General features: G+C 35.8%; 1 protein-coding gene across 3 annotated transcripts; it reads right to left on the bottom strand.

The window, feature by feature from the left end:
- Nucleotides 1-9522: 9522 nt before the first annotated feature.
- On the bottom strand, nucleotides 9523-100534 carry LOC120627828. Of its 3 annotated transcripts, XM_039895895.1 has the most exons (3): nucleotides 100376-100534; nucleotides 76734-76745; nucleotides 9523-11247 (listed from the first exon to the last, which is right to left on the bottom strand). In XM_039895895.1, the coding sequence occupies exon 3, from the start codon at nucleotides 11242-11244 to the stop codon at nucleotides 9604-9606; it is 1641 nt and encodes a 546-aa protein (XP_039751829.1). In that variant the 5' UTR covers nucleotides 11245-11247; nucleotides 76734-76745; nucleotides 100376-100534; the 3' UTR covers nucleotides 9523-9603. The 3 variants fall into 3 exon arrangements, with proteins under 3 accessions (XP_039751829.1, XP_039751830.1, XP_039751827.1); XM_039895896.1 differs by lacking the exons at nucleotides 76734-76745; nucleotides 100376-100534 and adding an exon at nucleotides 76650-76713; XM_039895893.1 differs by lacking the exons at nucleotides 76734-76745; nucleotides 100376-100534 and adding an exon at nucleotides 69845-69954.
- Nucleotides 100535-113509: the final 12975 nt, after the last annotated feature.

The raw sequence follows: 113509 nt of genomic DNA, 5'->3' as shown, positions 1-113509 counted from the left end.
AACATCGTGAGGAAACCTGCATGCCTGAGAGTTCTACATAATGTTCTCTGAGGTGTGTGGAGTCCACCAATCCGCACTGGGCCAGCGTGGTGGACTAGGGCCTTAATCACTTCTCATTTTAGGAGGAGATTCGTGCTCTGAAGAAGCGTGCACTGGGAAAATTTCATAAATTGGCAAAATGCTGCTCCTATACGAGCGATATATCAATTTTAGGGAAGGCAGTGCTTTTGTGCATGTATGAAGTGCACGCCACTGGTCGGCCGGTAATAGGTTAATGTGATGATGATGTTTAGCTCCCCATCGGTTCGGAATTCATATTATGCTTTAAATTCTTACTAATATTACAAATTTAAAAGTATGTTCGTTTGTTTGTTCTTGCTTAACGTCCTAACTAAGCAACCTTTTAACTTGATTTTTGGCGTTCAGTTAGTTAAAAGGACGCAGAGTTACATAAACTACTTTTTATCCTTATTTATTATTAAAAAAGCGGCCTAAGAACGCGGGCAACAGCTAGTATAAAATATTTGATTCCAGACTTTAAACAATCGTGAATAACGTTCATTTTAAATGTGTCAATGTCTGCTGAGCCCGTGTATTTTTTTATATGCTATATTTTATTCCAATGTACAAAGACCATACTTATTATTTTCTGATCTGTCGTCACCACACGGCACGAAAAATAAAAATGCCCAAATAAATATTTTAAAAAAAACTCAGGTAGGCCGCCGCATCTTTTGTCAAAAAGGGCATAGACAAGTGAGGTACCTTGTCTATGCATTCAAGTAGGCATTTTTTATAGCGTTCATACGTTCTTTAATTTGAAACTGAACTAGGTAGGTACCAAACGTACCCTTTTTTTTCAATGAAAGGTTTTTGAAAGTGTACCTGACAAGCACATGGGTCACTCGATGGTAAGTTCGAGGCCATTGCGAAATAAACAAAGCAAAACTTTATTTATTTAAACTCTTTATTTGTACACCACTACACAGTTAGGAAAATAAAGGACGAATAGAGAGAAACACAAAAACTGGAGTAGAATACAAAAGGCGGCCTTATCGCTTAAAAGCGATCTCTGCCAGGCAACCTTAGGATAAGAAGACAACAAGACTTTGCAGAGCATGCAGTGAAAGTCTCACAACGTGCCTGTAATTTCACCAGGTATAATTTTAACAATAGTAATATTTTCATCATCAACCTAATACCGGCCAGTTTCACCTCTCAGAATGAGAAGGGTTTAGCTCGCAGGCTACCTAGCCGGCTAAGTGTTGACTGGTGGACTTCAAATGAATATAAAAACGTTATAGGGAAGTCGATGTGAGAAACCCGCAAAGATTGATCCTTCATAAATCATCAAATACCGCATGGCAAGTAATATACCATACGCGTTTCATTCGACGATTTTCATTACCTTAAAACTTAAATTCGTTCTCAGAAAATAACTTAATCAGGTCATAAATAAAGCACATGTACCGTAATTTTAAATAAAACACGCGTGTCTTGGATTATGAGCCTTATTACAACGGAATAAGGTTCTCGTTACGAGCAAGTGTGATGAAAATAATGTAAATGTTAACAATGCACCCCACCCGGGTTTTCATGTAAATGGAAAGTTGCCAACCGTTACTTTATAACTAAAACCGCGATATATTATATCCTAGTATAACAAATCGCGGTTCTAAACTAAACTTTGAACCGTATGCCATCCCTGCAACGGCCTTCATCTTGTTGATATTAAGGTCACGCACATTAATAGTTAACATCTCATTAAGAATATGATCACAACAACTAATAAGGAATGAGTCAATAAAGCATTACTTAACTAACGAGCCGTTATAATTGTTGTAAACAGTATCATAAAATCCAAGTCTACCTAACTCTAACTTAAGAAAGGTGTTTAAATGGTTAATAAGGAAGCCGGGTTAACCTACTGTCTGCCATTATCATTGCTGCATAAAACCTGTATTAATAAGGTGGCATCAAATCAAATAAGTATTCACCATTATTATCAATCGATTATCGGTCCACCGCGTAGCCCAAGGGCGGATGGTTGGACTTCACGTGTATATGAGAAAAAAAAAGTACAGAAATCCTTTGTGGGGATGGGTATATGCTTTTATAACATGATACCGAAGGTAATATTAGATCTACCTTTAACTGAGTTTAAACAATATATTAAAACACATTTAACAAATCGTGGTTACTACACTAGTGATGAATTCCTTAACGACAAGGCTGCTTGGAAGCAAAATTAAAAATTCTAAAGATAGTTAACCTTTAAAATGATGTTGGAAAAGAGCAAACTGCTGAGTTTCTTGCCGGCTCATCTCAGTGGAATCTGCCTTCCGAACCGGTGGTAGAGACAAACAGAATGACTTGACAAAAGTGCTTATTAATTAGGCCTACTCGAAATAAATGAATTTTGAATTTTGAATTTTGTTTTTTGAATGGCAATTTTTTTTTAAACTATTAATGGGGGAACAACTTTGTCATACATGATTTTATTGAAACTTTAACCGTTTACGCAGCGAACACTGCGGAAACTCTCAAAAGGAAAAAAACACGATTTTGAAACCTTCTTCTTTGATGCTATGCTCCTATGGGTTTTAGCGGAATGATATGAAGCGTATAGCCTTCGATAAATAGGCTATACAACAATGAAATAATTTTTCAAATCGGACCAGTAGTTCCTGAGTTAATCGCGTTCAAGTAAACCAACAAACAAACAAACTCTTTAGCTTTATGTCTTATAGAGAAGTCTTAGTTTCCTTACGATGTTTTCCTTCGGCGTTAGAAAGTGATTTTTATTTCATTATAACGCACATAACTTACCTAGAACGAACGTTCGCCGAATAATACAGATCCTAAACATTCCTATAAAGAATTATAATTACGAAAGCACAATCCAACGAATATCGGAACAACGACATTTCATCACGGATTACTAAGTGCACCTTATAACGAAAACTTCTATCCAACTAAACGGCCTTGGAATACATACTAAAAACACAGTGTTTTTTGAGGAGTTAAATAAATACCTAGGTACTGAACGCCAGTTCCTTATTATCCATACTTAATTGTTGTCGCGTTCAATGGTTTTCACGTACAGACGGGAAAGTCATTGTTCCTTGATTCGTGATCAAGTGCTTCCGTTGTTACTTTACTCGTTGCCGAGTGCTTTCGTCATTGCATTACTCGTTATGACATACTTTCAGTTGTATTCTTTGGCTTATCTTACTAGGAAAATAGCGCCCTTGGATCTGCCCGTAAATTTTACCTGCTAAGCCTCTATTTGTATCGAAATAAGCTCATAAGGCTTGGTTTAGGTTTTCTAACTTGCGGCAAATTTATTCGCGGACTAAATGTTAACAAAAAATGGAAGGTCTTCATTGTTTTAGATTAAGGTAGGTTAGGTTAGGTTGTTATTTTTGTATAATAGAGATAAATCAATTTTATTTTTCAATTTCAACAGAAAACTACTCAAATGTTTTTTACGCAGCTCAGTGGGCAGCGACCCTACTTTCTAAAGACGTGGGTTCGATTCCCACAACTGGAAAATGTGTGTTTGATGAACATAAATGTTTCTGGGTCTGGGTGTTTATATCTATATTATAAGTATTTAATATTTATGTATATTATTCATAAAAATATTCATCAATTATCTTAGTAGCCATAACACAAGTTACGCTTACTTTGGGGCTAGATGGCGATGTGTGTATTGTCGTAGTATATTTATTTATTTATTTCACGAACGACCTGTCATTTGTGTGTTTAAATCTGGTGTGCGGGTAAATTGATCTTACTTTAGTTTACGAGAGCATAAAGAGGACTTACTGTGCAAATTTGTCCAGCGTACAAGCACTATAACAGTCAACAAGCTACTGCGTAGCAAACCGCCACTAGATCTGCAGCAGTCATGTGCCAGCGGTTCCTCATTGTCCCACCGAGCCTTACTTGGACACTGGCCGCGCCCAAACAATAAAGCAGCTATATGCGAGGGTTATCAACAATTTTATTGTAACGTTTTTCATGATAGTTTTTCTTTTACACTCCTGGTTAGCTCTTGACTGCAATCTTCCCTCCTAGAATTAAAATCATACCCCTAAACGATTTCTAGTCAGCATAGTATCGGAACGCTTAATCGCTTGATTCAAATTTTCGGTGGTGATTAGCCACGGCTGAAACATCCCACCAAACCAGACCAGAGAAAAGTCTGGAATTATATAAATTCCCAAATTATCGGGGATCGAAACCCTTACGGGTGGCCGCAGCCCTGATCACTGAGCTAGGGAGGTTGTCAAAAGAATCACGCTAGCACAAACATTTTTTTTGTTAAATCACCATGTATCGCAGAAAGGAAAATTAGGTACCTCCCCCACTTGGATGGCTGGTCAATTATAAACTGCCCGCTATACAAGACCAATTTTTGACACAGCGTTCCTATATGTAGATAAAAGAAAGAACGAAGAAAGAAAATATCTTTAAATAAATAAATAAATAAATAAATATACTACGACAATACACACATCGCCACCTAGCCCCAAAGTAAGCGTAGCTTGTGTTATGGGTACTAAGATGACTGAAGAATATTTTTATGAATAATATACATAAAAACTTATAATACATATAAACAACTAGATCTTTATTATTAAAATAAGCCATACACTACAGTGTTTTACCGCTATGCACCTTAGATGCCATCCAGCGCCTCCGCTAAACGAACACAGCTCAATGCACTACTAGTAGAAACGCCAGGATAACCTGTCCTGTGTGTAACAGCCTGATAAAAGGTTCCAGTTCAGCATTATGCTACGTGGCTTGATAAGAATGCAGCGCTGATTTTTAGCTGGAACCCCAAGCCAAGGTGATAAATCCTCGGCAGGAGGATCTAGAGCTTTGACTTTGAAACGCTTGCATTTTAACCAGATCTTTTAAAGGCTTTTGATCGGCCCTTACATGGGAACTATTTAATCAGGCTTACGGAATACCCACTAGCTTTTACGACTGGATATCGGACTTTTTAGTGGTTGATAATTCGAGTCGTCTTTGAAGGTATATGATCTGATGAAATAGTAACCAGCGCTGGAGTCCCTCAGGGACCTATCCTGTCCGCAATATATTTCCTGCACCACATAAATCATATATTTAGTTTCTTTAAATGAAATCACTGTAGAGAAAATATACTTATCCAGTCTACGTGCTAGTGGAACCAAAATACTAAAGCTCAGAGAAGTCAAACAATATATATTACAATAGATACAATGGAAGTGTTAGATAAGACGGGTTTCGCCCTTTTGTGATTTTCGAATGTAAAACGTATAATTATATACGTTTTACCTTTTCTGAAATAGGTACGTATACCTGCTAAACAATGTTTGGTCAAAAAGTAAGACTACCTTTACATTTGTTACAATTGAATTATCTATTTTAAGTACTTACTTTTACTATTACTTTCCTTAAATATGGGTAATATTTAGAAGCGGATTTAAAATAATTGTACATGATTACATTGAACGTTGACTCTACATTGTTATCAGTGTGACGTCCTAAAACTGACTTCGTTTGCGCACAGAGGCGTTGTCGTCATTTAAGTAAAAACAAACAGATTCGATTCTGGGTAAAAAAAATCTTTTTAAGAGCATATAGGTTCAGCAGTTCGTAGGAACGCTCTTTCTTTAATACTAGGTTTTAAGTGTATTTATTAAATATTGTTTTTTTTATTACTTTACTCAATCCATTTCAATTTGTTTTATTTGTGGCTATTTAATTAGATATGCTCTAATTCTGGCTTGTTCTTTCTTTTGTTAAATACAATCGATTTGTTAATCGATCGATGCACACTGGCACATGTGTAGGGGCTCATACCCTTGATGCCATCAAGGGTCAGCCCTAATCTTTTCTACGTAGGTTCTACGTACTTACAAGCAAAAAATGGGACCGACTTTCATGTGCAGCATTTCTACTTTTCATGCATAGTTTACCTGAGTAATCCCATAGGGTTACTCAAGTAAGCTATACATCCAAATAATAAGCTGTGGGTGACATGGTTTATTAATTTTATGCCCAATAATTTTGATTACAAATCCACCATGTAATAATTTTTATATTAATTTAAGTATAAAATGCTTTAACGTGGCTTGTTTAACGGAAATACTTATGTTTAATGTTCCGCGGACTTTTTTTTAAGATGTACCAAAAAAAAATCTAAATTTAAGTATACGTAACACAGGTATAGTTACGTTAGATTGGTTAAGAAATTTTAGAAATAGGATTTCTAATCGAATAAATCGTCTTTTTTTAAATTTTATCGATTACAAATGAACAAACTAATAAACAAATCTTTTGTATTTATAATATTAGTATAGGTAAGTGTAAAAATTCATTATTTGGCCTTGGCGGCATCACGCAGCCCTGTTGGTTCTCTGTGATTGCATTCCAGCAGACCCTGTCGAGCCTAATTTGACAACGCTTCACGTAACAAATACTAATGATTACATCATCCTATTTGTACGTTTGTATGCTATTCTATAAACATTTGTCAAGTCATTTTAATTAAATACTGCCCTACTGGCATAAGTTCGTGGCTTCGCTTGCTATAGGCTTGATTTTTTAAATTGTTAAGTGATTAATAAAATAAGCGTGTTAAATAACACTTGTGACGTACACCTGCACTCGTCAGAGTGTAATTCAGGCCCTAAAAGAAATACAGAATTTAAAACTTAATAAGTGATAATATATATTAGAACTGGAGATCTGTCACGATCTTAAAACGATTGACAAGGACATGCGATGGACGTTCGGGTACCAGGGCGCTGGAGTGGCGACTTCGCACTGGAAAGCGTAGTGTTGGTAGACCTGACCACATAATTAGAATGGCAGGGATTCTCTGGATGTAAGCAAAATCGTAGCGAGTGGAAATCCCTAAAAAAGATCTTTCTTCAATTATATTCTATATAATGCCAATAAGAATAAATGTCAAGCAGCAATATTAACAAAATAAAGCTGCAAAATGCTAATTTGTAATAATTTTATTGAATAAAATATTATTCTGGTAAGTACATATTGATTACAGACTGGGTATTACATTTGCAGTTAAAACTAGTCTGCTAAAACCGGAAGGACGCCTAATCCGTACTACTTACTTAACTTATAATAGGAAATGTGTCTGTTTGTTACCTACGTTCGGCACAAGTATTGCTCTGTTCTTGACGAAATTTACTACGTGAATAGCTTGCGTCTTGGGGTTGGACAAAGTATGCTTTCTGACCAGGAAAAGCAGTAGGGAAATGTTCCTTTGGGAAGTGGTTGCACGGCTTTAATGGTAATCCGTTCTTGGAGTTTTTTTTTTTTAAATACCTGTCTGGAAAACAAGCGGTCCATGCGGGAGTTTTAAAAAAAGACCACAATAAATGAATAGTCTCTACTACTTTACAAATACTAACTTCAATTGTAACGTTTTGAGTATTTGCCATGAAAATAATTTAAGGCGATAGTAAAATTTATAATGCAAATTACGATTGCTTATAAATTGCTATTTAAAAAAACACAGGCGTACTGAAATTTTCAGTGAAATGAATCACTATCATAATAGCATTTACATTAATAACACAGAACAAAGACAAAAGCTCAATAATGGCTCTGTTTTTTTTTTGTTTCTTCGCCTCAATACTGGCTTAGAAAATAAGAAATTCGGGATAAATCCAAAGGCTCAGCGAAAAAATCCAAATTGTTAGTTTTCCTATTTTATTGTGTTGTACAATAAAATTTTCTATTCTTTTCTATTCTGTCGTCTGATACGTAATCGGCCTGCCGGTCTTAAAGATTTGGTAGCTGGTGTATACAGGCACATAAGATTTAGCACCTACGCCTCGACTTGATGGACACAGGGCGGCACGTTGCAAATCGTGTTATACCCTGCGTTTTTCCAAATGTTGCTTTGTTTATAGGCGAGTTTTCCCACTTAACATCGTTGGTCCGACCATTATAACTATACAAAACAACAGCAAGGTTTCCTATGAAATGGCGGCTTGTAGCTTGTTGATAATAAATCATAACGAAGTTTCATCTTGTCATCCACCACAGCCATCTAGTCCCACTGCTGGGCAAAGGATGGGCATAGGAGAGGGTTTAAGAGAAAAGCACGACGCATAAATGAAGGTTGGTGGATTGGAAGAATAAAAATAACACTTAGTTAATATAATAATCCGCATTTAATCGATAAGGCCGCCTATTGTACCTTATCTTTCTTTATTTAATTTGTGTTTTTTTATTGCTTTGGCTTTGGTATACAATAAAGTACATTTGATTTGATTTCATTTGATAATTAATAAAAAAAACCACAATATCACTTATATTTACAATTTTATTTGTTCAAACAACACTCGTTATTTACATAAAAAGTATATGTATATAAAATGCAAATAGTCTTTTTTAATAAAATTTTCGATCAATCGATAATATTTTAGTTAAAATTTAAATTATTCGTCTATACAAAGACTTTTACCTAATACAACTAGGAAATAACGGCGTATGATAAAATTTATCATCGCTCATTATGCTTGTGTCCACATATTTTAAGTAGTTAAGTAGTGAATACTGAATTTCATTATTAAATTTACTGCGCATTAAATCGCAATTTTGGTGTAAATTTCGACACTTTTTCATTCAAGAACTGTCTAATTTTACGTCATAAATTGTGATTTAAAAATCAGGCTCAAAAATATGCAAATAATGTCATCAGCACATTCAATAATGTGCAAACGATTAGCCAGTACGGTAAGTGTAAAGTAAAATGCACCTAAACATCCCTCGTATTGACCGAGTTCTATTATACAAAGTTACCGCTAGGAGCGCTGGCTAACGATGTGTGAACAAATATGAGCTTTAAAGCAAGAAAGGTTAGGTGTATTTTAATCTGACGTTACTGTGTTGCGACACTCGAATATAATAACGACAACGTCTGTCACTAATCCAAGATTGGCTTAAAAAACCATTTTGACCAAGAGTACCATAATAACAACCAATAGCAACATGCCAAGGTTATTTTAAGGTGAGGCCATTGGTGATCAGTTTATGATAAGATATAAATATGAGCGTACATGAATACGGCTCATTTTTTTGATATACCTACCTACCTAGTAGTTCCATTTCCTATTCCTAGATCCCAGTATGGAAAGATCAAAAACTTACTGAATCGTAAAATAAAATCGATTCAAAAAGTGTAAACTCTCTTTCATAATAATTTTGAGCAAGACATTATATTTTGTCGTAAATTTTCCTTATAAATTAATTTCGTGCTGTGAAATAAAGTCTGCGCACTGTCGACTAATCGCTACTTAATATCTATAGTTTAAATATTTACCCATGTGAGTCTGATCTATAATAAAAATCGAAGAGAAATTGAGTTGCCAGCGACTAGTTTACAGTGCGCAACAATTCTCAACAACAACCTATCTCTATTAATCCATCCATGGTCTATTGCCCGACTTATAATATTCACAAGGCACTTTAAAAAAAACTCGGGGGAACTATAAAAATACGTTTAATACTAGCATTTAATAGGTTAAAAGAACTAAGCGTATATGCAGAGGACGCGCGCGATTTTGGTCACCGGTGAGGAGGTAGGAAACCGAGCGCTGTCAGCGCTGCATCAGCTGCTTGTATTAAAGGAGCTCGCCAGCGCCACAGCGCTGTATCGCGGACTGGCTGCTGACGAAGCTCAGCGCAAGTTTTGCTCAGTGCTGTCACGCAGTCAGCACGATAATGTTGTAAACGCGCATGCTTTGTCTCGATGGCGTACGAAGAACACGCACCACCCAAACACGCCAGCGGGAAATGGTTGTGGAGAGCCAGAACACGCTCCGTCTCGTGGAAAGCCTTAACGTACTGGCCTGGCTTCGTGAAGTTCCGTGTTCGATAAACATGCTGCAACATGTGAAGGTAGCGTGGTATGCCGTCTTCCCAAGCATGCTCATGTTGTAACGAATCAAGGTAATACAAGTTCGAGGCGTGATATGATGAGCGCGGTGGCTTTCCAGATACTGGAGTAGATAGAGGTAATATACGCTTCATTAAAGAGCTCCAGTCGTTGTCTTCTAATGGGACAATAACCTCGTCTATATCCAGCAGTGCTAACCACTTGTATTGATACATATGGCGATACAAGCAATCGTTGTAAGGTATCAATTCCATCTGTCGTTTATGTGTCGTTTTCTTCTTTAAATACATGTGTTGGAGGCCTGGTAAGTTCGGTTGTCCACCAGGTAAAGTTATAGGCGTCAATTCAGTCACTCCAAGTGCGTTGTAGTAGTTTAAAACCTTTGTGATATTCGGGTGTATTTGGAGTTCGTAGAAGAAGATCTTGTCTGCGCCTAGAAGGCGAATAGTTTCGATCCATTCAACAAGGCGGACTGATAGATCCTCATGTAGGAAGTCAAGGCCTTTAACGCAAACAGCAAATTCCTTTTGAACTGCTGGTGGCTTAGGTCGATCGTAGTGTACTCTTAAATTATTCGTAGCTCTGTCGCAAGGGTCGGAAACAATTGATACTGAAGCTGGGACTAAATGGCGCACTTCAGCTGGCAGCACACAAGCTAGCAGGTAAGGTTGAAGTACTCCATCTCTATAATTGCCCCATTTGCTGTTCCAAACGTATTTGTATTCAAGATTTCGTACAACAACCGGTGCGTCGCGTTCCTCGAACCATAATTGGCAATGAGTAGTGATGGTGGGCTTGATGCGATCGTGAACTGCTAGTACTCTTACTGCTGGTCCTATACGGGATGTGTTTCTCGCGTCAAGATATGCTCCGTAGAAGTGGAAAACGTCGTTCTTTGCTCGCAAAGTTTGCCAATACGTATTGTGAAACTCAAGGTCGTATATCGATGGGAATGGAGCGCAGTCTTTCTTCTTGTAGAACTTGTTCTTGTCGTTTTTGTGTTTGTGCCAGTATGCGAGGGGTAACGAAGGGAGTCGCCTTTCTGCGTCAGCTCGAAGTTCGTCTTCTGTGAGTACTCGTGTGTCTGTTGCTGGTTTCGGCGGGGTTTGTGTGGAGGGGAACGGGGCGGGAGTGGACGCGGCTTCCGACTGGAGCAGAAGGCGGGCGGGCGGCGCGGGGCGCGTGCGCGGGGGTGCCTGCTGCAGGCGGGGCAGGGCGAGGGCCACGAGCCCGCCCCAGCACACGAGGGCTGCCAGCCAGCGCAGCCGAGCCCGCCCGGAACCGCTCCACCGCGCGCACCATCCCCGCATGGCCTAAAACAAGGAGAAATTCATATTGTTAACATACATAAGTAAATCTTCTCTGTAATAATAAGTATAACTATGAGGCTCCGCCGGACCAGACTAATGTCGGATATGTGAGCGAATGTGACTGGCAAATGCAACTTTGGTTTCGCAGGTCCAGTCGCGTTTCGCACAGGGTAACTGGCTGTATTGTTAGAGCAGGAAAACTTCGGCCGGACTGAATAAGTTACGGACCTTAGTGGAAATCCATTGCCTATAAACAGAGCAACACAGGGCATGCTATAAAACGTCCTACAAAGTACCCAGTGGCGTGCACTGGGTTTCTTACCAGGGTATGCATACAGCAGGAAAATTGCATAAAATGGAAAAATACTCCTCTTATACCGGCTATATTTCAATTTTAGGGTATGCAGTGCTTTTGTGCATGTATGAAGTGCACGCCACTGAAAGTACCTCCCTGGCCCCTGTGTTCTTCAATCTGAGGCGTAGGATTTAAACGTCATAACACCAGCAACCACGTATGTCAGACCGGAACACAGAAATGGTAGGTGCTTATTTTTGGAGCCAGAAATAAGCCACGTTAGTAGTTCTTCGAACGGGATGTGACAGATCACAAATACCTGTACTACTACTAAAACTATATTTTACTTCCACGTCTTAGAACCTGCCTCGGGCGAAGAGATGTGAAATTTGAAGGAGTACAACTCTACAATAAATTGCCCACGGAAGTGAAAAATGCGAAGTCGTTTACAATTTTCAAACGCAATTTAAAAAATCTACTATCTCAGTTGTAATGTTGTAATACCGCTTATGACTACACTATGGCAACGACTTCGCATTTCGCAACATACGGTGATCGAAGTTTCTGAGGGTAGATCTTTAATAATTTATTTGTATACCTTAATAATAAGTTTAATATAAATGATTGCTAATCAAATAATATAAGTTCAATATGATTTCTCTGTAAGTGAATATGTATAATAAATTATTCTTTAAGAGAAAAAAATGATTCTTTAACCTGAAACTATACACCATGATTCTAGGCCACTGCCATAAATTTTTTAGTATTCCTGGTACAGTGCTGAGCAGTGTATGCTAATAAGTCGGAGGTCACCAAATAGATCCATGAATAGAATTAAGGGTTTTGTGCTGCAGTTTAGCTTTATTTCGGCTATAGCCGTGGCTAGTTACAACAACGTGCTGCGAAGCAATTTAGCGTTGCCGCGTTGGAAGCGATTACTGGTGAGGTTTAACATAGCTGCCATACTTCTAACAGGTGAGCCCGCTGCCATCTTAGACTGCATCATCAACTACCTCTAACAGATTGCAATAAAGCGCTCACTTCTTGAAGAATATAAACAGCCACGGCTAGTTAAGTTAGCCCTTGACTGCAATCTCACCTGGTGATGATGCAGTCGGTCGTCGTAGCGGGTATAATCTGTTAGGGAGTATGATAGTCATACCCCTAATCGTATTCTACGCGACATCGTACCGGAACACCAAATCTCTTAACGGCACGTCTTTGTAGGTAGGGTGGTTACTAGCCACGGCCAAAGCTTCCCACCAGACTAAAATTTTGCCCCCGTTACCGTATCCCGTTGCTGCGTGCATTTCTTGTCGGACCTCATGTGTGACCTGTGACCCGCATGACTATCGTTACTCTGTGCTATTAGCTTGACTACTATGATGATGGGCACTGTGATAACTTACATCGTGGAGGGAAAACTGCTGCCTGGTACGCAAAAACACCCACAACAATACATCATCAACAATAATCAATGTTCAAGATCTGTCCATGAAGTACTTTGCTGGTGTTATCATAAGTATTCGATGCTATTACACAAGGTGTTTACAAATAGGCTATAAAAGGCACAGTAATTTGATAATTTAGCGAATCAATTTATGTCTTCGATTCATATTAAAAATATCAACAAAATTGACGGACCGTGTGATCCGTCAATTTTGTTGCCATTATCCTAAAATTTGGCCTAAGGCCACGTAACCGTGACATTGGCGAAATACAACGTGCCGATTTGGCACACCTAAAAGCCATAAAAAGAAAAATAAGAAGAAGAAGTACCTACAACTTAAAATTAGTTGTGTTTGTATCCTCTTCGCTGTAATTCAAGAGGTTGTTTAATGTGCGTGGTTCACTAATTCATGATAATATAAGGTTGGGGAAAAAGTTTCTTCGCATTTTTTAAGAAAATTCTAAGAATTTTTTAATATAGTTTATTTACATTTAACTAGACGAACAGAGCGAGGTGCATATTTGACATCAAAATTTCCGGATTGAAAACGCTTACACCAAATTTGTGCTACTCTCACGGACGATGCACTAGGTCCATAAAAATCGTAATTATTTTTCGCGGCTTGCGTTCCAGTTTTACCTTTTTTGTAGTAAAATTTTAAAATGTATCGAATTTCTTCATTAGACTTCACTCATCTTCACAGTACGAAAAACAAAAAAAAATCACACATTTTCCTAATTTGAATTTGGAATTATCTTCTTTAAAATTTAAACTTTTAATGATATCAAAACCAGCCAGATACAAATAGTACAGCCAAATAGATTTGATTACAAGTTCATACATACTATAATGAGAAAAGGCTTTTTCCCCAACCTATTAATATGTTTGACATAATTGATGACGGGAGATAATTGTCTTCTGTTCATGCTAGCCGTGCTGGAACGCTAAATCGCTTAGCGGGTAGCGGGTAGCGGGTCTTTGTGGGTAGAGTGGTAACTCGCCACCGCCTTAGCCTCACACCGGACAAATAATATTTACTCAGTTAAATGGCAGCCAATATACGCAAGTTAATAACGTGTTCGAAACAAGTTGCTCTAAACAAACAGCTAAACCATTCACTACAGTCACGACTCACGGACCGCGGAATACTTTCCTCGAAATGCTGTTATTATCGAATTATTAAGAACTTGAATAGCGTAAAAATCAATGATTGGTCACTAACTAGTTAGTGACGCTGCTAGCGAATTAACTCGTTAGTGAATTTATTCTGAGCAACCGAAGGGTCTGGCGTTTGATGTTTTATTTCGATTTTCAAAATTATTTTGACTAAGTATAGCGATGAAAAACAATTCTAATTCGAATTCATAATTGTTTTTTTTTCTTATTATTCTAGTACAAGTTAGTCCTTGACGGCAGTCTCACCTGGTGGTAACGATGCAGTGTAAGATGGTAGCGGGCTAACCTGTTAGGGAGTGTGGCAGTTCTAATCGGTTTTAACGCGACATCGTACCGGAATGCTTAATCGCTTAGCGAAACGCCTTTGCAGGTACGGTGGTGACTAGCCACGGCCGAAGCCTCACACCAGACTACCCGAGAAAATCCCCTGTCGGGAATCTAACCCGTGACGAATTCAAAAGTTTTAGTGGTACATTATTTACTGTCTCTGAGAATTAACCGTGAAACCGAAACGCTAATAGTTTTCGAGTAAACCACTGCCGTAGTTTTTACCAAAAGAAATCAGATACATCCCTAACATCAAATGCAAAAGTAAAATTAAGTGACTCCTGTCACTTAATTTTACGTACGCGTCGCGGAGCGTAGGTAGGTAGGTAGTTTATCTTCAATAGGGTTGTTAAAAGTAAACACTTAGAAAGTTTTGAACTAATTGGAATGAAAAAATATGTTTTTTTTGGCTTAATATGTTTACAGGGTGATTTCTTATGAAATATACTTATGCAACCTTCAACAGTATTTCGTAATTCCGTTACACGTTGTGTACAGGAGACAAAAAATATATATCCCGCGCCTAAAACAGACTGTGTGTAATCAATAAATAGTGAAGAACGTAGTTGTTTGCATTTTGGACCCCCCTCCAGACTATTCCCCAATCTAACGGCCCTGTGCGGTGTTCGTTGAAAATTCAATAACGATGGAATTTATAGACTTGTAGTCGTACACGAAATCATGCAAATCTAGAACAGTTGCATAAAATCAGTTTACTAAGTATTATTATTAAGTTGCTTTATAAATATTAATATAATTGACGAAATGGAATATGCATCGTATTGTTTTATTACGCCATTATGGTAATTTATTGTTATTTAATCGCCAATTTTTTTACGTTTTAAAACAGAACTGTGGGGCCTTTCGTAAGTGGGCCGGAGTGCACAGGGCGGCGTCATCACGGTTTAGCAATCACACAGATCGGGAAACAGTAGTCGTAAACATCAGTAGCCATAGTACAAGGTTTCCCGCTCGCAAGCCGAGGAGTTGTTTTTGCATCTCAACCTCTCTATACGCCAAAGTAACCTGGTCCTAATGTCACTCCTTTTAAAATCGCGAATCCTGTTGATTTTTTTTTCACAAACGTTCTGTCGAAAACCCTAGCTGAAGATTCGAAGGCGAATTTAAGCTTTAACTTCTTATTAATAAGATGTTCAAGTATCTCAATACTGAAAAACAACTCCTACCATGAGAGAATTGTCACGTGACAGTCGAAATGGTGAAATTAAAAGTTTTTTGGTTATTTTTTAAGTTTTGTTAACTTCTTTAAACGTGTGAGCGGTTTTTGGTCGGGGAAAACTTATGGCTTCTAAACACCGATGACCGCGACATGCTCGTGGCGTATTGCAATGATATTTTGAAACCAAATAATATGTTTCATTATGCTCGCACTAAAGCGACTAGAAAAGAAAATATATTTCTAAAATTGAAGAAAATAAAATACATTTCTTGATACATCTTAATAAATGAATCGTTTAAACTTGCGGTGCGCCTAAACGTGTTTTCAGTTGTTATGAAATCACAGACATTCCAATTTCATTTATTTATACAGATTATAAATTAATATATCATCAGATGATTCGCCTTGAATTTAAATAGCACCATTCACAAACCATTTAAGATAAAGCATTTAAGAGGTTACCGCGTAAATCAAATATTGTTAGAGTAAATTTTTAGCTTTTTGTGACAAACTCGTCTGGGGAAGTAGGTACTATCACAATGCTTATTTCGGCCGCCAAGCAGCACTGTGTTCCAGTCTGAAAGGTGTGGTTGCCGGTGTAATTACGGGTGCATGAGGCTTTGCACCTACGTGCACCACCTAGTTCTGCTGCCGATACGGTAAAGAAGTTACGCCGTACGACTGACGTAGAAACTGCTAAAGTAACTAAATTAGGCCATATTTTAGTTACTTTCACAGCACTATGCTGCTGATATTAGCATTATTTTCGTGCTACAGAAGAGGGCTGTTCGTTCGATCTACAAAATCGGTCCGAGCGAGATAAATTAAAATATTTCAAAATAATGACAGCGTCTAGTCAATATATATTTGAAAATGTAATTTATGTTCATAAAACTTTATTTAAATTTAGGAAAAATGTGTGTGTACTTATTTACAAGCGAATTAGTAATACTACTTTAGCGTAACAAGATAAAAATTTAAAATCTTTTCAAAAATTTCAAGTGAAAAGGTATTTAATACATTAAAAGTTTTATTATAACGCAATATCAGTTAGTTATTTAGTTGTTAAATAAAGTTTATTTAACTATCACCAAAAAAAAAACTATATAATTAAAGAAATGGCCATAATAAACATAAATAAATTTTGAATACTAATATACTCATTATCGGACAACTAACATTAATAATCGAGATTTATGAATCAATTGAATCCCTTATAGCTAACTTCAGGGTGTCGGTTTTTTTGTGACGGTGTGCGCGCGCATCGTAATAAAATACTCTCGTAATTTTTCCCTAACGCGCCAAAAGAAGAATAACTTTAAAAAATTGTGATTGCAATAATTTGAACATTAGAAGTAAGAATAAACTTACAGAGCAATATACTAGGTTAGGTACATAAATTCATAATTCGTTTAAAGGAAATTGCATACAATTCTACAACAACTACCCATTGTGATGTACCCACTGTAATGTAAGCATCAGAAGTGCCACCTATGGGCCTACTTGAATAAAGATATTTTTTACTTTTTGACTTACGCCTCAAGTTAATGGACACGGGGCGGCATGTTACGTTGCAGGACGTATTACTTGCAGAGGCGTGAATAGAGGGAATGTACAGGGTATGCAGATGATATAAAATGAAGAAAATCTCCAGTACGAGTTATAAATACTTAAGGATAGGCTTTTTATAACTCTTACAAAGCCTATCCTTAAGTTTTTTATAACTCGTACTGGAGTATTTCTTTATTTTATATCATCTGCATACCCTGGCATACCCTCTATGCACGATTTCCTTGCATGCCCTTTGAAGTGTTGCTCTGTTCATTTCATTTACCATACAAGTTAACCCTTGACTGCAACCTGGTGGTAATGATGATGCAGTCTAAGATGGTAGCGGGCGTATGGTACCTTGTCATACCCCCTAATAGGTTTCTACGCGACATCGCACCGGAACACTAAATCGCTTAGCGGTACGTCTTTGTCGGCAGGGTGGTAACTAGCCACGGCCAAAGCCCACCAGATCAGATAAATTCCCAAGTTGCCACTGGCGGGAATCAAACCCGGGATCTCCTACTTAAATTCACAGCACACAGAGGTCAGGCCAGGGAGGTCGTCAAAAATTAAGTGTTATTAATATATAGATACCTACACTGTCTCCTTTATTCGAATATACCGATTGTTAATCTAAGGAGATAATATATGCGCATCTTCCTTTGAAGAATGATTGCCAGTTATTAATAGATGGAAGGTGGCCTTTTGTCGAATAGCTCATATGGAACGGTCACGGTCGAGGTACCTGAGCAGTGATCAGAACTAAATGCTAAATTGCGCATGCAAATTTACGTCATGTGGTTTTGAGAATAGTGATTACAATTGCGTGTTCATTTTAACAATTCATTGGGCTTTTTTAAGGTTGTATGGAATACCGAATAGTAAGATGCAACGGCATTCTAATGACGATACCTTTTCTAGGATTGAATCTTACGTTATAACTGCCTCGTTTGTGTAGTGGTTAGAATTTTCATCTGCGAACCACGAGGTTTCGGTTATCGGTTCGAATTCAAAAATTGTTGGGTTTTCTGTTTGGTTTTTAAGCAAGTATTACATTTTGTCCCGTTGGTTTAGTATTAACTATAGGTCACAAGATCCTGGGTCCCGGGTGAGGTAAAAATATCTTGGGTGCTAGGCTTTCTATTAAAAAATTCTCAGTACCAACATGAGCTTTGGTGTGCACATTTAGCCGTGGGTGCTTGTAATTTTCATTTAAACGTGATTGTTATCGTAAAACTCCAACTATGTGTCCAGCAGTCGGACATGAATTGGCTTTACATGTATATATTATATATATATATATAATGTATCTTATATATAAGATATATATTTTAACCGTATTGAAGGGTTTGCCATTTGAAGCAAGAAATCCACAATAACTCTTGCAATATTTTTGTTATCCTAATCATAGTGTTGGTACATCTAATATAACTGCCATACCTCTAACAGGTTAGCCCGTTACTTCTAAGACCGCATCATCACTTATCAGCATGTGAGATTGCAGCCAAGGGCTAACTTGTAGTGGAATAAAAAACATTTTTTTTTATCATTTTAAGGCGGTCGTTCAAATATTTTATATTTTTATCAGATAATATACCTAAATTACTTATTCATTTCCTTCAATGTCAGGTATCTTGCAAGTACGAATCTGTTTATCGTAATTGTACCTACCTATCACGTTTTTACGAAATTACATACGCTGCTAACGTATGTCTGTCACATAGACCATAATTGAATTTTCCTTACACTTTGCGGATAAAAATCTTCCTTCCTCTTTCTTGCTAAGAAAAACTTGCCATAAGTAACAAAATAATTTAAAAAAATACACTACGACAATACACTCATCGCCATTCAAAGTAAGCGTAGCTTGTGTTATGGACACTAAGATGACTGATGAATATTTTTATGAAAAATATAAATGAATATTTATAATATACAGATAAATACCAAGGCACTGAAAACTATTCCTGAGCATCACACAAACATTTTCCAGTTGTGGGAATCGAACCCACAACTTTGGTCTCAGAAAGCAGGATCACTGCCGACTGCGCTAATCGTTCGACACATTGTAATATTATAGTTTGTAAATTATAAGATTGTATTTTAAAATAGTATTATTTATGGGCCTCATAAGAAGGCTCAGAGTCACTCAGCGGGCGATAGAGAGAGCAATACTCGGAGTATTTCTACGTGAGCAATCAGAAATGTGGAGATTCGTAGAAGAACCAGATTTATCGACATAGCTCAACGAGTCGCGAAGCTGACGTGGCAATGGGCGGGGCACATAGTTCGGAGAAAGGATGGGCGTTGGGGTCCTAAGGTGCTGGAATGGCAGCCCCGAAATGGTAAGCGCAGCGTTGTTCGACCCCAAACGAGGTGGACAGACGACATTAAGCGCGTCGCAGGTAGCCGCTGGATCCAAGCGGCACAGAACCGTGGAATTTAGAACTCCCTACAAAGACCTATGTCAAATATGTAAAATATTCAAAATTCGAACGCATAAAACGTTACTATACCTACAACCAGACCCGTCGAAATTAAACTTCCAATCAAAGCCATTTATCTCAAAGCTATTATAAACAGCTTAGAGGAGTTTTTTAAAACTAATAACTAGTGTTTAGAGGCTGCATTAGCTTCGAATCCAAATGGATGGACGGATAGCAAATCAAATTAAATTTGTACAACGTTTGTGACTTAAAATAAATATCACAAAGTAAAGAAATGGATTTGTGTTCTAGACCTATCTATTAAGAAGTAGATTATTAAAAATGGCTTAACGATGGACGTCCAAATTTTGAGCTTTTGATGACGGTTTTCTGACAATAACAATTCCTGCTAACCATTAGATCGTCGAGGCAGTAAAAAACTACCAAAACCTTGAATCAGTCAGTCGGGTAAATTGTACATCGCTTAGGTAATTAGCGAAAGATGATCACGTAGATCGTGATGATCGTGGTTCCCTGTTGACGTCATCAACGTCAAAATGAGCTTAACACTGACGATGATCAAATGACATCATAGAAGACTGCGGATAAAGCAGCTCTTTACAGTTTTTTCCTATGCTTGCCTTAAAATACCATTTATTTTAGGTTATAAATTATTTTGACTGTAATAAAATATATTACATGGCACTCGCTAGAAGCACAGTAAGTAGTTTCGAGTTTATCTACTCATACCTAGTAGATAATAACAATATAATATTAGCAATATTATGTTAGCGTTATTTACCTTTATGATATTATTTAAATATTTAAAATAATATTAATTAAGATCATTATATGAAGGATGGCGCTTGATTTGTTATTCGCGAATGTTAATTTCAATGTACCCAATTGTATAGAAAACATATATTTCAATAAGATTTACAATTATAATGTAGACAGTAATTATTTAATATAGATTATTTAAATAGTTTCAACAATAATTAAGTATTTTATATAAGCTTGAATATAGATGGTATGTTTGTTTCCTCTTTGTGTGTGTATACCGAGAGAAAAAAACAATATAAAGAAGAAAAGATTGCGCCAATTATGGATTATGGCGCGAACGCTCAACGTACTTGGAATGGATATAATTTTAGAAGTGTAAAACTTATCTAAGCGAAGAGTGATAGTTAAAATAATATTGTAAATAACGAATAAAGAAATAAATTTTTTGGAAATATTAAGAAAGTTATTTTTAACTAAAAACTATTTGCTAACAATTAGTACAGATATAATAGACTTACAAATGTTAACGTTAAGGATGCTTTTGAATCGGTTTCTACGCAATATCGTACCGAAAAGATACCGCTTTTTGCACAATATGACACTTGAAACAGGTGGTGGGTGTGACTTCAGTTTCACTTTTGGGTGCTGAATTCGAACCCACCTTTAACTTTCCAAGTTATGAGCGTTTTAAGACTTTAACAACACTGGAAAAGGAAAACCATTGGGTGGAAACTTGAGAGTTGTGTCCTATGTTCTCTATTCAGTTGTACAACGTGTTTTATTAAAAATATATTATAATATATCTTGGTGTGATTGATTGTTAGAGACATACTCTAAAGGTTTTGTTAAAAGTTTGCCAAATCGAAAGAATTAAAGCAGTTCTAAGAGGTTTCTTGCCAAATTCTTCCTCGAATTAGGTTTCCGAATTGGGTTTTAGTTCCAAATTAGTTTTCCGAATTGGTGGTCGAATCGTATTTTTTACATGAAGATTTAAAATACTATTATATTTTAAATAGAAGTAAAGTAATAGACAAATCAGTTTAAAGAGAAATAAACAGTTTGATTTTATGCAATCACCATCTTTTATTTATTTCCTATGTAGAAAAACCACGCTTTTTTTAATTAGGTAAGTCTTATTTTCCTGACAACTTTGATGTGCGAGTCTAGCTCTGTATCTCTCTTCACCTCTACTCTAAGGGGCCGGCCGGTTAACAAGCGCTTGTGAGGAGAAAGTGCTACACTTGTAAGGTTAGAACAGCTGGTAATGATTACACTGTATATGCAATCACTTCATCCGGTAGGATGGGTGTGTGGGTGATGAATGATGATGCGGCGTGGACTGGATGGCAGGGTCGATGTACGCGGGGCATGCCGCTTGTCATGCGACTTGCACTCGACCGTACAGCATGCCACACGCACTTTTATGTAACCTTTCTTTTAAACTTTACTTAATAACAAACAAGTTATTAAGGTTTCATTAAAGATTTTAAACTAAGGTTTTCGTGGTTAATCAACATTTCTTAAATATAGTTCATCGTAGAACCCAGTTGCATGGACGTTCGGACTCCATGCAACTGTGTCGAAATATCGACAAATCCAAATATATTATCGTGGTATGTACCCGTTGAACTTTACTTATTTAAGAAAGGTTTCATTAATTTACTGCTATCTGGTGCCCGCGTTTATGACGTTATTTCACTGCATTATTTTGGTCAAAACATGAATTTTAAAAAAAAGAAGTAAAATTAATGCATTATTTTATTAATCAATGTTAATATCTATTGATTTTGTTTTAGATAAAATCATTTAATTTATTAAAATTAGTTTAATAATGTTTATGCTAAAGATACAGCTTAACGGGGTCTCATATTATATTATGTACGTGAATAATGAATATACAAACAGTTATGAATTAAATATTAACCTGAGCCGGGGATCGAGACCTTGCCGTTATAGGCCATACCGCCATAGCTATAGCTAGTGCTGTGCTAAGGAGATGGTAAAATCGTAATAACATTATGTTAGTAAGTCACGTTATTTAAATTTATAACTATCTCCTAAATTATGAAAATGAAGCTCAATTTACTATAACTACGCGAAAAGTAGGAGAATCTGTATGGTGTAATTTATAATTTCTTCAATCTTTATACTCCACACAAACAAATCTTCAAAAATGTACGCATGTTTCGCTCCGAAACCGGAGCATCCCCAGGAAAATTGTAAATTTATTAATTTCATCACTTAATAATAAAATACAAACTGAAAAGGAAAAAGTATCTAAATACTTGGTCCTTGCTAACGAGATTACCGCCATGTGGAATGTTGAGTCGACCGTTATTGTTCCGATCGTCGTTTCAGTCAATGGTCTTCTCGCTAAACACCAACATCTTAAGGAGCTTCCGCTTGGTTGTTGGATCAAGGGTCGGATACAGAAGGCAGTAGTCCTTGAAACGGCGCATATTGTGAGGAGGTTCCTCACACTGGAGCCCTGACAGCCGGTTGCTTGGGCATTCAAAAGCCCCGCAAGCGGAGGGTGAATGATTTTTTTTTTTTATACATTTTTAATAGTGTTTTTTATTTTATTTTAAAAATTAAAAAAAAATGAAAAAGAATAAATGATAGAAATAATAATAAATAAATACATAAGATAATATATATAATAGAATTCCGCAAAGTAACGCCTGCTTCTATCCAAACTCAAAATCAAAAAATACTATCTCGTAAGGTATGCAAACAAATAACATGCTGTGAAGGGCAAAATATATCACATAAAATTCCCTTACAATAGACTACTTTTGTATTTTTTGTGTATTGTATGCCTAAAAGAAGATAACCATTAAAATTTTAAAATAAGTTATAGTGGCTTATTAGAAATATTCGCAGTTTCTTTTAGATGTATCTTTTAGATGGCACCCGGATAAAACAACTCGGTAACGTTTTTTCTTTTGGCTTGGTCTACAAATGTTTTTCAGTGTCTGGGTGTTTATATGTATATTATAAGTATTTATGTATATTATTCATAAAAATATTCATCAGTCATCTCAGTACCCATAACACAAGCTACGCTTACTTTGGGGCTAGATGGCGATGTGTGCGTAGTCGTAGTATATTCCTACTAATATTATAAATGTGAATGTAAGTTTGTTTGTTAGGCTTTCACGCAAAAACTACTAAACTGATCCTCATTAAACTTTGTACACATATTCTTGGAAGTGTTAGAAGTAATATAAGATACTTTTTATCCCGACATTAAGCTCGGTTCTTTTGGGTGAGGGGATGAGTGTTTGACGATTTTACACCATGACTCCGACAAATTCTAACCCATTTAAATAATTATTTTTGTACTATAGAGTTATACTATATATAATATGTGTTTAATTTTGCCCAAACTGTGGTTGGAGATAAAGAACAGAACTCCTCAGCGGACAGCAGCAAACCCCTCTATTTAAGCTGTAGCGATACTGAATACTTTAATTTTTTTTTAGTTCTACAACAAATTTAATGCCACATCAAATAACAAAATCAAAAGCAGACGAAGTCGCGGGCAACAGCTAGTAAATTATAAATACCATTATTCCAGGGCGAAACCTTCATCGTATCAACCTATTACCGGCGGAATACAGGGCACGGGTCTCCTCCCACAATGAGATGGGTTAAGACAATAGTCCACCACGCTGGCCCAGTGCCAATTGGTGGACTAAACCTTATTATTATTGAAATTAGAGGTTTCTAATGGTAAAAGAAATATTAAAATCGGTTCAGTAGTTTCAATAATTATCGACGACAACCAAGCAAAGCTCTTCGCTTCATAACATTAGCTTAGACTTGATAATTGTTTTACACTTTAATCCATACGTACAAAACCTTATACCTGCATAATAGGTACGAACGTGCGGGTGACGCAGTCAGTTTTCACTTTTACACGCTAATGGTTATGTCGATATTTGCTTAGATACCACAATACGCATTGACTTTTTGCCGCTATTACATTAAAACAAAATAAACGATTGTCTTACTAGAAACGGTCATATCGTGACATCTGTTTATCGTCTGCGGTAGATACAGAAGTCCTTTGAGCGGTTAAATATATATTGAGTAAACCCATATAAATGTTATTGACGCATATATAAGGCACGTAGGAACTTATTCTTTTTTTTAATATTAGAAGAGATAAGTATACTGCGATAGTACACACATCGCCGTCTAGTCGCAAAGTAAGCGTAGCTTGTGTTATGCGTACTAAGATAACTGAACAATTTTATGAATAATATACCTTCATAAGTTTATATAATATATATATAAGGTATATATATACCCAGCACTGAAAAACATAAGTGTTCATCACACAAACATTGTCTTCGTTTCCTTTTGAAACCCTCCTAGGATGTCACCGCTCACGGCTTCTTTCTCTCTTGCGGTTTACATTGTCGAAGGAGGTGTAAGATAAATAAGAACTTGTCGTCAGTGTGACAGCCCTGTTCCTGCCAGATTCCGAGAATCTTACAACACAGCTATCCCGTCTTCCCGAGCTCCGCGTTTAGCAGAAAACACGTCAGACTGGAAACACGAGCAAAAAGACGTCAGCTACCTTACCCTTAGTGCGCGATTTGTTCGCTCGCATTCGATTTCGATTTTCGGATGGACACTTGCCGATAGACACCTGAGGGGTTGTTACGGCGTTACCGGGGGAGAGGGCAAGCGCGAAAATTCGGCATGAGAAGAGCCCCAGGGCTCGACGACATCGGAGGGGAATTTTCGAGTAGGTACCGAATAACGGTAATGGTGGCAGACAATCGCGTATTGTAAAAATCAGTAGTACATATCACTTTAAGGTTTGGCTGTTTGTTTTAAAACCATAGGTTTGACAGGCAGAATCTAAATCGATAATGATTACCAGTGAGATGATTGTTTACGTCCATTTTTTGTTTATAAACAAATTTTTAGTTTTACAAATACAATATAATACCTCGCCTTCGCATATAAGAGAGGCAAAATCTATCCAAATCTTTAAAAAACTTGTGAAAAATTACTTTTTGTCTCAATCATCTGATGACCCGTGATAGTCCACTGTTCCCTTCTTCTCTGTTTTCATTTTTTGTTATTTATGTTTGAAGGTAATCATTTATTTTATTATTTTGAAGTAAATATCATTTATACATATATTATACTAATATTGGTAGTTACTTATTTGTATTTAGTTAATAGTTTATATAAGTATATTTATATAAGTAATGAAATATTTTTTTATGAGTAAATGTATATATACACCACCTAACTATTTTCTGTATTTTTTTTTAATCTTCACCATTGGTTACCAGGAAGAAATCGCTATGAAGCGATAAGGCTGCCAAATTGTATATGTTGTTTTGTTATATATAAGGAATGAATAAAAAAATATATTCATTCATTCATTCATTCATTCAATATAATTTGGAACTCTAAAGCGTAAGTAACATTTGATCCATTTTGCACTGACACTATATTTATAGTTTCGATCGTCGAACTCCACGATTGCGTGTTTTATGCTAAGGATATTAGTCTCGTGGTTGTTTTGTTGGTCTGATGCCCCGCGGCTGCGCAGGTTCCGACAAGGAATACTAAATGGCAGGAAGGCAGAGTTTATTGCTGAACGTAAAAGATTTATTATTATTTTGCTTACAAACTTCAAGTTAAGTATCGGTTTCATGACCTCTCTTCAGTTACATAACTCGTTTCCTAGTTGTTTGATCATTTACATTCGATGGTTTTAGTCAATCTTATCCAAACCCTGCAGATTGGTTATTTAATTTAGATCCTAGTGCTGATCTTAATAACAGAGAAGAGTAGGAAGAGTTTGGCACTTCTAAATTCAATTTCAATTTATTCAGCACAATACATAACGTTACATTTATAATACAATGTTTTACATAAATCGAATTATATAATATAACGTATGTATACTTTTAATTAAATAATTTTATGAATTTTAAAAACACAATAAGACATCGTATAGTATCGAAACCGATTTTATTGGGGATGCTCAAAATCTAAAAATCATTTACAGAATAAAAGCATTGAAGTATGAGGATTTTTTAAAAATAATTAGTTAAATTCACCGTTATTTTCAGTGTTCCTAATAAAATCTGGCAGATGGTCAAATACTTTTGTAGAGATTGCGTAAGGACTTTGCTTGTGGAGTGCTAATTTTCTATAGGGGGCATCTAATTTAATCTGCAATCTGAAGATATCAGTGGTCAGTTAAAATTGTAGGGCACTGACTAGGATTTTTTTCAAATATTTACACTTTACTACACTAGTGATAAAATAGTTAATGCAATTTTGTCATAGTTAACCGAATTAAGCACTTATTTAAAAGTAACAAGTTAAGTTATTATGTTCAATTATTACGCAGTAAAAGTGGGTGTTATTATTTTATTCATCTAAATTTGTATATTCTAAAATGGGTTCTATTCCTTTCGAAATCGCCGATTTGTATCTATCAAGAAGTAAATAACAACACCGTTACTATCTTCTTTTGTATTAAAATAATAAACAATTAATGAAAATTCAAGTTTACTGTGAGACTTTAAAGTAATTCTCGTGAATTGTGTTGTACGAATTATCTTTTTATTGTTTTTGTACCAAATTTATTTTCTTTACTTGCTTTCTCTGTAGTTCTTAGATAATGTAGTATTTTTTTATTTACAATTTGCATTGTTTTTTATTATAGTAAAGGTATTGTTAGCTCAAACAAGGATAAATATAGGGGCTGAAGAATGCTTATGCCATAAAAAATAGATGATATACCTTCCCCTTATTTAATGTTCTCAAAGGGCTTGGACCTTGGTGAACTATGACATAAGCCCTTGTCTTATAGTGAGAAGGTTTTATGTCGTAGCCCCATTAGTGGGATGGTAATGCGTTGGTAATGATGATAATGATTCTAGCTGAGCTAAGAAGCTATTAGTAATCCAAACAATGAAAAATATATGGGCGTAAAGAATGCATACGAGCCACACAAATAAAGTATGTATTACGTCATATTTTAATTAAATCAGCTCGTTTTGTCTTACTCAAATATAAACACAGAGCTGACGAATTGACGGACTAAAAAACCTGCCAAAACTGCAACCCACTTAGATTTTGCATAATAATGCAATGTTACGCAAATATTTGGACACGCGCGAAAATAAAACATACCTACCTACCATTGAATTACAGAATCCTCGTTCAGCCAGTACTGCATGCAGTGCAATGTGTCCAACAACAGTGGAAACGCCCCGCCCAGTGGCGTGCACTTCATACATGCACAAAAGCACTGCATACCCTTAAATTGATATATAACCCGTATCATAATCATCATCATCATCATGTCAACCAATCGACGTCCACTGCTGGACATAGGTCTTTTGTAGGGAGTCCCACAATACACAATCCTGGGCCGCTTGGCTCCAGCGGCTACCAGCGACTCGCCTGATGTCATCTGTCCACCTCGTTGGGGGCCGACCTACGCTGCGCTTACCGGTGCGGGGTCGCCATTCCAGCACCTTAAGACCCCAACGTCCATCGGTTCTCCGAGCTAGGTGCCCTGCCCATTGCCACTTCTTTCCACAGCTTCGCGACTCGCTGAGCTATGTCGGTAACTCTAGTTTTTTTACGGATCTCCTCATTTCTGGAATTCGCGTAGAGATACTCCTAGCACAGCTCTCTCCATCGCCCGCTGAGTGACTTCTTATGAGGCCCATAGTTAGCAACCATGTCTCAGTTCCGTAAGTCATCACTGGCAACACGCACTGTTCGAAGGAAACAAAGCCACAACCCCTAGTCCCCGGCAGTCCCGCTATAACCCGTATAGGAGGAGAATTTCAGCCGCTATATTCAATTTTCCTGCAGTATGCATACCCTGGTAAGGAACCCAAGGCACGCCACTGCACCCGCGGAATGTTGCTAGCTCACGAACTTTTTCCCATTATCCCATTTTATGGTGAATGGTAAGAACATAAGAGTTAAAATAATTACTGTCAACTGCTAAATGGTGAAAATAAAAGTGACTAATCGTTTGTTCGAGAAACCATTCTAAAGTGGAGTGGTTTTTGGTGCTTCAATATTAGACGCGTACACGGTTTCTGCACGTTCTTAATTCTGTGCTACCTACCGACTTGTAAATAAATATAAAATCGACAGGTTGGCCCGCGTACGGAGCCCTAATGAACGAAAATAGTCTGAAGGGTGACACATAAGCAGGACAAGAGAAGCTGTAGATAAAAATCGACCGATTGGCCCATGTACGTGGCCCTAAGAAACCAAAATAGTCTCAAGGGTGACACATAAGCAGGATAAAAGTAACAAAGACACTTTAGCACAGCCTGAGAGTTGAGGGCCAAGAGAAGCTGAAAGATAAAAATCGACAAGTTGGTCCATGTATAAAGCCCTAAGGACCCAAAATAGTCTCACGGGTGACACACAAGCAAGACAATAAGTTAAAAAAGACTTTGGCACATCCTGAGAGCTGTGGATAAAATTGACGGTTTGGCCCGTGTACGGAGCCCTAATGAACGAAAATAGTCTGAAGGGTGACACATAAGCAGGACAAAAGTTACAAAGACACTTTAGCACAGCCTGAGTAGATAAGTGAAGCTGTAGTATAAAAATGGATAGATTGGCACGTGTATGGAGCCCTAAAGAACCAAAATAGCCTTAGATGTGACACACAAGCAAGACAATAAGATAAAAAAAGACTTTGGCACATCCTGAGAGCTGAGGATCAAGTAGACAAGTGAAGCTGTAAGATTAAAGTCGTAATTAAAGGCTGTTGGCGGCACGCCAAGAGGTTTCGAAGTCCATTCGAATGACAGCACGCTAATGTAAGAAAATAAGAATGAAAGAAAACTATGCGCATTGTGAACGCGCTTGCAATGCCTTTAACTTCAATTAATTCTTAGGTAAGTAGCTGACAGTGATGTGGTATTCCGTTTATTTATTGAGTTAAATAGCTCGGCTAATGTAGAATACATGTAAATACAGGACGGTAATGTTCCGATAATGTATTTAAAAATTATTTCCAACAATTTTTTTTTTATATATATGGCTGCCCGCACACACTTCAATATCAATAATTATTTTCTGCACATTGACATTAATATTGCCTGTATTGAAGATTTGAAGTACAGTCAAACCTGGGTATGTGAGAACTTGATAAGTGAGAAAACTCTATAAGTGAGAGCAATAGCCAGGACCCGTGATTTTAAGCTCCCAAAACCTCTATTAGCGAGAAACAGAAACCTTTGTAACAGTCGTTTTTCCCTCACGGACCTCCATAAGTGAGACTGCTCTATAAGCGACAGTCGAGCAAGCAATATTCGACAAAATTTATGAGTTAGAGAAAAACATTCAAAATACAAAAACAGAAACCCAAACGAAATTCACGGATTTTTTAAAATTTAAATAAGTTCTAAATAAAATAAAATTACATAGTGCATGAATATGTCTTGTTATTGCTGCGTACCTCTATAAGAAAGAAACGCTACCCATGTACCTGCATTAGCGAGAAACTCGGGTTAGTGAGAAACCTCTATAAGCGAGAATGAGATTGTGCTCCCTTGAACTCTCGCTTATCCAGGTTTGACTTTGTTTTATTTTTGTATTTTACTACTAGTTATCATTGACTACAGTCTCACCTAGTGGTGGTAAGTGACGATGCATTCCAAGATGGTAGCGGGCTAACCAGTTAGGGAGTATGTCAGATCAATTTAACCCATAACCTATATCGGTTTCCATGACCGAAGCCTCCACCAGAAATTAACGAATTGTATTGTAAGTGTTTTTACAATAAACCCTCAGATATTTATCTTAGTAAATAGTGTAAATTAGCAAACAATGGCATTCGTGATGGCAACATGGCGTATCGAACGTGGCGCTCGACTGTGATCTACTTGCCTACCACATGGAAAATGTTCGTTATAAAAGGTAATTAGAGGAATATAAACTAACAGAAACACCTACACGCAAACATTTTATATCATACTAGATGTGCCCTGCGGATTCGCCCGCGTAATTTTGGGAGGCAGCGTACTGCTACATAGTCTACACCTTTAGTCATATATGAGATTTTTAGATTTATTCACAAACATTTTTTTGTCTTACGTTTTTTTTTCAATGAAAAGTATACTATATTATTTCTAATACCTCCAAGAATATGTATAAAAAGTTTCATCAAGATCGGTTCAGTAGTTTTCGCGTGAAAACCAACAAACAAACTTACATTCACATTTATAATATTACTAGGGACTAGGTATACTAATTAAGTTTTTCCCGCGGTCTTTTAACATGTGTGTCCGGTTTTTTTTTAAATCTTTTGGGAGCCATTTGTTTTGTTGGGTTAAAAAGTAGCCCACGTTACTCTACCTTCCAACCAACTCTATGCCAAAATAGATTGACGAAAACAAAATAAAACATTGCGTTACGTTAACGCGAGTGAAACCGAGAAGAAACAGCTATTATTTAATATTAAAAAAATAATTCAATAATTTTTCTGCGATTTCTTTACAGTAGACCTAATGAAAGCTCCTTTGAAACAGCAAGTCTTAATTAATAAGACGAGTAAAAAAAATTAACTCTATGTCGTAACATAGATAACGGAGCGCTAAACTAAGCTATGCCGTGCCAACTGTCGCGTTGTGCCAACAAATCAGAATGCTTTCTACAAACTGTAGTGGTTGAGAACTCGTTTCAACGCGGCGTGGGCAGACAGGCGGGCGCAGATACCGAACTGAAGTGGTGTGCAATGAGTATACAATCCCAAGAGTATGCCGCATCCACACAACACGATAGTTATTATGTACAGTTTGACGGCCGATTGACGCCGTGGGCAGCAACCCTGCTTTCTCAGTCCAAGGCTGTGGGTTAAAGAAAGAAAGGAAGAAATATTTACATTACGCCACACATTACAATATTCACGACACCACGTATGTTATGTGTGGCACAACCTAGAAAAAAGGTGCCAGCTCAGCATTGTGCTGCATGCGATACGATTGGAAATTTGGAAAACTGGAAAATTGTTGTGTAAGTGGTTTATCTGGATAAGTATTTGTGTATACTATTCATTAAAATATTCATCAGCCATCTTAGTACCCATAACATAAGCAACGCATATTATAGGGCTTCATGGCGATGTGTGTATTATCGTAGTATATTTTAGTTGTGGATTTTTTATTTGCTTTAATATTTTTTTGATATACCTCTAAATATTATGAGTAGAGTTAAATAAAAACAAAGACATGCGGGACAGTCTTTGGGACTGACCATAGAAGTGAAAAGTAAATCTATGTACACACACACACTTTACATATAACTCATGGAAAGCGTTCGGTTCATTTCTCAAGCGAGTTCCATTACTTTGAATCACCCAAAAAGTGATTAACGCCTAAAGAAGTTTTCACTTTAAAATTAACTGTAGTTTAAAGTGCTTACATTTGGCCTACTGCAAATAAAATAATTTTTAATTTGAATTTAAATTCGACTAAAGTTTCAAAAAAAGTTTTCAGTAAACTGACAGTAATCTGACAGTTGCTTACTGTTAGCGGATTATCATCATTTATCTCACCAGTGTTTCGTTTATAGAATACTATGTACACAGAATGGAAGGAAGGTAGTCACTATAAACAGACATACTTAACCTTTCAAGTGTTTATAAAGTAGGCCTACTTGAAATAAAAGAAATTTGATATATTATGTGTATGCCGACAAATATCTAATATTTAAAGATATTGTATGAAGTTACAAGCTTAGACTATGTTAAATTATAAATTTATGATTACGTCACTGTTCAGTTGAGCGTTAGGTTTTCTTCAATTCTTAAAAGAAACAGTTTCACCTAATGAGAAATTAAAATTAACATAAAGAAGTGGTAATATATTATCTAGTTAGTGTCATACAAAAACAAACAAACACAAAAATACAAAAGGTGGTGCGTTTATAAAAAATTTAAACAATGCTTTTTAGCTTGTTTTTAAATGATTCAAAAGATTTCTCGCAAAAAATCTCTTTGGGTAGACTATTGTATATCTCCCTCAACCTGTATAGTTTTACTGCCTGTATACTTAGTTCTAGTCTTGGGTAATCTTAATTTATGCCTATTTCGTGTATTTTGATGTGATTTAGTTTTAAAACTAATTTGTGTATGTATGACTTCGGTAAGTATTTTTCTAACTAGTATGCATGTTTTAATACATGGATAACGATAATCTAGTTGGAACAAGGTTTTCAAGAGTTTGTTTTGAGAAATTTGAATAATTTTGAGGTTTATATCATATGCACTTCCCCATATTTCTATGAGGTATTCTAATAAGGGGCTTACTAATGAGTTGTAAATAATAGTGCGGACTTTTTTTGGTATACAAGGGGTGGATCTTCGCAGGGCTTCAGTAAGTGATGCTATCCTTGCTTGGATATGTTCTATACGACTACGCCACGTTAATTTGGAGTCTAAAACTAATCCAAGGTACTTTTCCGTGTCCTGATTGCGTTTCCTGATTGTTTGAGTACTTGGTTATTTATAGTGAGCGGGTTATAACCGTTGGTAGTATTATTTAGTATGAGTTACACTGAAGATACTTGTAAATGACAACTAACGGTTTAAATAAAATGTTGTGATCATTTAACTAGGAAACTATTTAGAACATTTAATTAAGGCTTGTTAGACAGTCTAGTAAATGTCGGAACGTGCAAATTGGGCCTAACGGTAGTCTCGTGTTGTATCTCTATAGCCCCAGGCGTATATCAACAGTTACATACTTTACGGTTACAAAAGTAAGGTCGTACTATCGGGAGATTTATATAGAGTACGAGGGGTTCCGGCAGATGTCGCCCTGTCTGGTAAACTAGCGCCACCTACCGGGTCCAATTGTGTTTTGAAATATACACAAAAAAAACATCAAAATCGGTCCAGCTGTTTAGGAGCTAGTTAAGAAACACAATCACAGAAATATTTGATATATTAGCATCTTTCTCACCGTTTAAACCTTCTCTAGACTTCCACAAATATTTCTAAAGACCTCAATATCGGTCCAGCCGTTCTCGTGTTTTAGTGAGACAATGTGTAACGGAATTACGAAAAACTGTACAAGGGTGCATAAGTTTATTTCATAAAGAGTCACCCTGTAAAATATTAAATCAAAAGAAGTATATCTATTTTTTCATACAAACTAATTCAAAACATTCGAAATGTTAGCTTATGACAACCCCAAACCCCAAAGTTATTATGGACGTGCACTTGATATGTGCACAAAAGCACTGCCTACCCTAAAATTTATATATAATACGCATAAGATGATAATTTTTGCCATGTTATGCAATTTAATGTATATACAGAATACTGTACCAGTGCACGCTACTGATTATGGACAATGCATCCCAAGAAGAACACACATACAAAGCCTGCACAGTGTCTTCCCCGACCCCTGACCGCGATTTCTGACGTCATTAGGACGTGGGCGTTATCCGCGGGCACGGGGGCGTTAAAAATAAGAACTTCCCCGGTCGAGCTCTGTCAAAAAACTGTACTAGTGGTAAATACAGATAAAAAGGCAAATTTTCTATTCGTTATACCTACTGTATATTTTTTTCTATATTTCAATACTGTAGTTAACGTACTCGCAGTATTGACAATACGCTTATGTACCTACTGATTGTAGAGAGCGGCCACTTACCTATAAACTGCAGTAGTTTGTAAAAAACTATTCTTTATGTTAAACTACATATATAGGTATTAGAGATAGAAGAAATAAGATGAAAGGAATTGCTTGCACTTTCTCTCATATTTTGTAACGTAGTATTAAATCGAGCGCGTCGACACACGCAGCTAACCCTGTGTAAGGCTGCTTTACCACCAGAGATGTGCTAGGCGGTGTAGCGTATTATGTGCATGATATCCAAAAATAAGGAAGTTTTATTTCCATAGCTTAGCACTGGTAGAAATGCATTCTAGAAAGCCATGTTTTTGTATTGTGTCCACACAATTGATGAATTTCTTAATGACAAGTTTACTTGGAAGCAGGCCGCTCCGCTTTAATCTCTCGCAAGTTTTTTACTAAATACATATATATATATATATATAATGTTTTAATAAATATACTACGACAATACACACACCGCAATCTAGTCCCAAAAGTAAGCGTAGCTTGTGTTATGGGTACTATGATAACTGATGAATAATTGTATGAATAATATAATACTTATAATATACAGATTGAGAGAGAATTGTTGTTAAAGTGTAAAATTATGTTGGAGAAGAGCAACTGCTACGTCTCTTGCTGGCATTATCCTGGTAGAATCAGCTTTTCGAAAAAAATAGTAGAGTGTAACTACTTTATAAACATATATGTGCTTTAGGTGGGAGCCACGGATTGTAGCTAATATTCAGAGCGAGGGATACTCTACAGGATGCACTACACGCCTTGGCATTTTATTTGGCTCTCTATTTATCAACATCGAGCACAGCTCTGGTGTTAAAGCACCTTAAGAATTGTACATTTGCAATCGTTTCGAGTATCAAAATTTTGTAATAGAAATTCACTTTTTTTCTTATTCCTTACATATAAATATTTTTGAGTTTTCAACAAAAACAAAAGTTTATCTTTTATTCATCTTAATTTGTTACTAGCATTTGCCATTTTATGTGTGCTAATATGTATTTTCGATACATTCCGAATTATATAATGTGTGCTAATATGTATTTTTTAAACGTTCCTAATTATATTATGTGTGCTAATATGTATTTTCGATACATTCCGAATCGAATGAGCCGTCGCTCATATTTTTAGGAGCTTGATTAAGGATTACCACGTTTTTGAACTATTACATTATTAATATTATATACATTAATAATATTCTCTAAATAACTCTAAAATATAATTTTTATTAATACATAACTATAACCTAAAATAAACTATTTAAAAACTAAATAAAATCTAAAACGTCCTCGAAACCACCACAGCGAGGCACAGTTCCTAAGATGCTGGCAGCATTGCCCCTTTGGATGGCCAAACTAATTCGTTGGCCAAGGTAACTGCCCGCTCTAGGATCACCGGTAGACTTGATAACCCTTTTCTTGATAATTCTTTGAAAAGGGCTCTTGCCTCCGGACCCCACGGTCCCAAAGTCTCTACTCCAAAAGGCACAAAAATGAAGCTGCTATCCAGGTTTTCATATTTACGCCTCTTGGCCTGCTCGGCACTGGAAGCAGCCGCACCTACCATTGACGAAGTGGTCTGGATGTGTGATGCAGCTAGGGTATCAACACAAGTTGCATCCCACAGAAGTGACCTTCCAAGCCTCCAAGCGTCATACCATCAGGTCAGGTTCTCTAAATTAAAATTATTTTAAATATTTGATCGTTTCCTAAAAATGTATTCATATTTTATTAGTACCTAAAGACAACTATTATTATTCCTTCTGTAAAGTCAATTTTGCATTACATGGGCTCTATGCAAATTGCAATAGTGCATATCTCAACTGCTTGTAGCTTGTCTAAGAGATATACATATATCGTAATCATTTGTTTGCAAAAAACATATGAAATTATAGATGGTAAAGAAATGACACAGAACAATGTTTTAGCCCATTTAAAAGCATGCAAAATTTTAATTAAAAAAAAAAATAAAAAAAATTTACATTTGGACTACGTCAAAATAAATTAATTAAATAACAATGTCAATTAATTAAATTAAGGCCGTATGTATCAGCAAAGTACTAATCTACAGAAAAATAACGTTTTTCAATAAGATATTGTTTTAATTTATTTTTTAGCTTATATATAATAAGATTTTTATCAGCAGCTGTAAATTAGGTATATTAAAAATACTTTTGCCGAACTGCGCAGATGAATGTTTTGAAAAACAAATTTTATTTTGCCTCCTTGCACGCATAGAACCCAAAAGGATTTCCATATAATTTGAAAACCTATCTAACAAGCTGTTCTAAGGCAATCGTGAGGGCAACCAACTATATGTACTCTGTGGAAGTTAGTACTTGATAATGGAATTCCTCAAAGGGTGAGCTTGCGGAACAGGTTAGAGAGTACAAAAGGTCAGGTGGCAATGACTTCGACACCGGAACTTTTACTATACTATTGTACCTATATTCTGTGCTTTTACTAGTCTATGTGTTATATTGATCATGAGAGTTTTTCATCGATAATACGAGTTTTTTTTATTGTCCACTAGATACCCACCTTTATTTACAAATCCCGTGGCAACTGTTTGCTTTCCTGGGATAAAAAGGTACCAATGTTACTCTCTGTCCTTTCAACTAAGTCGATGCAAAAAGTCTAGTTGATTAAATAAATAAATAAAGTACGACAATACACACATCGCCATCTAGCCCGAAAGTAAGCGTAGCTTGTGTTATGTCACATAGCGATTTCTTCCAGGCAACCAAAGACGCAAAAGGAAAAAACATAGAAAAGAGGTAGGTGCAATAAATTATATATAAACATTACACAAATATATAAATATAATATATAACTCACTCATCAGTCTATGTATATCACCCCTATAGATTATTTATGTGGGGATATGTGAAAATCAAATTGACTTCAAATCTTATGCAAATGTAAACGAGTTGAGCGCTGAAGTTCAGATAAAAAATTTTAATATTCACCAAAACCGTTACTAAAAGTTACTAGAAATGAATTCGTTATAACAATAATTTTTTTGTAAATAATTAAAATAATTTTAATTTCATGGTTTCCTTTCATGTGATTTATCAAGTTTCTTAGCGAGATTTCATGTATATAATTGATCCTTATTGATCGATGTAATAAAAGTACAGGTTGTAATTTTTACAGATTTTAGTCTGTTCGATTTACGGATCTGGCAACCGAATATTTTTAAATCTTTGAATGCAGTTTTCTTTGTATTAAATAATAAAGGAATGTTTTCTTTGAGTATAATTTTCTATCTACCGGTATTAAGAGTACTTTCTTTTCAGGTGGCATAACAAAATACCACCCCAACTTACTGTTTATTGAAAAATATTTTTTTTATTATATTTATTTTGGCAAAAACAGCACAAAAGATGCTTAATTACACACACACACACACTAATGGCACACTTACTGACCTAATAAATAACCTCACCATAACGGTCTGGTCGCTTCACGACAAATCTATAGCCAGGCCGCCAGTCGAACAATGCTCACAAACATGCGCCCGCGCAAAAAACTAACATAATTACCCACTGTCTGGCGATGTCTGACTGACAGCCGCTGAGCGACTGGTGACTTTTTGTAGAAAGATAATTAATTCGCTTACTGAATTTCGGGTTATCGAGGACGCTCAAAGTCAGCCGGCGGACGGTATAATAAGTATTTATTTCGGACTTTTGTCCGCATTATGTTAGAAATACAGTATGTTAACCTATTGACAGACGGCGAATTATTTTTGGCTGTTTCAATAAGGTTTAAATTAGAAAATTGGGCTCCTTTTTTATTTTGTTTTTTAATTTACGTCACTATTCAGGGAAAAACGTACCTTCATGGTTCTGTAAGCAGTAATGGCTTTCTAAATAACAGTATATAATCTGACTTCAGAAGCTGAAGTCTACAATAAATTTAAAAAAAACAGAAAGAATGCGAGAACAATCACTACACAAATCTTTATACTTAAAAACCTTAACCCCAGACAAGGGATAAAAAAATTTATTTTTACACGTTTATTTTTTGGATATTATTCTCTATCTAACTTTTCAAAGTCATGTGCGTTTTAAGTAATGAAAATATCACTTGCTTCAACGGTGAAGGAAAACATCGTAACGAAACCTGCATGGCTGATTTACATAATGTTACAAAGGTGTGTGGAGTCTACCCATCCGCATTGGGCCAGCATGGTGGACTACGGCCTTAATCCCCTCTCATTGTGGTAGGAGACCCGTGCTCTTTGGTGGGCCGGTGGTGGGTTTATATTATGAATTTAGAAAATGAAAAGAGCTCTATATATTTTTTTTTTACATTTTAACAGCACTTAATTAATTTTCTAAGTAAGTTAACTAACTAGATGTGGGGCTGATTGCTTCCACGCATCTCTGTCGTTGAGATATTCATCTATTGTACAACTTCATACACCTTCATTAGGCTCGGAACGAGGTCAATCGTAGTTGAGTATAAAACAAAAGAAAACAAACACTAGAAGCAGCCTCCAAACCGTGCTAGGGGCGATCGGTGGAGCGAAAACCACAAGGTGACATCGATGTTTATATATATTTTTTTATATGTAGTAATACATTTTTGGACCAAGTAGGCGGCCAACTTGTAGGGCTAGCGCAGGCAGCAGGGCTAGCATGGGCAGGAGACAAATATCTCCCAGGGGAAAGGATAAAAATGTATCTTCTCCCACAGCTTTATCAACTCTCAGAGCACTAGCCCTGCTGGAGACAAACACTTATCCCCCTATTATACGCAGGGGAACATGGAATTAGAGTTTTCCCCCCGTTTATTATCATGGACATTATTTCCACTTGTACGCCATGCTCTGCAAGTTACAGCATGCACAAAAGCACTGCCTCCCCTACATGTTTTTATAACTGATATTTTTTTAATTTGATTTTTTCGAATTTGAATAAATGACGAGGGTGTTTCCTTTTTATGCCATCTTCATGCTTAATGCCTACTCTGGTCATAAACCACACCAATAGTCTTTTATATGAAATATCATTATTAAATTATAACTTTAAAAAAAATACAAAAGAAAAGATAAATTTCTAGTTTCTCCAAATGTAGGTAAAAACACTATAATAAAAATTATATAACATTATTTTCGATATCGATGATGATCGTACATCCCTAACTATTATGAAATGGACATCGGTTTAAACAAGTACACGCAATTACTATAAATTAGGTTACTCATCTTCTAAGAGTGGTAAAATAATAAGTTTGTTTAATTACCTAGACGAGCGTATTTTCGCGTGAAAAGAGCAGAAAATTATACAAGTAAACGTTGTAAAAGTAAAGCAGCAGTGATTCTGAGCTTGGCTTGGCTTCCTTTCGGGTACTCAATTTACCAAACAATAACTAAAGCCAATACATATTTGAAAATTTAATGTATGTTCACAAAAATATATCAAAATTAAAAAGAAAATGTGACTGCAATAATTTGAACGTTAAAAGGAAAAATAAACTTGCAGTGCAGTACACTAGACTACACAAAATAAGCAATTCATTTAAAGGGAATCGTATTCAGTAATTAGGTTTTTTTTCAGTAATAAAGGGTTTTATTATTATTATTATGACTATAAGTATCTTCGGCTCTTCAGATCTCATCATCATCATCATCATATCAACCCATTACTAGCCCACTTTAGGGCACGGGTCACATCCCACAATGAGAAGCGTTTAAAAGGCCGTGATCCACCACGCTAGCCCAATGCGGATTGGTGGACTCCAAACACCTTTGAGAACATGCGAGGTTTACTTTCACCGTTGCAGCAAGTAATATTTAATTACTTAAAACGCACATAACTTAGAAAAGTAGAGTGGGAGGCTGGGATTCGAACTCGGCCCCCGGAAAGGTAAGTCGAGCTCCTACCCTCTGGGCTATCACCGCTTCAAGATCTACTTTTTTATTGTATTTTATTTCATTTATAGCCTTTTCAACAATCTTATATTACTGAGTATTTACTTATCAAGACACCAGTATCGCTTGATTGTCCTGCTTTAGCATAGACCTCCCGCATATTCTTCCATGCTAATTCCTTATCCACAGAGTTCCTGCTGTCGCTTCTAATTCGCCATCCCCTTCTCTTACCGTCTCTAGGTTATCTTTTAATAAAGATATAACAGTAATGTTTACCTAATATTCATTTCTATGTTTAGCGATAACATAAACGAGATATATCGAGCTGCGATATGACCGCAATTCTATGTCAAGTTGCCTTGTTCATTAACTGCACGTTTGCGATGTGCGATTTGTTCGAAGAATCGCGATGTGGCGTGAAACAACAGTTTCGTAACAATTTGATTTAACGATAAAATTTGCCGTCTTTTATCTAGCGAAATGACGACAGTTGACAAATATTTCGTAGTTATTTCCCGGCAGGTGGTAAATACATTTGCCAATTTGCCTCGGTGCTTTGAAGCACCTTTGCTCACCATTAGTTCGGTAGAAGGGTTTCTTACCTTCAGATATATAATATGAGTAGGACAGCTGTGTTTATTTTTGAGTACATTAATGTTTTTCAGCGTCTGGGTGTTTTTCTGTATATTATAAGTATGATTGTTTATGTAAAAATATTCATCAGTCATCTTAGCTAACACAAGCTACGCTTGCTTCGGGGATAGATGGCGATGTGTGTATTGTCGCAGTCAACCAATTGCCGGTCTCTTCCCATAATGAGAAGGGCTTAAGGCCTCCACGCCACCACGTTAGCCCAGTGCGAATTGGTCGACTCCACACACCTTTGAGAACATTATGGAGAACTCTCAAGCGTGCAGGTTTCCTCACGATTTTTCCTTCACCGTTGAAGCAAGTGACATTTTAATTGCTTAAAACGCACATAACTTAGAAAAGTCGGAGGTGCTGTGATTTGAACTCGGCCCCCCCGAAAGTGAAATCGAGCTCCACTCTGCTATCACAGCTTCATTTGATTACTTAACTGGTCCTTACAACCAAGGAGAATTAATAATAATATTAGGACCAAGGTGTGTTAAACCACATCACACTCACTGGGGTTCAGAGGGTATCCACTCGCCTTTGACAAGTGTGTGTGACACTTTTAAAAAAGGTATGTGTATAAAAGCAATGCATTTAGCGTAGAAATAACAGTCAAATCGCCGAATAAAACCGTTGTCTGGAATTGTAGTTTAAGATGCGTTGCAGTTCGCAAGATGTCGCAACGCGAACAGTGCGGCCCTGCCAAGTGTGTCACTGGGATGGAGCGTTATAGGTAATATCAGCGCGTGCCAAACGAGCTCCACAGGTGATACTTGCATGTAATAACCTTGTCAGAGAATTCAAGAGCTTTGCATATAAATACACATTTGATAAGGTAGCGGATTCAAAACCAGTAAACTTTAGTCAATTACTTTGCCTGTAAACAATAATTCTTACGACAAAGAAGTCCTGCAAAGCGATATAGCGTTCTAGAAAAAATAACTGTAGCATGACAGTAAACCCCAAGGATTAATGTAATCTAAGGGTAAAAACCTAAGTATCACAGAAAAGAAAAAAACTGTTATAGCAGGAAATGCCGAGGCAGTAGTGTTCGTCATCTAGGCAGGTTTTTTGTCTCAGCGATCGGCAAGTGACGCATTTTAATTTCAAAGTCAGCCACGCGCGTATCTTAATTAGGTACAGCAAAAACTCTTTATTGCGCAAAGTTTGGTTATTTAGTTTTTAAGAACCTTTAATAATAAGAACTATAATACAACTATGTTAAGTTTAATAAGTTTCCAATAATACAACGTGTAAATGAAAACCGAAATAATACTTCACAGGATTTAGCGGAATATAAGTTCTATCTTTGAGACTTATCTGTGAAACCGAAAACTTAATAGTTTTTTACTAAAATAAATCAGATACAGCCCTAACATCACATGCAAAATTAAAATCGTGTAACTCTTGTCACTTTATTAGGTACGCGTCGCGTAGCGTACGTACTATGCCCGTGTCGGTCTTTTATCTTCAATAGGGTCGTCATAAACACTTAGAATGTTTTGAATTAGTTTGTATGGCAAAATAAATAGGCTTCATTTGATTTAATATTTTTACTGGGTGATTTCTTATGATATATACTTATGCATCCATCAAAATTATTTCGTAATTCACGATTAGGTTACACGTTGTAACCTAATCTTGTCGTGTGGTGACGGGAGATCAGCACATTGTTGTCACCACCAGTGATGGAATATTCATCCCAGAAAAGCTTCTGGTATACTTTACATACGACAAATAACAAAATTGCATTTGACACCTAAGTATGTACGCATGGAGGAACATTGAACATCTCCTGTTAACCCCCGTTTATTATTTACACATAGGTATATTATTTGGATATTATTTCCACTTGTTCGCCAGTGCTCTGAGATAAAGATGTGGGAGAAGATACACTATATTTTGTGCTATAGTGAAAACGCAGACGAATTCCCGGGTAATAGCTAATCAGTATATAAAGTTTCAAATAAATGCGTGTTAGGTAATCATTGATAATTCTTGAAGACTGCTCTAAAATGTAAATTCATCTCCAAAATCGTCAATTTCTAAATGATAAAGCGACAAGAACTGTAAACTTGCTACTTACGTTAAATATAAGTGCAGAAATCATAAATAACTTTAGCGGTAAAAACCACTGAGTAAACATTTGAAAGCATATTTCAACACTGTGTTGTAAATATAAGCTGTTAAGCTGTTTACGATGATAACAAACGTAAATATAAATAGCACATAGTCTTTCAAATTTTATTACGATTTTTATTCTATGTTGACAGATAATTTAGAAAAACCGAGTTTATTTAAATAATAGTCACTGAATGAATAAAAGCTGTAGGTTTTCCTAGTGGTTAGGACTTCAACGTCCCTTTCGGGGGACTAGGTTCGATTCCGGATGTATACATCTAACTTTGCGGGTTTTTATGCGTTCCAAGCAATTTACTATCCCTTTGTATTAGTGGTGTAAGAAAACATCGTGAGGTATTCTGCGCGAATTAATGAATGAATAAACTTTTATTGTGCCTACACAAATGAAAAGTGTAGTTACGGAGATATAAACATGGCCAAGAGGGTACAGTTTGGTCGCGTTATCGTTACATAGCGATTTCTTCCAGGCAACCAAAGGCGTAAAAAAGAAAATAACGTAGAAAAGTGGTAGGAGGTGCAGAGGTTTTATTTAAATAACATTAATATAAATAAAAAAATTGCATGGCTGAGAGTTCTATCCTCAACAATGTGTGAAGTCTACCGATCCGCACTTATATTATGAAAATTAAGCTTAATTTGCTATACTCCGCGAATACTATGATTGTTAAGACTTAACAATTATTCATTGTAAAGTCAACATCTGCTGAGGATGCTCCGGTTTCGGAGCGAAACGTGCGTAGAGGGTACATTGCCGTGGATCTGTTTGATGTGGAGTATACGGATTGAAGTAATTATAAATTACACCATACAGATTCTCCTGCTCTTCGCGGAGTATAGCAAATTGAGCTTAATTTTCATAATATATTATGGATTTCCGCAAAGTAACGCCTGCTTCTACCTTACTGCTAGTAAGAAAATAAATAAATATACCACGACAATATACACATCGCCATCTAGCCCCAAAGTAAGCATAGCTTGTGTTATGGGTACTAAGATGACTGATGTATATGAATAATATACATTAATACCTATAATATATAGTTAAACACCCAGACACTGAAAAACATTCATGTTCATCACACAAACATTATCCAGTTGTGGGAATAGAACCCACGGCCTTGGCTCAGAAAGCAGGGTCGCTGCCCACTGCGCCAATCGGCCGTCTCAAAATATATTATATATATATTTCTTTATCACGGAGTAACAAATCCTCGTACAAAGTCACAGGAAAAATATAGTTATCATAATGACGCGACGCGTCGGCCCACGCGGATCAAAAATAGATATAAACATTGTAACGGCTGTAGTCGGAGACTTGACTTGCGTTCATCTCGATTTGTTTTGTTTTGACTCGTTGCTTTAACTGCATGCGTAATAAATGTTAGAATGTATTCGTATTTACATCCTATACCATTTGAATTGCGTCATATTGAATATGTGGTAGGTACTTACTATATTACTTTGCTTGTGTACTACACTCGCAAGTCACAAAATCGAGCACTTAGAAAAGTTGAATAAGAAGCAGAAGAAGAAGAAACACTTTATTGCACGTATAACATACATGAAAAGAAACAGTAAGGAGTATACAGTACACAATGTAGACATGCAAAGGCGGCCTTATTGCTGCACATACAAGGGTACATTGCCGAGGATCTGTTTGGTGTGGAGTATACGGATTGAAGTAATTATAAATTACACCATACAGATTCTGCTGCTGTTCGCGGAGTATAGCAAATTAAGCTTAATTTTCATAATATATTATGGATTTCCGCAAAGTAACGCCTGCTTTTATCCAATACTTATTGCTGCAAGCAATCTCTTACAGGCAACATTTGTAGACAGGACTTACAGCAAGAGAACGGGAATCAGCTATAACTCCATCCAGAAATGCCCCTTATATGTTTCATCTTATTTATTCACGCTAGTAGTTACTATAAGTTAGCTCTTGACTGCCATCTCATGTGGTAGCAGTCTAAGATGGTAACGGGCTAATTTCTTAGAGGATTTGGCAATTTTATTAAAGCCATACACCTAATTGGTGACTAAACGACGTCGTACTGGAACGCTTAATCGCTCGGCGGCACGTTTTAGTCCGTAGGATGATAACTAGCCACGGTCGAAGGTTGCCACGAGACCAGACCAGAGAAAACTTATATTACCGACCCGGTATCAGCAATTTCTAATTTCTAAATTTTCTCCAGTCTGGTGTTGTGAAAGGCTTCGGCTGTGGCAAGTTACCACCCTGCTGAATTACATAATTACGAACACGAGCTAGTAAATCTTGATATGAAGTTATTCGTGACGCCATGACTCAAAGAGCCCATTAGATGTAAGCTCCGATTAGCATTACGTATATGTGATAATATAATCGTTAAAACCCGCCACCGCACAATAAATAAGCGTGGAGTGCTTAAACTCTAAATACCTCTTACTTATGAGAGCTCAGCAGTGGGACACTAATAGGTTGAGGATTTTGTTGATGAATATTTATGTTCTAAAAACATATACGAACACAAGACGGTCGATTTCACTGCTCGCAAGTGTATAAGCTACATGAAATGGGAACTGTTCTACTAAACTTTTATTAAAGATTACCCGGTGCACTTTACCTATAAATTTAATGCTATATGTTTATTATGAAATTATTACTAACCAACAAAAAATGAATCCAAGGCAATGTGTGTTTAATAAAATAATCGTGAGTGATTTTAATTCAAATAGGAAGTTCCGTCCATCACATATAAAGGTCTTTACCAAATTTAATACCAAGAAACGTTCTTTGAAATAAAAAAAATCGCCAAAATAGGTTTTGATTCATAAAGTTTAATACCAAAAATTATGAATTGCCTTCTCGAGTCACTGATACTACCTTTTTTTACTCCTAATGCTTTGAATTCTTTATGCTATGTTTATAAGCTGCGGATATACTCTTTTTACGCTAACAAAATAAAGTGATAACATAGAAAATATTGTTCTATAGAAATGTCGTCGTAGCAAAATTTTTTTAGTACATTAAAGTTAAAATTAGTCGTGATTGTTTTACAAACAAATACCTACTATTTATTTTACCCACCATTTTTATATCTCGGTCACAAAACCCATTTAAGCCTCAACTTATACAATAATAATTTATCTTCCAACACTATAGAATAGAGCTTGTATTCATAGTAAATAATACCATCTTTTAAGAGGTTATTAGCATTTAAAGGCTTTTGGAACAAGATTGATAATACAATTAGAGGACTGAACGGTCGTCACAATGACTCCTGAGTGAGTCAGTTTGAGAAAAAAATACTTCCGCTCTCGTTCACCTTCACTCGAATTACTGCTTGTTACACCACAAAGTGACACAATTGTTTTTATGTAAGTAGGTTTATTACTGCACCTATTAAACAATATTTAGGATAAAGGATTTAAATCTAAGTATTTATTATATGGTTAAGTATATATTATTACGTTTTTTTTTTATTATATGTAAGATGCGTTTGTGTGTATCAGTTTATGTATTAGTATTTAAGTATTCGTATGTATGTATTCTATATTTTGTAACACCTGCAGTTTGTTCTTCTCTTTTTTTCCTAATTCTTAGGTTGCCTGCCAGAGATCGCTACTAAGCGATCCTTTTGTATTCTGCTTCTATTTTTATGCATATATCTTTTACTTCATGTGGTGGACAAATAAAGAGTTATAATAGTAATATTAATATAATTAAACATGATATTAAATAGTTATCCATATTTACTAGCAATTTTGTTTTTTTCTGTTACTGTGGAGATTATTTTAATAAGAAATTTTCAGAACCATAGAGGTATATCCTCCTTGTTTATTTATTTATAGGACAACCAACAGCTGATACTTTTAGACCAGTGGCGTGCATAGAGGGTATGCACAGGGTATGCAGATGATATAAAATGAAGACCGATCATTTGCTCGATTTATCAGTTATATGTACTTTAAAAAAAATAACTAAATATTTGGAATAAAAACAAATAACTATGCATTAGTCTAGTAATTGGGCATTGGAAAAACCTATTCTTAGAGCTTTATATATTTATTTTTTAATTTTCACCGCTAAGGGTGTTCAAAACCTGGGGAATGAAAATTTGTATGTTACAATGAGCTCAAACTCAGGAGATATCCAGACCGTTCAGTACCTACCCACACCCAAAGCGAGATGACGTAAATATTATATAAGTCGAAAGCTCACAAAGCTCCATTGTTCAGATATTACGTTATCAAGTGTAACAGAGGCTAATTTTAACGAGACCAATGTACTCTCCAAAATTATAGGACCTTCACTTAATATTCATGCTTCGAGTGCCTTTCGCGATTACGCCAGATTGCTTTATGCTCAAAATAAATTTAAAATTTATTTATTTCAAGTAGGCCTAGTCTACAAGCACTTTTGAAACACAATAGATCATCCATTTCCAGTTTAGGACTGCTTTTCGATACAAATTCTATGATGGAATGGATGGTCTGACTTCGTAATGGAGATTGTCAACGCTCATGACAGCAGCACGATTAAGCTGATAGTGTGGACTAACTATGTTTATGACTAGATCGTGTGAAAAGTGCCTAATTCGGATTAAATTCGTTTACTCCGCTGCAAGATTTGGTCGTTAATTCTTTTTCCTAGTACCTGCAATTTGAGGACCTGCTGATTGGGTTCTCGTGTGCCAACTAATGTTGGATTCCCGATTGAATCTCTATTAATGATAAGATTATTACAGTCGCTATAAGACTGATTTGAAAGGCATATACTAATTTCGGCATCGACGGTAGGAAAGCCGTAGCTTAATTGGTGAAAGCGCTCAGGCCGCGATTGCCCGAGAGTCGCAGGCTCAAATCCTGTCGGTTCCGAAAATTTTTATATGCATTTTAAATTTATAAAAAAGAGATTATCATTAATAGCCTATAACAGTCTGGACTAGACACTCTGGACGCTGTTGGACTAAAGGCCTCTCCCAACGGGAGGGTTTGCTCATAATCACCACACTGAGTAGACAGGTTGGTGATCGCAGTAGATGGTAGTAGCAAGGAGAATGCTGCTGCCCATTCTCCGTTATATTCCCTTAGTCGCCTCGTACGACACCCGCGGGAAGAGGATGGACGGTGAAAACTTTATTCTTATCTGCCGTCACCACACAGCATAGCAAAAAGGGCGGTCATCATCATAATATCAACCCATTACTGGCCCACTACTAGGGCGCGGATCTCCTCCAAAAATGAGAAGGGGTTAAGGCCTGTAGTCCACCACGCTGGCCCAGTGCGGATTAGTGGAATCTACACTCCTTTGACAACAATATGGAGAACTTTTAGGCATGCAGGTTTCATTACGATGTTTTCCTTCACCGTTGCGGCAAGTGATATTTTAATTGCCAAAAACGCACATAAGTTACATAATTGCGTGCTGGGATTCAAACTCGGCCCCCCGCAAGTGAAGTCAAACTCCTACCCGCTGGGCTAACAAGCTTCTTAAAGGGAGGTAAACCAAGTAATTATTTGTAAACACAGCTATAAAATGTTATAAGTACTGAATTTTCTTTAGTGAATTTATCCCACGCTATGTGAAGATAGCAATCAATCTTCTTCAAACTCAAAGGCAGACAGACGACTTGTTGTTTTAGTTTTTGCAAATTTTTTACGTTCGACCGCCTGTCTGTCTTCAACCCTTCTTGGGAATGTACTAAATTATTTTTAATATAAACAGGTTTAAAAAAAGTTTCATTCCCCTTTCTCAACTTTTTTTCCCCTTTCTCAGCTTTTCAGTGCGGTATGTCAGTAGATCAGTCTTTAAGTAGTAAGTAGTGGTTAGCGGTAGTTAGCTTTCTGTGACAGAGGTCGTCCGGAGAAGTATACGCCATGATTATTTCTACCGCGCCGATCTGCACGCTGCACTTCAGTGCGAATATAATCAACATTTCAAATCTGTATCTTAAAAATATTAGCCGACCTTGATATTACTACAAAAGTGACACATATAAATGTCAAGAAATCAATGTCTTCAAACACTTCAAAGATCATATCGCACACAAAAGTCATGCAAACTGACGTCACATTACCGGAATCTAATTGCGTTTTTATTCACAATTTTTTTTTTTTATTGTGTATTTGCTATTTTAGATGCTTTGCAGGAGTTGTTAAGTTCATCATAAATTTAATTTTATATTTTTATTAAAGCTCTCACAATTAACAATTAAAATATTAAAACAACTGAAATACTTAATAATCATTACTGTATTTTGTATCATATACCTACCCCAAAATTTTAATAAATTATGAAGAAATATTTTTGTATCGAGAAAATACTGAATTTTATCGTGTAAAGCTGACAACTATTTACTCAGAAATATGGTCAAGATTAACATTATCTTTTTGAATCTGTGAAGAATGTGTATTATTAATGGATTAAGATTTTTCAACCTAATTTAGAGAAAGTAAACAAAATGCTCACTTCCAATAATACTTTCGTATTTTATAAATCTACAATGCATATAAAAGTTATCGGAACCTAGAGGATTTGAACCTGCGACTCACTGGCAATCGCGCCCTGAGCGGTTGCGACGTTAGAATTGATATTTTCTCTTCAGAGTCGGTAAAAACACTGATAATAAAATCTAAGTGTCATCTCTTGTTTCAAAGTGTCTCATACAATGAGAAATATGAACCTTTGAAAAGTAGATCGAAATCAAATCAAATCAAATCAAAAATACTTTATTGCACACAAGAAAAAATAAATAAAAGAGACGAAAACCACAAAGGTACAATTAAATTTGTGTAACAAAGGCGGCCTTATCACTTATAGTGATTTCTTCCAGGCAACCATAATGAGGAATTGGCTCACATAAGAATCCTTATAGCGGTGCGCAAAACTCTAAGAATATACATACATATTAATAATTACAAAAACAGTACATATATAAAATAAAATAGAATACTATATGGTAAAATAAATAATACTAAAACTATATATAATAATGTTAACGGTATAGAAAGTATATGTGGAATATAATAATCATACTTACAGTGTTAAATAATAATTCTTTAGACGAGTCTTAAAAATACTGTGTGATTTTACTACAATGTTTCCTAATAGATGGCGCTACAGTCGCTATAAGATTGACATAAATGCATATACTCATTTCGGTAGATCAGTGGTCAAAGCGCTCAGACCGCGATTGCCAGAGAGTCGCAGATTGAAATTATGTCGGTTCCGAAAATTTTGATGTGCAGTAGTAATTTATAAAATTTATATTTTTAAATTTTTATAAACAATATTAAAAAGTTATAAAAACACTTGCGTAGTAAGAAATGAACAATCTGATAAGTAAGAGTAGGGTTCTTTGTCCGTTCACCGTAAGCAAAATATTGACTCACTTATTTACCTCATTCCTGCCAACCAATGATATTGTCCAACATCCAATATTCTATAATAAGTGGTAATAATGTTTATTGCGTTTGATGTCTTACTGCTTATGAAATAAAGTTGGTAATAAACTGGTTATATTAAATACAGTTATCGGCCCACTTAGTCCGCGGCGGGCGCGAGTCACAACGGTTCTCTCAGTAAACTTCTCTAATACATAAATTATTATCTACGAGTATATTATCATTATAGTAAAATCGAAAGAGTTTATCAGTAAAGAGGTATTCTTCCTACTTATTGTGATGTAACGGAAGAAATTCGAATATATTTGTATTTCAGTTTCTGTAGATTTTTCTTTGAAGTTATAAATTTTGTTTATAGTTAAATGTTTAAAGTTAAAACAAAACCGCAGAGTGATCACGAATATCACAACAGGCTTGCCAGAGACGTACATCTCGCGATCAGTGCTGTCAAACGTAACTTTTGCATAGGTAGAACAAAAGTCACGTTTGACAGCAATGATCGCAATATTTACGCATACTGCAAGCCTGTCGTGACATACGTAATCATGGACAGTGATACGTGGACTAATAATCGCTAGCATGTGATAAAAATTGTATTATCATATTTTCGTGATGATATCCAATAGCTAAACGTGAGTTAGATATTAGGTTTTTCTATACATAATTTTATTACAGAAAAACCCTTACCACTATTGACCGGATCCGGGATTCATCACTCATCAATAGTCTTATAACAGTCCAACGCTGGATTAGACCTCTCCCAACGGGACAAGTTGCCATAATCACCACGCTGGGCAGAGTCAAAGTCAAAGTAAATTATTTCTTTATTCATTCTGGCACATAGATGGCACTTTTGGTGCGTTAATTGCGTAAAAAATAAGTACATATTAGTTATAAACCTACGAGGGTTTCAAAGGCGCCTTTGACTAAAAAGAAGCCCACAACAAACTTAGCCGGGTGTTCTTTTGTTATCACCATCTTACACTGTCATTTGAAATTATTTAAAAGTAACCTGGTTATACAAATAACTCACACCTAAGCCTTTTTTATCGTTTACGCAATCCTATAATACTACAATAATACTATAATAGGACTTTTCTATAAGCTTTCGCTTAGTACAAACTTTGAACTTTTTTAGAGACATCTCCAAGATATCAACCATCAACAAATTTATTGTAAAATTGTGTACAATTTGCTTTAAGTGAATTCAGAGGGTCTAATGAATCAGTTGCTTGTAGTTAAGGGCACTATTGACTATTCAGGCTTTGTTTTGTTCTGCCTTGTCACTCTCATAGAAAGAGTTGTTGGTAGAAGACTTTAGCCTAGAATAATAAGCTGAAGTGGTAATGGGCGGGGCACATACCTCGGAGAACCGAGGCACGTTGGGGTCAGAAGATGTTAGAATGATGACCCCCAACCAGTGGCGTGCATAGAGGGTATGCACAGTGTATGCAGATGATATAAAATGAAGAAAATCTCCATTACCAGTTATAAAATCTAATCTAAAATCTTTTTAAACATCTTATTATGGTTTTTATAACTCGTACTGCAGATTTTTACATTTTATATTATCTGCCCGCTTAATGCATGCCTGCGACTCTTACATATCCTTCCTTAAGTTTAATAATAACTCTTACTTGTGATTTTCTTCATTTTATATGATCTGCATACCCTGTGCATACCCTCTATGCATGCCAATGCCCCCGACGAGGTTCACAGACGACATCAAACAAGTCGCTGGGAGCTGTCGGAAACAAACGGTCCACGTTCGTGGATTTTGCAACGCCCTACAAAATACTTATGACCAGTAGTGGACGTCATTCGGTTGAAGTGGTGGTTCGAGGCCATTTTAATTAATTTTATTGATTTTTACTGCAGGCTACATTGACGCATCGCTGATAAGTAATCAGGTATCGTGTTATACTTGATAACATCTAATCGTTATAGTACATTTACCAATAAATAATTGTCTCACGTATTCTGAGATACGAAAGAGTCTTTAACTATTGTGATGTCTTACAAGTGTTTAACAACGATGGCCAAAAAGCTTCAAATAATATTGATTTGTATGAATAATTTTGACAAGGAAACTGGTTTTGTAATGAAGACGAAGCAACACTGTTAAGTTTACCTATCAAATTAATATTTATGTTTCTTTAATTTCAGATGTTTAACATTATATAGCTTGTTGACTTTATAATGAATAATTGTAAAATAACAACACTATGAATAATAAATATTAATAACAATTATTCATTGTAAAGTCAACATCTCCTGAGGATGTTCCGGTTTCGGAGTGAAACGTGCGTAGATGGTACATTACCGAGGATCTGTTTAGTGTGGAGTATACGGATTGAAGAAATTATAAATTACACCATACAGATTCTCCTGCTGTTCGCGGAGTATAGCAAGCTTAATTTTCATAATATATAATGGATTTCCGCAAAGTAACGCCTGCTTCTATCCAATATCACTTAAATGATAAACCCACTACCGGTCCCAACAAGACAAGGATCTCCTGTCAGAATGAGAAGGGTTAATGCCGTAATCCATAATGTTCGCGAAGCCATAACGTTCGCGAAGGTGCTAAGACTTCACACACCTTCGCGAACATTATGGCGAACTGTCATGCGTGCAGGTTTCCTTACGATGTTTTCCTTTACCATAAAGCAAGTGTATTTAATTCATCCAGGAATATATATTTGTTAGTTGTCTAACTAGTTTAAATATAAACGCATAAGGCATCTTGGGCTGCCGGCTAATATCGACTTTAATCGTAAATCGTAATGTCTTCCGATATAAGTTAGATACATAACATTTTACGGATATCTCCAATCCGGTTTATAGTTTATCTCCCAAGGATACAATTTGTTTATTACTATAAGTAGAAACTTATCTGATTGTTTTACCTACAAAATATTTTGGTTATGGTATGGTATTAAATGTTCAGCGGTAGAATCTAGTAGGTATGTACAACATTTGAACGCAACTTTCAACTGAATATAATTTTTTTCTCCTGCGTATCCTAGCCGCGAGAGAGAGAGAGAGATAATGAAGTAAGTTCTAGCCGGTAATAAAATAAGAAAATAACAAAAAAAAACGTCGTAGTGACGAACTTAAACATTGACTTGTAATGAAATAACAATAAGGCTTTTCAATCCAGATTTCATTATAAAATCTACGTTATGGCATTCTCACGTTGCATTACCTATTGAGCAATATACATTTTAAACTTTACCTACTTTAAAATGAATTACGTGAAATTAAAATACATTGCGTAGGTACGGTGTACATTCTATAGATAATATCAAAAAGCGATAAGCGTTAGGTACTTTTAGAGTTCCGTACTAAGTATGTAAAACGGGACCCTAATATTAAGATTTTGCTGTCCGTCCGCCCATCTGTCTGTCCGTCAGTCTGTATCTCACGAACCGCGATACCGCGCCAGTTGAAATATTTACAGATGATTATTTCTGTAGCAGCTATAGCAACAAATACTAAAAAACAAAATAGAATTTATAATATCTGAATTTTCTCTGGTCTAGTCTCGTGACGAGTCCACCCAACCGACAAAGACGTGCTGCCAAGCGATTTAGTGTTCCGGTGCGATCTCGCGTAGAAACCGATAAGGCGTATAACTACCAAACTAACTAAGAGGTAAGCCCGCTACCATATAAGACTGCATCATAACTTACCACCATGTGAGTTTGCAGTCAAAAGCTAACTTGTAGTGGAAAAAAATAGCTCTTCGCATAAAATCTAGATGATTGATTGCTTAGTTGGGGGGTTAAGCAAGGGCAGACAAAGAAACACACTTATAATATTAGTAAGGGTGGTACGGAACCCTTCGTGCGCGAGTCAAACTTGCACTTGGCCAGTTTTTAGTTCTCCATTCCATAATAGGTAAAACCTGTCAGTTTTCTTTCTCAGAACGACTCGCAGGTTACAAGTACACCGAGTTCCCGATGGCCGGTTATGTTTTTGCCGATGACTCGAAGAGTATCGTCCATACGTCACACAATGGACGTGGACGTCGTGCAGTGACGTGTAAAGGAATTTTAATAGGACTTTACAATAGGATGTTGATGATCCAAACAATATATTTTTTATGTTAAGTATGATCTCACCTGGAACCGGTAATTAAATGGTTCTTATAGAAAAAGGTCACTCGTCTTTTACTTCGCATTGTACCTTATGTACGTCCGGTCTAGTTTTTTTATAAAGAGAAAGTCAAAGTCAAAGTCAAAGTCAAATATTTGTTTATTCAAATAGGCACATTGATGGCACTTTTGATGCGTTGATAACACACAAAATGTATACATAGTAGTGAGTAGTGATGGCGATATCTACATTCGTAAACTTAAAACTAAGGCTACGAGGTTCTGTACGCCCTGGTCTAAGAAAAAGCCCACAACAAGCCGGGAGTTTTTTTTGCTATCACCATCTCACATTGTCATTTGAAAATATTTAGTTGATGAGAATGTTAAGAGAATGAAGTTTGATAGGCGTTACTTTACGGAAGTCATAACAACAATGTTTAATCCATCATCATCAATAGCCTTTAACAGCCCACTGCTGGACTAAAGGTCTATGCTAACGCGTGGGTTTGCGTATACAACGCTGGACAGGTCGGTGATTGAAGTAGGTGGCAGTAGTAGCACAGAGTACGCTGCCGCGTTCGCTGTTGCAGTCCCTTAGTCACCTCGTACGAACCAAAGGAAGAAAGATGTGAGATGGTAACTGCTTCTTCTGATCTGCCGTCACCACGCAATAGATTAATTTATACTTATGCTATGAAAATAAAGCTTAACTTGCTATATTCCGCGAAAAGCGGGAGTATCTATATGGTGTAATTTATAATTTCTTCAAACCTTATATTCCACCTTAAACTGGTGTTCGGCAATGTACCCTCTACGCACGTTTCGCTCCGAAACCGGAGCATCCTCAGGTTGTTAACAATTATTCATTGTAAAGTCAAGTCTTTGTGTTTCTCTCTATTCGTCATTTATTTTCCTAACTGTGTAGTGGTGTACAAATAAAGAGTTTAAATGAATAAATAAAATCTCCTGATTTCCGCGGACTATAGCAAATTAAGCTTAATTTTCACAATATACCTATCATGGATTTCCGCAGAGTAACGCCTGCTTCTATCCAATAATGACACAACAGTAAAAAAATACTTATCTTTATCAATTTGAATTTTTACGATTTCGCAATGAAAAGACTAATTCAGAGCACATGTTTGTACCAGTATGTTGATGCCAGTACTTAAGTTAATGTTTTTGTTATAAAAAGGCAATTACAATGTTCATTACGTACTTACATGATATAAGTAATGTAATTTGTTAAGTAACAAACATTTTTCGCAGTTTATTATACTTGTACTTATAATTGACTTATACGGTTTATAACTTGCTCATATTCCCAAGCTTGGCGTTCCCCTTTACTAAAGCTCCTTACAATAATCTCTTTCAAACTTTTTAGTTTTTTTACTTTTTAACATTTTAAATTTTTTTTTGACCGATCTTTAAGAAGTAAAGGAAACTTACCTTGTAGCCTCCTTGAAAAATTTTCTTCTCTCCTTTTTTAGTGTATAAATTGTACGTTCAGACTTTCGTAAATACTAATATGTAGGTAACTATGGGAAGGGGTGATAATACGGTTCTTAGGATTTCAGTTTAATTTGCCTGGGGAGAGAGTTCGTTCGCCAGGGTTCGCACCTCAAACTGATTCTGCATAACTGCGAGTTCATCATAACGTGCTCAAGGGTGTGTGAAGTCTACCAATCCGCACTTGTGCAGCGTGGTGGACTACGGCTTTAACCCTTCTTTTTCTGGGAGGAGAACCGTGTCCTGCAGTGGGCCGGTAATCCCTACGAATAGTATAAATGTCAATGTAAGTTTGTTTGTTACGCTTTCACGCAAAAACTACTAAACCGTTCCTCATGAAACTTTGTACACAAGTATTTGGAAGTGTTAGAATTAATATAGGATACTTTTTATCCCGACATTAAGCTCGGTTCCTTTGGGAGAGGGGATGAAAGTGTTTGAAGATTTTACACCATAACTCCGACAAATTATAACCGATTTAAATAATTATTTTTGTACTATAGAGGTTATAATATGTGTTTAATTTTGCCCAAACTGTGGTTGGAGATAGAGGACAGAATTCCTAAGCGGACAGCAGCAAACCCCTCATTTAAGGCTTAGCGATACTGAATACTTTAAATTTTTTTAGAACTACAACTACATGGATTGCCACATCAAAAAACAAAATCAAACGCAGACGAAGTCACGGGCAATAGCTAGTAGTTTTATAAAGATAGACCTACCTTTATACAATGTGTAAATGTAAACCGAAAAAATACTCGAGAGGCTTCAGAGGTACATTATTTACTGTCTCTGAGACTTATCTGTGAAACCGAAACGCTAATAATTTTTGAGTAAATCATTGCCAAAGTTGTTACTGAACGAAATCAGATACAGCCTAACATCAAATGCAAAAGTAAAATTAAGTGAATCCTGTCACTTTATTAGGTACGCGTCGCTTAACGTAGGTACTATGCGCGTGTCGATCTTTTATCTTCAATAGTGTTGTCATAAGTAAACACTAAGAATACTTTGAATTGGTTTCTATGGAAAAATAAATATGCTTGTTTTGATTTAATTTTCTATCATTTATTAGTTTTCTTTTTTTTTTTTTAAATTATTAACAATGCTTAAAATTAAATTAAAAAACACTATTAAAAATTTAAAAAAAAAAAAAAAAAAAAACAGAATAATAATTTGATTTAATATTATTACAGAGTGATTCTTTATGAAATATACTTATGCTCTCTCCAACAGTATTTCGTAATTCCGTCACACATTGTATAATGATGACCCAACTGCCGCGAGCATGTAGAATATCAGTCTAAAGTTACACAAACGTACGACAATACTCCGTAAACCAATTTACCAGTGCTAGTACAATCGGAAGATTGGCCACACTATTGTGTTCTTCTCGATGTAGCTGTCAGCCAACAACCCGAACAATGATGGCCGGAGGTCGATCGGTTGCGTCACGTATTATGCGCCGAGCTTACGAAACCTAAGTTGTATTAGGCCACAGCTTTCAGCCTATGAGTGCATTCGCTTTTTATAGTTAATTGGTCTAAATACAGTCGTATTTTAAGCTGCCTCGTTCATCTAGTGGTTGGCAAGTTTAACTACTGATTAAGAGGTCTTGGGTTCTGCGCGCTTTGATGCGGAGTACCAAAACGTCTGAATATCTTCAACTTATCATACAGGGTAAAGTGGCAGGTAAAAGAAAGCCTGGCCTTAGAAGAATGTCATGGCTCAAAAACCTACGACATTGGTTTGAAAAAAGCATCATATAATTATTCCACCTTTACCTAAGTTTAAACAATATATGACGATGTTGGAAAAGAGCAATCTGCTGAGTTTCTTGCCGGCTCTTCTCAGTAGAATCTGCCTTCCGAACCGGTGGTAGAGTGACTACGTCACTGACTTGACGTTTCAAAAGTGCTTATTAATTAGGCCTACTTGAAATAAATGAATTTTGAATTTTGAATTCAGAGCAGTGGACTCATAAGCTAAAACGCCCTAATGATTGCAAAACTTCGTATGGAGACGACACGCTAAGAAGGGTAACGTGGTGTTGCGTTTTGCTGTTAAAAAAATAACAATAACTAACTTGTTATAAATACGTGATATGGTGGGTCCATTCTCTAATACTGTCTTTCTTATTAAATGGGAAATTAATAGGCTCCGAAAATATATTATGATAGCCCATAGTTCGAATCCCAGCACCTCCAAGTTTTTTTGGTTGTGCATGCCTTGATTATATAGATCAAGGAAATGTCCGCATTCTGATCTAATTAACCATATTTTGTATAATTAAAAAACTATGTTAATGTCTGATCAGAAGAAATATGGCTATTTTATTACTTGAAATGTCAAATCAGCCAGTTTTGGCTAATAATTCGTCATCGGTCATCATCATTTCATTAATTTAAAGCTTATGTTTTATTTCAAGATCGATCCTACCCATTTTCGTGCTAATTAGATAGCTATATGACCTTTGAGATCCACCGTATAATTTTTGGTGTATGTCATATAATTGCTATAATATGATATATGATACATCATTTTAGATGCGCCGCCCCGGATCTGGATTCTAATGTTCTTTATTGATCACAAATGCGGTAAAACTTATAACTAAACTAATTTCTGCCCGAGTGGAATGGTGCCAAGAATGCTGACTGCATTTCCGCGCTGAACAGCCAGACTGATTCTTTTCGCAAAAATAAGCCAGCCTATGTCACTCGATGAGGCCAAATAATGCGGTTGCAATTTTAAATTAAATTTGAGTCAAAATATTTATACTTATCAAACAATCACGATTAAAATAATATAAGCATTATTTGGTAGGATCGGAATTGATTGTAGAGTACAAAATATTAATTCAATTTAACCATGTAACCACGTGTTATTAAGATCTGGTGTGTACCATATATCTCCAAGTAAAGATTTCATGGAATGTCCGTATAACTTTCAGGACGATTGGATGTAGAATTAGTAAGATAATTTTTGATGACAGAGCTCGTCCGGGGAAGACGACTCCATCCTTATTTCTGATTTCTGCCATCATTGCTGTGTTCCGGTCTGAAGGCCGTGGTTGCCGGTGCAATTTCGGGTACACGAGTCTTAACACCTACGCTTCAGGTTTATTGACACAGGGTGCAACTAAGAAGGCCATGTTCATGGCCATCACCCACCCGCGTCCTTACTCAGTTATCTCGCATAGGCTAACGTGAGGTTAAATGGCATATAATACCTGCGTGAAAAAACCTACACTATGATGACACTGTGCAATTTTATAAAACGGCAAATAATTGCAACAATCATTTTATAGCCACGTCACATAGAATTACGAACATACAGAACCCTCACACAGCCATTATTGCATGCAGTGTATTGTGTCCAATAACAGTGAAAACGCCCCGCGCACGTCTCAATTCACACCCGCGGAATGTTGGTAGCTCACAATCTTTTCCCATTTTCCCCATTTTATGGTAAACGTTTGTATACAAGGTAAAATAATTTCTATCAACTGCCAAATGGAATGGAGTGACTAACCGCTTGTTGGAGTAGCACTACTAAAGAGATGTTCAAAAACAGTGAAAACGCCCGCGCACGACTCACTTCACACCCGCGGAATGTTGGTAGCTCACATACTTTTCCCATTCTTCCCATTTTACGATAAACGTTTAGATTAGAGGTAAAATAATTACTATCAACTGCCAAATGGAATGAAGTGACTAACCGCTTGTTCGAGAAGCACTACTAAAGTGGAGTGGTTTTTGATGCTTCGATATTAGTCGTGTACACGGTTTCTGTATGTTCTTAATTCTGTGCCATGTCACATCCGGTCGTTCACTGATGATTGGACTTCATAATTGTAACGTAAATTGTTCCTATATAGCAGCAAATAGTTTTATTTGCATGCTATACAAGCTTACGTAAACGAGAATACTACTGTTGTATGTGTATCTACTTCTTTATTTCCTGCTATATCCTTACTAATATGTTAAATGCGAAAATATGTTTGTCCATCCTTAACGCCCTAACCAAGCAGCCGGACAACTCGAGTTTTGGCATCGAGGTTTTTGCAAAAAAAACAGACATTAATAAAAAGTAGCCTTTACTTTTTATTCCAGGTAGACAACGGTTCCCGCGGAGTATTGTTGTCATTTACATTGCCGCTATAACGACAAATAATAATAAAAAAAAAAAAAAAAAAATATGTTCGAATATATTTACTAATGTGGTACAATAAACTGGTACCGTTGACAGAAATGGCAAAGAAGGTAGTCTTATTAAAAAAAAAAACTGGTCAACGACCGTCCTTTATTCAATAGGTCTTTACTTTTTTTGTTGTTAATGATTTGTCCAAATATCTCGTCCTATTGAGGTCGTTTTTTTTATTGAACGCTATAAAAATACCAACCAGTTTGTTTCTACCTCATTATCTGTCTATGTATTATTATCTACAAGCAAAGTCACTTTGGTATTGCTATAGCAATCCGTAACTATAAATGACCTGCAATGTAAACATAGCTGACGTTATGGTTGTCACTACGTAATTATTATGATGTTTTCTGTAAAAGCATTCACCTCAGTAAAAAGTTGTGATACTGAAGTGTTATTAGTATGAATACTGTGTTATCCTATCGATACATACATACTACGACGATACACACATCGCCATCTAGCCCCAAAGTAAGCGTAGCTTGTGCTATGGGTACTAAGATGAAATAAAATAAATGAATATACTACGACAATACACACACCGCCATCTAGCCCCAAAGTAAGCGTAGCTTGTGTTATGGGTACTAGGATAGCTGATTAATATTTTTATGAATATAATACACATAAATACTTATAATATACAGATAAACACCCAGACCCTGAAAAACATTCATGTTCATCACACAAGCATTTTCCAGTTGTGGGAATCGAACCCACGGCCTTGGACTCAGAAAGCAGGGTCACTGCCCACTGCGCCAACCGGCCGTCAAATTACTGATGATTTATGAATAATATACACAAATAGTAAATACTTATAATATACAGATAAACACCCTGAAACTGAAAAACATTCATGTTCATCACACAAACATTTTCTAGCTGTGGGAATCGAACCCACCGCCTTGGGCTTAGAAAGCAGGGTCGGTGCCCACTGCGCCGATCGGCTATATCGGCTTTATGTTAAATATATGTAATACCGCAATATTTTGCAAAACCCCTTTTAGAAAGATGACCGTGAAGCTGATCGGCCATAAATAGACCTATTCGCTCTCCCTGTCCTCTATTGCGACCTCTCGGTGCGTTGCCAAACCTACAGCGCCATTTCGAGATGCATCGTAGAATTCATACTAATATTATAAATACAAAGGCAGTGTTTCCCGCGGTGACGTGAAGGACGGATGATATTTGGTGCAAAAATACGACTGTTCCTGTAACCTTCTGAGCTTTCAATGTCCTCTGTCCTTTCAGCTAACTTTACGCCGAAAAGTCTAGTCGGTAGCTTGCTTTGTTAAGTTTTAGTAGTAAAAGATTAATAATGAGTGGACAGTGGTAGTTTTAAAGTTTTGGAGGTGGGCGTGATCACTGCTACGCAGTTTCATACTTCTACAGTTATCATCGTTTCATTCATTTAGCGTTTAAGTTAAGTTATGTTATTGTTCACACAGCCATTATTGCATGCAGTGTATTGTGTCCAATAACAGTGAAAACGCCCCGCGCACGTCTCAATTCACACCCGCGGAATGTTGGTAGCTCACAATCTTTTCCCATTTTCCCCATTTTATGGTAAACGTTTGTATACAAGGTAAAATAATTTCTATCAACTGCCAAATGGAATGGAGTGACTAACCGCTTGTTGGAGTAGCACTACTAAAGAGATGTTCAAAAACAGTGAAAACGCCCGCGCACGACTCACTTCACACCCGCGGAATGTTGGTAGCTCACATACTTTTCCCATTCTTCCCATTTTACGATAAACGTTTAGATTAGAGGTAAAATAATTACTATCAACTGCCAAATGGAATGAAGTGACTAACCGCTTGTTCGAGAAGCACTACTAAAGTGGAGTGGTTTTTGATGCTTCGATATTAGTCGTGTACACGGTTTCTGTATGTTCTTAATTCTGTGCCATGTCACATCCGGTCGTTCACTGATGATTGGACTTCATAATTGTAACGTAAATTGTTCCTATATAGCAGCAAATAGTTTTATTTGCATGCTATACAAGCTTACGTAAACGAGAATACTACTGTTGTATGTGTATCTACTTCTTTATTTCCTGCTATATCCTTACTAATATGTTAAATGCGAAAATATGTTTGTCCATCCTTAACGCCCTAACCAAGCAGCCGGACAACTCGAGTTTTGGCATCGAGGTTTTTGCAAAAAAAACAGACATTAATAAAAAGTAGCCTTTACTTTTTATTCCAGGTAGACAACGGTTCCCGCGGAGTATTGTTGTCATTTACATTGCCGCTATAACGACAAATAATAATAAAAAAAAAAAAAAAATAATATGTTCGAATATATTTACTAATGTGGTACAATAAACTGGTACCGTTGACAGAAATGGCAAAGAAGGTAGTCTTATTAAAAAAAAAAACTGGTCAACGACCGTCCTTTATTCAATAGGTCTTTACTTTTTTTGTTGTTAATGATTTGTCCAAATATCTCGTCCTATTGAGGTCGTTTTTTTTATTGAACGCTATAAAAATACCAACCAGTTTGTTTCTACCTCATTATCTGTCTATGTATTATTATCTACAAGCAAAGTCACTTTGGTATTGCTATAGCAATCCGTAACTATAAATGACCTGCAATGTAAACATAGCTGACGTTATGGTTGTCACTACGTAATTATTATGATGTTTTCTGTAAAAGCATTCACCTCAGTAAAAAGTTGTGATACTGAAGTGTTATTAGTATGAATACTGTGTTATCCTATCGATACATACATACTACGACGATACACACATCGCCATCTAGCCCCAAAGTAAGCGTAGCTTGTGCTATGGGTACTAAGATGAAATAAAATAAATGAATATACTACGACAATACACACACCGCCATCTAGCCCCAAAGTAAGCGTAGCTTGTGTTATGGGTACTAGGATAGCTGATTAATATTTTTATGAATATAATACACATAAATACTTATAATATACAGATAAACACCCAGACCCTGAAAAACATTCATGTTCATCACACAAGCATTTTCCAGTTGTGGGAATCGAACCCACGGCCTTGGACTCAGAAAGCAGGGTCACTGCCCACTGCGCCAACCGGCCGTCAAATTACTGATGATTTATGAATAATATACACAAATAGTAAATACTTATAATATACAGATAAACACCCTGAAACTGAAAAACATTCATGTTCATCACACAAACATTTTCTAGCTGTGGGAATCGAACCCACCGCCTTGGGCTTAGAAAGCAGGGTCGGTGCCCACTGCGCCGATCGGCTATATCGGCTTTATGTTAAATATATGTAATACCGCAATATTTTGCAAAACCCCTTTTAGAAAGATGACCGTGAAGCTGATCGGCCATAAATAGACCTATTCGCTCTCCCTGTCCTCTATTGCGACCTCTCGGTGCGTTGCCAAACCTACAGCGCCATTTCGAGATGCATCGTAGAATTCATACTAATATTATAAATACAAAGGCAGTGTTTCCCGCGGTGACGTGAAGGACGGATGATATTTGGTGCAAAAATACGACTGTTCCTGTAACCTTCTGAGCTTTCAATGTCCTCTGTCCTTTCAGCTAACTTTACGCCGAAAAGTCTAGTCGGTAGCTTGCTTTGTTAAGTTTTAGTAGTAAAAGATTAATAATGAGTGGACAGTGGTAGTTTTAAAGTTTTGGAGGTGGGCGTGATCACTGCTACGCAGTTTCATACTTCTACAGTTATCATCGTTTCATTCATTTAGCGTTTAAGTTAAGTTATGTTATTGTTCACAAATAAATAAATGAAAAAAGTGATAGATTTACGCTTGTAATGTAAGATTGAATTTAGTAGTGCGAACCTTTTCTACATTTCCCTTTAATTATAGCACTACTAATTATAATCTAACATCTTGAATTTTTTTATTAGATTGATTATTAACTTCGGGTGGTATAAAACTTTTTTTTTCCTTCTGGATTTACATAGATTATGTTAGCTGTCTAACAATTCTATTGCTATCAAAAAAGGAAAAAATACAGTTTGTAGGTTTAGAAATGCCACATGGGGAATGCCTGTAAAGTTTACACAACATGTAAATGAAAACCGAAATATTATTTCAAAGGCTTCACATTATTTACTGTCTCTGAGACTCCGTGCAACCGAAACGCTAATTGTTTTTGAGTAAGCCACTGCCATAGTTTTCAATAAAAGAAATCAGATAAAGCCCTAATATAACATGTTAAAAATTAATCGCGTGTCGGTATTTTATCTTCAATAGGGTTGTCATAAACACATGAAATGTTTTGAATTCACGGGAAAATAAATATGCTTCTTTTTATTAAATACTTTTACAGGGTGATTCCTTATTAAATATACTTATGCACACTTCAACAGTATTTCGTAATTCGGTTACACGTTGTATATTTATTTGTTGTTGCTGGAAATATGCAGCTACATATTTTTTATTGGATTCTCAGTAGAATCTGGTTGTGTGGTTAAAATCATTTCAAAATAGATGTTAGCTGTCGAGTTCCCTTGGAGATTGGAAACCGAAGTTGTATATCCCGCATCTCAAAGAGCTCGTTAAAATTTTTAGGTGGATACAAAAAAATAAAAAATGTATTTAAAATGTTACACTCCAACTAATTTGGGAAAAAATGCAGAAGTTACGGTCAAAGATTTCATTGAAATGTAAGAATTCACTTCCTCATTATCTTCCGCGACCTCGCATTTTACCGATGAGGCCGGGGTCGGCTTAATTTATTAATTTAGATCATCGCGACTTGCATTAATTTCAATAAATATCGGATATTGGATAGCATCAGGCGTTACTTTGCGGCATTCCATGATATATTATGAAAATTAAGCTTAATTTGCTATACTCCGCGAGAAGCAGGAGTACAATGAATAATTATCAAGTCAACAGCTCCTTAGGATGCTCTGGTTTCGGAGCGTGTGTAGAGAGTACATTGCCGAAGATCTGTTTGGTGTGGAGTATGAGGATTGAAGAAATTATAAATTACACCATAACTAAAGATTCTCCTGCTATTCGCGCAAATTAAGCCTCATTGTTATATCAAAAAATATACGGTGGGTTCCAAAATATATTTCAGAGAGTCAGCGGACCCACTAAACCGCATCTACTCAAAAAATGAGCAGGTTTTAGGCCGTAGTCCAACACGCTGGTCAAGTGCGTACAGATAGACTTCGCATGGTTTCGTTGTCGCTGTGTCGTTCATGTTGTCGTTCACCATTAAAGAAAGTTGTGTGTTTTCTTTTATATCAATCATATAGTTAGTTTTTCTTTTCCTTTTTTTTTTTCTTCTTTTTTATTTGCACTAGAGATTTTTGCATTTGCTTGCACAGAGCTAATTTTAATTATGGTATAGGTACCTTCAGTTACGATTATCTGTCATAGTAAGTGTTACTTGTATCTACATCGTATCGCCTTACCTCCTTACATTATTTCGTGGATAGTGACTAGTGTTGTGGAATACATATTAGCCCACTCTTTATTGTTTAGATTTAAGAGTTATTGTTATGTTTTAATATTGTTTCCAGCCCCAAATCAATAAAATAAAATAAAGTTTATTCATCAAGTAGTTGGGCTCCGAGATATTTGATTTAGTCTCTCATTCTCGTTTTTACCATATAACCGCAAGGCATCGTAAGAATCTGCACCGTTACGTGGTTAATTCCTATGGACACGTACGCATTGGTTTACTTCCCCGTTTCTAATACGCACCGCAAACTTCTGGAATTCCTTAATCATTCAGCGAAGATTTACATACGCACTTCACTTTATCACTATACGATACTGGTAACAAAGTTATGAGTTTCAAACCTTACTACCGAGCCTCAAAATAAATGTCTAAAAATTGTTTAACCAATTTGTTTTTTTTTATTTATTAACAGTTAAAACGGCTGGCATTTGGTAGGTATTAAAAAAATATTTTCTAAGGTAAATATTTAAGTTATTGGATCATTAAACTGCTAACAATCAATGACAACATCGTGAAATCAATAAAAGCAATAGATCAGCACAGCACGGTTAGCATGGGCACGAGACAATTATCTCCGCGGGGAAAGGATAAAATGTATCTTCTCCCATAGTTTTATAAACTCCCGGAGCATTGCACAAGTGGAAATAATATCCAAATAATATATGTGTAATAATAAACTTCTCCTATTCCATGTTCCCGTGCTTTAGCAGGTGAACACGTTAATAATATCCCCTGTCAGGGGATATAATCAGGGGATATAGTTTTTGTCTCCTGTCTGTGACAACCCTAGAATTTTATACCTTCTAGAAATCATCAAAAGTACCTGTAATCATATTTATACATTGAATATGACAGTTATACAAAGCGTTCCATCTATATTACTCTAAGGACTGTTTAATTATTTGATAATGAAATACAATACGTTCTAAGTATTTGATTAATTAATATTATTGTATGACATGACAGTTGACAGAAAAACGTCAAAAATGACATGCAACATTATCACTTGAGTTATTAGTATATCACTCGTGATAAATGTTTCAGTTGTTCGATAAAATATACCTGCAATTTGAATACATAGACATACATTTGTGGATGCTAGCGGGCAATGTAAACTATGAAATACTTTCGGCTGTCTTGTTAATAGGGGACAATTTTAAGGGTCGCGTCACCAATGACCTCGACATGCTTGTAACGTATCTCGCCAGACTAGGGACGCGTATTACATATTGGGGCTTGTGTACATGTATTTGTACAACCGTATCATTTACGTGAATTTTTGGGCAAACCGCGATTTCGCTTCGACGACTGATTCCATTTTCGTAATTCCATTGTATGTTTTCAAAATAGGATAAGAATATTAACCTTATCTGTAGAAGTTTATCCAAACAAAATATATTCTTTCATAAAGGGTTGTCTAGAGGAGATCTAAACGAACGTAGCTAAAAACGATGGGATAGCCTTAGCGCATTTTTATTTTATTTTACTATTTTCAATATTCCTTATTCTTATCAATATTCTATCTCTTAATTGTGTCCAATAAAGAGTTTATCTATCTACATATTTTTTACTTGTAGTTTATGTTGTTGTAAAGAATTTATATTTTGAGTATTGCAGGTGTAAAATGTGACACCGTTATTTACGCCCGTAAAATTTGAAAAAGTTGTTGGGTTTGACGTTTCATACATGCAGTGTTGAGTGAAAATCTTGCAATTGCGCATTTATATTAGTTAAAGAATATGCTAACACCTACTTTTACTTCATATTTCTTTTTGAGAAATCATGTATCGTGTCTGGGCGAGACGCGTCACCGACGGCGATCCACATTTCTTATGTATTTACATAACTAGAACACGTTACCGTGTCTGAGTTTGCTAGGTAACATATTTTTTATTATTTTAGAATTGTTATATGTCAAGAAATAAAAACCATTTTCAGCCATAAGGTACGTACGTCTGCGGTAAAATAAATATTTGTATTACAGTATAACTTGTTTTTATAGTTGTTAACGTATGTTTAATTAACAGATCAAAGCAGATTGTCAACCTGATGGTAAGTGGATACCATCGCCTATAAACAGAGCCAAACTTAGAAGGGCTTGCAATAAGCACGTCCTGCAATCTGCCGTCCTGTGCCCATCAGCACGAGGCGTAGGTGTTAAGCCTCATGTGCCGGTAATAAAACCACAGCAGCATGGAACACAGCATTGCTGCTTAGCGGCAGAAATTAGCATGGTGGTAGTAGGTACTTCCCCGGACGAGCTCTGCCATAAAAAGCTCTACTGCTACAACTTTCAGAGAAGTAAATAAAATAAATATACTACGACAATACACACATCGCCATCTAGCCCCAAAGTAAGCGTAGCTTGCGTTATGGGTACCAAGATAGCTGATGAATATTTTTATGAATATAATACACATAAATATACAGATAAACACCCAGACACTGAAAAACAATCATGTTCATCACACAAATATTTTCCAGTTGTGGGAATCGAACCCACGGCCTGGGACTCAGAAAGCAGGGTCTCTGAACACTGCGCCAGTCGGCTGCCAAAATAACAATACAAAATTCCATTAAATTGTATGCGGTGCTATTATGACATCAAATATGTTTACATGTAAAAACAGAAGGTAGATAAAAGTCCTGCACAATATTAAAATAATAACTCAGACCGACGTTCATACGCGCACACATATACACACTTACTTTGATATGTAAGTAGGTGTGTTTTTTGATGTTAAACATCTATAGGCGGAGGGTAAACCTGATTGTTGGCGTGGCGACGCGTCGCCACGATATATGATTTAATTTTTGTATTTCGTATTTAATAATAAAAATGAATGTTAATATTGCAATAAACAGTCATTATTAACAGAACTACAGAAATGAGAGGTAATAAATAAATAAATAATTTATATACTACGACCACGCACACATCGCCATCTAGCCCCAAAGTAAGCGTAGCTTGTGTTATGGGTACTGAGGTGTCAGATGAATATTTTTATCAATAATATACATATATAATTATAATATACATATAAAAACCCAGATACTGAAAAACATTCATGCTCATCACACAAACATTTTCCAGTTGTGGGAATCGAACCCACGGCCTTGAACTCAGAAAGCAAACTGCGCCAATCGGCTGTCCAATGATTCGGTTATGAATACGGTTGTATTTTTTTTTATTTCCGGAACAAATTTATAATGCTTTATCTTTTCATAATGCAATATCTGATTCCTGTCGTATTCGGTTCATAAAACTTTTAAGGAAACAATTCCGATGTTTCGCATCTCTCAGGCTTCCCGTGACGGAAACACATATTTTTTTTTATTATGCGTGATAAATTAGGGGATGGAGGTCTCAGAAAGTATTATTACGTAGAAACTTCTAGAAATAAGTTTAATATTTCGGAAGAAAGGTTTTTAAAAGCGCGTAGCTACGCGATACATACATGATGCATACATGTGATGTATAAAAGCCTACACTAGGCCTAAAATGCAAAGAAAATGTCGTACGAAGCTTCAGTGCTTTATCTGGTGGACAAGAAAATTTCATCCCTAGTCAGGGGATATAAGGTTTATTGCACAACACATAAAAATACAGAAAATTTGTAAATAATATTTTTATTCAAAGTAGAAATACAATTGGCTGTCTTTTGTATTCTTCTTCTTTCTCAATGTTTCTATTTTTCTTGTCTTCATGATGTAGAGTACAAATAAAGAGTTATTATAAAAAATGGATATAATTTGTGCCTCCTGACTATGCCAGCCGTGTGCTTTAATGCGATAGTCTCTACGGTATAAGAGTTCTTTATGTCCAGGGTAGGAAAAAGCAGGTATACAAACCAGAAAAATCCTTCTCTAGCATCTAGTTGTATAAAAAAAAAGGTTAGGCAGTACAATTGTCCATGTATGAAGTACACGCTACTGGTAAAAAGGCCACCTTTGCACCCTAACTTAGATAATTAGGACCATCCTTAATAAGTGTTATATTATAAATACGAATTTGTTTTTGTTTGTCCTTCCTTTACGCCGTAACCAAGCAACCGATTTACTTGTTTTTTGCATAGATTTAGTAGAAAGCACGGAGAGTAACATAAGTTACTTTGTCGCAAGAAATCAATAGGTTTTCACGGGATTTGTGAGAAACCGTAATAAACGCGGACCAAGAACGCGAGCAACAATTCATAAAAATATTCATCAGGCATCTTAGTACCCATAACACAAGCTACGCTTACTACTAACTAGTATATTTAATTTAGTTATTTATTTTATATATGTCTTGGTATGAAATCGCTAAGGATAGAAAATAGTTTGAACTGTCTATCTATATCTCGCGGTAACTATTGAGTATTTTTATCGATATCACAACCAATGGCAACCGATAAAAGAATCGATCGCAGAAATATGGACACATAGATTACTTACCGGTGTAGTATTTGGGTCCACCATCAGTATCGCATCACAAAACTTATAATGTACGCACTAGATTTAGTGTCACTTAATCTTTTCTCTCTCCTGTTTCGCCGTAAAAAAAAACACAAGTGTATCTCTTCACGAGTCAAACAGTACTGAATGACTTAGTAAAGCTGTTATCACTCTTATCATATGATATCGCATATCTAATTTGGTTTGCTAATGAAGTTAATGATTCTTTGATTTTCGCTAATTAATTGGATTGCACTGGTTTTTCAACCGGCTCCTTAAATTCAAATTCAAATTTCATTTCTTTAAAGTAGGCCTCATATAAGCACTTTTGAAACGTCAAGTCTGTCTGTGTGTAGGTTCCACCGTCTTATAATTCGATGGAGCCGGCTGCACGCACGAAAAAACATGACGTTTGCGGCGTTACCTCGCTCTGAGGCGTTCCATTCAAGGCTTGAAGTGCAAGCGAGAGCGCGGAACGAGCGACAAAGAGTCACAGTCGGCCTCCGCGTTCGACATCTGTCTCTCTCCTACTTGAGTGAGCGATGCGTCCGCGTGGACAGCTTCTATACAATAATACATTTACATGTTTTCGTCAAGTTTTCTTACGACATTGTCACGTTCAACTATCGTCAGTAAGCCGACTTTACAGACAACCAATTGTTTTTTTTCATGTCAATTCATGTCTCTTCTTTTTTAATTTACGCAATTTAAATATCACTTGCTTTAAACGTTGAAGGAAACTTCGAAACCTCAACGGCAAGCGTGGACAGGCGACAATTATCTCCTCGGGGATAGGGTACAAATTTATCTTCTTCCACAGCTTTATTAACTCTCAGAGCTACCAATCCGCACTTGGCCAGGTAGACTACGGCCTAAACCCTTCTCATTCCGAGAGGAGGTCCCGTATTGGGCCGGTAATGGGTTGTTGATGACGATGCTGATGATGACACTTCATTGCATAAATATATATTAGTAGGATAGGATAGGATAGGATAGGATACGATAGGATTGAATTTTAAGCCCATTAGTTCAATTTGTACAAAAAATTAATGTAGAAAAACATCCTGTATAAACGCTTGACATATATTTTACTAAGCGGACAGAAGAATAGATCGTTTGGAAAGAGTTAATTGGCATTCGTTTAGTTTCTATAAGCATTTTAGATGATATTTAGGCATCTTTTGGCAGTGTACAATTAACTCTCGTAACTAGATCCTTTACATCATCATCATTGAGTGAAACTGCATCTTAGCGACATAGCTGAGAGAACGGATCTGTTTTGTTGTACTCTGACTGAACTCACGAAGGTTGCTCTGTGGCGCATTTGTTACATTGATAAACTTTAGTATGTAGGTTAGTAAAATATAGTTATAATCTATGTTGATAGGTGCATCAGAATCTACGCTAGCATTAGCAAACTTCCTGTAATTCTAGTCGTAAGTTGAAAAATAAATAAATAAATCTTTTGAGAATAAATGTGTTTAAACCTAATATTGCAGTCAAGAGCTAACTTGTACTTAAAGTGGTATAAAAAAAAGTAATTAAGTTTACTTTTTTAGTTAATTAATTTAATTACTTTTCATGCGCTTTTGCATTTGAAATATCTGTTAAATTACAAAAAACATTCTTTACTAATTATATGTTTTGCAAATTATTAAGAGAGATATTCACATTATTATTAAATAAATAAAAAGGTTGTTTGTATCCATATTTAAAAGAAAGAAAAGACATCATTGTTCATGTTTAGATTAATACCAAAATAGTTCCACTATAGACAGTTCCATCTAAGATTATAGATTTTAAAGCAATATCTTCGGAGGTATCAGATGTTTTTTATCAAGACTAACCGGAAATCCCTTTTAATACCTTGTTTTATAAACATTAAATAGGGAATAAAAACATTAAATAGGGAGTATAAACATTAAATAAGGGGTATGCACATTAAATAGGGGGTATACACATTAAATAGGGGGTATAAACATTAAATAGGGGGTATACACATTAAATAAGGGGCATGCACATTAAATAGGGAATATACACATTAAACGTAATCGTTGATTTAATTAGTTTTCTTAGCAGTTATTAGCCTTATGATGTAAGTTGAATAATGACAAAGCAACCTAGGTCACAGCTAAAATATTCGATAAAACTTTTATCCGTTATAAATAACGCGTATTACTATTCGATGAAAGTAATCTTTAAAAAAAAAAAACAAGAACACCAGATTTGCGGAAAATAAAAACTTACACGTCCTCAATCAGAATAAATATTTATTAGCTACATGCCTATTAAATTAGTATAAATTAAAAATTGCATTTAATGTGCGGCATTTTTATTGCGTCGTTTAAATATGTCAACAGTTAAAGGTCAAAATGGTAACGAAGAACCAAAAGGTCACGTTGTACTCTGGCTGTCACATTCAAAGGTCTCTCTGTCCGTGGTCAAACAATGAAGAAAGGTTAAGTTTTTAACTCGTTATCTATACATCGGAAAAGATTAGGATATGAATTTAACGTGTATTTCTTATCGACTTTTAGAAATGCCAGTTTTTATTTGATTGCGCTTTCCTTGAATTCGGTTTGGCGGTGATAGCATAGTGGTTAAGACTTCGGCTTCACTTTCGGGGTGCCGTGTTCCCAGCATCCATTCCGTGTCACGCAACTCCATTTTTTGTAAGTTTGTAAGTTATGTGCGTGTCAATTAAAATATCACTTGCTTCAACGGTGAAGGAAAACTCCTGAGGGAACCGCCATGCCCGAGATTTCGCCATGTTCTGAAAGGCGTTTGGAGTCCACAAATCCGCACTGGGCCCGCGTGTCGGACTACGGCCTAGACCCTTTTCATTTTGGGAGGAGACCCGTGCCCTTATGTCGGAAAACGGTATAAGCTCGGTCGGTTAGAAGCTAGATACAAATTCAAACTTTGAATTTTTAACTAGCTTATAAAATTAATCGTTATGTCTTCTGTTTCCGCTAAGAGTTCTTTTTGACTTTATTTTCTTTTTCCCCGTTTGCAAAAAAAGATCAAATAAAAAAGCTTTTGATAGCTGTAGTAGATTATTTAGATTTATATTTGAATTTGAATAGTTGAATTTATCACGACGTTGCATACCGAAAAAAGATATACCTACTGTTAATTATGTTATAGATTGGATTATTCCCACACAAACATCAATAATCTGTTGTAATCTTATTATTTTCGTAAAATTCTTTCTCAGCGGATGTCAAAATAGCAGTTATTTTGCTTTTTTTGATATATTCATATGACTGGTTTTAAGTACAATAGAAGATTTGACATAGTATTAATATAAAAGTACCCATTGTTATCACACTATGCCACTATCACATAATCAATAGATACTGTTTACATACATCTGACACTGAAATTAAAACAATAGGTGATAATATGTTATGTATGATACATCATCGGCGGTCGGCCTAATCGTCATTCAAAACTCGTAACTCCTTTTGGATCAATCTTACAGGAGTTTGGTTTATTCATCCTCCATTTCATAAGTAAATAAGTTAATTTTTTAACTATACCTAATAGGAAAAGAGGCGGTGATAGCCCAGAGGGTAGGACTTTGACTTTACTTTGGGGGGGGGCCGAGTTCGAATCTCAGAGGACGAGGCGAGTAACCTGAGGCGTAAAGGGTGTTAAGCTCTCTCGCTCTAATTAAGACCGGTACACATCAATGCAATAATGCTGCTTAGCAGCAGAAATAAGCATGGTATAGGTTATATTTCTTTGGAGTAACAAACTCTAAAACTGTGTTAATCCGAAGATTCATAAAGAAGAAATTATTATGCAAAGCCAGCTTAAAGCTAGGTAGGTTCCTAGCTATCATTTTGTTATATAATGATGAGATTATAAGATGACACATTTTAGTCTCTATTCTGATATCATTAAGGGTTAAAATTGTGTGCCAGAGCTCGATAGCTGAAATGTCAAAGGTTAGCTAGGATGCAGAGAAAGTACAGTGAAATCATCGGAAATGTCAATAGTTACGATTGCAATTTCTAGATCTTTAGATCACTAATGCAAATACGAAGTCCACGATAGTGCTTCAATGCGGGTTGGTGGGCGTAGTGGTAATAATATAAACTGCAGGTTAGAGTGAAAACTTAACGGCAATAATCGACCCTCTAAAGTCGGTCACCATATTCGGAATATCGGATGTTTTGAGCTGTCAAAACAAGATTACGCATCTCAACATCCATGCAAATATACGACTTAAATTTACTACTTGTGACAAAACATATCACCATTTAGCCCCAACGTAAGCGTAGCTTGTTTAATGGGTACTAAGATGACTGATGAATATTTTTATTGAATAATATACATAAATACTTATAATATACATATAAAAAATCAGTCACTGAAAAACATTTATGTTCATAACACAAACGTTTTCCAGTTGTGGGAATCGAACCCACGGTTTGGAGCAGGGTCGCTGCCTACTGCCAATCTCAAAGTTATTAGTTTGTTTGCTACCTATGTTCGACTCAAATAACAGGGTAAATGTAAAAACATTGATTCCGATTCTTATAATACACACACAGCAAGTGTAAATTTTACTAACGTTGAGATCCTTTATACAGTATACTAGAAACAGCGAAGTTTTTGCACTAACGTCTCATGGGATTTGTGGTAATCGCAATTTTGTGACGATCAAAATATTGCATAAATCATACACATTAATTGTCAGAATTTTATTTTATATTTTTAATGAAACAGATATTTACTTATAACTGGTTTTTCCTTCCTAATCGAAGAGCTAATTATTTGCCCTCTACCTGGATAAAAAAGCTTATTTTATGCATTAGTTAGATGATCGGAAGTGTTATGATAGTTATGCGACTTCAAAAAACGCGAAACTAATTAAAAATGAAATGAAATGTAGGTCGGGTTTTATTTGCAGTGGCTTTTAAAGCCAAAATAGTTTTTATACGTTTAAACTTCGAGTAGGTTAAACCTATTAACAGAAATAGTGAATTGCAATTTTAAAAGTAACTGGACAAGCTAATCTTAAAATTGATATGTGCGGCCTTTCTCGCGGAATAAGGCCTTCATAGAGTGCGATTGTACTGACCCGCTCTTGTTGACAGGGTTGTCACACTCCTACAGATTATAAAATTCTATAACAAAGCTCTAATCGGTTGAGACAACGGTATCAAAGTGCTCTCCCCTCTCCCAACTGTCAAAACTTTTAGATTACAAGTTGAGTAATTAATTATCCCAAAAATATACTAATCAAAAGGATAATCATAATTAAGGCTTTATTATGAATTTATTCTTAGCCCAAAGCTCGTAGATTTAACAAATAAAAAATTAACTTAGATCTAAAACATACCCGTCTTAATTGAAAAAAATACTCTACTGTGGTGTAGAATAAACAAAAATTATATGTTTTAATCAAAATGGTTTATTTATTATCTTGACCCAATATTAACGCGCGTCCGATGACTTATAAGTACATTGAATTGTTTAATGTCTTACGTAGGTATGTATGTGAGTTTCTTTATTTAACCTCAATTTCTAAGAACAAATTTTGATGTATCAGGTATCGCACTGGATACAATTTTTAAAGTGGCGGCGATGTTTTTATTCTTATATTTGTTATGACATATCATCTTTCATTTTGCGCGTCTCGATCAACGTTTCGCGCGTTATCTCGCTATAAAAACTCTTCGATAACTTGACATGTGCCAGCCCTAGGTTTAAGTGGGCCGGGTGCTCCACATCCAGTATCAAGTTTCAGACATTTAATTACGTTGCACGCTGTTACACTGCGCTCGCTCACTGCGTACTGTGGCTCACTTAATTTAATTATTGAGCGCAGAGCACGCTTTGTCATGTATAACTTTGTTGCGAAGCCAAAGCCGCGGCCCGCGTCAACGTTTGACCGTCAATATGATTTTGATTCGATGGTGCTTAAAAACTCCCCGTGTGTACGACTTCTACTCCACTTTCGGGGGGCCGAGCACCATCCCAGCGCGCACCTCTAACTTATAATAAATAAATAAATAAATATACTACGACAATAAACACATCGCCATCTAGCCCCAAAGTAAGCGTAGCTTGTGTTATGGGTACTGGAGATAGCTGATGAATATTTTTTTATATATATAATACACATAAATACTTATAATATACAGATAAACACCCAGACACTGAAAAATATTCATGTTCATCACACAAACATTTTCCAGTTGTGGGAAGCAAACCCACGACCTTGGAATCAGAAAGCAGGATCGCTGCCCACTACGCCACTCAAAAAACACAATTAAAGCATTTGCTTCAACGGTGAAGGAAAACATCATGAGGAAACCGGCATGACTGAGAGTTTTCCATAATGTTGAACAATGTGTGCATGAAATAAGCTTTTTTATCCGAGATGTTTGATGGGTTAAACCAATATAACTTAGACATGCAAAATCAATATAACTTAGAGGCAGGGGGAGTCAAATAAATTATATATTATTTTATATAACAATATTTGTTATCTTAAGCCACGTCTTTCTTCTAAAGTAATTATTTCAGTAGGAAAAATATAATGATTTAATCAAAATATTTCTGCTACTAAAATTAGGTACTTTAGAAAAAAGACGCTATTCTTATAGCTGTCCTATTTTAAAATACGTAAACTAAAAAAGCATGAAATATATATTAAAATGAGTGATTATTTGGTCTAGAATAAAACGACCTGTTTTACGCACTCGTTATACAATCTATATTTTATACTTTGTCATTAGAAAGTCGGTCCTTTTAACATTTTTTTTCATATATAGCTTAAGCGAATTACCTTGGCGGGCTTGATAAATTCGAAACCGATGCAGCGGCGTTGTAGGTAATTTAATAATGAATTATTGCTCTGCAATCAGCTTACCCGGATGTCGACCTGAAATTAAAAGATCAATATTTGAATTCAAATTAAATCTCAATACATATTAAGTTATTAAGGTTTATGTGCTTTATTAATTTATTACTAATATTCCGTATTTAATTATATTAGTCTTTGAAGACCCCGTTTAAGTTATAATTGCAGATTTAATATAGTTGTGCTATCTTTTATGATCTCCGACAGGGCAACTTAGTAATTTATATTTAATGAATTTTCTCTGGTCTACCACCAGGGTAGGCTTCGGCCGTGACTACGAGCCGCTAAGCGATTTAGCGGTGCAATGTCTCGCAAAAACCGATTAGAGGTATGTGTTTAATATTATAACTGCTCCGCTACCATCTTACACTGCATCGTCACTTTCCACCAGCAGGGCACGAGACAAAAATATGACAGGAGATATAATTACCGTGTCCACAGTGGCGTGCACTTCATACATGCACAAAAGCACTGCCTACCCTAAAATTTATATATAGCTCGTATAGTAGGATGATTTTTTGCATTTTATGCAATTTTCCTGCTGTATGCATACCCTGGTAAGAATTGGTTTATTATTACACATATATTATTGGATATTATTTCCAATTGTGCGACAAAGCTCTGAGAGTTGATAAAGCTGTGGGAGAAGATACATTTTTATCCTTTACCCGGAGACATAATTGTCTCCTTCCCATGCTAGCCGTGCAAGTGTGATTATAGTCAAGGGGTAACTTTTAGGGAAGTAAAAATAAACTGGCCACTGTAAATTAGGAACAATAATTAAATATATTATTTTGCAAACACTAGCTGGAAAGCTAAATAACCCGTTCTGGCGGCACTGGGTGGGTACACAAACACGGAGCAAAAAGTATTAAATTTTAATTATTTTTCATTTCATTTCATTATCATTATTCATTGTAATTTTTTATTTTATTTTTATATTTTTTATATTGTCTTTTTAATTTTATATTTATGACATGCCATTTGAATCGATTTATACTTTAATTTTAATTTTTAATTCGTTATTGTATATTAACTAAGACTAATTGTTGTTTTAAATGTATAATATGGGCTTTATCGAAATTAAGCTTAATTTGCTATACTCCGCGAAAAGCAGGAGAATCTGTGTGGTGCAATTTATAATTTCTTCAATCCTTATACTCTACACCAAACAGATCTTCGGCAATGTACCCTCTACGCACGTACGAGCATCCTCAGGAGATGTTGACTTTACAATGAATAATTGTTTCTTAACAATCCGAAGATCTGTTTGGTGTGGAGTATAAGGATTGAAGAAATTGCACCACACAGATTCTCCTGCTTTTCGCGGAGTATAAAGTCAAAGTCAAAGTCAAAAATATCTTTATTTAAGTAGGCCCACAGGTGGCACTTTTGATGCGTACATAAGAACCACACGGTAGTGAGATGATGGCGAGAACCACATTCGTAAACTTAAAACTAAAGCTACGAGGGTTCCAAACGCGTCCTGGTCTAAGAAGAAGCCCACAACAAACTTAGCCGGGTGTTTTTTTTTTTTTGTTATCACCATCTCACAATGTCATTTTAAATTATTAGAAGAGCAACCTGGTTAGAGCAATAATTTACACCCAAGCTTTTTTATCGTTTACGTAGTCCTTTATACTATAATAGGACTTTTCTATAAGCTTACGTTTAATACAAACTTTGAACTTTTTAAGAGACATCTCCAAGATGACAATTGGTAGTTTATTGTAGAATTGTATGCAATTTCCTTTAAACGAATTATGAATTTTATGTAACCTAGTATATTGCACTGTAAGTTTATTCTTACTTCTAATGTTTAAATTATTGCAGTCACATTTTTTCTTAAATTTAGAAATGTTTTTATGAACGTACATTAAATTTTCAAATATGTACTGACTATACACTGTCATTATTTTAAAATCTTTAAATTTATCTCTCAATGACTCTCTCGGACCCATTTTGTAGATAGAACGAACAGCCCTCTTCTGCAGCACGAAAATAGTGCTAATATCAGCAGCATTACCCCAAAGTAAAATTCCATATGACATAATGCTGTGAAAGTAACTAAAATATACCAGTCTCGCAGTTTCTACGTCGGTCATATGGCGTATCTTCTTTACCGCATAGGCAGCAGAACTAAGCCTGTTCGATAAATTATTTATATGAGGGCCCCATTGAAGTTTAGAATCAAACGTTATTCCTGGAAAAACTGTCGTATCCTCCAGTTTCAGTTCCTCATTATTAAGTAGTACAGTGGTTTTCACGTGTTTAACATTAGGTAAAGTGAATTTTATATACACTTGGTTTTTTTCCGTTAAGAACCAAATTATTAGCTTCAAACCAATGTACCACTTTAGCGAGAGAGTTGTTTACGTCGTCAAAAGCTAGTTCACGTCGATTTATTTTAAAAGTCAGTGATGTATCATCGGCAAACAGAACTATCCCGTTTTTATCCTTGGCAAGGTAAGGAAGGTCATTAATGTAAATAAGGAACAGAAATGGTCCTAATATAGACCCCTGTGGGACACCTATTTTCATAACTGATCCATTAGACCGTTTCCATTCACGTCGACTTTCTGAATTCTATCGCATAGATAGTTACTCATTAAGTCTAGAGCTACACCCTGAATTCCATAGTGGTGTAGTTTCCTAACTAACGTTTCGTGTTGAACACAATCAAACGCCTTAGATAAGTCACAGAACACACCAAGTGCATCACGTGACTCCTCCCAGGCTTCAAATATGTTTTGTATTAGCTCAACACCTGCGTCGATTGTTGAGCGACCCCGTGTGAAACCAAATTGTAATTGATTTAAAATTAGTTTTTCAAAGATTTTACTGAAAGTGGTTAGTACGGATACTGGTCTAAAGTTAGTGGGGTCAGAAGTACTACCCGATTTAAACAATGGAACTAAGTTTCATTAAGTCAGGAAACACACCACAATCTATACAATTATTAAATATTAAGGCTAAATCGGGTGCAATAATATCAATTAATGATTTGACAACGTTTACGGAAATGCCCCACAGATCATTTGTTTTTTTATTAATTAATAATTTAAAGGCTTTAATAACGTCAGAGCCACTAACATGCGTGAATTTAAAAGAATGGTTACACTCAGGCACATTTTCCTTTAATAGAGAGAGAGCCATATCTGGTGAAGAGTTTAATGATTCTGTTGTGGAGACGGGAATGTTGGTAAAGAATGTTTCAAAAGCAGTAGCCACCTCGAAATCTGTTGTTAAGGCTTTATTATCTACATTAAGTTTAAAGTTAATATTTCGTGGTGTTACTCTTCCCGTCTCCTCATTAATTATGTTCCAAGTAGTTTTGATTGCATTGCTGCTATTTTTAATTTTATTTTTGATGTATCGCGTCTTTTCTAAGTGGCAAGCGTTTAACATAATCCCCAAACTTATCACCAGTGTTAAATTGACGTTCAGCATACAATTCGTACAGCTTTTGCCTATTTTTATGAAGTTCAACTGTCGCCCACTCACTAAAATTTAATGTATCAGTAATCACAACCGACTTACTAGTAAATATAGAATGAAATAGTCTATTAAAGATATTGAAAAAGGAGCTGTACATTGCATTTGGAGTCGCCCCTGAGGGTAGGAATGGGAGGTCATTTACTAGGCTAATTCTCATTTTCTCTATGCGGTTGGATGTTACAGGAACAAATGTTATTTTACGTTTAGAAACATTTTTCTTCACATTTTCAAATTGAATAATTTGACCACAATGATCAGAGTCTAATTTACTAATAATATTTTTGCTTATAGGAATTATATTTGTAAAGATGTTATCCAAACAGGTGGCGCTAGTAGCAGTTATTCTTGTGGGCTCCATGAACATATTTGATAGATTGTAAGTTTTATATAAATTCAATAACTTGATACTTAAAGAGTTATTTTCTAAAATGTTTACATTAAAATCTCCGCATATTATTAACTTTTTATTACACCTTGATATTTTAAATAACACTTCATCCATAACCTTTTCAAAAAGTTCAAAGTTTGACAAGGGTGGCCTATAAACAGTAACAATTATAAATTGCTCTAGTTCAACCGAGGCTAGCTCTATTGTCCGTTCAACAGAAAGGCTAACAATATCGTTTCTGTTTTTAAATTTTTATTTAATAAAATTAAAGAGCCTCCATGAATCGCTGTAACCCTGGTGAACGAACTACCAACCTGGTGGTTACCAAAATTAAACAAATATTCATGGGTTTTCAACCAGTGCTCAGTTATACATATACATATATAGCAAACTAAGCTTATTTCCGATAATATATCATGGATTTCCGCAAAGTAACGCCTGCTTCTATCCAAAATATGGGCTTTGCCTGAAATAAAGAGATTGTTATTATTATAATATCCTTTCCCCTTATTAATGAATGCGGACGCTGCCTACTTAGCATGCACGCTTGTTAATAAGTACCAGGTACTGAATCGTTTTGCGTGCGCACAGTTAATATAATTTGACTTCGTCGGCCGCGACGCAGTGGTTAGACTGTTTTTGAAGTTATACTTCTTTTGGCGCGTTAGGGAAAAATTATGAGAGTGAATTGTTACGATGCGCGCGCACACCGTCACAAAATACCGACACCCTGAAGTTAGCTATAAGAATTCAAAATTCAAATTCAAAATTTCTTTATTCATGTAGGAAGCGTTCATACATATTTGTTTACATAATTGTAACGGGATGGTGATAACTTCGTTCGCCAACTTAAATCTAAAGCTACGAGGGTTCCAAACGCGCCCTAGTCTAAGAAGAGCCCACAACAAACTTAGCCGGGTAAGAAGTAAGGTAGGGTAGGTAAGGTTTGATATATACACTTTCAATTGTCAAAGTCTGCGGGCTCATTCCGGTGATTTAATTCATTCCATTCTACAAAAATAAAACTGTGAAACTTGGTTGTCCGATAATGAGTCTATTAGTATTCCAAATTTAGTTAAACATATTATGTCTATTTCTTTAAGTATGTAGAATTGTTTTTTTTGTGATATTTAAATAGATATTTTTATAATGCGTTATAATAAAACTTTCAATGTAATTAATATCTTTTTTCTATAGTCAGTGGCTTTTTAGAATAAGGCGAAATAAAATTTTTGAAAAGATATTTATCTTATCTTACAAAGAAGTATAACTTCCAACGCGTGTACGTAAGTGCACACACTTTTTTTTTATTAATTCCACCGCAATTAACATGATAAAGACAAATTGTGGGAGAAGATACAATTTTCTCCTTTCCCCGGAGATGAAAATTTGTTAGACAGACATTATTAATAAAAAAAAAAAAAAAAAAAGCGATCAAATTCAATATCGACCATCTTTATTAGGCTCATTGAAAAACTGGAAAGAAACAAGATTTTAATTTAAATTTTTTATTATTGGTGGTGAATAATCATTGTTCAATTCAAGCAGTCGGAGGCATCTTCTCACAGCTCACTCCGAGTTTTTTATTGCTCTACCAATATCACCGACCAAATTAATGAGAAGTGAGCGTATTATGCCTTCTACTACGCACTGCCAACTAAAATCGGGATTTTTTTTTTAATTTTGATGCACCCAGTGTCTTTTTCACCAAAAAAATTGGTTGTCTGTAAAGTCGGCTTACTGACGATAGTTGAACGTGACAACATCGTAGGTATATATAATACTGATGGAATGGTTGCATATTTCAAAAGAAATTTTTAATTTTATTTGTTTGATAGATACTATTGTTGCTATAAACAATTGACACCACATTCACTTTTCACTGCACTTCATCCTTGCCGAAAACAATTAAATGTATTATTGTATAGAAGCTGTCCACGCGGACGCATCGCTCACTCAAGTAGGAGAGAGACAGATGTCGAACGCGGAGGCCGACTGTGCCTCTTTGTCGCTCGTTCCGCGCTCTCGCTTGCACTTCAAGCCTTGAATGGAACGCCTCAGAGCGAGGTAACGCCGCATACTTCATGTTTTTTCGTGCGTGCAGCCGGCTCCATCGAATTATAAGACGTTGTCACGTCAAAAACAATCTACTGACACCACTCACGCAAAAATACTACAATCCGCTTAGGTTCTAGGGCGTGCCAAGGAAATATACATACGTAAATACATACATACATGACCCTCCTTCTTTCGCAGTCGGGTAAAAATAGATGGTTCGCACAGACAAAAACAATAAACAAACGCGGACAAAGTCGTGGAAAACAGATGTGTACACTGTACAATCATCATCATCATCTTCAATTCAATCAATTGACGTCCACTGCTGGACATAGGTCTTTTGTATGAAGTTCCACAATCCACGGTCCTGGGCCGCTTGCCTCCAGCGGCTCCCAGCGACCCGCCTGATGTCGTCTGTCCACCTCGTTGGCGGCCGACCTAAGCTGCGGGGTCGCCATTCAATCACCGTAAGACCCCAACGTCCGTCGGTTCTCCGAGCTGTTATTTTGGACCTACCAATGCATGAGTTTAAAGAATATGTTAAAACACATTTATTACAGTAAGGTTACTGTACAATTGAAGAATTTCTTAATGACAAGGTTGCTTGGAAGCATCCGGCACCGCTTTCAGTTCTTACAAGATAGAAAAATGAATGTTTTAATGTAAAATGTAAATTGTTGCTGTTGGAAAAGAGCAATTGCTGAGTTTCTTGCCGGCTTCTTCTCGGTAGAATCTGCCTTCCGAACCTGTGGTAGAGTCACTACAAATAGACAGACTTGACGTTTCAAAAGTGCTTATATTAGGCCTACTTGAAATAAATGAATTTTGAATTTGAATTTTTGAATATGTGCCCCGCCCATTACGGCTTCGGCTATGTACAATATTGTTAATTAATCAAAAATGTCATGCCCTGCTATTTATTACCTATAATCTAATCACTTTAAAAGCACTATGTGAAACAACATGTATATAAATAGCGTACATGATTGGATAATGTATTTATAATCAGATACATTAACCACAAAGATCGTTGGGTCGATTATAATATCAACTGAGATCGCCTAACGCCGAGTGCACCTTGGAATAGGTAAGTGTTTTATTTCAAACAAACCGCTGTTATTAATGTCCACATATCGGAATTGACGACCTTTCTGGCGCAGCGGTGAGCGCTGTGAATTAAATAGGAGGTCGCGGGTTCGATTCCCGGCAGGAGCAATTAGAGTTTCTGAATTTTCTCTGGTCTGGTCTGGTCTGGTCTGGTCTGGTAGGGTGGTACCCTACCGAGAAAGACGTGCCGCTAAGGGATTTAGTGTTCCGGTGTCATGTCGCGTAGAAACCTATTAGGAGTATGACTATTATACTCCCTAACAGGTTAGCCCGCTACCATCTTAGACTGCATTCTCTTACCACCAGGTGAGATTGCAGTCAAGGGCTAACTTGTAGTGACATAAAAAATAAAATGCCGGTAATCGGTGATAGGACCCAGGAGGATTAGCCCAGTGAGTAGGACTTCGACTTCACTTAAGGGAGGCCGGTTTTTTTTTTAGTATAATTTTATTCATTATTCTTATGAGAATAGTATGGGAAATATTCCCCACACAAATGTATTCCGCTATTACTTACCTGGAATAGTACCTCCAGAGCCAACCTTTTACCCCTAAATCTTTCCAAAGTCTAGTGTAGACATGTCGCTATAATTTCATTTTCCTTAAAAGCTAATTATTTTAGAACATGTGACCTAAAATTCTAAAATTCACCATTTTTTACCACCATGTGATAGAAATAACATGAAAGAAAGTAATGGGAACCGAAACTTAATCTTTCTTCCCCGCATTGCTGACTTTTACTCAACATTATAAAAATAAATCTCTTTATTAAATTCACTTTTATCTTAACTTTAATAAAACAACTTCCAGCATATTTCTTACAACCACGATCGACCATAAAGGATAGACTTCCAAAGAGTATACCTAATATTAGGAGAGTATCCGAACAAAATTTCCGTATCCATATAAGTTATTGCTAATTTTTTTTTTCCTATCGCTGCGCTCTGTCACAAACGGATAAAAATTTATTACGATCGAATCGGTTCCACTTGCTGTATACGACTCCACGTTTGCACGGTCATAATAAATTACAGACTAAAGACCATAAATAATTGTTTTGCGATACTAAAATTATCCGTAATGTCTTAAGATTAGCAATGCCTTTGGGTGGGCTACCTTATTATGGTGATATTTGTAGGTTCGAATGATTTAAAGATATTGTGTTTTTCTTTATTAAAAAACGCCTATATTTTATAGATATTATATTTCTAGATATCAGCGGTATATACACCAATAAAAACTGTTGAAGGTTGCATAAGTATATTTCAGAAGGAATCACCCTGTAAAAATATTTAATCAAAAGAAGAAAATATGTATAAAATGTACAAATGATATTAATGAATTTTAAAATATAGAATATAAAATGAAATAGTGAATATTAAATAAAATGTCGGAGTCCCAGGAACTTTTAACTCTTTCATCAATAAACAATAATAAAAGGTTACTTTTTTTTTTAAAAACCTTAAATCCATGCGTAAAATCAAAAATATCATAATGAAACATACAAATAACACCACATATTGTGTAATCATAGAAAAGTTGGGTTACATGAGTTGCGTAGTGAAGATCGGTGAAAGGTAAATGTATGCCTAGGAATCTTCTTTGTTTAGGCATTACCATGTACGTCGTTAGGTAAAAAAACTGGGGTATATGTAATAGCCCATATTGCACCTAAATAGTGTTCGCCGTCCAAGTAACAAAATCGTTTGATCGTTTATTGCTCACATTCCGCCGTGTCACGCGCCGTCGCCCGCATCAACCGACACAGCTCGGAAATATGCCACCAATACCGGCTATATATTAAACACTAAGAGCTAGTGATCGATTTTTACACAGTGTTTATACAGCTTAATCTTTGTAAAATGCTTTACCAGGGAATTCCTTTAATTTAAATAATTATTTTAAAAGGTTTCGTTGTTTGTTTACAGTAAGATTACGCAAATTACGATCCTAAAGCCTTTCTTCGAGCAAAACGTGTGACTTTTTTATTTTACTATCCAGATAAGCAATACTAAAATGCATACTTACCTATATTTAATATTAAAATAATGTCAATATCTCTATTATTTTTATTAGCTACATTCAATAAAGACATTATGATAATTTTTACATTATGATTTCGGAGTCGCTTAACTCATAACATGGCTATTCTAATAACGATTTTAATCTATAAGCCCTATCTTTAAACCGAAACAAACCATTAATAATACAATCCTACTAATATTATAAATGTGATGTTTGTTACTCAATCACAAAAACACGGCTGAACGGATTTGAATGAAATTTGGCATTCATGTAGCCTTTGACATGGAAAATAATATAGGCTACCTTTTGTCCCGGGAAATAAGAAAGATGCGGGAATAAGACAAATAATAATAAGAGTACTAGCTGGGTATGTCAATAACTGGGGCAGACAAAGGTACTCTAGAGGCACAGAGAAAAGGTAAAAGACAAATCGGACTTACGCCCAGATGTTTATTAACCATGATCAACGTTGCTTTACGGGGTCTACGAACATCAGCTGGCGAACCATCGATATATACATACGGCTTTACTGACGACAATCTGTAAAACTGTATAGCAACTTATGAAAGACGCTTGATCGCTGGTTGAGAGTTTATAAATAAGGTCATAGTCTCCTGAAAATTACAATCACTTGATTACCACAGACGATTTAGTTTTATTGAGCCTATGTGGCATTCTATTATATACTTCACGTTTAAATCGTTCGCCAGCTCTTCGACTATTAGGCTTATAAGTATGTAAATAAGGTATAATATACATAGATACGCCAAAGAGATTTATAATATTGCCGCAGCGGTGCCGTTTTAGAATGATTATAAATTAGCAAATCGAATTTTTTTTGTAGGTTTGTGAAACAGGCGTGAAATTCCGATTTCTATTAATGTGATAGAGTATGAAAAACAAGTGTATTTTTTTAAATTATTAACTGATACAAAATGGCCGTACTCATGGAATTCGATATCTTGGAAGGAAATGCGCTGAATCCCTACTTCCCTTCTAATATTATAAATGTCAATGTAAGTTTGTTTGTTACGCACGCAAAAACTACTTAACCGATCCTCATGAAACTTTGTACATATATTCTTGGAATTGTTAGGAGTAATAAAGGATACTTTTTATCCCGACATTAGGCTCGGTTCCTTTGGGAGAGGGGATGAAAGTATTTGACGATTTTAGACTATAACTCCGACAAATTATAACCGATCTAAATAATTATTTTTGTACCATAGAGGTTATAATATGTGTTTAACTTTGCCCAAACTTTGTGTTAGTCTGATGAATGTGGTTGGAGATAGAGGACAGAACTCCTCAGCGGACAGCAGCAAACCCCTATTTTAAGGCTTGGCGATACTGAATACTTTAAATTTTCTTAGAACTAAAACTAAATTGAATGCATCGAATACATCAAAAAACAAAATCAAACGCAGACGAAGTCGCGGGCAATAGCTAGTACTTAATATATCTACTAGTTGTAGTAGACCTTTTTTTTTGTCAGAGCTCGTCTGGGGAATTACTACTGCCACGCTTATTTCTGCCAAGCATCGCAATCTTCCGGTCTGAAGGACGTGGTTGCCGATGTAATTACAGGCACAATAAGGTTTAATTTACTCACTGTGGAAGGACATCCGAGCCCTAAATCGGAGTTGATATGATGATGATAAACGTACAAATAAATAAATATACTACGACAATACACACATCGCCATCTAGCCCCAAAGTAAGCGTAGCTTGTGTTATGGGTACTGAGATAGCTGCTGACTATTTTTTTATGAATATAATACACATAAATACTTATAATATACAAATAAACACCCAGACACGGAAAAACATTCATGTTCATCACACAAACATTTTTCCAGTTGTGGGAATCGAACCCACGACCTTGGACTCAGAAAGCAGGGTCGCTGCCCACTGCGCCACTCGGCCGTCGAATGAAGGTTTAACACCTCAGGTTCTTTTTTTTTATTCCACTACAAGTTAGCCCTTGACTGCAATCTCACCTCTACGGCTAGCATGGGCAGGAGACAATTATATCTCCGGGGAAAGGATAAAAATGTTTCCACTCCCACAGCTTTATTAACTCTCCTAGCACTGGCGCACAAGTGGAAATAAAATCTGAATAAAATATGTGTAATAATAAACGGGGATATACTATTCCTATGCTATGTTCCCGTGCTTTAGCAGGTGGACACGTTCATTATCTCCCCATAGGACAAAGAATGCGGACAATAGCTAGTAAGCTAAGTAGTTTGTGCAAGTCAGGTAGATTTATTTACCTTTGCATAAGTCCAAACAATGTTAGCTTAAAGAAGATTGTCATTTTACAATTAAGGATCAGTTAAACGATAAATAAGCTTGAGTGAGAATTGCTCTAACTTCATAGCTGACTGTGAGAGTGATAACAAAAAAATACCCGGCTAAATTTGTTGTGGGCTCTTAGTCGTCGGAGCTTTAGGTTTAAGTTAGCAGAAGTAGTTTTCACCATCACCTCACAATTATGGAAACACATATGTATGAACGCTTCATAAGTGCAGTGATAGGCCTACATGAATAAAGCATATTTTAATTTTAATATGTATTTAATCTCATTTAATAAAAGCTTATAAAAGTTGCGATGTGTTATTGTGTTTGGCGATGTGTTATTGCCATAGCTGTTGCCCGCGACTTCGTCTTCGTTTGATTTGGTTTTTTGATGTGGCATTTAGTTGTAGTTCTAAAAAAAAAAGTATTCAGTATCGCTAAAGCTTAAATGATTTTGTCCTCTATCTCCAACCACATTCATCAGATTTACACAAAGTTTGGGCAAAATTAAACACATATTATAACCTCTATCGAATCGAATCGTCACCAGGACTTTTCATGCTGGGCGGGTACTGGGTGGTATATAAGCATTTTCACCGTAAGAATGGTCTGTCGTGACGGTTAAGGATAGCGCGCAATACATAATGTATTGTTTACCGACTGCACGGAGGAGAGATTGTTGTCAACTGATTAGCTGGGCCCGGCGTATTGTTAATGGCACGACATCGCAGCTACGCTAACATACAGTAGGCAGTGGCACCAAGTCCATACAAGCCAGTTTAGACATGGCCGGATTCGATTTTAGTATGCTGCGTTACGTAAAACCTACATCAGATTTCTGCTAGACATATCTTTTGTAATTTTTAAAAATAACGATTATTTTAATTAATCGTGTAGAAAGGATAACCATTTAGTTAGAATATGATAAAGAATAACTTATTTTTTTTTGCTATAAATAACTAAATAGATTTCTAATTGAATAAGTTATTCAAACTCATTTAGCAGTAGTCGGTACCAAGTGCGGCAATTGAAAGTGGCGTCATATTACAATTACGTTTAGGGCTCGACGTCCTATTGATTCTTTATTTGATTCAGAACGCCGCCTTAGGTTGTACTGAATACAAACCATTTCTGCCGTTTTTTCATCTTATAACGAAGTTCCTATTAATATAGCTAAAGTTGTACTATTCATTTATAAAAAAAACACGAACGTGTAACCGAATTACGAAATATTGTTGTTGGGCGCATAAATATATTTCAAATGGAATAACCCTGTAAATAAAGCATATTTATTTGATTTCATATTTTTTTGTATGGTAAATACAGACTATTTTAAAAGATTTTAAGTGTTTACTTATGACAAACTTCATGATCATCATCACATCAACACATTACCGATCCACTACAGGGAACGGGTCTCCTCCCACAATAAGAAGGGTTTAAGGCTGTAGTCCACCACGCTGGCCCAGTGCGGATTGGTGGACGTGGAGGTGCATGTGATGTTAGGGCTGTAACTGATTTCTTTCAGTAAAAACTATTGCAGTGGTTTACTCAAAAACTATTAGCGTTTCGCTTTCACAGACAAGTCCCGCAGATAATAAATAATGTACCTCTAAAGCACATAATATTTCGGTTTTCATTTATACGTTGTATAAAGAATAGGTGACATAAGGGAGGTAATTATAGTTAAGAAGGGAGTTTAATATGCTTTTACTATGTGATTCCTCAGGTAATATTGTGACCTACTAACGCATACGTTTACAAACACATTTATTATAGCATAGTTACTATGCTGTTGATGAATTTCTAAATGACAAGGTTGCCTGGAAGCAGGCCGCTCCGCTCTCATCTCTCCAAAGATAAAGATGATTTTCTTTTTTAAATAATCTTTGAAAAGATAGACCGCTGTGTTTAATCGTTGTAAAATTGCTTATAGAGTAAGCTGACTTGAAGGAAGGCACTTTTCCTTTGTTTAAAGGTTGTTAGGTTACTTATGAGCCATTAACCATCGAGCCCAACTGTATGATAGTTAAACTATGACGTCACATTGATAGCATCTTGATACAGGTTTCGCACCGGGCTTAATTATATCCTAACGTGTGACAAGACAACGGACATTATCTAGCCTAACGGGCTAGCTCGGCGATTATCTAGATGCAATTGTCTAGCTGTCAAGTTACCGGCATATTACCTTTCATATAATGGCGTTTCATATAATCATTTCGAATCGAAGTGACTTTTTTATATCTTTCGTGCTCAGTGCATCGTGCATCATTATTAGCCGCTGCCTATAACTGTACAGCAGGGCACAGGAATGAGTCTCAGCTCCAAATTCCTGATTTCCCATAAAAGAGAGGAATTTAAAGCTACTTTAGTAGTAGTACATAGCCTTTTTGTGGCTGACCTCGTCCGAGAAAGTATTATATTAAGAAATAATAAATAAAAAAATAAACTTTAATAATACACACATCGCCATCTACATTATACCATGCAGATTCTCCTGATTTTCGCGGAGTACAGCAAATCAAGCTTAATTTTCATAAAAATAAATATTTGTTCCAAGCGAGTTTGAAAATTGAACCTTGTGATTAGTGTCAGTAGTGAAATAGGTAACCACTAGACCAATGCACCAGACTGGTAAATTAATTTTCCTAATAGCTACGAGATTAATTAGCGAGGTTTAATAGCCGTGAATTTTTATGCTGACTTTAATTGATCCCATTGGCTAAGGTAATTAAGATTCAAGTTTCTAATGAAGTTCTTCAATCCACTACACAATACCCCTGGGCTGCAATCTCACCTCGCAAATGGGTAACCTGTTAAGGTGGGTACTGACCGGCGTTACAGGGCGTAATGTAACGTGTTACATCGCGAGCATTCGTGTAGTCAGTACGTCGTGTTACGGGGAAACCAGCGAGCAACGAGCGGCTTTTGCAAGTCGTTCCGAGCGCACGCGCGTCGCGAGTAATCACATGTCGTTCTTCTTGTATTTATTTCTTAAAACATGAAGTGGCACAATGTAAAAACTCTGTATTTTATAGAAAAATATAGAGAAGAGGAAGTGTTGTGGAACCCAGCTCATACAAAGCATTATAACAAACTAAAGAAAGAAGACGCTTGGAATATTTTTTCTTTTTAATTCTTCTTCTTTTGTTTGGATGAAACAATAATTAAGTAGAATCAAGATACCAATGCGTCCTCGCTGTCGGCTATCTTGAGTGAACAACTAACCGCGAAAGCGGAGCACAGTGTTTTGTCGAGCATGTTACGCCCATTTTAAAACACAGCGTAACATGGTCGATGCGTACGCAAATGTTACATTACACCTCGTAACGTTGGTCAGTACCGACCTTTAGGGTAAACCAGATATTAAACCCTTACGTGAGCTTTAAGTAATTAAAATATCACTTGCTTCAACGCTGAAGGAAAGCATCGTGAGGAAACCTGCATGCCTGCAGTGGCGTGCACTTCATACACGCACAAAAGCAGCCTCCCCTAAATTTCTTGTATAACTTATGCCATTGGCATATTAATATGCCATTTTTCTTTATGCATACCCTGGTCAAAAACCTTGTGCACGCGACTACATGCCTGATAGTTCTCTATTATATTCTCAAAGGTGTGTGGAGTCCACCAATCCGCACTGGGCTAACATAGTGGACTGCGCCCCGAACTGCTTCTCATAACCCGTACCCCGTAGTGGGCCAGTAATTTTATAATGATGAATATTTGGCGTAGATTACCCACCTGATGGTGAGCAAGGTAAGGAACACATCCTGCAGCATGCCGCCCTGTGTCAACCTGAGGCGTAGATGTTAATCCTAATATGCCGGTAATAACACTGGCATCCAAGATCTGTAGACCGGAGCACAGCATCGCAACAATGTTGTTCAGCAACAGAATTAAGCGTGGAGGTAGTACTATCCCGGACGAGCTCTGTCACTAAAAGCTATACTATATTAATTGGCCACTACTCTTTAAAAACGACTATGTAACGCACTAATCTATTCCTTTTTTCCAATTTCAACTCAGTTCTAACATAGCGCTTTCTAATTATAGGTTAAACTTAGAATTTTCTTGATGAATTAAGTTTTCAAGATTTAAATTACCAGTCAGATTTAAGTGATGTGATCTAAAATCAATACCGTTATAATTTTTTTTAGATTACGTTTATAAACAGATCCATCACTTTGCTTATTGTTTCAATCCTTTCCTTAAAAGAGGAGTATCAACCTTACTACTATGCTGCTATGTCTCTATCAAATATAAAAGAGTTTGCCTTATTTCTGTATCCTCCGTAGATATTAAACATTATAGGAGAAGGTACACAGCCTTGTCTAACATCATTATCGCTATATATACCATTATCGGTAATCTAAATTTAAAACTAAGCTGTAATAGCGATTAAACAGCGGTTTAAATTTGGTAAGCCGAACCCAGAACTAACAGTAGACAACGCAATCAAAAGCTTTACTCTAGTCAAAAATAACGCAGGATAATTGATGGTGCATTGAACTCATGGATAGGCCTTTTTCACCGAGTTGCTAAACAATTTTGTTCGTAGGTGCCTTTGGTTTGAATTGTAGGCATTATTATACATATTTTTTTCGGTTCTTTAATGTGGAATTTTTGGATTGTTTTTCTTTTGTGTAAATTTACATGTTATCACCAATAATTATCTATTAATTGGAGTCATAACTATTTATATTATTGAAATTATCTTCTTTCTAATAATTAACTAAAGCTAACAGAAGCGATACTCTTGAACTTTAACTCCAAAAGTGAAATTTATGGAGTTTGCCTCGGAAGTTTCAAAGGAAATTTTCAAATACAGCTAATGTTTGAGTATGTATACCAGCAAGAACTATCTGCAATACATAACGTCTAATTAATTGATCTAGACTCTGCGTAATAAGTTTTTACTGATTTGATAGTTAATTTGTGCAATGTGAATTTCTCAGATGTTTTCAGTTCATAAACAGGTAAACGATTTTACATATTTGGTTAGAGGTATCCGTAATCGTTGCTATCTAATTGATTGATTAATTTAACAACCTTTTTTCAAGTGTCTCTCTCTCTCTCTCTCTCTCTGTGACTTTCTACTACTGGAGGTTGGCCGTCAGCTCAGCGAACTTCTCGTAGTCTTGGGCCAAGCGAAACAATGTTCCCATGCTTACGATATTGGTCCATGACTTCTTCCTCCTTCTAACACGTCGTTTGCCCTCTACTCTGCCCATCATTATGAGCTAGAGCAGTTGGTATCGCTCATGTTTCAGAATGTGGCCCAGACTTTTCGCTTTTTAATGGTAAGCAGTAACTCCCGGCTTCTGGCGACGCGCTGTCTAACTATTATTATCTATTAATATTATATTCAAGTGCAAGTACATAATCAAAAAGACAAAGGTAATGTTCAAACAATTTGTTTGTAAGCATAACGAGTAAATAGGCAAATATTAATCGCTAAGTAATATGTTATTGTTTTATTCTACTTGGTTTGAAACATAACTACTGCTACAGTAGTTTTTTAATTTGACAGTCGATTTGCTCAGTGGGCAGCGACCCTGCTTTCTGAGTCCAACGTGGTGGATTCGATTCCCACAACTGGAACATTTTTGTGTGATGAACACGTATGTTTTCATTGTCTGGGTGTTATTATATGCATACATTTTAAAAGTATTTATTTATATTAATCATAAACATACTCATCAGTTAGTTTCATCAGTTTAGCTTAGTTTGTGATATGGGTACTATGATAGCTGATGAATCTTTTTATGAATATTATACACATAAATACTTATAATATACAGATGAAGACCCAGACATTGAAAACATTCATGTCAATCAAACAAACATTTTTTCATTTGTGGGAATCGAACCCACCGCCTTAGGACACAAAAAACAGGGTCGCTGCCCACTGCGCCAACCGGCTGTATAATTATACTTTTGATGAGTATAACTAACCCCGACGCAAAAATTACCGAGTGTTTTAAGTTCGACGTGCCAGTTTTGTTTGTTTTTGTGTATGTGTGCGGGAGGGTGTTACACTTCAGTTTTGTATTGAGACTCAGAAGTCACAAAGATACCTCATGATGTCATAGTCGTTATCACTAAACAAACGGAAATTATGTCGCTTTAGTATCATATCAACCGATAGACGTCCACTGCTGGACATAGGTCTTTTGTAGGGAGTTCCAAATTCCACGGTTTTGTGCCGTTTGGATCCAGCGGCTACCTGCGACGCGCCTAATGTCGTCCGTCCACCTCGCCGAGAGTCGATCAAAGCTGCGTTTACCAGTGCGTGGCTGCCATTCCAGCACCTTGTCCAACGTCCATCCCTCCTCCGAACTATGTGCCCCGCCCATTGCCACTTCAGCACAGCGACTCGTTGAGCTAGGTTGGTAACTCTGGTTCTTCTACGGATCTCCACATTTCTGATTTTATCACGTAGATACTCCGAGCATAGCTCTCTCCATCGCTCGCTGAGTGACTCTGAGCCTTGTTATGAGGCCCATAGTTAACAGTCGCTTAATATATATGGGTAAACATATCATATATTTTCTTATTTGATCTATATTTTAAGAATCTGCGATGAACTTAATTGCCCGAGAGAAACTGCAGCCTTTCTTGCCGGATTCTTCTCAGTATCATTTGCTTTCCAAACCGGTGGTAGAGTCACTATACCAATAAACCAACTTAATGTTTTTTTACCTTAAGTAACTTTTAACTTAAGTTTATTTGTAACTTAATATTATATTGTTATTAGTTATATTGATTGTATTGACAACTAGCTGGGATATTGCCATATTTTAAGCTTTAGTTTTAAGTTGACGAATTTAGTTATCGCCATCAACTCACTTCTATGTTATATTTTCCATGTAATGTTCGCATCAAAAGTGCCATATATGTGCCTATTTGAATAAAGACATATTTGACTTTGACTTTATTACACTGAAGGTTGCTGCGTGAAAGAAAGACAAGGAATTAACACATTTCGTATTAATAATATTAGTTAGTTTTCCGCAGTGATTTTCCGATATTAAAGGATTCTTTGTACTATCCTAAAATAAATAAAAACGACAATACACACATCGTCATCTAGCCCCAAAGCTTTTTTGCTGCGTGAAAGAAGGGCAAACAAACACTCTCGCATCTAAAAATACCAAGGACAGATATCGCTTAAAAAATCTCTATATGTATACCTACTTGAAATAGGTTCAGTAACCTTTATCAAATTCCGAATAAAGTGATTGCCAGGTAAACATACGAGTACCTGTCCTATTGTTCGATATTTCAGAAATACTAAATCATTACAGTACTTACCTATTTCATTGCTTAAACGCATATACATAACTCTGACATCTCGATCGCTTTGGAAATTCAAAATTTCTTTATTCATGTAAGCCTATCACAGGCACTTATGAAGCGTTCATACATATTTGTTTACATAATTGTAACGGGATGGTGATAACTTCGTTCGCCAACTTAAATCTAAAGCTACGAGGGTTCCAAACGCGCCCTGGACTAAGAAGAACCCACAACAAACTTAGCCGGGTAAATAAATTCAGCCCAACGTCCAATGCAGTTAGCACCATCACTAACATTAGTGTAACATGTTAAATGTATGAACGCTTCATAAGTGCCTGTAATAAGGTCTACATGAATAAAACATTTTTGAATTTGAATTTGTCCTTCCCACTAGGCTTTCTAATTATACGATAAACCACCGATTGACATATTGGAGATGTCTCTTAAAAAGTATAAAGTTTGTATTAAACGTAAGCTTATAGAAAAGTCATATTATAGTATAAAGGACTACTAAGTAATCGATAAAAAAGCTCGAGTGTGAATTATTTCTCTAACCAAGTTGCTCTTCTAATAATTTTAAATGACAATATGAGATGGTGATAACAAAAAAAACACCTGGCTAAGTTTGTTGTGGGCTACTTCTTAGACCAGGACGCGTTTGGAACCCTCGTAGCTTTAGTTTTAAGTTTATGGTTATCGCCATCATCTCACTACCATGTAATTCTCCTTTAGTGTACGCATCAAAAGTGCCACCTATGGGCTTGGACTAGAATAAAGATATTTTTGACTTTAACTTTGACTTTATCGCCACTTTTATTTGTGTCTTTGAATCACATGCTTCGATGTTCTTAACTGCCTATACGTACTTGTAGATATTATAATTCTATATTGTGGGCAGATAAAAGCGGAACTGATTGCTTTCAAGCATCATTGCTCTTGAGACAAATAAAATTATTCATTATTTCAATAAGGCCATTTTCTATATTGTTGTAGACTCGAACTGATATATTTTTCTCAGAAACATTGGAATGTTTTATAATTTTTAATAAGGTTTTTACCTACACTTTGAGGAAATGTCCATTTTATTAATTTAAAATGCATATTAAAATTTTCGGAACCGACAGGATTTGAACCTGACGACTAAGCTACGGATCGTAGTCGCTAATAATATAAGACTAATATAAATGCGTATACTAATTTGGGCATCGGCAGAAGGAGAGCCATAGCTGTGTGGTCAAAGCGCTCGGGCCGCGATTGCCAGGGAGCCGCGGGTACAAATCGTGTCGGTTTCGAAAATTTGTATGTGCATTTAAATTTATAAAATTGCGATGTTGCAGGTTTCAAAGTGCTTTCGGAATCTAAATTAATAAAGAAACTGAAAAGTTGGTTTCTTAAGCCGACTTCAAAACAAAAAGGTTTTTTTTTTTATTGTTCGTTACCTCAGTTACGTATTCCTTGCTTTTTAGTTGGTATCGCACTTAGTACAAGTTGTTTTTTTTTCTAATCTCTTTATCAAAAATTAAAAAAATATTTTTGCATTTGATAGCCCGATTCTTAAGAAAGGCTACTAAGTATAGTTCTTTTGCAACCCCTCCCATGGCCTTTAGTAAAGCAGTGGAGTGTTATAGGTTATCGATGATGATGAAAAAGGTCCCCTACTATCACCAGCTTCAATAGACGTTTAAACTCGCATAAATCTCATTACGATCGGTCGCACTTGCACAATTAGCAATGACAGAGAGCGATGGTATCGTAAGAGATGATGTAACTAGACGATCAATGAAAGCGATGGGCGAAGGCTCCATGAAAGAGTTTATAGTTAGATGCACAGAGATGTTCAAACTGCACCTTATTGCTCCGAACAAATAAGAATAGAATAGAATAAAATTTAATTGTTCACTGTTTACACATAGAAAGCAAGTTGACAAGGCCTAGAAAAGCATTCGAAACAGTAAACCAACAGCCGGACGTACAATTATAGTATGAAATGAGTATAAAAAATCTAAATATGATCACAATGTAGAATCAATGTCAAAGGGTATTAATAATTAAAACAAAAGTGAAACGATCAAAAAAGAGACGAAAAAATCATTGCAAAACAAATAAATGAAAACTAAACAGATTCCTATTTTTTTTTCATAGTGATAACTAGCAGAGTCAGCGGAATAACACTTTTTTTTAATATTTCAATATAGTAAAATACTTAGAACTATGGATTTAAGTTTATAGCTTGATACATATTTTAGGATTGACGCAACCAAGGATTGCTTCGTCATTTAATTTCTTGTTAAAGAGTTGTTATAATTAATCTACAGCAGACGTTAAAACCGCACATTTACTTTGTACTTGGATGATTTGATAACTATATTAATGTATAAAATGTTGGTTAAAAGATTAATAATGTAGAAAAAATCATCTTATCATCACTAAAGTCATCAAAGCGAACTTAAAAAAGTCTATCTATTTAAATATAAACTTTTGTTGGTATTTGCGTTCAAAAATATCAAATCAGTTTTGCATAGATCAGTTTTACGATTAATCTTTAGTAACATTTAATTGAAGTAAAAAACACAGCTAGTTATTAAAATTTTATAAGCCATACTGCTAGACAGTAAATAATAAAAAGGTAAGTAAACCAAGTAACTTAGGATATGACCAATGCAAAACACGTCGTGTAATATTTCAACAAAGAACCTGTCAGATTTTCTTTTATTTACTGCGAACACTAGTGATTAATCGATAGTCGATTATTCTGCGAAAGTAAGACTAAAAAATATATAGATAACTAAAGTCTACGTTAATTGTAAGCCAGAGGTTCAAACAAAGTTAAATTCAAAACCTCGCTCGTAAAACCTGTTTGTTTTGTAAAGCATTTCAAATTATGGGGTGTTTATAAACTGGCTCATTTTCAATATCCCATTGGACGTCGGGAGTGTTTTGTTACGCTATAAATATACCCGTTAAGTGAGCGTTTCCGCTGGGGTGATTATATCAAGGTTAGAAGTTTGTTGGGCGATAGATCATAAAAACGTAAGTTATGAAAAGGTAGGAGCAATAATAATCAAAATATCTGTCCCTTTCCTATCTCAACCTTTATAAGTATACCTACTAGTTGTAGCCAGTGATTTTTGTGTTTTTTTTTAAATCCTGAGCCAACCTCGGAATAAAAAGTAGAATATGCAATCCAGGATGCAAGCTACCTCTATACCAAATTTCGCCAAGATCCGATAGCTGTGAACCAGTTCACAGGCAACAAAAGTGAATGAGTGGTGCTTTTCTGTCAATAAAATATCCTAAGCTTATCTCGAGGATTAAGATTTTTCATTGCTTTCTAACGGCCATGATTGTCGTCAAGCGCTGGCCTATCGTTAATATAAAATATATATATATGTATATATATATATATATATAATATAAAGATCGGAGTCCAAATTTTATTAAGATAGAATCAATGGTTGAACCAAAAATTGGTAAAAAAACAAACAGACAAGCTTTAGCACAAATAAAGCGTGGATTAGCGATCAAAAGCGAAAACCTAAACTTTAGTTAAGCTATTCGGGTATATTTCTAAAAGTTACTAGTCGATGTTGGTCGATTGTGACCCAGTTTTCATCTGTTGCTGTCAAATTATGGGTTATGTATGAAAACGACCAGTTATCCGGTTGTTGGCAACGTTACTAATGACAGCAGATGTTAAACCGCAGAACATGAAGTACTAAAGTACTTCATGTTCTGCGGTGAGGCTATAGCCTCAGAGGAGCCATCAAAGGTCGGTATTATTCCCAATTAATTTATCCTCTTTGATAGCTCCTACATAATTTCGAGGATACATTTAGATAGGACCTGGTTCGACAATTGGCATGAATGAAGAAATATCTGGAAGGTATATTGAGGGTACTCGCATAGTAGATGGGAGCTGATTCGATAATTTAAATTGCGTTCAGAAATCATCTTTAGATATACCTACTTACTACTGATTTAATGAACGGAGTTATTTACGAATCTCCTATGAATTAAGTTAAAATATACTTTCTATTTATTGCCTTTCACTGTAAACCACGCATAGATGTTGCATATTTTGCATAATTATGGTTAATACCCAGATATATTTAGTCTCCTTCTCAGTTTTTATAGTATTAACATCTTTTTATTTCTCTAAAATAATTCGGCGGGGTTCAAGACTATACAAAGCAATTTCAGAGATTTATCAACTTTTAAACTTAACGCAGACAAAAGCTTTTAGTTGAAAGTTCTGTTACAACATTGCATCTTGGTAAACATACATAAAAGCATAAAAAACAAAAACCAGACGCGAGACAGCGTCTTGCCTTGAGTTTTCAAGACCATCGCTCGAGCAGGACAATCTATTAAGGCGATCGGAGCGTGTGTCGGACTTAATGGGGCTTTCATGTGAATTGATGGGATAGGCTATCTCTGGATCATTGGCCATTATATTGATGCTCCAAAAACTTATCTTCAAACGTTTCAAGTCCCTTTTTATCCGGAAAAAAGTGTCTCTCTCTCTTTAATACAACTAGGTTAGTATGTATTTCCGAACAACCTGCTTGCTAAAATCAAAACATAATCGGGTGTATTCAGGCAAGTAATTGACATTAGGTACCTGGACTTGGATAATATAAATTAAATAATAGTTAAAGAACAGAAAATGTTGGTTTGTGTTAACCTCTCTCTTCCTCTTCCTACGTTGCGCCCAACATGTAAAACGGTATCCTGGCAACTATTCTAAGTAGTGGAAGCGCCAGGATAGTCACGACTCACGACTATGATATGTGTGGATTAACTTTAAAATAAAGATGTCTTGCTTTATCATAACTAACCGACTTTAACACACAAAAAGTCACTTGTCAACCTAAGTTGAAGGTTGAAGGGAGTTGAAAGTCGGTATGTCTGTTGATGCAAACTGGATGGTCTGATTGGGCCACTCTGCGATTAAAGGGTGAGGAAGTTACCTGGTGGGTTTCGGTCAAAGTTGTGCGAGGGCAGGCGAGCGAACATTCATGCTCGCGCGGTCGACGACCTAGCGGCTAACTGTTCAGCAACTGTTTAAAGCACAACACTGTCACTAACTGGTATCACGAGACACAACCGTTCGCTGCGGGAGTGCAAGGTAGACTGGCCGCGCGTAGACTTCGCCGCCGCGTGCGCCCACGGCCTTGACCGCCCCCCGCACCCTGCTTCTTGCCAGACCCCCTGCACGCCCGCAACCGGCAGAGGGACCGAGGATCGGATTCGACGCATCCGCATAAAAAATTGAAAACATTGCCGACCCATGACGCCTCAAGTTTATCTTGGTATTTGGTATTTGGTCGGCGCGGCTCGTAAGGCAGACTACGTAAGGTGGCATTAGACTCACTTGACGTAGATATGGTAAATAGGTAATATCTTACCAGTCTACACTATTTGTGGTGGTAAGTAATTGATGATTACTGTTATTACCTACTTTAATGGGAATAACCTGTGCTTCACTTTATTTATTTATTTTATTATTTTTATTTATCTATTTAGTTTGCCGTCTCGTCAATCGGGTCTCAGCTGAAAATCAGCGGCATGGCTGTACACCCTTTCTGTCCGGTCTTACACACAGACATTATATGTTGTATACTATGTTGTTACTTTATTATTATAAGATGAACTGTTTGTAACACTAAACATAAATAAATGTTTTTACTTTCTTTCTTTACCCATCTTTCTAAGATAATAAATCGACACAACTACTTAGTCCCGACATCCATCATCCGAACCACCTTCCCAAAATATATTCACGAAGGTGATGATTACTTAATCTAAATAATTATTTTCTTGCACTTAACTGAACCAAAGAATTTTTTATGAGATTAATTTGAGGAATTACTGTTTAAACTTTGTAACCTACAGATTGCATTACTGTACTTCTAACTATTTTTACATCCCACGGGCTTTGATTCTCGAATTCTCACACGAATCGATGCACATTATTTATTTATTATGACAACGATCGGTGGTGCCAGTTGTGGCTTTAACACACAATTATAACTCCTTGTTGCCAATGAATATTGCCAAAATGTGACCAATACGCAAACTATTCTTAAGCAAAACAAACAGACATTCTTTCGCATTTATAACATTCGCAAACTACAATGTGAATATAAACTTTTGCATAACAACGTAAAAACACAGCTAATACCTACAGCTTAGTTACTCCACAAATATTGAGTAATTAAGCTGTTTTAGGAACCGGCCAATAGAAATATATATATAGGCAAAAGAAAATTTTAGTTACAGCAGAGCATTCGTTAAATATCTTAATCCTTTACCTAAACTCCAATTTGAATCTGAAGATTTTGGTTTAGATTCTTTCTAGGAGGTCTCCACAACATGTATCATTTACAATGTAAGAAACGAAACCAACGATTTTTATTTTTATTTCTATCTCATGTAACTATACAGGAAAAAAGCAGTCTGCTGATTGGTTACAGATAAAATGCAATATCTTAATCGTGGAAGAATCAATGGTATATAGAGCTAGCAGAACAAAAAAGAACACCCGGCTAAGTTTTTTGTGGGCTTCTTCTTAGAGCAGGCCGCGTTTGGAACCCTCGTAGCTTTAGTTTACGAATATGGTTATCGCCATCATCTCAATATCATGTTCACATTTCTCATGTAATATACGCATCATAAGTACCATCTATGGGTGTACTTGAATGGAGATATTTTTGACTTCCACTTTGACTTAGCAGCTCAAAAAATAAGCTTATAATTCTCAAACAGAAACAGTAAGACATATTCATAAGAAAATATTAGGAAGTACTGTATTTTGTACTAGATTATTTAGTATATAGTCTGGGATAGCACAGAATACATAGGTATACATTTTTGTGATTAGTTTTATAGATAGATTTAATGTAAATACAATTTGTAAAAAACAATTTAATAAAACAATTAAGGGTTTACATGTTTCAATCTGAGCAAGATAGAGGTTACCTTATTTAAAAAGTAATTTCAAATATTTTTTTCTAAAAATTCCCATTTTCAGCAAGTAAGTACTTACGTATTTAAAGTTACATGCTTTTTCGGTACTTAATTTATTTTTTATATTTTTCGCAAGAAGCTTGTTTTGTGTGTGAGTACCGAAACCCTGAGGACCGAAAACTGCCGCGGAGACAAGATGGCGGTTGTGTATAATAATAGGAAATATAAATAGAAAGCTTTAACCAATAGCGCAGGCTGTTGGCTGAACACCGTAGATATTGGTTTTGTGTCACAGGTAAATACTGTTATCTAAGGTCTTTAGAATAAAGAACATACCGAAACCGTGTACAAGACTGAATGTGCATCTGAAACGACTCCACTTTAGAATGGTTTGTCACTTCATACAATTTAGCAGATGACAGTAATTATTTTAGCTCTAAGCGTTCACCATGAAATGTGCAAAATGGGAAAAAGTTTGTGAGCTATCACCATTCCAACATTTGACGGACTATTGGTGCATTGGGCAGCGACCCTGCTTTCTGATTCCAAGGTCTTGGGTTGGATTCACACAACTGGACAATGTTTGTGAGATGTGTTTTTTAGTGTCTGGGTGTTCATATATAATTCATAAGTATAAATAACACCAATCCTCACTGAGCCAGCGTGGTGGACTACGGCCTTAAAACCCCTTCTCATTGTGGGAGGAGTCGATAATGGGTTGATGTGATGATGATGATTATTCATAAAATATTCATCAGTTATCTTAGTACCCATAACGCAAGATAAGTACGATTGATATTATTAAATTATAAAGATAATTTTTAAATTATTTACGTCAATACGTTTAAATCTTAATAATAATAATATGAGATAGTTCTCACTCTGGTGCCCTGACCGCCGGTTTCTTAGGCATTAAAAAGTCCCGCAAGCGGAGGTTGGATGTTTTTGCTTATAAATTTTTAATAGAGTTTTTTTTTTTTTTTAACCATTGTAAAAAAAATGAACATCAATAAATGATGACATAGATATGCTTAATTTAAGCTTTATTTGGATTTACTCTATCACGACGTACCTTCAAGCTAACGTGAAATATATGCTAAGCTAAGTATTTGTTGAAATGTGGCTTCAGAACTTTAAAGACTGGTTTAGTAGGTTTCGTGTTCTACCATTACGTACTAACACACAAAAATATTACCATAGATATATTTGTTTATAAGTTATATTTCTATAGTAGTTATACTTTTTTTTATAATATATGGCCGAGAGCCAAGTTATAAATGAGTGCCAAGACTCAGTCTCGCAGGCGCCACAACATCATGAAAATAAACGTTTTATTTTTCAGTTTTATCAGTCATATAGGCATACTTACTCTCTGTGTTATCTACCTTCCGATGGTCAAGTCAGATGAAGTGACCTCCCTGGCGCAACGGTGAGCGCTGTGAATTTAAGTAGCCTCTCTCGGGTTCGGTTGGGAGTTTATAATTTTAGAATTTTCTTTGGCCTTGTTTAGTGGAAGGCTTTGGCCGTGACTAGTTCCCACCTTTTTTTTTGTTTGGCGTGGTAGAAAAAGCTTTATTGCTACCTCCCTTGAGCAGGACGAAGGTTATGTAGAAGTCCCCCCTCTAAAGGGGTATAAACAAACTAAAAACCACCACGGCATGTCCCTCTTGTATATCTGCCTTATCCTGCCTAGGATAAGGCAGATATAATTTTAATTGTTTCTTGAAAACTATCTAATAACTGAATAATTATTATTAGCGTACTTATTAAAATCCATATCAATTTAATAAAATATCTGGCAAATATGAATCTGTAGTTATGAAAAGTTTAATTATTTACCCACTTTATAAATTTACTGTAACGTTGGGTACTTAAAACGAACATAACTTAGAAAAGTTAAGTTGCTGGGATTAGAACTCGGCCCCTGAAAGTTAAACCGAAGATCTAACCACTAGGCTATCACAACTCCGATGCAGTTTATATCTATTTTAATTGATTAATTTAACAAAGAATCGATATCGATATTGATAATGTATACAGGTAGATACCTTATAAAGTGCGTGCTCACGCGCAGATGTTCCGGAAGAGCGGCGTTTTGGTCACTATGCAGGAGGGGGGGAATGTTTCACTTCCGTATGTAATCGTGGCTTCCAACTAAGCCATGGTTGCAGATCAGTTTTAAAAATACTTAAACTATAATGGGATGGAATTTGTTGGGTAACAGCGCTGAAGGTTCAAGCGAGCAGTTTCAGTTACTGACTGATACAAGATACTAACTGAAATATGATACCTGTACGTGCAGAAGAAAAAATCTTGAGGAAAAATTTATTATTAAAAATTATAAACAAATAAATATATCATGAAAATACACACATCGCCTTCTATTCCAAGAATTACGCGTAGCTTGTGTTATGGTTACTAGGATAAATGACGAATTATTTATGAATAATATACAGATAAACACCCATACACTAAAAAACATTCATGTTCATCACACAAACTAAATATGTATATACTTATATATTATATTATGTGTAATATGTGTGTAGTATTAGAATTTGTGAGTAAGTAGTTTATGTTAATTATTTTTATACATATATATATATATATATATATAAATATATATTTTTTAAACTAGAATTGCTGCACCAACCCGTTCCTTCGTCTTTCCTAACGTCAAAGGTTGTCTGGAAGAGATCGCTTTAGTGATAAGACCGCGATAGCAGGCTGTATTTTGTATACTAAGTTTCCTCTGTATATATGTTTATTTTGTACAAAATGTGTTTGTGCAATAAGGCTTTAAAACAAACAAACATTTTTCAATTTGGGGGTATCGAACCCAAAGCCATATAGAATATCAGATATTAAAAAACGTGTTTATCTAATAAGATACACCTATATTTCTAATTCCTTCCAAACCACGAAACGGTTTTTTATGCGATTTTCACCGTCGTTTAATAAAGTAACAGTAGATTTAAGAAACAGTAACTGGTTACAGCTGGGGCGGTTCGCTCGTAAAACATAATTTATACAATACCATCATTTGATGAAACATAATCATATCTATGTATTGTGCTGAATACTTAGGTAGTTTGAAATTCAAAATTCATTTATTTCAAGTAGGCCCAGTTTATAAGCACTTTTAAAACGTCATGTCAGTCTGCTTGTAGCGATGGCAGGCAGATTTTTCAACTTTTATGAATCATATTAATATATTGTGATTTGTGACCAAACACCGGATACTTTTAAATAAGATAAAGTATAAGCCCGCGCGAGATCTGCCCGTAATCTCAGAATACACAGCATCCGACCCACTTGTTTATCTTGTTATCGGATGAAATCTCCACTTTATCCAGCAACATCGCTCGTCGTATAGGGCTGCCTCTCTTTAAAAAAATAAAATTCTATATATTCCATGACCAGCTCAAAGTCTTCCTGGGATCCCTAGCCAAGTTACCTAGGCGGCCTGCTAGGCTTCTGGAACAAGCTTGGATGGCTGGATTAACAAGTTCAACGGGAAAAGCTTATTGTAATAAGCGCAAAGCTTACGTGCGGAAAACGGCACAGTGAAGTAATACAAGATAAACTAATTGTTTGTAACATAAAAGCGAGTTCTTTAAACTTATATTTGTGGTTATGGCTCAAGATGATTTTCGTTTAGGGTTATTTTTGTTACCATTAAAAAGACAAAAAAAAAATGTATTAGTTTGGCAACCCTAATATCCAACGTCTACGTAATGACCTAGTAATCTATTAATACCCGCCACGCCCGCGTGCGCCCGCGCCGCGGGTTCATTAACTGGCAACAAATTCAGTAGGTAGGTACCTACTAGGTACTTGGTGTACAGTAACGCCAGCAACTCTCTAAACTTCTAGCTGAACAAGTTAACTGTATTATATTTTTTTAAATTCAACTTTTTTTATATTTAATACTAGCCGACCCTCGCGACTTCATCTGCATATGAGTCAATCGAGAAGCTAGAATAGATCTGATGCTAACATAATCATCGTAGCTAGCTATTTACCTACTATTATTTTACTCAGTCGTTATTTTAGTTGATACATATATTCTCACAATCTTTCGCATTTATAGTATTAGTAGGATGGTACGCATGCATTCGATCGTTGTCCCTTATGCCTTGCGACTTGCTGTTATTTGTGAAGATTTATGTCTTTTTTCTCCGACAATATTTATCAGATCTTCATTAAAATTAGACAATACATGTTTGTTAGTATAGTATACCAAAAAAATAAGATTTCTAAATTTGACAAATATAAATTTACGTCGTCAAAAACGGAATTCATACTCAGAAGAGCTACTAGCATAGGCAGGAGACAAAAATTATATCCTTAATAGCAGAAGTTTACCCCCGTTTATTATTACACATATATTATTTGGATATTATTACCACTTATGCGCCAGTGCTCAGAGAGTTGATAAAGCTGTAGAGAAGATAACTTTTTATCTTTTCCCCGGGGATATAATTATCTCCTGCCCATGCAGGAATAGGAACCCCGGTTTTAGTTTAGACTAATCCTATTTGTACTTGTCAGTGTTGTCAGAACAGAATAGTTTCCTGCAAAAATGCCATGATTTAAATTAAAATAATTGCAGCCGATCCACTTTTCAGTGTTTAAAACGTCATCTAGATTTTATACATTAGAATCGTCACGACTGCAGTTGAAATCATAAATTGTAACTCGTGCAGATTTAAATCTTCGTTTCAGAGGATGAATTGTGGAAATCCCTCCAAAAGACGATCATTCTTTTTCCACAATCCTCATTGGTGGTGTTTTATCAAGCGACCGCCTGCAGCTCGATTGATGGGTGCATCATATGGCGTATGACTTTTTTTATGTTTATAAAAGAGCGCTTGACTGCAATCACACCTAAGGTGGAGCGCGCTTGCCTAGAAGATGCCTAGCACTCTTGATTCGAAGGTTCTCATATTATAGGCAGGTACTGGGGAAAATGGAAGCTGGAAGGGCATTCCAGATCCTTGCGGTGCGAATCAGAAACGAAGATGCAAAGCGCTTCGTACGCGTCAGTGGTATATCAACCACGTAGGGATACAGATCCTTACGGTGTCTTGCAGTTAGATGGTAAGAAGGGAAGTAGATCAAACAGTTCTTGAGTACACTATCTACGTGCTTATTATTTTATTATTATTATAATTTATAATATTTTATTTTATTCATTTTACCATTCACTCGTTCTATTTCAATGAGATTAGACAAACATATGGGCAGACATAATTATCACGTTGCTTGCGTCTGCAACCAACCGAACGGGAAAGGTAAGGTGAAACTAAAAATAAAAGTTTGCTGTGAATATTTTAGTCAGGCATGTTTTTTTTAAAACCGCGGCCACGCTAAAACTCAAACTAATCAATATCTGGCATAAATACAAATAATTTATGTAGATACAATATCTTCCCGAGTGGTTTCTGAAATATAAACTATCAAAAATGTCATTAGTGAATAATTAGAACTAAAAAAAAACCTACAAAATGGCTCCAAATTACGGTTCTTCGTTCACTAAAGAATATATTCCGAAAGTTTATTTAAGAACAACATTTAAATAAGTCAAAGTCAAATATTTCTTTATTCAAACATAGACGGAACTTTTGAAACGAAATAAATTTTTTTGATACCGTAACAATTAGACGTACATACCAAAATCATACTTTTCCTCTAATTCGAAAAAAATAAAGCTTGTAGTGAGAAGCGTTGAGGCCGTCAACCTGTCCACAACGCTGGCTTAGAACATTATGGAGAACTCTCAGATCCTCACAATATTAAACTTCTACTTCATTGTCTAAAACGCTTATAACTCCAAAAAGTTTGGAGTATTATTGCAAGGGACAGGTGCAAATGGAAAAATATGGAGCAGGCTTTTACCGCCGCTGGCGGTCCTTACATAAATGTTCTAAATTAGATAGTATAAGTACAATAAGGGCAATATATTACTTAGTTATGAAAACATTAAAATAGAAAATAAGAATTTAGGATTAAGGAAAATTGTATTTAACTCTATTATATTTGGCCAGTAAGGTACTTAATTGTAAGGAATGTAAATAAAGCTTTATTAATATTATTATTATTATTATTATTATTCATTGCCTAAAACGCTTATAACTCCAAAAAGTTTGAGATGTGTGTCGGGGTTCTAAAATTGCTCTCCCGAAAAGGAGGCTAAAGCCAATCAACACATTCTGTACCTGTTCAATAATAATCCTTTTTATGAAAATCCAATCTAAAAACAGGCTCTTTAAAAATATACATCCCGTCACTTTTATCAGTAACTCGTTAATATTGTTAATCAAAGTCCCAAACAAGTTTATTTAACCTCGACATTTTAAGTGAGGTACTTACCTACCTATACCTACCAACTAGACGAAATAAATCAACAGATTCCGTGAAGCTTCCCTTTTTTAATCAACTTCAAAATACGATATTTACTTCGACGAATATTTTCTTATATTTTTATTTATTCTGATTTTTTGTGTACCAAAAAAAATTTAAATTTAAAATTCATTTATTTCAAGTAGGCCTAATATAAGCAAATTTGAAACATGAAGTCTGTCTGTTTGTAGTGACTCTTTTTCAACATCATTTTACAATTTACAATCTTAAAAAATAAAGAAATGAGAGCGGAGACTGCTTCCAAGCAGCCTTATAAGAAATTCATTGATAGTATAGTAACCACGATTTATTAACTATGTTTTAACACATTGTTTAAACTTTTGCAATGGTAGATCCAAAGTTCCTTGGCAATCATATAATAGAAGCATATACTCAATCCCACAAATGACTTCTGCACCTTTCGCAGACGATATGCAGATATGACAAGGTTTTTATATCTCGTACAGGAGATTTTCTTCATTTTATATTATCTGTATACCCTGTGCATACCCTGTATGCACGCCACTGTCTTCAGTGTTCTGACAATTTTATCCTTATTAGCAGTCAAAGACTTTTGTACAATTAACTGTTCAGATATTATTTTGGTTAACACCGTCACTAGATCCTTAAAACATAGAAAATTAACATATTATAAAAATATTTATAAAAAAAAAATGATGTTAAGAAATCATAATCTAAAAACATTGTTTTTGGTTGTTTCACTGCTGCGTGCGGCAACAGCGACTGATTCTGGTTTTTTTTTTCAGTATAAGTAATATAAACATGTAAGGGCTCCGCTCTTTTTCAAAATGTGTGGGTTTGTTACGTAAACGCGTTGGATTTTTTTTGTTTCAGTCAGAATAAAAATTGTGTCATATCTGCCGAGACCCCCTCTCTCTCCAACGTAAGATTAGATGATATTTGACCTCCCCCACGTCATCTCGTAACATCTCACGTATTTTATAAACGCCCCCTTTTTTAGACAATCAAATAAAATGGTTTACAAAAATTATGTTTCAATCAAAGAGATATTAGAGTTAGAGTAGAATAAAATACCCATATGTAATAAAAAGTGTCCTTATAAGGTAGGATATCCTATGTTTTAATCTGGAGCCATCTAGAATTATTTACATTTATTTTATTTTTATTTTACGCAATGTCACGTCGTGATCTAAGATGGCCGTAACCGCTTATTAACATTCCTCGTAAGACTCGAAAATGTTTAATTTCAGAGTCAAAAGCATCACGTTTATACTTCGCATCTGCGTAGCTAATACCTATAATTAAAAGACAATCAATGGCGTGCACACGGTGTTCAACCAAGGCAGGAATTTAAAGACTCCATCCAATACGTGATGCATATGCTTACCGTTTAACTAATGATTTTATCTCATCCGTTACCGGCCCACTACAAGGCACTGGTATCCTCGCACAGTGAGAAGGGTTTAGGCCGTAGTCCACCACGCTGGCTCTGTGTGGTTTGGCGGACTTCACACGCCTTTGAGAACAATATGGAGAGTTCTCAGGCATGCAGGTTTCCTCACTATATTGTTCCTTCAGCGTTAGTGTGAAGAGAAGTGATATTTTAATTGCTTACAACGTAAATAACTAAGCAAATTTAAGACCCTTTTCACTAAACCTAGGCAACCTAAATCGAAAAAAAAACGTTTTACTAACTTTAGGCGACAACTTAGGTGAAGTGTTTACGTATGTCTAGGAATTTCCTTAGATTAAGCGTTACTTATTTAGGCATTGCCTTGTTCGTAGTTGGTGAAAACGGGTACTTATTAGAGGTGCTGGGATTCGAACTTGGTCCACCGGAAAAAATGGTGGCCAAAGACATAAAAGCTAAGGAAATCAAAAAATTCAAAATTCAAAATTCATTTATTTCAAGTAGGCCTAATTAATAAGCACTTTTGAAACGTCAAGTCAGTCTGTTTGTAGTGACTCTACCACCGCTTCGGAAGGCAGATTCCACTGAGAAGAGCCGGCAAGAAACTCAGCAGATTGCTTTATTCCAACATCATTTTAAAGTTTAACAATCTTTAGAATTTTTCTGTTTTGTGAGAGATGAGAGCGGAGTGGCCTGTTTCCAAGCAGCCTTGTCGTTAAGGAATTCATCAATCGTGTAGTAACCACGATTTGTTAAAATTGTTTTAATATATTGTTTAAACTTAAGTAAAGGTAGATCTAATATTACCTTCGGTATCATGTTATAAAAGCATATACCCATCCCCACAAAGGATTTCTGTACTTTTCTCAGACCACAAGCAGATATCACTAATTTATGTCCGTTTCTAGTTAGTCGACTGTTTATATCGACTTTTGGTTTATAATTACTTAGTTTTGTTTAATAATGATAATATTATTATAAATATATTGCTATAAACTGCGGAAAACTGCTTGACTGAGGGCCATAATGTTCTCAATGAAGTGTAAAATCTACCCATCCGTACTTGGCCAGCGTGACGAACTGACCTAAACCCTAAATTCTGAAAGGAGACGATTATTTTAGATAGATTATTTTAATTCTACCGCAGCAAAAGGGCACTTATACATTAGCTGTTTATTATTTATTTATTTTATTTATTTAAACACTTTATTTGTTAACCACAAATAGTAAAAAAAAAACAATGGACACAACAAAAATAAACTTAAAAAGTAGGATACAAAGGGCGGCCTTATCGCTTAGTAGCGATCTCTTCCAGGCAACCTTAGGATTAGGAAAACCAAGGGAAACCGATTGGTGCCTGGTGGGGTGTATTATTATTATATACATACTTACGAACAATTACACACTAATACTTATCAAGATTACACACATAAAATACTAATAATAATAAATATAAAAAATAATAAACTAATATATACTAAAGCATACTTAAATATGAGTAGCAGTTAATCACTGTCGTCATTATTGTTCAAGATAATGGGCTTTAACAGCATTTTTGAATATGTCTAGTGACCTTGACTGTCGTATGCTTATTGGGAGTGCATTCCACAGTTCAGTAGCTTGAACAATGAATGAATGCTTATAACAAACAACAATGAATGTTTATAACAAACGGTGATAGCGCATTGGGTAGGAGCTCGACCTCACTTTCGGGGGGCCATGTTTGAATCCCAGCACGCATCTCTTTTCTAAGTTATGTGCGTTTTAAGTAATAAAAATATCACTTGTGAAGGAAACCTGCATGCTTAAAATTTCTAGATACTGTCCTCAAAGGTGTACGTGGTCCACCACTGGGGCAGAGTGGTTAACTACGGCCTTAACCCCTTCTATTTGTGGTAGGAGACCTCTGCTCTGTAGTGGGCCCTGGGTTGATGTGATGATTATAACAAATATAAACATATCAATATTGGCCTATAAAACGTTACACTGATTCATAGTTTCAAAAGTAGGCCACCCGTCCCACTGCCTGCCTATCAATAAAAGCAAATGACCCAACAATTTAGGCTAACCGCGCCTCCATAAAGAATATGGGACTTGTAGGGTTGATTGTTATTAATGAGTTTAGGGACTACGATTTTCCTACGGTTTTCTATATCCATATGCATGTTTTATTTATAACGAAATATAATATATTAATGAAATATTTAAGAAACCCTCTGACTTACAATATAGTGTACGTTATTTTACTAGTCAAGCCCTTTCATTCGATACCCATATTGAGGTATTAAAAAAAATGAAATTCGCTATTTTGTGTTGGGGGCCATGTAGAATTTGAAATTTAGCGTAGTAGATTTATAGTATTCTACGAGTGAGTGAAGCCCAATTTCGATTAATGCACCTTGCAAACAAAACACACACACACACACACATACAAAAACGTGCGCGCGCGCGCACACACAGACAGACACGTCAAACTTAAAACAACGTGTCTATTTGATTAAAGAAATATTTGACTTTGACTTTGAAACACGTCCAATATTCAGCTTTCTTATTAGTATAGGTTTATTTATTTCCACTTCCAAGTTACTAAGTTCGTTAGAGAATTCTGTAATCGTGAGCACGCGCAACTGCGTCGATTGCCAAGTGATTTGCATTTATATTGTGCTAAGAACCGGTGTGATGCTTTTATAAAAACAATCTGAAGTCACTTGCAACTTTATTCTTTTTCGTAGTAAAATGTTGTCCTTACAAAAAGGTCCATTATTGAAATCACTGTGCTAAGTACCAGCTTGCTTTATTAATTCGTTAAACCATGCTAGCATCTATATCTATATACTCAGTGGCGTGCGCTTCATACATGCACAAAAGTACTGCATACGCTAAACCATAAAATTGACCTATATATCTAGAAGAGCAGGAGGATTTTTGCCGTTTTATGCAATTTTCCTGCTGTATGCATACCCTGGTAAGAAACTTAGTGCACGCCACTGTATATACTAGTAAAATACAGTGCGATATCAACTGTTCATTAAAAAAAAAACTATTAATTCGGTATAAAGTATCTTAAAAACAAAAAAAAAATGTTCACTGCTTTATAGACATACGTCTTTTGTATGTCTTTCCAAAATCCACGATCCTGGGCCGCTGGTTTCCTTAGGCTCCCAGCAACAACAGTTAAGAAAAAATACATTAAAAGAATATCATTAATAATTTTGTACATATGAAGTATCCTACAGATCCTACCTAGATGACAAATAGAATAGGTACGTAATTAAATCGGGTCTAAATTCCTAAATACAGAATTATTTTTTTTTCATTTTATATCCTACAGACCCTA

The sequence above is a fragment of the Pararge aegeria genome, chromosome 12 (genome assembly GCF_905163445.1).
Source record: "Pararge aegeria chromosome 12, ilParAegt1.1, whole genome shotgun sequence".
Taxonomy (NCBI): Eukaryota; Metazoa; Arthropoda; class Insecta; order Lepidoptera; family Nymphalidae; genus Pararge; species Pararge aegeria.
This window is presented reverse-complemented; position numbering and strand designations above follow the sequence as displayed.

Excerpts from the sequence above, each read along its gene's own strand:
- LOC120627828 (XM_039895893.1), bottom strand. The coding sequence starts at position 69,868 with ATGGTGGACCCAAATACTACACCG. Across the intron at positions 11,248-69,844 it reads TGGACCCAAATACTACACCG|GCCATGCGGGGATGGTGCGC; the intron begins GTAAGTAATCTA and ends TCCTTGTTTTAG.